General features: G+C 39.6%; 1 protein-coding gene and 1 long non-coding RNA gene across 14 annotated transcripts; one reads left to right on the forward strand and one right to left on the reverse strand.

Moving 5' to 3' along the window:
* The first annotated feature begins 4,347 nt into the window (after positions 1-4,347).
* On the forward strand, positions 4,348-51,734 carry LOC139354220 (uncharacterized). 12 transcript variants are annotated; one of them, XR_011605365.1, is made up of 5 exons: positions 4,348-4,599; positions 7,809-8,004; positions 8,059-8,271; positions 47,425-51,322; positions 51,388-51,734. XR_011605365.1 is itself a non-coding variant. In XM_070998469.1 (5 exons), the coding sequence occupies exons 1-5, from the start codon at positions 4,363-4,365 to the stop codon at positions 44,522-44,524; spliced, it is 885 nt and encodes a 294-aa protein (XP_070854570.1). In that variant the 5' UTR covers positions 4,348-4,362; the 3' UTR covers positions 44,525-44,539. The 12 variants fall into 12 exon arrangements, 6 of the variants coding, with proteins under 6 accessions (XP_070854570.1, XP_070854568.1, XP_070854571.1 ...); XM_070998469.1 differs by lacking the exons at positions 47,425-51,322; positions 51,388-51,734 and adding exons at positions 37,756-37,986; positions 44,517-44,539; XM_070998467.1 differs by lacking the exons at positions 47,425-51,322; positions 51,388-51,734 and adding exons at positions 37,756-37,986; positions 39,621-40,381.
* On the reverse strand, positions 29,895-48,695 carry LOC139354221 (uncharacterized). Of its 2 annotated transcripts, none has more exons than XR_011605372.1 (3): positions 48,557-48,695; positions 32,848-32,955; positions 29,895-32,788 (listed from the first exon to the last, which is right to left on the reverse strand). It is a non-coding gene; the product is annotated as an uncharacterized lncRNA (long non-coding RNA). The 2 variants fall into 2 exon arrangements; XR_011605371.1 differs by having other exon boundaries at positions 29,895-32,791.
* Positions 51,735-144,179: the final 92,445 nt, after the last annotated feature.

Here is a 144,179-nt window from a genome sequence, read left to right on the forward strand (position 1 = left end):
TTTCACTTACGAAATCACTTGAAAGTGACACGTCCTTCGTGAAATCACTTGTGAAATTCAGAATATTTCCAATGAGTTTTCACTTATTAAAATATTGAATTTAAAATACACACATTTTTATTTACTTTTAAATTCATTTTAATTAAATTGTGTTATTGAGGTTTTTTGCTAAAGGGCAATTATTGTTAGTAAGCCAAAATTTATGTTTCGTCAATTTTTTTTTTACATTGGTCATCGACTTCCTTAAACATTTGTCCGGGTCCTTCGAATCCTTGGCCGACGCTCCTGAAAAAATGTATGGGCATATGTTTAAAAAATGCGTTTTACTTGTTTATTTGTATATTTACCTTTTAGAGCTGTGTATAACCCGTTGTGAGATTTTTATTGGCACAAAACCTTTTTTCATCCATTTTCGGCTAGCGGTACCCATAAAACACCCTCAAAATTTACTTACGTTAAACTAAGATCAATGCACAACATCTTAAACTTAATGTAACACTTACCTGACTTTATTTTTTTCACTTTTTCACGCACAGTTTAAATGATTTGCTTTCCTTTCAATAACTCAAACAGAATGCACCAAGTCTTTCTCTCACCCCTTTACTCGCTATTAGCGCGTGCCACTGCACATTTACCCTTTCTAAAGCGATTTATATCCGACTATATAATTTTTACTTCTTGAGTAAAAGTACAATACGAATTTTTTAAAAATGTTAATATTAAAAATTTTTAAATATTTAAATCAATTTTAACGGACTAAATTTCTATAACTTAACTAAAAAATTATATTTTAATAATAATGTATAATACCTAAACATAGCATTATAAGTTAATTCAATTTACTTAGTTTTGCTATAATCAAATAATTTACTTCTATAAAACAATATTAGTTGTTTTTTTCGATATACACTAATGCTTCTAAAATATTAGGGCATTCACATGTCGCTGCTCCACGAAAATTTTTCTTCGCCGAAATGTTAGTCGCTAGCTGAACATATTGGAGCGCCAAGTGCTGGCAGATTATAAGACAAAGAAAGGGGGTAAATCTCAGAATATCTGGCTCTCTTTGTTGCACGACCGTTTTCGTAGGTAGTCCTCTACGTTGCGCCGACTTTTCTGCTGACGTCAAGCGGCACAGCGTTTTAGGCACAAAAAATAACAAAAAGCATTTTGCCTTGCAGAACTGAAATGAATATGCCGCTTGTGGTTATATGTCCTATATTTAAATCTTGTTTACAATTATTTTATGTTGTTATTGGGTCATACATGCGTTCCATCGACCTCATTGCATTTCGCTTTGTGGGTGATAAACATTGAGTGCTCTTCACTTTCGGCTCGAATACCACTCTTTGCTGATCGGTGATAATGGTTCACTTCACTCCTCTATTATATTTAAGTTATTATAAGGACCAGTTGGCCTTTTCCTTTAAAAAAGCTTAGACTTATATAGATAATAGATCCATCAATTTACCTCGGCAGAAATCTGAAATAAATTCGGGATCATTTTCGTGCAATCATTTTTGACAACCTTCGACGTCGATTATAACGATAACAGTGCATCGATGAACATGCTATTGCACTTTGAAAAACTGGTTTATTGAATTCAATCGTTTTGAGGGTCGTCCAAGAACCGTCGGTGTGCCAGAGTACATTAATGCCGTAAGTAAAGTGATAATGCAAGATCGTCATGTGACATACTGTGAGATAGAGGCATCCATGAGCATTTCTTCCACCAGCATTCACTGATATTGCATGAACACCGGACCGAAAAAAGATCTGTTCTCGCACAATTTAACAATCGCTCAAAAAAGGGTCGTGTGGATTGGTGTAAAAAAAATTTGAAAAAAATAAACAATCGCGGTGTTTCAAAAGAAGTATATGAGTCAAAAATGAAACCGCAATCGATCGTCTGGGTCTTTAAAGACAAGCCAAATCCAACGAAAATTGTTCGTGGAAGAAGATGAATATTGATAATTATTGTTAAAAAAATCAAATTAGTTTTTTGAAGGGGTAATATTGGGAGTCTGGATCGAGTCCTTCGTCATGATCAAGAGTGTCAGCAAGCCATAATGCAGGGTTCAGAGAGAAACTGTCTGGAAAATGAATTTAAATTGCGGAAATTTTGCCCGTGTGGTTATATTTAAATTTTGTTGTTCATGCCAAAAGGGTTTTGAATTTCTAGAGGTAGAGTCGAGCTGCAGTTTTCTCCAGATTTCTACATCTCGCTCTCTTATACTGCCCTCGACTTTCCCTCTCCAACTCTCCCCTAAGACACCGCTCCGCTCCAAAGCGATTTAGTTAAGCTATGCTAAAGCAGTCCATATTTCCAAGTCATAAAATAAACACAGTCATTAAAAAGTTATATCCAAAAGTAATAAAGATTTTGCAATTCATGCGAGATTACACACCGCATGTGCTCAATAATACGCCACCAAGCCGCTTGGGGTGCTATAGGCTAGTTTGACGCTGTAGGCTAGGTGGTGCTATAGAAGTAGAAGATAGATGGTGCTATGGCTAGGTGTGTTAGTAAAAAATGCAAAGTTGCTTTAATCACATATACATCCCTCTCACACTCCGGTAAGCTGAGTAACGGGTAATAGTCGAGGCCATTGACTGTAGCGTTTTCTCTACGTTGATTATTCCCTGCAAGCATTTTCTATCGCGGAAGACACTATTTAGTGATTTCAAGAAGATGAAAATGCTCGTCCACGAAATCGCATTCGGATCACAGAAGTGACTTCCTTCGGGAAAAAATGTGCCACTTCGGCGACACTTCCAAAGGTAACGCAGAACTGACTTCAAAAGTGTCGCCGAAGTGGCACATTTTTTCGCGTTAAGAGTCACTTCCACGATCCGAATGCTTTTAGAAGATACCTAGAAACGTTCTTACCAATTGGAAAATCGTGAAAAAACATATTCTTTTACATTACAAATATGGTTTTTGTTTAGTCAAATATGTGGAAAACTGTTGGATGCTGCGGTTTTCCGCAGTTAAACGACAAGTAATGTCCACAGCTGGCTTGTCAGTAAATAGCATTAAATAATATTGTAGTATAGATTCACGCTAAGGACGTAATTGGCACCTTTTGTTGAGAGGGACATTTAAATATGTTATACAATTAAAAACTTTTAGAAAAAAAACTATTTTTTGTAAATGCACAAATTTGATCCAAAACCACAGACAAGTCGCGAAACGAAGTAACGCTCGGGCGAAAATATAAGCGTAGATCCGAAAAATTTTCCGAAAAAAAGGGGTAACGGAAAGTTATCGCGACCTCTTCTTATGGCGTGTGTTTACCCACTAATTATGTTTTTTGTAACTTTTGTTCTATCATTTTTCTGTTGCCGAGATGTGTCTCAAAGGTTACTTTTTCGCGATTCCCGACCCTTTTTGTTTTTGTAAAATGTTTTCTGTCGCCTTTCTATCGCGCAAAAGTGTCTCAGAAGTTACTTCTTTCCGATCCCGACCCTTTCTATCGTCCTGTATTGACTTCTACGCGATATCAGAATTTATAGTTTTTGTTTACTAAGAAGGGACTTCTGAACGACAGGCGATAGAACTATCGCCCTTTTGCTTGCAGGGATAGTTCTTTTTGTGTGTATTTGGTTGGTTGCTTATGAGAGAGTGTACAAAAAAAAGTTGTTCACCAAACTGAGTAAGTGAACATGTTTCTTCCTATTTGTTCTTTTTTGTTTACCTGCTCTGTTTTTTGCTCACTTGTTTCTTTTTGTTCACTTGCTTAGTTTGGCTCATTTTTGTTCAGTTTTTCAATTTGTCTCAAAAAGGATTTTTTCTGAATTTTTGCATACGGTCCTACATAAAATCAGCTGTTTTTACGGTTATCGTAGAGAGAACAAGCGAGTTCATCTTTTTGTATATTTGGTTTCAAATTCTCACTACGATGTGATCTAGAAGGTAAAGCGAAATTTTGAGCCCTTTTGAGCATTTAGGAGATCAGCAGGCCAATGCAAATATTGCAAGACAACAACAAGCTGTACAAGTGATCAGGTGAGCAAGTGAACAAGTGAGCAAGTGAGTAAGAGAGAAAGTGAGTAAGTGAACAACTGAGCACGAGAGCAAGTAACAACTGACTCATTAAAAAAAAGAACAAGTGAACATGTTTACCGAAATGAGCATAATTTACCCAACACTAGTACGTGTACATTTCACACATTACATGTTAGAGAAAGGTGCTTTATTAAACAATAATTTAGTGATACTTGACCGTTAAAGAGTACATTTAGCGATCAGCGATCGCAGGAGCTGCCTGAAAGCTTAAACAGTCAAACAAATTTTGTTTCTCAACAAAAACGATTTTTTTAGTAATCTCTTATTAAATTTTTTTTATTTTTCGATAAAAAATGTATAGTTTTTATGAACGTGGTTATAAACAAAAAATAACTTGCATTGTAGGTGAGCGGTACGATTTCGTAATAACTGCGGATCAACCTGTTGGAGCTTATTGGATACAGCTACGTGGACTTGGGGAGTGTGGTATTCGTCGTGCACAGCAACTGGCTGTTCTGCGGTACGCCCGTGGACCTTATCAGCCGGTCTCTTCGCCGCCAACATACGACGTTGGAATTCCGCAAGGTGTGGTAAGTATTTGTTTGGCTAAAAATACCACTAAATAATGATGATTTCTAAAAACTTGTTTGCCATTCTTTAAGTAAAAAAAAATGGCAAATCGTTTTTTTTTGGAAATTTTCCGAACGAATATCCCCAAAAAACATTAACTTAATATGTGCTGATTAAATGAAAACCTAAAAAAACTCGTTTATCTGTACCTGGCGATTCGGTGTTTTTTGAGAGCCCAAGTTGGCTTAATTTATTGACATACTTAAAAGGGCTTAAACGGATTTGATTAGCGGAAATTCTCGTGGGGTCACTACAATAGAGTCTGTTCAATTTTCACTACGATAGCCTGAATGAACACTTATCCTTGATCAATTTACTAATAGCAATGAAGAAATCATTTGTCGTTAAAAACATTAAACATGCTAGTTTGAAATTTTGTTTTTCAATAAGGACGCTTTAAAGGTAGACCAATAGGGACAGAAAACGTACCACACAGTAAGGTTTGTCCATTCATCATGGAAATTTGTACAATCCAAGATCGAGTAGAAATTATTACAACTAACTACCAAAACTCGGAGTCAGTCTCTCTCAACCAATCTCACACAAGTCGCTCTCAAGCGTTGGGCATCACTGAGACGTCGTTTTGGTGATTTTTCAGAAAATATCTTGACTTACATCCTTACAAAATAAAATTGAAAAACTGAATACGCAACGATTGATAAACTTCGCATGACTATCGAACGTGAAATTTTAGCAGTGTCGAACGATTCTGCATGCGTGTTATGCAAAACAAATCCGAGTTTCATATATAATGGCATCTAATTTACTTCATCTACATCTAATGTTACTTATTTAAAAACTTTTGTAGAGCTCCTTTTGAAACCCCCGTTATAAGCCTAGTACTTAGATCGGCAACCATTTTCTCTAGTCGAAAAGTCGTATTCTTTGCAGTGAGAACGAAGTTTTCACAGCAAAGCATGTAGCATGGTCTTACTGTCAAGCCGCTGGGTTTGTTTGCTTGTTTGTATATTTAGTTTGAACATACTGTGTGTGTTTTTATTTATGTAAATAGTACTTTAAACTTTCGACGCATGCTGCCCAGGTAGGGGGAGTCGGATTGAAAGTTGGACACCGCATTACTAGTGGTTCTGCAACCAAATTCTATTAGCCAGAAACTACTTTCTTTGCGAGGAACCGTCCCTCAGGATTTTCATGTAGAGAGCGACTTCCCACTTGGCGTGCTTCTTCCCAATGGTCTTCTCGATCTTCTCCAGCACTTCCACTCTTTCATTGCATCGCCTTGTTGTGGTAGTTGTAAGTGCCCGCAAGTACTTACAATCAAAATTCCAACTGTTATATAATCACTACATGCATATATTGCATATATTTAAAAATATTGAATAATGCACGTTGTTAACTTTATCCAAAAATGAATTATCCAGAAATATATTACTTAATTGAAGTACTAATATTGCAAGCATCTTCATCAAAAGAATGAATGAATTATTTTTCAACAGTTTTTTTCAGTGCTTACTAGTGCATACAGCAGACTTACAGTCGACCAAAATTACCATATTTCGGCTTTGTTGAGCTCCTGCGCTGGCATTTCTTCAGCGCCAGAATGAAACAGAGAAAAGTCTATAAAAAGTTTATACATTTTTAGTCAGTATTTTTAGGAGTTTAGGTGATATCTGTTATTGGCGTTACGAGATTTTTTTGAAAAGAAAATGAATTTGCTCTGCAATGCCTCAAGTCAGCTGTTATACAAAAATTTTTGTTAGTGCAGGACCAAAAAGCCTTTCCACGGCTCGGAAATCAGCTAAAAAGGAGAAAATGCATTCGCTCTGCAATGTCTCAAGTCAGCTGTTATAAGAAAATTGTTGTTGGTGCGGGACCAAAAAACCCTTCCACGGCTCGGAGGTCAAGTAATGTGAATAAAACTCATTTTAAATGCAAATGAAAAATTCCAGATTTTCAAAGTTTCCCGAGTTGTTGACCACAATAGAATTCTCAATGTAGCCTATTTATTTATTCGGCAAAATTAAAAGATGGCATTATAGTTGTGATAGAATATCAGCACTAGCATGTATTAACAAATTTAACAAGGATGAGTGTTTCAATCAGGCTAACTTGGTGAAAATTGAACAGAGTTTTTTGTGGGGCAACCATTTTTAAGAAAAACGTATCCGAAAAAAAAGTTTTTTTTTTCTCTTTTTGCGGTCTAGTAGTCCATTTCTACAAGGAACGACATCCTTCTTGGAGGGTTTTGGCAACTAGTGTAATGTACGTTTTGGTGCAACAGTTGCTGTGTCTTTCAAGAAGAACATAAGCTGGAGTTTTGGGCATTAGCTTAAAAATAAGATGAGATCATTTGCTGAGTGCAGAAATCCTTGGTCGTTGGCCCTGCACCACCAAAAATTTACTTAAAATGGCGCCATAGCAGTTGATTTGCATTTCCTTCCCAAAAAAACTCCAAAGCCCCCAAGTACAAAAAAACACCGAAGCTCGTATAAAATACTTAATAAAACACTGAAATGAATCGATTTGAGTGTGTGGTCCAAACTCACTGCAGCGTGTTGTAGCGACTTCCCGTTTTTTTCTAGTACAGGTATTTCTTATGGAAAACATCTGAGTGAATAGGCCATTAGCGCCCGACAAAGTAAGACTGGGTAATTTGGGTAAATTCATTAGAATGCACGAAGATTGCACTACTTTTGATTCCTCAAATGATGAATTTACATATAAAGGCTGCATTTATCGCTTATCGATAAAAAATATCAGAATTTCTATTGTTTTATAAACTTGAAAGTTGATAAATGGCGGATGGGCAAGGTCTAGCAAAAGAAAAAAACTGCTAAATTTCAAATCTTTTGGATTAACAGTACAATAAGCTATAAGGATACGAAATCATGTTACAAATGTATGTAGAAAAGTTGAATACTAACATAGTTAAATTGAATGGTGTTGTGCTTTTAGAATTGATTTGTTGTAAATACACTTTTTAAAAGGCCAACAGCGTAATTTGGAACTTAGTACATAAAAATTTACATTTATTTTTGTTAAAACTACAATCAAATGTAATGTATATTTCTCTATATTTTTTATTTTTCAATATGTACATTATCACCAAAATACATATAAACGTTATTTACCAATTCATGTACATAAAAAACACAAAATACTGTCTTGTTTTACGACCGACAAAAACGTACCAAATTATTAAAAAAAGGTCATGAATCCTTTGGACGCCCAATGCAACCGACAACGAAACGATGCCATATGCGTAAGCCAACTTAAAAACGCTCTTGAGATTGATCGTGGAATATTGGCAGAGAAGCCAGACGTAAAGATTTTTCTACCGTTTCGCTTTTTCGTATATCGAGCTGAAGATCTTTTCCAGCCGAACACATATAACAGATTTTTGGGTATGTACAAATAATAAGTTTTTTAAATAAATTCGTTATATGAAAACATTTTAGTGGCACCCACCGGAGACCATGTGATATCACTTATCGATGAGATTTCATACCTGTCGGCACCAGCGCCACTGACTTCTCAGTATAATGATATAAACCCAGAACAATTTTGTAACGGAGACAATCGTCCTGCGGATTGTGGACCAAACTGCATGTGCACTCACAAGATTGATATTCCACTCAACGCAATTGTAGAAGTAGTTTTAGTAGATGAAGGTAAGATTTTTTTTTGTACTACCTACTTTTCAACAAATTATTCGCCTATCCCTCTTCCCACAGAGATCCATCCACCATATACCATCCGTTGAACAGATGATCTATACGGTTTTGCCTTTTCGAAAATTTGTCAGTTAGTTCTGCATCCACATATGACGGACTTTAACGGACACTTTTATACTTCTTAGGCGATGATTTTTAGGTGTATGTCTGTGTTCTTCTTCTTGACAGTGAAAATTGAGAGATTCACTACGAAAAAGTAAACAATGACAGGGAACATTTGAAATTGGAAGGCGCTGAAGCAACAGGTTTGGTTTGATAAGCCACAAGTCTTTGGATCAGCTGTTATCGGATGGTAGATGGTAGATGTGGGAAACTGAGTTTAACATTTGTCGAAAATCCCAACCGATTCGAACGGATGGACTCTATTGGAAGAGGGTATTAGCTCGCATCTATCAACAATATGGAAACATTTTTTGTTTTCGAACATTTTTACAGTAATAGCCTCTGCACACATTCGCCTAAAGTGTGGAAATTTTAAGCAGATTCTGGTTCACATGGAGAATCGCTGAGGCGAACAGCTAATCGGCATAAAACCGTATCCAAAGGGAGAGGACGTGCAGATTCAGCTGCTCCGAAAAAAGTCTAAATGCATTTTTCATTGCTATTAGGTAAATAATCAATGATGATTTAGCCAAGCGAAGTGAAAATTAAATAGGGACTGTTTTTGGCCAACAGTAAGGCCAGTTAGAACTGTTTGGACCCTTTTAAGAATTTATAACACCTTCATCACATACTCCTCTTTGACTATACCAATTATTAGCATTAATTGGGGAGATGAATGCGCCTTCAAATGTTTTTTAAGAGGTCATTCCATGAAAGATAAAAGCTGGAGGTTGGTCGTTTCTTTAAGAAAGAGCATAGCACAATTTCCTTACAAAATGAAATCGATTTCTGGGTTCTTTGGGCCTGCACCAAAAAAAATGACCTTGTTACGGTGACATTACAGTTAAAATGCACTTCCCTTTCAAAAAAATCACGTAACGCCAAGTACAAAAATCACCTACTCTCGTAAAAAGTACTGAATAACAAGAAAGGAAGTTAATTTCGGCAATCCGAAGTTTGTATATACGTGCAGTTATAATTATAACATTTAAAAATCAAAAACCCCACGAGAAGAAAATTGGAATTAGAATTTAAATTTTTGTTTCGTAGACGTATCGACTCAAGTGATAATGACTTGAATCTTCTAACACCGTTAGATTGCTAAGTCGTCGAATTTCGGTCAGCTGTTTATCATACGGTTTCACCTTTTCGAAAATTTCTCAGTTAGTTCTGCATCCACATATGACGGACTTTAACGGACACTTTTATACTTCTTAGGCGATGATTTTTAGGTGTATGTCTGTATTCTTCTTCTTGACAGTGAAAATTGAGAGATTCACTACGAAAAAGTAAACAATGACATGGAACATTTGAAATTGGAAGGCGCAGAAGCAACAGGTTTGGTTTGATAAGCCACAGGTCTTTAGATCAGCTGTTATCGGATGGTAGATGGTGGATGTGCTATGTGGGAAACTGAGTTTAACAGTTGTCGAAAATCCCAACGGAACGGATGGACTCTATTGAAAGAGGGTATTAGCTCGCATCTATCAACAATATGGAAACATTTTTTGTTTTCGAAAATTTTTACAGTAATAGCCTCTGCACACATTCTGGTTCACATGGAGAATCGCTGAGGCGAACAGCTAATCGGCATAAAACCGTATCCAAAGGGAGAGGACGTGCAGATTCAGCTGCTCCGAAAAAAATCTAAATGAATTTTTCATTGCTATTAGGTAACTAATCAATGATGATTCAGCCAAGCGAAGTGAAAATTAAATAGGCACTATTTTTGGCCAACAGGAAGGCCAGTTAGAACCGTGGACCCTTTTAAGAATTTATAACACCTTCATCACATATTCCTCTTTGACTATACCAATTATTAGCATTAATTGGGGAGTTGAATGCGCCTTCTAATGTTTTTTAAGAGGTCTTTCCATGAAAGATATAAACTAGAGGTTGGTCGTTTCTTTAAAAAAGAGCATAGCCATATTTCATTACAAGACGAAATCGATTTCTGGGTTCTTTGGGCTTGCACCAACAAAAATGACCTTGTTACGTTAACGCCAAGTACAAAATCACCTACTCTCGTAAAAAATACTAAACAACAAGAAGAAAGTTAACTTCGGCAATCCAAAGTTTGTATACCCTTGCAGTTATAATTGTAACGATTAAAAATACAAAAAAACTACATTCCCAATGGTATAAGATAATATGTCAGGAAACACCGAAGCTATAATTTGTTTCATATTATTTTCCCTCCCATTTCCCGATCGTTCCTATGGCAGCTATATAATATAGTCGTCCGATTTTGATAAAATTAAAATCGAAATTCAGAACTAACTAAAAAATGTTATTTCCAAGCATAGAAGGTTATATGTTAAAAACACCGAAGCTATAATTTGTTTCATATTATTTTCCAACCAATTTTCCGATTATTCCTATGGCAGCTATATGATTTTGATACAATTAAATTCAAAATTCAGAACTAATTGAAAAATGTTTTTTCCAAACTTTGGAGGTTATATGTAAAAGAAACACCAAAGATATTAAAAAAAAAATTTTTTTTTCCTTTTTTTCCTATGGGAGCTATAAGATATAGTTGTCCTATCCAGCTGGTTCCGACTTATATACTACCTGCAAAAGAAAGAAGACTTTTGGGAAAGTTTCAGCCCGATAGCTTTAAAACTGAGAGACTAGTTTGCGTAGAAACGGACGGACGGACGGACATGGCTAGATCGACTCGTCTAGTCATGCTGATCAAGAATATATATACTTTATGGGGTCGGAATCGTCTCCTTCACTGCGTTGCAAACTTCTGACTGAAATCAATATACCCTCTGCAAGGGTATAAAAACACCAAAGATATAATTTTTTAACATTTTTTTTCCGATTATTCCTATGGGAGCTATAAGATATAGTTGTCCGATCCGGCTGGTTCCGACTTATATACTACCTGCAAAAGAAATAAGACTTTTGGGAAAGTTTCTGCCCGATAGCTTTAAAACTGAGAGACTAGTTAGCGTAGAAACGGACGGACAGACGGACATGGCTAGATCGACTCGTCTTGTCATTCTAATCAAGAATATATATACTTTATGGGGTCGAAAACATCTCCTTCACTGCGTTGCAAACTTCTGACTGAAATCAATATACCCTCTGCAAGGGTATAAAAACATTGGAATATTCTCGTCTTTTTCTAGCATGTGTATTTCTTATAGAAAAAAAATCGATGAAGCGGAAGCCCTCCAGTGAGTGTATAGGGTACTCACTGAGTACTCACTTTAATCAAAAACCCCACGAGAAGAAAATTGGAATTAGAATTTAAATTTTTGTTTCGTAGACGTATTGACTCAAGTGTAATGACTTGAATCTTCTAACACAGTTAGATAGCTAAGTCGTCTAATTTCGGTCATCTGTTTATCAGCTGTCCCATACAAATCAAATTAGAATTTTTAGGAATTCAACAACCTCAAGGGTTTTGAAACGATCTCCGTCAAATTAGCGTCAATGAGTTAGTAACGAAAATGGTGGAATTTGGAAGATGCTGGCTTTAGGGGAGCAAATTATAAAAAAAAAAAAATGTGGTTAAAGAAAAGAAGTGGCTAAAAGCTTCATTTAATAAATTTGGGTCCCAATACTTTTACTAATTGCTCCCCCACAGATGTAGAATCAATATCTAAGAAGTTGATTTAAGCTTCTTAAAGCATGGTTTTCCGTACGTATTGGTTTTTGTCTGAACATTTTGAATGATCTCAAACTGTGGGAAACAATGACAGACTGTCATCTGTTAAACAGATTGATGTTAATCACAAAACGTAAGGCGTAACTGACTGCCTTTCGCCACTGCCTTTCCTTGAACTTCATTTGCAAACGTATAAGGCTGCGCGCGCTGGATCAGTTTCCGTTCTGCCTCCGCGCACTCGGCAGATGTAAGACAGTAGGCCTCACACTCGTCCCTTAATCCTCGGCACCGTCGTATGAACCTGAAGATCCCCGCTTTGGCCCTGACCAATCGATTATAATTCGAAAATCTCTGTAAAAATATAAACTCGTTTGCATTTTCCAGTGTAAACTCACACGGCTGCCCCTTGGCTAAGGCCCAGATGGCGTTGTGGCCTCGTCGCGTCATCTGCCTCGTTTTCGGCAGACGGTAGCTACCTCCATTGAGACACCTCCGTTGACTCTAAGATCTCCGCCACGAACTGGTTATACCGCCGGTGGTTGCTGCTTATCCAGTGCAGCACGGTCTTAGAGTCAGTCCATGACACGCATGCTGATCGATACGTCGTGCTCTCGTCTTACGGTGTCCATCAGCCTGGTTCCTAATACAGCTGCTTGGAGCTGCAGGCGTGGAGCGCCAGTATTATATGAGCATGGCGAACAACCGACTCCGAACGTCATCACCACCATTTCGTACAGATCTGGATCTCGCCGGTCATCTCCATTCCTCCACAGGAATCTCTGGGCGCATCTATCCTGGGACTGCATCAGCACCTGATGACACATCTTCTTTATGTCTGCCCAGACCGCAACTGCTCCTTCCCGAAAATGGAAGAGCACGGCTGGCAGAGACTTGAACTGTTGTGGTCCTTTGAGTAGAACTGAATTCAGAGATGTATTGCCAACCTTTGCTACGGCATCGAAGACTAAACAGATCTTTCCGGTCTTAGTTGGGTTCTCGACCCTGAACGGCAGGTACCAAATCTTGTCAGATCTTGTTGACGTAGTCCTCCATGATCGAGTTGTCATCCCGTCTCATCTTCCTTTCAATGACGACCAGTCTCTTGAGTGTCATGTTATAACTGTGTGGCAGGCGCACGTTATCATCTTTCCACCGCAATCCAGTTTGGTATCGTTGGCCTACTCGCCTAGTCGTCTCGTCTAGAATTCCCAAAGCCCGTGCATCGCCACTAGCTGCGACTGGTGGCGCCGGTTTTACTCCGAAATTCTCTATTTCGAAATAGTCGCTGACCATCTTCTCAAGATGATCATACTGTGGGAAGGCTAGGAGGCACGATCTCTGGATTGGTGTACTCATCTGACTTCTTACAGGCCCAAAAACCACCCAACCAAGTTTGGTGGAGGCTGCATAAGGTCCTCCTGCTCCGAAGCTTCTATTTTGCATAGGTATTCCTAAGTGCGCATGGTCTAGTCCAAGTAAAATCCTCGGGACCGCATTACGATACGGCTTCATCGGAAGTCCTGAAAAAGCCTTCGCAGCATTGACATCTTCTCGAAGCAGACCTGGCATCGAAAGATTGTTTGTGAGACCACATACACATTTTTCAAACCATGGCGTTTCGGTCAGCCCAACGAACGAACGTTTTTTTCTATACGAAATACATAGGTCAGTTCTACCCTTATTATACCCGTTACTCGTAGAGTAAAAGGGTATACTAGGTTCTTCGGAAAGTATGTAACAGGCAGAAGGAAGCGTTTCCGACCCCATAAAGTATATATATTCTTGATCAGGATCACTAGCCGAGTCGATCTAGCCATGTCCGTCTGTCCGTATGAACGCTGAGATCTCGGAAACTATACAAGCTACAATACTGGGATTAGGCATGCAGATTCCTGAGATTCCTGCGCAGCGCAAGTTTGTTTCAGCAGAGTGCCACGCCCACTCTAACGCCCACAAGCCGCCCAAAACTGAGGCTCATAAAGTTTTGATGCTAGAATAAAAATTTTATCTGAAATGCATTGTTTTCGTCAATACCTATCGATTGACCCAAAAAAGTTTGCCACGCCCACTCTAACGCCCACAAACCGCCCAAGCCCACAATTTTCATGCTTGATACAAAATTTTAACTGAAATGTATTGGTCTCGTCAATACCTATCGATTGATTCAAAAAAGTTTGCCACGCCCACTCTAACGTCCATTACGCTTAAATCTGTCTACCGCCGGTAGGCGGCGCATTTTAATCTCGCTTTGCTGCTTGTATATCTCCATTTCCCTTTGGTCCCATTAGCTGAGTAACGGGTATCTGATAATCGAGGCACTCGACTATAGCGTTCTTCCTTGTTTTCACAATCAGTTTTACATACCGCAGTCTAGCCACCCAGTCTCTTTGATCACTCCAATCGGAATAAATCTGAGCGAAAGATTTGGCATACACCATTTCGACGAGTTACAACATCGATAACATATACTGAAATACTTGGCGATACATTTAAATTACTAAACCTTGAGCGTTATGTTAATCCGTTCCACGACACCCTATTAAAAAGCAGTTGGACATAGAAGATAGGAATTATAACACGTCTTTGCAATGACACCAGACATTTTTTGGTCATGACGCGGGGTATGGAGGTATAAGCAGGAATGTGATCGCGTCGTGACAACGTAAGGACAGTTACTGTAATACCATACAACGGGCATTACGAGTTATGTGATGAGGGTGAGCCAACGAAGGTCAGCTCTACTTGAGATACTGGTTTAGTTCGGGACCCATTCCAGGAGGGAAGAAGTAGATCCACGGAATAATAAGTTGAGTTAATGGTTAATATATTCTTGAATATATGTGTGCTTGTACTACTTGGATAATTCGTCGAGTCGCACGCTGAGTCTGTGATTCTTCGAGTCAACCGTGGACATAAAATATAATAATATGCTGACCAGCAATTCCATCTGCAGTGGGTGCAACTGTGCGCCTGGTACTGTTCCCATCTTGGCTACTGCTTGATTTGTTGGGTGCTGGTCATGTAAGGAACATTGGTTGCTACAGTATTGTTTGCTTACTGTTGTAACCCCAACGGATTATACATAAATCCTTATCTGGCTAATTAGTTTCTTAGATTTTTCTATAACAGCAAAAAATCAATCAAAACAAAGTCAAAAAATTAAGTTCTCGGATCTTTCAGAAACGAAAGATTCACAGGGCGGCATCTATAACTGTGCACGGTAGTCCACGTATTTACAATGCGCACCAGGAGATTGTGCAAAGCCGAGTACTTTACTTCGCTGCAGAATTAAAAATCTTCTTTGATAGTCCTATCCTTCCGAGTGATCGAGAGGTATTGGAAAAAACAAAAAAAAAACTTTTTTGATTCCTGCTGACAATACGCGTCGACGGACACCTCATTCGTTAAAATCCGACGCTCCGTCCCATAACTTCGGTCAAATTAAGAACTTGTGGACTTTTAAAAATGCATATTTTATTCTGTTTTCAGTTTGTGTGTTTTAGCGTCCTGGAAATTTAATATGGTGTTTAACTATTTTATAGTAACTCAACCCATAAAATATAGTATATCAACTTTTATATAGTAACATATATATAAGTTAAAAGCTTGATTATTATTTTGATATAAAAAAATATCAAACTTCTCTTTATTGAGTTGGATTAAGAACTGATTTTTCTTAAGCTAAACAATTATTCATTATAACTACGCGTCGATCCATCGATGCCACCGTCTCTGTTGCTGCTGCTGTTTCTGCCAACGTTCTTTATTGTCATTGGCTGCTGCTCCTCATCGCTTTCGCTGTTGACCAAATGTAGTTGTCATTGGCCAATGCATTTAAGTTATTGTTATTATTGTATGCACTTGGCTGAGTTCGATCAACTTTGGAAATTGGCTGTTCTGCATTCTAACGATCGCTAACACCAGTTTACAAAAAAAAATTGATGAAATACGCCTTTCAGGAAACCTTTGTTTTCCGGTAAGATACATCTCCCTGATTAAGAAAAGGGCACTTAAAATTTTTTCTATGGTACCAATTTTTTTTTAAGTGTAAGAAACGTTTTTCGCACTTTTTTATTTTCTAACTCGAGTTGTGATAAACCGAATTCGGTCATTAAGGACTCATTTTACAGGTAATAGAATGCCCTTTAACTTTCTTATACACATCATTAAGTTCCATTCATTAGTTCAAAAGCTACACTTCGTCAAAGTTGAAAAATTTGGAAAAAAATCAAAAACGCTGGCATAAATGGCTTCTTTAAAAATACACGCGTAAAAACCGAAATTAGTTTTATGTTGTTTTCTTGAAGGCTGAACCATAACGGAGAATATGCGCCATAGATCACGACAATCCGTTGGTAAATCGATTTTTAACAGATTTTTAAACGTATATACCCAAGTTCAGTATTCGGGAGCAGCGGCCGTTAAACGTTATCTTAAATTTTCAGTGTTGGGGAACGTAAGAATTTGGTGCAAGTTGTTATGCATAACGTCAGTTTCCTTGCTATTAGCGCTGGGCAAGCTAAAAAGTATGCGATTGCAGTTACGAGGAAATCATTTTTATATATTTTTAGCAAGGAAACTGACGTTATGCATAACAACTTGCACCAAATTCTTACGTTCTATTACCTGTAAAATGAGTCCTTAATGACCGAATTCGGTTTATCACAACTCGAGTTAGAAAATAAAAAAGTGCGAAAAACGTTTTTTACACTTAAAAAAAAATTGGTACCATAGAAAAAATTTTAAGTGCCCTTTTCCTAATCAGGGAGATGTATCTTACCGGAAAACAAAGGTTTCCTGAAAGGCGTATTTCATCAATTTTCTTTTGTAAACTGGTGTAATCAAAAGGTGCAAGCTTAGCGCGAGTGGCTTGGCTCGTGTGAACTTTATTGGGGGCATTGGTTGTGCAATCAATGCTTACTTTTACTTCTGTCAACTTTGGCTAATCTGCATTCCCACGATCGCTAATCAAAAGGTGCAAGCTCAGCGCACGTGGCCTAGCTCGTGTGAACTTTATTGGGGGCATTGGCTGTGCAATCGATGCTTACTTCTACTTCGGTCAGGGTCTTTATATTATTTTGGGTGTTAACTCTTCCCTCCTTAAACGCGACTGTCCTCGGTCGCCACGTAGTAGGGTACAGGTCCAAAATGTGGGGGCTTTACCTGCGTTTCTGGAATGGAAGCCGATGTACTTTCCGTTGACTTCTGTCTTCGTAGGAGTTCCGTGATTGATTCTATTATTTGTAGAAGTAGGATGATGGCGGATCCGTAACTAACGGAAGATTCTAAACTTGTTTTGCTTCTTAGTTTTTCGAACGCTTTCGTGCTGTTAATGTTGAGTTTCTTGACCATTTGTAATGATAGCACTTCCTCTAGCTTCGTCTTTTCTCCCATTAGTTGGAATAACGGAGGTTCTGGTTCGACCGTGCTGATTTCCCTTGACTTGTAGGAAGTTTCGCCAATAGTTACAGTTGTGCAGTTCAGTTTCCATCTAGCGAGACAGGCCCATTGAAGTTGTTTAGCAGTATGGTGCCTGGCAATATTTCTTCGAAATCCGGTATGTGTTGATTGTTGATCATCTTAGATTCTGGTTCTCGAAGGTTCAGGAGAGCGTTTACGCAGGTATCGTTGCTTAAATCTAACAAATTTTCTGAATGACAAATTGTCTTATCATTATGGGAGTCACAAGAATTTTTCATTGCAAATAATTGTCTCTTACATTCTAGCAAATTTTCATATTTTATATCATTGATTACTTGGGCTTTTTTTATTGCTTTAATTTTTAAAGCTCTACAATTGTCCGTTTTAATGGTTGGGAGGCTAATAATATAAATGAGGTCATTGCCATTTGTGGCTAATTTAACTTTAGCAAATTCCAATAATTCCTCTATGTTGAAAAATAAGTTGTTTTCTTTTTTAAATATATCTTCTACTATTGTGGTTTCTGTGCTTGTAAATACAAAAGAATTTATTGTGTTCGATTTGGCCCATGTAATTGCGTATATAATGTTGGTCATTTCTTCTTTTATTAATTGAATATTATACTTTAAGATATTTGCTTTTTGATTTACAATATCTTCCGAACTCTGGGTAACTTTCAAGTGTTCAAGTGGAACAGAAAGTAAAATCTAACAGTTGCATTTGTTGTACGTACAAATCACCGCTAGGTGGTTCAAATTCGAACTCGAAACATATTTGAATTCATTATTTTCTTCCAAATAAAAAAAATTTTTTAATTTGCTCGCCTCTCGGTGGGTTTGAGCCGCAAACCGCCCGGACAGTTACCATCCCACAAACCACCCCCAATTGTGGTTGATCACTGTGAGAATCTGAACGGACTTATTAGATCCACTGACAAGATCGTTGACCCGACCAGTAGATTTGTGATTAGACCTAGAAGCCGCTTCGAAAAGACCCAGTTCGTTAATCTAGTCTTTGTAGAATTAGAACCGGCGGTAAATAACAAAGAAATTCACGAAATTAAGACACTCTGTCGGCAACGGGTTCAAGTTGAACTCCCCTATAAAAAGGATGATGTCGTCCAATGCCACCGTTGTCAAGCATTTGGACATACTACAAATCGTTGCCAAAAGCTATCCAACTGCGTCAGATGTGGCCTACAACACGGTTTGGAGGCCTGCGTAAAGGACGTTCATCCAGTCATGTGCTTAAACTGTGGCGGAAACCATACAGCAAGCTATAAAGGCCGTGTCGTCTATCAGCAAGTTGCATATCGACGAAAAAGTATCACATCCCATCGTGGCACTGTTCCCCAACAGTCAGCTAATTTGAGTGTTCGGTCAAACTTTGTGGGTCAGAACTCGTACGCAAACGCCGTCCGTGGTCAAGTTAGTCGTCCTCAGCACCAACAAGCTCCTATGACTTCCCTACAGAGTCAACAGTTTCCTCCACTGGGCAGCAACAATAGAAAGCAAAGACAGCTACACCATCAAGTAGTACCACCTCGGCAGCAGCAGCAGCTTTCACAGCAACAACAAAGGCCTCAACATAAGCAACAACAGCCATGTCACCAGCAGCAGTCTTTCCCCTAATAACTGCGACGCAGCTCGCAGCAGTTGATCAACGACTAGCAATGGGCGCGTCAAGAGCAATCAAGAGCAAGAGCCATCTAAACCAAATCTGTCGGTACTCGTCGCTAAGATGGACAAGCTGTTCCAAATGATGGTGTCTATGATGGGACTTGTCTCAAAACTGTTGCCTCAAAATTCTACTGCAACTGCTCAAGCATTCGCTGAGTTTCACCCAGTCAATGTTGCACAACCATGAGTCAAATCGCCCTCAACATTGGTGTGTGGAACGCTGGCGGACTTGCCAACAAAGCCCTTGAGCTTGAGCTCTTTGTAAAATGTCATAATATTGAAATTATGTTGGTTAGCGAAACACACTTCTGCTCGAGGTCGTACTACAAGTTGCACGGATACGATATACATCAAGCAACCCATCCGGCTGATCGGAAACGCGGAGGCTATGCAATTTTAATAAAATCTTGTCTTCAATGTTACCAGTTCTATAGTCTACAAAGTCCAAATGTTCAATGTGTTCCCGTCAAGGTAAAAACAGACCTTGGTGAAACAGCTATTGCGTCTGTCTATTGTCCACCAAACTTTCTATGTACTGCTAACGACTTTGAATAACTCTTCGACGATCTGGGAACAAATCTCATAATCGCAGGAGACTGGAGTGCTCACCACCGTCTCTGGGGAACCCGCAACTCAAGCACCCGCGGAAAAGCACTAGCAGATCAAATGTCCAGGTCCTTGCAACCGGAGGGCCAACACACTATCCGTACAGTCAAAGAACGCCAACCGCCATTGACTTTGCTGTCTACAGAGGGATTCGGCCCGAGAGTCTCTCCACCTTAGTAAGTCTTGATCTAAGCTCTGATCACATACCATTGATAGTGAAACTAAGAGTCGCTGCGCAAAAAACTGCCCGTAGGCCTTGCATCCTTCCTCGGAATGCGAGCCTCCCACGCTTTAAAGAAGCAGTCAACCGGCTTGTTAACCTAAATATGTTCTTACGCTCTCCTGACGCCATCAACGACGCCGTCGATCTATTTGCCCGGAACATCCATATCGCTGCCGAGTCCTCAACCTCAAGGTTAAGCCCCTCCAGTCCACCTCAGGCTCCTTTAAAACGTGAGATTATGGACCTGGTAAGGCTGAAACGATCCCTACGTCGCAGATACATGAGATCTCAAGATCCTGTCGACAAAAGCGCATATCGACGAGCGGAGGATGATCTTAAAAAGCTTCATTATGAAACTAAACGGAAATACTTTGATGAAATGCTCCTGAATGCTGACCCCACCAAACCTCAAGGCTTCAACCTCTGGAAATGCATACGGAATAAGAAACGACAGCCCCTACGAAAGATCCCCATAAAGAAATCTGATGACACATGGTGCAGGTCCGACTCTGAAATTTCATTAGCTTTTGCAGACGAGCCGCGAGGATGTTAAAGAAACTCTTGCCTTCCTTGATGCTCCTTCCCCAGATGCCTTACCGATCCAACACGTAAGCCCAGAAGAAGTTTGAAGCGTGCAGGATGCCATTCCCGACCACCAGTTTGGTTTTAGGCATCATCATGGAACCCCAGAGCAAGCACATCGAGTTGTCCAGCACATTTTAGATGCTTTTGAAAACAAGCAATATAGCTTTGCAATTTTTCTCGATGTTAAGGAAGCTTTCGACCGCGTGTGGCATGATGGCTTGCTGTATAAGTTTAAGTCCCTACTCCCGACTAGCCAATTCCTCCTACTTAATTTCCTGCTTGACCGAAGTTTCATGGTCGAGGTGAGAGGGGAAAGCTCAAGCATCAGAATCGATTGAGCTGGCGTTCCTCAGGGAAGGGTTCTGTACACCCTGATCACTTCAGATCTGCCGTGTCCTAATAAGCCCTACGGACACGATTCTGGCTACATACGCTGACGACGACGACGACGCTGAATCGAAGCGTCAAGGATCACCCAGGAATTCCTCGACTCCTACGGGAAGTGGACAAATAGGTGGAACATATCCACAAATGGAAGAAAGTCGCACCACTGCAATTCACCTTGAGAGAAAAGATCCTTCCTAGAGTAGAGCTTTTCGATATCACCATCCCACAATCACCCCAGGCGCAATGTTTGGGTTTGATCCTGGACAAGCGGCTCACCTGGAAGCAGCACACAACCAAAATAGCAGCTACATGTAGAGCTAAGCTGAGGAAACTCAACTGGTTGCTTAAGCCAACGAGCAAGCTCAGCCTTGGCAACAAAGATTTGCTGTTCAAAGCAATTGTGGTGCCCTCGATGACGTATTGTATCCAACTATGGGGCATGGTTTCAGACTCGATCGTCATGAAAGTCCAAAGGGTCCCAAACCGTGCGCTGCTTATGATTGCAGACGCGCCTTGGTACATCAGGAATGACGCCCTAACAATTGACCTCCATTTTCCCTCAGTCAGATAAACCGGCACTCCAGTCGGTACAATGAACGCCTGACTGCACACACAATCCATCTAGCAGCTTCCTTGGCCCACCCAAGGACTAGAAGAAGACTAAAGCGAAGGCACCCCAGTGATCTCTGGACAAATTAAAAATTGTTTTTGTTCAATTATTGTAAATATTGTTAATCACCTTTTCTGTTATGTATACATGTTAATTATTTCTCTTCATATACAACGTTTTATAGCCCTTAGGTTGGCTGATCAGCGTTAAAAAAATGAATATGTTATACTAAAAAAAATGTACTTTGCCCTGATTATGATATTCGAGGTCGGCTGTTTGTTTTTTCTGAATTTTCTGTATGATTTCTTCTCGATTTTTTTCTATATCTTCTGCTGAATTGGAGATTGTGCTTCTAAAAAATATGTTTATCGGACTTTCCTTTGTTACAGAATGGATCGATTTATTTTATTCCTGAACTGCTTTGAAGATTAAGTCCTCAAATGTCACGCTCCCATTGTGTTTTTTGAGGCACCGCATGATTTCGGATAGAGTTGAATAAAACCTCTCTATTTGTCCGTTACTTGTCGATGCATATGGAGTAGTCGTGTGCACTGATATTTTGAGTTCATCTTCTAACATAAACTTGATTGCTGCTGAGCCTAATGAGCGTTCGTTGTCCATTATTATCCATTTCGGCATACCGAAAGCAATTAACATTTCCCTCAACGGATTTTTAATATCTTCGGATGCTCTTGACTCTAAAATTTTTACTTCAGCATTTTGAAAATGTTTCGATTTCCGGTAAGACTCTATGTTTTTCTGTGATATAAATATCGATGTGACCTACTTCTCCCGGGTAATTAGGAATAGGGGTCGGTTCGATTTCTCCTTTTGGGGGTGTCTATCGTGTTTTGATTCCTTACAAGTTTGACAGGCTTGAACTATTGTTTGAATTTTCTTTATTGCTTGTGGAAAAAAATGTTTCTTTAAATTTGTATTTTATTTTTTTTTGCATCTTTTATGTTCGAGTGTAATTATTTCATTTTGGGTGAACCTTACTTTAAATGATTTAAAATAGGTGGGGTAAATGTTTTGAATTTGTCCCATTATTTCTTCGGATGTAATGATTCCGTTTATAAGCTTTGGGTCAAGTCTGTTAGTTTAAATTGCTATAAGTTTTTCTTCTGTATAAGATTTTTGTTTAATAATATGTCTGTGATATGTTGGAAATGGTATTTCGAAGCTATAGGAATCTGTGTCATCTGTCAGTAAATATATCTGTTTTTAAATACATTAATTGGAGCTTCTACCGAAAATATGAGATTGTGTGACGAGCTTTCGTCGCTATGGACTGATCCTGAGGAACTGATTGAATTAATTTCAGCGGGGGCTCGGGATAACGCATCCGCTACTGCATTAGCTACGCCAGGCTTGTACCTGATCTCGTGCTTATACTCGCCAATGAGATCTCTCCAGCGTTTTAGCTTGAAGTAGTCAGCTGAAATTCTTTTCCAAAATCTGGGTATGCAAGGGTAACGTCTCTGGAGACGGGGGTGTTTTTAAGTTTCTCGAATGCTGTAATCGCGTCTTTGCTCAGGTTAATAGCAGTTCTGCTTGACTTGGTCTTAGATATACGGCTTTCTTCGCCTCTTAGAAGGATGGTTAAAGGTTTTGCCCAGAAAAGAACGGAGATCTTTTAAAATTTTCGGGGCTGAAATTTTGTAATCGCTTTTATCTTATCTATGTTGGTTTTAACTCCATTTTCTGATATTGTATACCCCAAGAAATATACTTCGTTTTTGAAAAAATTGCAGTTCTCTACTTGGACTCGCATGTTTGCGATTTGTTGGGTTGAAAATACCTTTTCAAGATTTTGACCGCGGTCTACTTCATTATTGCTAAAGACTATGATGTCGTCCACGTATACATAGCAAATTTTCCCTACGTATTCTCTCAGTACGTCGTCTAAAGCTCTTTGAAAAATGGACGGGGAATTTTTTAAACCTAACGGAAGTCTCGTAAATTCGTATTTTCCGCCGTTAACGGCGAATGCTGTTTTTTCTATGTCCGTGTCTTTCAATGATATTTGGTGAAAACCACTCTTGAGGTCTAATACCGAAAAATACTTGTTGTCTCCGAGTTGCGCAATGATTTCGCCAGTTTCGGGGATCGGGTACTGATCTGAGATAGTAACTTCGTTGAGTTTCCTATAATCGATTACTAATCTGTACTTTTTTTCTTCTGACTGGATTTTTTCGGGACTACCCAGACTGGTGCATTATATGGTGATCTTGAAGGTCTTATAATGACATCTTTTAGCATCTCGTTTATTTGTTTTTCTACTTCCTGTTTTAATGATATTGGGTATGGGTAGTGTTTTCCGTAAACTGGGGAATCGGACGATCTTGCCTCTACTTTAGTTGTGTATGCTAACTTCGTGTCGGGCTCTGCAAAGAGGGTTTTGTGACTTTGTACGAGGAGATTTATGATTGATTTTGATTTATGATTCCGGTCCAATTGTATTTACCGCTTGTGTTGCTCATTGGTGAATTTTAATTTTGCATTTATTTCCAAAAATTAATGTATCGTTCTGTACATCTATAATTGCTTCTAGACTTTTCATTGTGTCATTGCCCAGTATACCGTGGAAAGTTTTTAGTGTCTCTAGTAAAAACAAGGAAGAACGCTATAGTCGAGTACCTCGACTATCAGATACCCGTTACTCATCTAAATAGAGATAAGCAAGTAGCAAAGCGAGATTAAAATGCGCCACCTACCGGCAGTATACAGATTTAAGCGTTATGGGCGTTAGAGTGGGCGCCACAGGTTTTCGCGGTTTGTGGGCGTTAGAGTGGGCGTGGAATATTCGCGTAACAAACTTGCGCTGCGTATAAGGCTACGGAATCTAAATGTGAAATCCCAATTCTCTATCTTTGATAGTTTCCGAGATATCCACGTTCATATTTACGATTTTTTGAAGTTTGTGGGCGGTTTATGGGCGTTAGGGTGGGCGTGGCAAACTTTTTTTTGGGTCAATCGATAGGTATTGATGAGAACATTACATTTTAGTTAAAATTTTTATTCTAGCATCAAAACTGTAGGAGCCACAGTTTTTGGCGGTTTGTGGGCGTTAGAGTGGGCGTGGCACTCTACTGAAACAAACTTGCGCTGCGTAAGAAGCTCAGGAATCTGCACGCCAAATCTCAATAGCCTAGCTCCCATAGTTTCCGAGATCTCAGCGTTCATCCGGACAGACAGACGGACAGACGGACATGGCTAGATCGACTCGGCTAGTGATCCTGATCCAGAATATATATACTTTATGGGGTCGGAAACGCTTCCTTCTGCCTGTTACATACTTTCCGACGAATCTAGTATACCCTTTTACTCTACGAGTAACGGGTATACAAATTTCATGGGTGTATCCGAAATGTTGGGGAGCTTAAGTATTGCATGTTGTGTTATTTTAGTGGTACCTAACCTGACGGAAAAATGTTTTTCATTTTGTTTTGGTTTTGATACTAATTGGTATTGAAAATAATTTACATTTGAGCCCGTGTCTATTAAAAATTTTAGGATTTTTCCGTTCCCCGTAGTTACTTTAAAGTCTAAAAAATGAAGCTCTGACATTTCTATGTATTCCTGTTCCTCAATATAATTTTGCCATACATATTATTCCTGGAGCTCGTTTACGTTATTTTCTTCTGTCAACTGGTAATACTCTTTCTGGGTTTGATGTAACTTCTTCTAAATTTTGCTGTGCATTGCTTCCTGTCTCTGGATGGATATGGAATTGTCTTGGCATTTTGTTAGTACTTGGAATGTTGGCAGCGCTGAGAGGTCTTTTCCCTAACCATTATTTACCGGTCTGTTCATATAATTTATATGACGTGAGCGAATCGACTGATCGACATCCATAGGTACCGGTTTCGATTGGGGTCGTGGGGGAGGTTTTGGTGTGTTGTAAGATGCCACTGCACTGGCCTGGTTTGTAAAGGGTTGGTTATAAGATCTAAATTGGTTTGTCTGAGTAGCTGGGGTTGTTCCGGTTATGGGTGCTAACTGTATTTGACTTGGGTTATGATAGATTTGTGGATGGAAGTTTTATTTGACGGGTACCATCCTATTTGGCTGTTGGAGTCTGGGTGGTAGCATAGGTGCCCTCCCTAAGTATGGATTATTGTCCGCACGATGTTTGGTAATTTATCTAAGTCACTAAAATTGTGCGCTAATTCTCTTTTAATTGTTTGGTCTGTATACTAAGAAAAATCTTTATTGGGATTAAGTATTACTTTTACTAGGCTACTAAGGTTTGCTTCTAGTACTTTTTAAATTTTTTCCTCGATGTCACTCTCGGTCATGATTCGCGTGTTTGTTTGTACGTTACTAACGGACGAAGGTGTGGCAAGATTCGCGAGTCCGTCTGCTAAATCTTGTTCGGCCATATATGAGCAATGAAGTTAAATTAAATTTTTAGCTTTAATTATTCAGAATTCGGAATTTTGTTACCTTAAATATTTATAAATCGGATCTTTGCTTATGCAGTGAATTTATTTTGTCGTGAGTGGTTTTTTCTTAAAACTATAGCATTTGTTTTATACTTTCTATTTTTTTAATATTTTTTTTATACAAATTTGGTGTTTTTGATGGATTCCTGAAAACTATTCTTACATTACATTTCTAGGCGTGCTCTCGTGTTGGCAGGCTCGAAAGATTCCTGTTTATCCCACGCTGCAGAAATCTCTCCTGAGTGCTGATTTACTAGGGGGCCCCCTCTGCACTTTTTACACGTTCCCTCCGAACGGAAACTAGGCCTGATACAAGTCCTGTTCTTAGGAGTGACAATATTGTGGCGTTTTTTTGAGGACACTTTTGCACTTCCGGGTCTCGAATTTTTCTTCTCACTCCTCACGGATTAGGCGGAGGTTTGAACGAAACGCGGTACTTGTTATCCTTCGCAGCTTTTAATCAGATCCCTGTTCGGGCACCAGTTAAAAGCTTGATTATTATTTTGATATAAAAAAATATCAAACTTCTCTTTATTGAGTTGGATTAAGAACTGATTTTTCTTAAGCTAAACAATTATTCATTATAACTACGCGTCGATCCATCGATGCCACCGTCTCTGCCGCTGCTGCTGTTTCTGTCAACGTTCTTTATTTTCATTGGCTGCGGCTCTTCATCGCTGTCGCTGTTGACCAAATTTAGTTGTCATTGGCCAATGCATTTAAGTTATTGTTATTGCTGTATGTACATGGCTGAGTTCGATCAACTTTGGAATCTGGCTATTCTGCATTTCCACGATCGCTAATCAAAAGGTGCAAGCTTAGCGCAAGTGGCTTGGCTCGTGTGAACTTTATTGGGGGCATTGGTTGTGCAATCAATGCTTACTTATACTTCGGTCTGGGTCTTTATATTATTTTGGGTGTTAACATATATATACCTATAACATTTATAATATTATTAAATAAATTCGCATATACGCCACTGAAGAACGGTCCTTTTTTTAAAGTGACTTTCAGCTAGTGCGCAAGTATGTTGAAGACTTTAGAGAATACTTGTGTATTCTTATACCCGTTACTCGTACAATAATAGGGTATACTAGATTCGTTGAAAAGTATGCAGAATAATGAGTTTCCAACCCCATAAAGTATATATATTCTTGATCGGGATCACTATCCAAGCCGATGTGGCCATGTCCGTCTGTCCGTATAAACGTGAAGATCTTGGAAACTATAAGAGCTAGAGTTTTTTTTTGGCATGAAGGTTTTTGGGGTCCCTGAGCAGCGCAAGTTTGTTTCAGCAGGGTGCCACGCCCAGTCTAACGGCCACAATCACCCATAACGCTAAAGCCCGTCTAGCGCCCACATTTTTGAATATTTTGTAAAAACTTAAATGAGGGTTTGTTCTTTTTATCCATACCCACCTACATGCCAAAAGTTATTTAAGTCGGTCGAATTAATAAAAAGTTATAACCAAACAATAATAAATAATTAGGTTTCACGGTAAGTGGCGTACAAGTCAAATCTCGTAAGCAGCCGATAACAACGAACGATATGTGGCGCTTCATTGTTAGCCGAGTAACGGATATCTGATAGTCGAGGCAGTCGACTAAAACGTTTTCTCTTGTTTAAGTCAGTTTGTAAAATTATTGGTGCATACTTTTGTGTGGAAGATTTTACGTTTGTATAACTATTTTTGATAGTTAATAGACTATTTACTATTGCAAAAACAATTAAATAGTAAACAAAGTAAAAACAAATACTTATCCAACCATTTTAAATAGTAAAGTACAATTTTTTTTGTACTAAGCTCTCTGCATTGGTAAATTTTACCACCCAAAATTATTTGTGTGCACGAATGCTCGTAAATTGACTTGCTGAACCAGTCATTAATGACTAAAGTTGAATGGGATTGATCCAAATTTGTAGATATCATGGCCTTTATATGATGCAAAGATGATTGTGTCGCACGCGACAGTCGCTTGAAGCTGACAAAAAACATGTTCCTAGACTTTTTTCTTTAACATAGGGCTTAAATTAAAGCTCTTGATTATAACCGTAAGCGGAGCTAGGTATGACTTTGGACCAATGTTCGTGCTTAAAATATATACGAAAATTAAAGCCTTTCGTACGAGACCAAAATATAAGTGATTTATTTGACCATCTCAACTTTAAATTGCAGCGAAACGTTAAGAAATATTTCGAAATATTACGCGACCAAAATATAAGATATTAATTTGACTAACATCTCAACATTAAATTGCAGCGAAACGTGAAGAGATATTTCGATACCGAGGCGCGACAATAATCTGCCTCAAATTTTATCACCCCCTATGTTTTGGTAAAAGCGTCATCTTGCTGTGAAATTTATCTAAGCATCAAATAGGCTTCGCAACTGGCAAGAATAAAATTAAATACTGTCCACTCAACTCAATCGTTTATATTTCTGACCATATTGCTGGTCCATTATTCCGGATTCTTGGACAGTTTTGAAGTGCTTTGATTCTCAGGAAGTTGGAAGGTTAAGTCGATCCGGAGATCGACAAAACGGTCTACAAAGCAAAATAGCTAGAGGCAATCGCTATACACAAGAAAAGAAGTAATGATCTTCAACCGGGGACATATACTAGCAGTGCGAATGAGTGAGCAACGAGCAACGAAACGAGTTAATTTAGTGGATGTCTTAAACTTAGAAAATGGGTATCATATACCTCATTTATACAAATGCACAATTCCCAATAGTTTAAGTTTTTGGAACTGGTATCCTGGGAAAGATATTCTAACATACAACGTAGGCCCAGCGGCAAATCCTGATTGCACAAAGAAACAGGTCTTGTCTGACGTCCCGAGGATATTTGATTCACTCGGACTCTTGGCCATTGTAATCCAGTTTAAAATTGGGATGACCCGCTTCCAACAAAAATGGAGGACAACAGGCTGAATTGGAGAGCAGATCTACACACTCTACAAAAGTTCCAGTTACCACGCTTCGTTACCAACCACGCAGACAACATCGAGTTCCAGGGATTTTCGGATGCTTCCACCAAGACGTATGCTGCTGTGGTGTAGATCTCCACCGAAAAAGCAATCTTTGCCATGCCTGGGACTTCAAGCAGCACTTCGTCTAAGCCAACTTATTCGCTCGATCTCTTCTGGACTGCGCCACAGGAACATAACTGCTTCCGTCCGACCCATCAATAATGGTCTCTTGGTTATTCGATGCACCAGCCCAACCCACACCTCCCAGCAAAAATGGCTGATTTACCCGGCGTGCGTGTCACTCAAGTCCTTCCATTTGTAAATACTGGCTGCGTTTATGCAGGTCCAATCTTCCTAAAGGGTCTCAAGGTTGGGAAGCCACGTATCAGGAAGGGCTACATTTGCCTGTTTGTCTGCATGGTCACCTCTGCCATACACCTGGAACTGCCTTGCGGCGCTTCATATACATACGTGGCAAGTTTAGCAAGATATTCAGTGACAACGGAACAAACTTCATTGAAGCTAAGCGATCCCTCGACGAAATGCAAGAATTGCCTTCATCTCATAAACATAAGGACATCGTCACATCCACTCTGGCGCATGATGGAGTTCAGTGTGTACTCAATACTCCGGAAGCTCCTCGTTGGGGAGGAATATGGGAGTCGGCAGTTACCTGTGTCAAACTGCATCTCCGCAGAATCACCGCCCACTCACCCTCCCACTTCTTAAGTGGGCGTCCGTTTACCACCGTGCCAGATCCTGACTTATGGCACTTTGCTGTGGGCCGATTAGGGTATTGGCAAAGCATCCAGGCTATACTCCAAGGATTGTGGATGAAATGGCATCAGGAGTACTTGACTACTCTAAAAAAAATCCGAGAAATGGACCACTTAAACACCCAACCTCTCAATTGTCGCTCTCGTTGAGGAGTCAATCGCGCGGGTTAAGAAACCCTATCCATGGAAAGACAGCCTCGTTCGAGCAGTCAAATTGAAGACATCAACAGGAGAGATGATCAGACCAATCCCAAAGGTTGCCGTTTTGTCCAATTTAGGAGCTGTTTTTCAGGGCGGGCCGGGATGTTCGTGAACGGTTGTAGTCTGTAAGGTACTCTCATCTTTAGGCGCATAATGCCATTTTATCCTATACACTATGTAAAAGAAAAACGACATATACATACATATTTTCGCGCTCTTCAACGCTGATACGACTGCTCCTTTTTGTGAAATTCAACTCAGTATTAAATAGTCCTCGCAAATGGCAAGAATAAAATTAAATACAGTCCACACAACTTAATCGTTTATATATCAGACCCATCATTCATAATTCCAAAAAATCGTCAACATCGATGTTGACTTGGCAAACATCAGACAAGAAATTACGCTACAGTCAAGAGCCTCGACTATCAAATACCCGTTATTCAGGTTAAAAGAGCTAAAGGGATACGGAGAAATACAAGTAGCAAAGCGATATTGTAAAGCGCCGCCTACTCGCGATTTCAATATATGGTTATGTTGGCAGCAGACAGATTTAAGTATTATGGGCGCCTGTGGGCGTTAGAGTGGGCTTGGTATTGACGAGACTAATACAACACAATTAACACTTTTTTTCTAGCACTTAAACTGTAAAAGCCACAGTTGTGAGCTGTTTGTGGGCATGGCAGGTTTGCGTAACCAAATTGCACTGCGTACGAAACTAGGGAATCTAAATCATAAATCTTAACTCTCTAACTCTTATAGTTTCCGATATCACAGCGTTAGCATGGACAGACGACTGACATGGCTAGATCGACTCGGCTAGTGATGCTGATCAAGAATATATATACTTAATGGGGTCGGAGACGCTTCCTTCTACCTGTTACCTACTTTTCACCGAAAAAGAATTAGTTTGGTACGATTTTTATTGTGATGTGAAGGAGTGTAGGGTATAGTGACGGACAATTCGTTTTTTGAATGTCACTTTTCCAAAAATTAATATTTTTCAAAAGTTTAAAAGCAGATAGTTGTTGACATCTGTAGAGCATAAAAGTTCGATGGTAAAATATGAGCGGAGTTAAATTCTACAGCTCTTGGTGTAATCCAAAATTTTTTCACTTTTTAAAGTTGTAGGGTAAGGTGACGAACTCGTAAACACATACTGAAACTCTATGCAGATGTGAAAATTCTTTATTTTTCCTACAAGAAAGGTTTAAAATGTACAGCAATGGAATACAAATTGAATAGTACACTTAAAAAACTGACTACTTAAGTTCTGGGTTATAATTAAATAGATTAAGTTGATCCATTTCTAATTCTCGAAAATCATCACAAAATAAGTATGTTTATCGGCTGTAAAAAAATAAACAAATAACAATATATTACCAACAAACAAACAAAACAAAATCTTCACACCTTGCAAAATGTTTGTCACCAGAAACTACACGAAAAACTAAAAATACGATAATGTCACTTTCATAAAGCCTAGTACTCAGATCGGCTATGAGTTTCACTAGTCGAAAATTGTTATTCTTTGTAGTGTGACCGATGTATTTAAAGTTCACCCGCAATGCGTCTAACATGGTCTTACTGTCAAGCAGCTGGGTTTGTTGCCAAACGGAAAACAAATCAATTGGAGAAATTTAAAAAGGAGGTGTCTGCTGGTACACAAAGAAATTTATATAAAAACAAGGAAGAACGCTATAGTCGAGTACCTCGACTATCAGATACCCGTTACTCAGCTAAATAGGGATATGCAAGTAGCAAAGCGAGATTAAAATGCGCCACCTACCGGCGGTATACAGATTTAAGCGTTATGGGCGTTAGAGTGGGCGTGGCAAATTTTTTTTTGGACCAATCGATAGGTATTGACAAGACCAATACATTTCAGTTAAATTTGTTTATCTAGCATGAAAATTGTGGGCGTCACAGGTTTTCGCGGTTTGTGGGCGGTAAAGTGGGCCTGGAAAACTTTTTTTTGGACCAATCGATAGGTATTGATGAGAACAATACATTTCATTTTTTATCTAGCATGAAAATTGTGGGCGACACAGGTTTTCGCGGTTTGTGGGCGTTAAAGTGGGCGTGGCAAACTTTTTTTTGGGTCAATCGATAGGTATTGATGAGAACAATACATTTCAGTTAAAATTTTCTATCTAGCATCAAAACTGTATGAGCCACAGTTTTGGGCGGTTTGTGGGCGCTAGAGTGGGCGTGGCATTCTACTGAAACAAACTTGCGCTGCGCAGGAATCTCAGGAATCTGCGTGCCTAATCCCAGTATTGTAAGTCTCATAGTTTCCGAGATCTCAGCGTTCATACGGACAGACGGACAGACGGACAGACGGACAGACGGACATGGCTAGATCGACTCGGCTAGTGATCCTGATCAAGAATATATATACTTTATGGGGTCGGAAACGCTTCCTTCTGCCTGTTACATACTTTCCGACGAATCTAGTATACCCTTTTACTCTACGAGTAACGGGTATAATAAATGGAATGTTCAACGAATGATTTCGTTTATGTAAATTAGTAGTTTAAAGCTTCCTTCTCGTCCCACGGATGCTTCGCCGTCTTTCCCGCTCCACCGCAGTACAGCTCCGAGTCCCAATAGGCATATTGGACCTTAACGGGGTTGATCCGCTAATGCTGCAGGAAGTCGCCCAGCATCCTGGCAGGGGCTTCTCCAACTGTTCCTTAGCGGGCGCCCTATTTTCCTCCTCCCTATAAAAGCCAGCGGCGCTTAAGCTGCCAAGTAGCTGGTGGTGGTGGTGTCCGGAGTCCTAATGGAGAGGTCGTCGGAGATCGTATTACTGGTGGTTCTGCTAAGAAGATACTTCTATTAGTAAAACGCAACCAAATTCTTTTGGCCAGATCTTACTTTCTTTGCGAGGACGCGGCCGGCAGAATGTCCATGTAGAGATCGAAGTCCCACTTGGCATGTTCCTTCCCACTGCGATTCCCTTGTGGATCTCCTCCAGCACTTCAACTATTCTGCGAAAGTGCATTTTAGTATTCGTCAGAAGTTATTAACGAAGAGAAGAAATACAAGTCATTTCGAAAGGCGTACAAAATATTTCGAAATCCCTTTTTACGATATATAGCACAAGCCTGTAGGTCAAGTATAGCTGTTTTTCTGCCAAACTAACGAGTTTTTTCTAAAAGTGGTAAAACTAAAGTTTCTTATATTAAGCTGTTTAACATCATCTTATATTTCCAGGACCTTTAAGTAGAGTTTGGATACGCACAAAAAAGGTCAATGCTCAGGCAGTGTAAGATCTTCTGAGCTTGACACACAGCAATGTCAAAAGTTGAGAACTCTTAATATACACCTTAAAACTTAATTTTATATCGTTAGAGCCGTTTTTGAGGAATCAGATGAAAAGCTAAAAAAAAACCTAATTCTAAAAAAACTTTGGCACATAATTTTGAACGGTGGTATTTAGACAAATTATGTTAGAAAGTATTTCAAGTATTTCAAAATACCTTAAAGACATATAGCAAAACCCTGTAACTTAAGCCTTAACTTAAGTGTTCAAAATTCAGCTACTTTTAGCTGTTTTCTCGCCAAAATAGCTAGTTTTCCAAAAGTGGTAGATCTTATGTTTTTAATATTGATCTATTAAGCATCGTCGAGAGTTTTCAGGACTTTAAAAAAACGATTTGGGACAAACTGGCAAACAAAATAACATTTTCAATTTGAGAAGTCTCCCAAAATCTTGTGTTGCGTATTACTTTTGAACGGATCATCCGATTTTGACAGTGAAGGTGTCATTTGACGCAAATTTTGAGTGAAAATACAAGAAAATTAATAGCGGAGTTATTTATACCCACGGGACCCAGCACTTTCACCGCTCTTTTTCCCAAACCAATTGATTTTTTTAAGTCTTGATATGCAATCCTCTTAGTCCTTGCAATACCTTTCGATTAATGTATCACTCGAAACAATCGGACTATTACAGTAAAATTTCATTTCTTCGTGTATATATAGTAGTCGCCCTTCAGTTCCAAAAAAAAAGTTTCTCTTGTGAATCACCTTGTAAATACCGCGGGTCACGTCAGCTTGCACGAGTGAAGAACAAGTGACACTCCATATAAGCAATTGTATGGGATGTCCGCTTTTTCACAAGTGAAAATTCCAATGAAAATTTTTCGAAGTCACTCATTTGTCGTATGGCCTGTCACCTGCCGGTGACACTTCACACGTGAAATCACTTGTGAAATTCAATATATTTCGTACAAGTTTTCAATTATAAAATCACTTGCAAGTGACACGTCCCACGTAAAATCACCTTTGAAATTCAGAATATTTCCAATGAGTTTTAACTTAATAAAATATAGAATTTAAGATGCATGCATTTTATTTACTTTTAAATTCATTTTAATTAAATTGTGTTACTGAGGTTTTTTGTTACACGACAATTATTGTTAGTAAGCCTAGTGTTATGTTTCGTCAATTTGTTTTTTACATTGGTCATCGCCTTCCTTAAACATTTGTTCGGGTCCTCCGAATCCTTGGCTTACGCTCCTGAAAAAATGTATGGGCATATGCTTAAAAAATGCGATGTACTATTTTATTTGTGTATTTACCTTTTAGAACTGTGTATAACCCTTTGCGGGACTTTTATTAGCACAAAACATTTCATCATCCATTTTCGGCTAACGGAACTCATAAAATACCTTCAAAATTTACGTACTTTAAACTAAGAAAATCTTAAACTTAATGTAACACTTACCTGTCTTTATTATTTTCGCTTTAAGAAAAGAAAACAGTAAATCTGATGCGCACAATTTAAATGGCTTGCTTCCCTTTCAATAACTGAAACAGAATGCACCAAGTCTTTCTCTCACCCCATTACTTGATTTCTTTTGTTTTCCTTTCGCTGTTGGCGCGTGCCACTGGACCTATACCCTTTCTAAAGCGAAATATATCCTACTATATGTATAATTTATACTTCTTGAGTATAAAATACAATACGATTTTTTTTAAAAAGCAATATTAAAATGTTTTAAATATTTAAATCAATTTGAACGGACTTAATTTCTTTTACTAAACTAAAACATTTTATTGTATTAATAGTATATAACACGTAAACATAACATAATAAGTAAATTCAATTTACCTAATTTACTTTTAAAAAACAATACTAGTTGTTTTTTTCGAAATACAATATTTCGCTACTATACGAAAACTGTTTCGCCGAAACGGTAGTCGCTAGCAAAACATGAGAGCGTAGAGTGCAGGCAGATTATAAGACAAGAAAGAGAGGGAACCTCCGAGTATCTGCCTCTACGAGGGTGGTCCGATATGTACTTAGCCTCCAAAAGAAAAACAAAAATTTTGGAAATGTGGCGATTTATTTCTCAACAAAATCTAATTTTAGCTCGATACACTTAACCCAGCGATGCTTCAACTTCTTTAACCCGTCTGAAAAATACGCATTCTCGAGGTCTGAAAAATAGGCCTTTGTGGCGGCGACGACCTCCTCATTCGACGCAAAATTCTGTCCAACGAGTGACTTTTTCAAGTTTGGAAACAAAAAGAAGTCACACGGGGCCAGATCTGGAGAATACGGTGGATGGGGTAGCAGTTCGTAGCCCAATTCGACTAATTTGGCCTTGGCGAAAGCGGAAGTGTGAGCCGGTGCGTTGTCATGATGGAAGATCACTTTTTCTTCGCCAAATGGGGCCGTATTTTCTGCAGTTTGGCGGCGAATCGGCCCAATAATTCGGCATAGTACAGTCCTGTGACCGTTTTGCCCTTCTCCAGGTAGTCGATGTAGATCACACCTTGTGAATCCCAAAAAACGGTGGCCATCACCTTTCCGGCCGATGGGACAGTCTTCGCCTTCTTCGGAGCAGGTTCGCCGAGTGAAGTCCACTGTTTCGACTGTTCATTGGTTTCTGGTGTGTACCAGTGGATCCATGTTTCGTCGACGGTCACGAAACGACGCAGAAACTCCTTCGGATTGCATTTAAACAGCGGCAAACACTGCTCTGAAGTGGTCTCACGGTTGCGATTGTTGTCCGGTGTGAGCAAACGCGGCACCCATCGCGCCGAAAGCTTTCTCATGCCCAAAATTTCATGCAGGATATGACCCACGCGATCTTTTAACACGCCTACTGTCTCAGCTATCTCGCGGATCTTCAATCGGCGGTCTGCCAATACAAGGATCGTGGATTTTTGTCACGTTATCCTCCGTGGTAGCCGTTTTCGGGGCACCTGGGCGTGGCTCATCAAACTCATCATCACCACGTTAAAACTCGTTAAACCAATTTTTGACGATCGCCATCGAAGGAGAAGAGTCACCGTACAAGGCATCCAAGCGCTCTTTGATTTCGCTGCGCGATTTCCCTTCCAAAAACAAGAATCGAATCACAGACCGATATTCCTTTTTCTCCACTTTTTCTAAAATCCGCGGACACGTCCGATTCCACACGCAGTCAAAACAGAACAAGGAAGAACGCTATAGTCGAGTACCTCGACTATCAGATACCCGAAACTCAGCTAAATGGAGATATGCAAGCAGCAAAGCGAGATTAAAATGCGCCACTTACCGGCGGTAGACAGATTTAAACGTTACGGGCGGTAGAGTGGGCGTGGCAAATTTTTTTTGGATCAATCGATAAGTTTTGACTAGACCAATACATTTCAGTTATTTTTTATCTAGCATGAAAATTGTGGGCGTCACAGGTTTGGGCGGTTTGTGGGCGTTAAAGTGGGCGTGTGAAACTTTTTTTTGGGTCAATCGATAGGTATTGATGAGAACATTACATTTCAGTTAAACTTTTTATTCTAGCTTCAAAACTGTAGGAGCCATTGTTTTGGGCGGTTTGTGGGCGTTAGATTGGGCGTGGCACTCTGCTGAAACAAACTTGCGCTGCGTAAGAAGCTCAGGAACCTGCACGCCATCTTTCAATAGCCTAGCTCTTATAGTTTCCGAGATCTCAGCGTTCATTCGGACAGACAGACGGACAGACCGTCAGACGGACAGGCGGACATGGCTAGACCGACTCGGCTAGTGATCCTGATCAAGAATATATATACTTTATGGGGTCGGAAACGCTTCCTTCTGCCTGTTACATACTTTCCGACGAATCTAGTATACCCTTTTACTCTACGAGCAACGGGTATAACTTCGAGTCCGATTCGGCTAAAATTTCAAGAATGTACTAAACCAGGGGTCGGCAGCGGCCTATCTAGTGAGCATAGGGAAGTGTTCTGCCCATCCTCTGCTCGCTCACGTATAACGTACATGTTTGTGTGATTTCGGCATGGGTCTTCGGGTCATTTCTTTCTCAACTTCGGCGCGCTTTTTTGTTGCTGCGGCAGAGGAAATCAGTGCAAAGCAGAGAAACGTCTCGCTTCAGCACGCCGCGCGCAAACTTCGTGTTTGTTACTCTCACACTAATGCAAGGCAAACTTGTGATGGTATGTGTGTGCCGACTAACTAAACGATACAAAATTTCTCTTGCGATAGTGACGCCATCGGGCGGTGAGGCTAAGTTCTTATCGGACTGCCCTCGTATTTGTTGCACAACCGTTTTCGTAGGCAGTCTTCTACGCTGAGCCGGCTTCTCTGCTGATGCGCTTAAAATGGTTTCCTTAAGTCCAAAATTAGTTCATATTACCTTAATTAAGTAAATTTTTTGGGTTTTAAGTCCGTTTTTTTCTGGGTGTAGTAATACATACGTTTTCGACCAGCCAAGTTGCTATGTATTTAAAACTGTTTTTCAAAATGTAAAATGTTAAAAAAAAAAATTTTCTCAATATTATTCTTGTATGCAGTTCAACAGCCCAACTTGTCGCATCCATTTCATTTGCATGGATACGGGTTTAGTGTCATTGGAATTGGTCGATCCCCGGATTCGGCAGTGAAGAAGATAAATTTAAAGCACGCATTGGACCTGGACCGCCGCGGACTTTTACACCGGCAGTACAATTTGCCACCGACAAAGGATACAATTGCCGTACCGAACAACGGCTATGTTGTGCTACGTTTTAGAGCCGACAATCCTGGTAAGTATAAATATTCCTAAATGAGTGCGTATTTCTCTGAAAAGCTGACCACTTAAAAACAATTAACACAGGACAACAAAATTAGTCTTACATTTTAGTCTTTGCTTACTTAGCTTTCATTCCTAACGCGTGGTATTTTTGATATCGCAGTTTGTAGTTTCCGATGTATTTAAAGTAAAATAAACATTTTTTGCATTTTCAGCAAGCATCAAAAATAAAGTTTTTTAAGAGGATCCTATAAAGTATGTATGTTTATTCTTGATCAGTCACTAGCGAAGTCGAACTAACCTTGTCCGTCTGTCCGTATGATCTCAGTGATAATCAAAACTTGAAGATATTTGTTATCTAACTTTTACAAGCCGCATACAACTGTGGGGCCCAGAGTTTTGAAAATAGAATACAAATTTTAACTGAAATGTATTGGTTTCGTCAAATGACCTAACAATAATTGTCTAATCTAACGCCTACAAACCGACAAAAACCGTCTGTCCGTATTACTGTATTTTGTTTGACTTAAAAAAAAATCGTCCACGCCCATAAAACCTGCCTGGCGCCTAAATTTTTATAGATTTTGTAAGAGTGCAAATGGGATTTCGTTTTGTATAACAATACTAAGTGTTCAAATCGGATTATTCGTAAAGAATTGACCAAATAATTAAATGACCGTTTAGTGGCGCCCGCAACCTAAGATTGCTGCTGGTATACCTCCATCTCCCTTGCGATCATTTGTAATGGTTATCGGATAGTCGAGGAACTCGTAAATAGTCATATTCCTTGTTTTGTTTTTTTAAAACAAGAAAGAACGCTATAGTCGAGTACCTCGACTACCAGATACTCGTTACTAAGGTAAAGAGACAAAAGGGAAATGGAGATATGCAAGCAGCAAAGCGAGATTAAAATGCGACACCTACCCGCGATCTTAATAAATGGTTATGTGGGCGGTAGACAGATTTAAGAGTTATGGGCGTGGCAAACTTTTTTGAATCAATCGATAGGTATTGACGAGACTAATACATTTCAGTTAAAATTTTTTACCTAGCATGAAAATGGGCGTTCGAGTGGGCGTGGCCTATTCGCGTAGTAAACTTGCGCTGCGCATAAGCCTATTCGCGTAACAAACTTGCGCTGCGCATAAGGCTACGAAATCTAAATCTGAAATCCCAATTCTTTATCTTTAATAGTTTTTGAGATATCCGCGTTCATATTTACGATTTTTGAAGTTCGTGGGCGGTTTGTGGGCGTTAAAGTGGGCGTGGCAAACCTTTTTTTGGTTCAATCAATAGGTATTGATGAGAACAATACATTTCAGTTTTTTTTATTCTAGCACCAAAACTGTAAGAGCCACAGTTTTGGGCGGCTTGTAGGCGTTAGAGTCAGACAGATGGACAAATGGGCATGGCTAGATCGACTCGGCTAGTGATCCTGATCAAAAATATATATACTTAATGGGGTTAGAAACGCTTCCTTCTGCCTGTTACATTCTTTCCGACGAGTCTAGTATACCCTTTTACTCTACGAGTAACGGGTATGAAAACCGGAAAACTTTTAACAAAAACTTGTTTTTACGTTGCTGGTTTTTCTGAGAATGGCCCATTTATACTAAATACTTTAATATTAAACGTTACCTTTTCTAGGCTTTTGGCTCTTCCACTGTCATTTTCTATTCCACATTGTTATTGGAATGAATTTGATTTTACAGGTAGGCAGTAACGTTGATCTGCCACCCGTGCCTCCAGGTTTCCCAACATGTGGCGACCACACTCCACCCATTCCAATAAACTAAGATTAAATCGTGACGAAACACCCTTAATCAAATCCACGTGGCAAAGCATTTTAAACGAGCAACACAATTTCTTAGGAGCTAGAAAAGACCTACACACTTATTGAACAATTTGTAAAAAGCTTACCCTATCACACTGTTTAACAAAATTGTATATACTTTTATTAAAATATCACATAGTATAGTTTTCCTTTTCAGTAATGAAAACATTGTCAATGTCCAGCTGTTATTATTGACATATTATTTAAAGGAATATTAACCCTTTCCCTTACTTTTTACCCACAGCTTACCGTCAAATGTATATAGATAATAATATGTGTGTGTTTGTAGATACTAAAATTGTAATACAATTATTTAATTTATGAAAAACGTTTATTTTCAACTGATATGTTTGAAATGACTGCAAGCAACCGAGCACTTCCTTTTTTTGTATATGCACATAAATTTTAAAACATTTTCAACTATATAGTAGCATACCCACTGTTTATATATCTTCATATGCAAATATTTTGTTGTGCTAAAAATAACAGCAGTATAATTAATAATTCAATATGTTATTCCTAGTTAAATGTTTGAAATAAATAAATATGTTTATATTTTCTCGTAAAAAATTAACTTAACTGAAAAAAAAACAAAAATGTTGGTATCATTAAAAAAAAAATATTAGCAGTCCTAAAAAACATTTAAAAGTTATTCCCATGTTGTTGTGTCATTCCTTATAAAAGTAAGTTCACTAAAAAAATATAAAAGTGTTGGTATCAGTTTAAAAAATTCTTGAAATATTGGAAATGATTTGTTTTCCTAGGGACAAACATTGCAAAAACACGCCTGGAGACATTTAGTTTTTCGCACTGAATTTATAACAGAAAGGCGGAGTGGATTGCAACAAATACAATCTGAAGCGGAAGATTATTGCAACGCCAATTTGTACCACTACAGTGGTCGAATGGCGATACGCCTGCGTAAACTTTGCTGTGTATTTATTTTGTGTGATTGGCACGTAATCATCTACTATAAAAGCTAAACTCATAATTCGTACCTATACCATTTCACCATGTTAATGAAGCATTAAAACCAGAAGCGACCAATAAAACCGGAATTGTGTTACATAATGAATCCAGACCACAGGCATCATTAGGGCTCGCTAGAACCTCAGGGATCGTGGTTGAATGACTCCTATGCATCTTTGTTATGGATCCCTAGAGATAAAAATTCAGCTGGTATTAAATTTGGGAGAAGTTAAATTAGACTTTCAAAGTTTTTTAAACAATTTTATTTTAAATGCTAGTAAACATAAATACTACTTTTGCATTGAACACACATGTTTCGTAATTTCTTAGACTATGTATCTGCACTGTTCATCTGTTCTGGGTTTTAAAAATAAAATTCATATATCGTAGCATTATCAAGTTTTTTGCGTTTTACTTATCAAAACGCCACTAAAATCCCCAAAGACTTTTTTTGGATCACAAAACGACAAACTTTTTCTTGCATTTGAAAAGTAAAAGTTTTTATACAATATAGAGTCTATTGATTCTTATTGATTCATTTATAGTACATTGTATTCATTATATTAATATTGAAGGACGCACTATATAAAGTATATATATTCTTGATCGGGATCACTGTCAAGTCGATCCAGCCATTTTTATCCGTCCATCTGTCTGTCTGTCCGTATAGACGCTGAAATGTCTAAAACTATAATGTCTTGAAGGTTGGAATTAAGCATACAGATTATAGGGGCTTTTAAGCAGCACAAGTTGGTTACTTGGGTCTGAAGGGATACGCAAACGCAATATTATTTGAAATCTTATGAATAACTAAATTAATAGGTTAAAAAGAAATTGCTTGGTCAGAAGTAACCCTACACTCAGCTAGGTGTTGCCATCGTCTAGGTGGCGCACCAATATAAATGCCATGTAATTATATATTAAAAGTGGTCAAAAGACTATAAGCTGTTTCTTGTTAAAGTTAGTTAGCTGAGTAATGAGTATCAGATAATCAAGGCACTCGACTATACATTCTCTCTTGTTGTGCATTGCCACAATAACAAGAGCCAGTGATGGACGTATTGAATATTTAACAAAACCCTGACTTTTGGCTCGAGCAACTGACAATGTACTATTCAGTTTCGATGGGACAAAATATAAGCGTAAAAGAGATTACCGTGCACTGATGATGACTGATGGGTAGGCGACAATCGGGAACAGCATGTGGAGCAGCAGACGCCTGTGGCAAGCTGTGGAAAGTAGATTTGCGCGGAGTCGACCGGTCATCTGTTCACAATAGCTGATAGTTTGTTTACTGAACATCCGGACAGTTGTTTTTATACCCTTGCAGAGGGTATATTGATTTCAGACAGAAGTTTGCAACGCAGTGAAGGAGACGTTTCCGACCCCATAAAGTATATATATTTTTGATCAGCATGACTAGACGAGTCGATCTAGCCATGTCCGTCTGTCCGTCCGTTTCTACGCAAACTAGTCTCTTAGTTTAATAGGAATCGGGCTGAAACTTTCCCAAAAGTCTTATATCTTTTGCAGGTAGTATATAAGTCGGAACCAGCCGGATCGCACAACTATATCTTATAGCTCCCATAGGAATAATCGGAAAAAATTATATCTTTGGTGTTTTTTAACATATAACCTCCTAAGCTCGGAAATAACATATTTTAATTAGTTTTGAATTTCGAATTTAATTTTATCAAAATCGGACGACTATATCATATAGGTGCCATAGGAACGATCGGAAAATTGGTGGGAAAATAATATGAAACAAACTATAGCTTCGGTGTTTTTTAACATATCACTTTCTACGCTTGAAAATAACATTTTTTAACTAGTTCTGAATTTCGAATTTAATTTTATCAAAATCGGACGACTATATCATATAGTCGGAAAAATTGGGGGGAAAATAATATGAAACAAATTATAGCTTCGGTGTTTTTTAACATATAATCTCCTACGCTTGGAAATAACATTTTTTAATTAGTTCTGAATTTCGAATTTAATTTTATCATAACCGGACGACTATATCATATAGCTGCCATAGGAACGATCGGAAAATTGGTGGGAAAATAATATGAAACAAATTACAGCTTCGGTGTTTTCTGACATATATACTATTGGGAATACCATTTTTTGTATTTTTAATTTTAATAAATATAACTGCAAGGGTATACAAGCTTCGGCTTGCCGAAGTTAACTTCTAACTTTGGTTTAGGAAATAAAAATCAATGAAATACTTCGAACCAATGTTTTATCTTGGTTAGATTTCGTCAACTACGCATATGAAATAATAAATTTCATTTAAACTCGCTTATCTTATACCTTGGTCTGCAATTATTTTGAAATTTCTTGGTATCCATTTAAAGACGTTATGTTTTTATACTCGTTTCTCGTAGAGTAAAAGTGTATAAAAAGGTTCGTCCGAAAGTATGTAACAGGCAGAAGGAAGCGTTTCCGACCCCATAAAGTATATATATTCTTGATCAGGATCACTAGCCGAGTCGATCTAGCCATGTCCGTCTGTCTGTCAGTCCGGATGAACGCTGAGATCTCGGAAACTCTAAGAGCTAGGCTATTGGGATTTGGCATGCAGATTCCTGAGCTTCTTACGCAGCGCAAGTTTGTTTCAGCAGCGTGCCACGCCACTTGAACTCCCACAAACCGCCCAAAACTGTTTTGATCGTAGAGTAAAAATTTTAACTGAAATGAATTGTTCTCATCAATACCTATCGATAGACCGAAAAAAAGTTTAGCACGCCAACTCTAAGTGCCCTCGACTTTAGCGTTCTTCCTTGTTTTAAAGTTTAAAACTTAAATGATTCTGACAAAAATCAAATATGGTTATCTCGGGAACGGCTTGGACGAATATTGTATAACTTTGCACGATGCTTTACAAGTGCAAATCAAGAATCATTTAAAAGCTTTGTACCGCTTTAAATATTTCAAAGTCGTATTAAAAATTACTGATTGTACGGCAAATTGCAGTATTAATTGCCAACCATTTGTACCTATTTAAAAGTACATTTTTAATCAGCTACTTAGCTAATGTTATTTTAGCTTTAACGTTAACAGTACAGTGACCATGCTTTATCCAAACAAATCCGTGTCAATGTCATCACTATCCGTCTTTTTCTAAGCCTTTAGTGAGTGAACCAAATAATGTCGCGGAATAACACCTTTAACAAGTTCACTACGCATATATAAACAGAACATGGTGTGTTTTTTGATTCCGTTAAAAAAATTCTATTGCGTTTAGGGGTTCCCGACTCAGCAAAATGTTCACGTTTGGATTGTGTTATTTTCTATGCGTACGATAGCAGCTGGTAATCATATATTTTCACCTTTCGAAATAAAATTGTGCAGCGTCAGCTGTTTAGCAATAGTTGTTGTTAACTAGAGCCACTTCATGAAGTCATTTTCGAAATAAATGCTCCTTAATTGATTTTGTGATGGTGGTATATATTGTTTTTATTTGCAAACAAGGTACAACTTAAGTTTAAAAAGTATTTTAAAAAGCTTTTCAAATTTCAAACTTTTTGTTTTTTTTTAATTCCTGGCCAAATTTGCACTCATATCTCAAAAGATTTGCACCTGTAAATAAATAAAATTCAGATTATTTTAAGAAATTGTACAAAATGTACTTTGTTCCACTACCGTTTGTTTGTGACAAGCGACAACTGTTCACAGAGGTTTTTCCCAATAAAAAAACTTATGATGATTTTTACAATGTGTTCTATTCACAGATTCTTAACCCTTTGGATGCTATTTGTGATCGTAAACGGCCGGATGCAGTTTGTGTTTCGAATTTAAAGAATGCAAAAAAAGTCGACAAGGGCGTTTTGGTAGAACGCCCAGATGTAAAAATATTTTTGCCTTTCAGATTTTATGTGTATGAACCAAAAACTCTATTTATACCAAATACCTACAACCGATTTTTAGGTACGTGTACTATAATTGGTAACTAAAATAATATCCTTTGCATTGACTAACAGTTTTTTATTATAAGAACACATATGATTTTTTTTACAAACCGAATGGATTTCTGTACTAATATTTGTTATTTGACTCATGTTGCTAACACAGTGAAGGAGACGTTTCCGACCCCATAAAGTATATATATTCTTGATCAGCATCACTAGACGAATTGATCTAGCCATGACCGTCTGTCCGTCCGTTTCTACGCAAACTAGTCTCTCAGTTCTAAAGCTATCGGCCTGAAACTTTCCCAAAAGTCATATTTCTTTTGCAGGTAGTATATAAGTCGGAACCAGCCGGACCGGAACTATGTCTTATAGCTCTCATAGGAATAATCGCAAAAACATTTTTTAAAATAATTTCTTTGGTGTTTTTTAACATATTAACTCTTGGATATAACATTTTTAATTAGTTCTGTATTCCGAATTTAATATTATCAAAGTCGGACGACTATATCATATAGCTGCCATTGGAACGATCAAAAAATTGGTGGGAAAATAATATGAAACAAATTATAGCTTCGGTGTTTTTATACCCGTTACTCGTAGAGTAAAAGGGTATACTAGATTCGTCGGAAAGTATGTAACAGGCAGAAGGAAGCGTTTCCGACCCCATAAAGTATATATACTCTTGATCAGGATCACTAGCCGAGTCGATATAGCCATGTCTGTCTGTCCGTCTGTCCGTGTGAACGCTGAGATCTCGGAAACTATTAAAGCTACAATACTGGGACTAGGCATGCAGATTCCTGAGATTCCTGCGCAGCGAAAGTTTGTTTCAGCAGGGTGCCGCGCCCACTGTAAGTCCCGTAAACCTCCCAAAACTGGTGCTCCTACAGTTTTGATGCTAGAATAAAAATTTTAACTGAAATGTATTGTTCTCATCAATACCTATCGATTGACCCAAAAAAAGTTTGCCACGCCCACTTTGACGCCCACTTTGACGCCTACAAACTTCAAAAAATCGTAAATATGAACGCGGTTATCTCGAAAACTATCAAGGATAGAGAATTGGGATCTAAGATTTAGATTCTGTCTACCGCCCACACAACCATATATTGTGATCAGGGGTACGTAGCGCATTTCAATCTCGCTTTGCTGCTTGCATATCTCCATTTCCCTTTTGTCCTTTAAGCTTAGTAACGGGTATCTGATAGTCGAGGTTCTTGACTATAGCGTTCTTTCTTTTTGACATATTATCTTATACTATTGGGAATAAAACTTTTAGTATTTTTAAATTTAATAATTATAACTGCAAGGGTATACAAACTTCGGCTTGCCGAAGTAAACATTCTTTCTTGTTTTATGTGTTTTTTCCACATTTTTTTTAATTTTTTGGTGCTAGAGTGAACGTGGCACACTTCTGTTGTAAACGTGGGCTGTAAAGGCGTACCTAGAATATGTAAGCTCAATACCAACTTTCTAGCATTTATAGTTCCTACGATGTCGGCTAGTGTTTCGATTATTAAGTTATATACTTTTAAGGGCAGAAAACGGTTGCATATATTTCAAAAAGTAACTACCGGAGAACATGAAATTAGAAAGGATTTCGGTTGTAAGACATTGACTTTAATATCGAATTGGGTATTCACCACAAAAAGACACCATTAACCCTTTCCTTTATTTATAGTTGTGCCTAGTGGGGATCATCTGACATCTTTGGTCGATGAAATATCATACATATCACCACCGGCACCTCCGCTTTCACAAATCGATGACATTCCGACCGAATACTTCTGCAACGGTGACAATAGGCCGCCAAATTGTGGGCCAAACTGTGAATGTACACACATGGTTGATATACCACTTGGAGCTATTGTTGAAGTTGTTTTGGTCGATGAAGTGCAGCAAGTCAATCTTAGTCATCCATTTCATTTACATGGTACGGCCTTCTATGTGGTAGGACTAGGACGTTCGCCTGATAAGTCAATAAAAAAAATTAACCTGAAGCATGCTCTGGAGTTGGACCGAATGGGCATGCTTGAGCGAGATTTTTCGAAGCCCCCTCTTAAAGACACAATAGCCGTACCCAACAATGGATATGTTGTTGTGCGGTTTCGAGCAGACAATCCTGGCTATTGGCTTTTCCATTGCCACTTTCTTTTTCACATCGTCATAGGAATGAACCTCATATTTCATATCGGAACGTCAGCTGACCTACCACCAGTCCCTCCACGATTTCCTAGATGTGGCGACCATGTGCCGCCAGTTACTTGGTACTAGTCCGCTGTCATAGATATTAAGTAAAACCCTAGTAATGTAATATGTAATACTTAAATTAATATAACTTATTACCTTCATTTAGTTAAACCTATTTTAAAATGAAAAAATAGTGTGTAAAAAGTATTTTATTTTGTTACGATTTAACTCTTACGCAATAAAATTTTCTTACAAACAGAAACTAACTAGTAATAACACTTTATATAAATGTATTGTAATCACAAAATCAATTTTAAATTTATAGTCGCTTCAGACGCTGATCACCTTATATCACTTATTGATGAGGTGTCGTACATTTCTCCACCTTCCCCGATGCTGTCGCAGTATAATGATATACCTCAAGAATACTACTGTAATGGGGACAATCGACCAGTAGATTGTGGCGAAAACTGTCAGTGTACTCATAAAATCGATATACCTCTACACGCAATAGTCGAGGTCGTGCTTGTGGATGAAGTTCAACAGATTAATATAAGCCATCCATTTCATTTGCACGGTACGTCTTTTTACGTAGTAGGACTTGGACGCTCCCCGGAAACACATAACAAACGTATGAGCTTAAAACATGCCCTGGACCTTGACCAACGCGGCTTGCTTGAAAGGCAATACCTGAACCCTGCTCTGAAGGATACTGTTGCTGTACCAAACAATGGATATGCTATTTTACGCTTTCGCGCAGATAATCCTGGATTTTGGCTTTTTCATTGTCATTTTCAATACCATATTGTTATAGGCATGAATTTGGTGTTTCAAATAGGTACTCCTAATGATCTTCCTCCTGTACCACCTAATTTTCCACGTTGCGGAAACCATGTACCCCCCATATTGACGGAGAGCCTATTTAACATTGATAACATACAAGAAAGATCGGAGACCAGATAATGTAGTAAAATATAAACAATAGGCGATACGTCTGAAGGTTGGGACACATAAGGTAACTTTAGAAAATTTTAACTTTAAGTGACCAAATGGCAACTTCCAAAATCTTCCAATCTTTAACTTGTACATTTGAAAGTCAATAAAACTTACCCCTAAGATTCTCAAAACTTAAAAAATATTTTTTTTTTATTAATTTGATCAATTTTAGTTGGTGTACAATTGCAAATTAAACTAACATGCTATTTAAACGCACATATTTCCCTGTAAATTTAAAGAAATTTATCTCTTCCAAAGCGTCCTCTGTCGGCTTAAGTTTTTCTGTATGAAAAGCGGGTGTACCAACTTATACGCTCAAAGTGATCTAGCTTACCACAAAATAGGAGTTTAAAAAAAAAGTATAATGTTTTTGATAAATCAATCATTTGATCAGTCAATTTATTACTATGGATATTTTTAAGAACTTACCATCTTATATATAATACCTTTATCCAATAATTTAGCATGTTATCGACTTTTTATAGAATTAAGAACAAGAAAAATGCTATACTCGATGCCATCGACTATCAAGTACCCGTTACAAAGCTAAAAAGAGTGTGATGGAGATACGCAAAGCGACTGTTCACAAAATCACACAACGCAACGGCGGTACCTATTCCGATTTTGGCAATTTTTGGCATTAAGATAGATATTGATAATCAAAACACACTTACACTGTAACGAAATCTGCAAAAATATGGGCGTAAGAGTAGGCGTGGCACCCTGCTGAAATAAACTTGCACTGTCCCAGAACCTCAAGAAACTGAACGCCAAGTCCCAACTTTCTAGCTTTTGTAGTTTTTATTTTCATTGGGACGGACAGACAGACACACAGAGGGCTAGTGCTCCTGATTAAGAATACATGTACTTTACACGGTCGGATATTCTTCCTTCTACCGGATTTTAAAAATAGTTTGTGTCTAACCGATGTAAGGTCTATGATCGCGTCGCGGCAAAGCAACGAGAGTTACTGTGATATGGGAATACGGGCGATATGAGAAGTGCGCTCGGGGTGAGCTAACGAGGGTTAACTACTAGTTGAGATATTTTAACAGTTCGAGCCCGAGGACAAGTCGACTTGATTCGCAAGGTAAGTCAGAGAGTTGTCGAGTCAACCGTTCACTTTATGTATAATAATATGCTGATCAGCAATTCTCATATGCAGTGGGTGCAACTAGTCGCCTGGTTCTGATCCCAACTTGGGTACTGCTTGATTTGTGGGGTGTCGGTTACGATCAACTACTGTCATAGTTTAAACCTGACTTGAGCCTGGCCTTAAATTCTTTTACTAAAAGTTTACTAACTAAAAAAATGGCACTCATTTTCGGTCGAAAATATCTGAAAAAGTGTCCCAACTTACACACCTCTTTTAATTTAGGAATCATATTCGATTTTAATCAAATCTCAAAACAGTTTATGACTGTTTATAGTATATAAGACCTTTCGTAAGTTTTACCACACAGAAGTTATCCCGTCTCGATTCACCTATCAATATTTTACCACTAATTTCTTTTATATGTTAACTCATTTTGAATTTAAGTAAAAAAAAATAAGAATGTATATTTTATATTTGTAATAAATAGTCTATTGAAACATTAAATTTATCGCAACTCTAAAAGAATTTTATATTGTGGTAGTGAACTGAGTATAGTGAACTTTTGAAGCAAAGCTGAAACCTTTAATAATTTTTCATCTATCGTTTTTTTTTCTGTAGATATAAGCATAAAAGGTGCATCAAATAAATTATCTTTTGTTGGTGAGTTTCTTGATTAAAGGATCATTCTTTTCTTTAATATGATAAAAGTTAAGTTAAAATGTTAAGATGACCGCTTTAAAATTGGAGTACGCTTGAAATATTCACTCATTTGGCACACGGGTTCGCCATACGAGAGTTAGTCGTAGACTTATTGGTAAACAGAAGAATTTACAGCGCTGTTACGTGTTATTCAGCAATTTAATGTTTACATTAACCAAATCAGAGTTGGATAACTGAAATTGCTATTACGTTTATTGGAGAGAAAGAGAGAGGGAAAAAAACGATAAATTGCTTAAATTTTTAATTATTTAATATACTCGTTATAAGTCAGTGCTCTCTCCTAGCACCGGCAGCGCTTTTCGCTTTGCCGCGCACTTCGGTCTGCAACTATTTACACACACACATCCATAAAAACATTTGATATTGTACGGTTCTGACGTCATTGCGTTTCTTCTTGAGAGGTTTGTAGGTGTTAAATTTGTTTTTCTAGCATCATAATTGTTGGCGCCACAGTTTTGCGAGGTTTCTGGGCGTGAGAGTAGGCGAAGCACATAAGCGTATCGAACTTGCTATGAGTACGAAACTAAAGAATCTACATCTAAAGTACCAACCATGTATCCTTAATAGTATCCGGGACACCAGCGTTCAAATGGACGGTTTTTTAAGTTTGTGGGCGGCTTGTAGGCGTGGCAATATTTTTTTTGGGTCAATCGATGGGTATTGACGAGAACAATACATTTCATTTAAAATTTGTTCTAAACAATACTTGTAGGGTACAATACACGCACGCACGCATAAAGGTTTTGGCTGTACGTTGTTTATTGTTCGCATGTATATAACGTAAATAGCGGCAGAATTCCAAAATTTACTGGCCAGCCTCTCTTTAATGCACGTCTGCCATTTCGCTCGCACGATCTGCGCCGCGGCGACTGAACATCTGGCAAAAATCAGTGTGAGCGACGAGACGACGGAAAGTACAACTTACGAAGTCGGACCGTACAGCTGAAGGTTTGCGACACTGGTTTTGCTAGGAATTTTGCACAGAGCAAAGCCGTTAAGAAATTCAGTAGCAAACTAGCACCAGTTTTTATAAAATCAAAGGTAATCAAGAAAGTTAGCCCGGCATACTATGAACTAGCAACCGAGAAAGGCAAATCGATAGGTATATACCATCTTAAAGGTATTCAAATTGGCAAATAGACAAGTCGTCATTTAAGCTAACAGCTTTTTGGGATTTGATTCTCCATCTGTTAACTGTGGGTGTAAAGTACAATACACGCACGTATAAGGGTTAAGTTTTTGGCTGTACGTTGTTTCTTGTTCGCATGTATATAACGTAAATAGCGGCAGAATTCCCGAATTTACTGGCCAGCCTCTCTTTACTGCACGTCTGCCATCTCGCTCGCACGATCTGCGCCGCGGCAACTGAACATCTGGCGAAAATCAGTGTGAGCGACGAGATGACGGTAAATATCACGCCATAACGCCGTTATTTTCCGTCTCTGCGTTCACTTGAGTTTCTCTCGCTGAGGCCAAGAGACGTGTGCCAAACACCGTAGTCAAGTTATAATTGGAACCAAGTCCGCGTGTAAACTGACTGACAAACGGTACCAAAGTGCGACGAGGTCCAACGACATCCTGTACAGTGTTAGCAAAAGTGAACAGTGCGAAACCATAGTCTGAGGTGAATATCGTTAGTAGTTTTTCTCGGGGACTGGTCAGGTTATATCGAAAATGTTTATGTTTCAGAACCCACCCCCCGCAATCGATCTTTCAACCGGCGCTAAGTTCCTGCCACACGGTGTATTCTGGCGCTAATATCGTCAAACGATTGCAGAGCGGGGGTGGCTCTTAGGACCGTGGTCGGTTGCCGGCAATTTTCTGCCGAATTTTCTTCGAATTGGCCATGAAGGTAGCCATGTGTAGCTGGGTGTACCCCGCTACCTAAACAAAACTAGGGCACGAGGCCTAAATAACAGAAGACATCGGCCGCACAGCTGCTGTATGCTCAGCGGCGGTAACCTTTCGTTGTTTTTAGTTCTCCTTTTTCTATTCGCTGTATTTAAATAGTTTTGCATAAATGTACTTGTACAAGATTTCTAACCATAGTTTTAAATACGTCCATTGGGTGTAAAGCTTCCTATGTAAGCTCCTGCTTCGAAGTTAAGGTTGTAAACATCACACATATACATATACCACATGTTCTAATCTACCCTCAAGGAATCAACGACAGCTTCATTGGGCCCAACGAACGCTTCTATGGATTTTTCCTAAGAAAAAGTACCGCTTGTGGATAAACCCTTAATGAATATTGTATGAACAAGTTTGTCCCCTAGTCGATGAGATTCCCGCAATAGCGGAAACCTCTTGCGTAATTTAATTATTTAACTTGAGTTACGCACCGTTTTGAAGTCGAAATGATTTGATATATTTATATATATTTGAAAAGATATGTAAATCTTGAAGTATAGCCAATAAGTAAACACCATCTTGTGCTAAGATTATCCAAAACAACCTTTAAAGGGTATGTTAGAGCGTAACGTTCGTAAACTCATGAAATAATGGAAAAGTATGAAGTCTCTGAATAACGCAACGAAATGATCGTGTAATTTATATTTCTGAATAGATCGTCACCGGAACTACATAATGTTTCAGGGGTATTAAACAAAGTTAAGGGGTAACCTAATAAATGTAAAAGTTACCAAGGAAGGGTGGGGGCAAACAACGTCCAAGTCTCTCTAATCCTTGATCGTTTGAAAATCTGTTTTTCTTAGCGTAAGCTGTGGGTATAGCCGATTACAACAATTAAGGTACACCTTTATACTAGTTTCAGATAGTGCACTTATTTTCTTGTTTTGTGTTGTGGTATAGCTGAAAGAGAAAGAACCCACGCCAGTCAGACGAGCATAGCACAGAGCATCGCTAAAAGTGCACGACCACCACGACCAGCATACCGAGAAGCGACTTGAGAACCAGTAGGATTCGAGTTGAATGCTACATAGTAGGCATTATAAAAACAGAAATGGCTCCCATAACGTAGGGCCCGATCGTTCAGATCGGGAGAATGAAAAATTCCCGCGAAAATCGGACTCTAACACCATCCAGTTATTTTCTGTTTTTTTGTAGAACACAATTTTTTAAAGTAACGTCCTGCGAGGAAAAGCCAATTTGTCCTGTGGAAAAGCGTATAGAGGTCCCAAACCAGGCAAAGCAATTCCCGTGAAGGAATACGTTACTTAAGAAAAATTAAATTGTAGGTTTCAAGTATTGCAGGGTAGTACTAGATCATATCTTGGAACTGTAGTGTAGTTGAGTATATCACGGACTAACTAACCGGAATGAGCTACACATCACCTAAAAAATATAAACTTTCAATAGTAATTCCTCCGCGAATCGATGTGCACGGAGAAAGCAACCACCTAAGTAGTTAAGGGTTGACCAGCCGTCGAAATTCAGGGAGTCCATAGTCATATAAACTCGGTCATAGGAATAGCAGAGCCAATCGAATCAAGGAAATTAATATGCCTCATAAGCAGAATGTTGTAAAGGTGACTGTTTACGTCAAAAGGGCGTTTAATTTCAGGAGGCAGTGTCGAGCGGCAGTTTTATCCAGATGTCTACATCTCGCGCGCTCGCACTGCCGTCCGCTCTCCCTCCCCATCTCTCCCTTAAGTCTCCGCTCTGCTCTGGAGCGCTTAAGTTAAGTTAGGCTTAAGCAGTTCATGTTTCAAAGTGTACGAATAAACACCTACGCACGTCGCGTAAAAACCCCAAAAGTACTCCCGTGTTTTTTGGGTACCACTCAATCTTGGGGCTTCAATTATTTCATCGATCAAGCCGCACCGCCCTAACATTTTGGTCCTTCGAGCCGGATTTTAAAAACTTTGGACTTTCCTCTCCTGGAGTTTCCTTTGATTCTGATCGCAGCAGGCTTGAAACACTCCAGATAAGTTCCGCTTACTATAATTGCCGGTCATACAGCCAGTTTTTCGAACCCTATTTCGACTAACTTTCTGTATGATATATTGTCTAAATCCAAAAGAGATTAATCCGACGCAACGGCATTTAATATATGTATTTCAATTCCGTTACTTGTGCCCGACAATATTCCAGTTTCCTTTGCCCACAGTTGCACACTTGAAACAATTCCAGTAAATATTTCAGTGCTACTATTCAACGAAAATATTTGTCAAATATATTTTCAATTCCAATCGTGTGTAAAATATAACTCAGCCGCAGCAAAAAATTCCCGGTCATAAAGATTGTACTTAAGATTTGCACTCTTTATTATACCCGTTACTCGTAGAGCTTCCTACGCAGCGCAAGTTTGTTTCAGCACAGTGCCACGCCCACTCTAACGCCCACAAACCGCCCAAAACTGTGGCTCCTACAGTTTTGATGCTAGAATAAAAATGTTAACTGAAATATATTGTTCTCACCAATACCTATCGATTGACCCAAAAAAAAGTTTGCCACGCCCACTTTAACGCCCACAAACCGCGAAAACCTGTGACGCCCACAATTTTCATGCTAGATAAAAAATTTTAACTGAAATGTATTGGTCTCGTCGATACCTATCGATTGATCCAAAAAAAAATTTGCCACGCCCACTCATACGCCCATAACGCTTAAATCTGTATACCTCCGGTAGGTGGCGCATTTTAATCTCGCCTTGCTGCTTGCATATCTCCATATAGCTGAGTAACGGGTATCTGATAGTCGAGGTACTCGACTATAGCGTTCTTCCTTGTTATACCCGTTACTCGTAGAGTAAAAGGGTATACTAGATTCGTCGGAAAGTATGTAACAGGCAGAAGGAAGCGTTTCCGACCCCATAAAGTATATATATTCTTGATCAGGATCACTAGCCGAGTCGATCTAGCCATGTCCGTCTGTCCGTCTGTCCGTCTGTCCGTATGAACGCTGAGATCTCGGAAACTGTGGCTCATACAGTTTTGATGCTAGATAGAAAATTTTAACTGAAATGTATTGTTCTCATCAATACCTATCGATTGACCCAAAAAAAAGTTTGCCACGCCCACTTTAACGCCCACAAACCGCGAAAACCTGTGTCGCCCACAATTTTCTTGCTAGATAAAAAATTTTAACTGAAATGTATTGTTCTCATCAATACCTATCGATTGGTCCAAAAAAAAGTTTTCCAGGCCCACTTTACCGCCCACAAACCGCGAAAACCTGTGACGCCCACAATTTTCATGCTAGATAAACAAATTTAACTGAAATGTATTGGTCTTGTCAATACCTATCGATTGGTCCAAAAAAAAATTTGCCACGCCCACTCTAACGCCCATAACGCTTAAATCTGTATACCGCCGGTAGGTGGCGCATTTTAATCTCGCTTTGCTACTTGCATATCCCTATTTAGCTGAGTAACGGGTATCTGATAGTCGAGGTACTCGACTATAGCGTTCTTCCTTGTTTTTTACTGTGTTCCTGCTGCGTGTGTATATTTACATAAATATTCTAATACAGTCCACTCTAACTACTCTTTCTAATACAGTCCACTCCAACTACTTTTCTCGACCTACAAATACGGCTAAACTATTTCTAAAATTAAAAACAAAGTGACAATATCCACAAATTTACTCCAGCAAATCGTTTGCAATTTAGTTGTGCAGGTGACAAACAAACGCACCGACACACAAACATAAGCGAAGTCTTTCCCATTCCCGCAACGTTATTCTGCTACTTGCAATCCACATATGTACACACATACATACGTATATCGATACCTTTGCCAGTGCACAGTGGTGCTCTCCAGGTGCTCTTACCCCAACGTTATCCGCCTATAAAATCCGTCGCGATCACCTCAATTCCTTGTGGCAAACGGTAAAGGCAGCATACGACATATGCTCCGACTGCATTATAGTTGCAGGCGAGAGCGCCGCAGAAACAAAATCCATACTAAAGTCCAAGTATTACCAAACGTACTCCACTTATGAAATATTTGCCGCGCAGCTGATGGAACAAATCCAAAAAGGCTCCTCCCAAATACCTCAAGCTCCAGTAACTCCGTCCCAAAATTCCACGTCCTATGGCTGTCGGCTCCCTCCTATCGACACAGAGGTTTTCTCTGGCGACTATCTTCGCTGGCCGACTTTCCGGGACCTTTTCATGGCAATATACATAGACAATCCGAGTCTAACGCCCGTTGAAAAATTATTTCACTTAAATTCAAAAACAAGTGGCGAAGCTCATTCCATAGTTTCGAGATCCCCACTCACCAATGATGGCTTTCGCTCAGCTTGGAATAACCTAACTGAGCGTTTCGAAAATAAGCGATTGCAGGTAAACAGTCACCTGAAAACACTTTTCAATGTGCAATCCATAGCACAGGAGTCGGGAGCAGCCTTAATGGAACTTCAACGCACTTTTCAAGGTTGCTTAACTTCCTTAAAATTTTCCGGTGTTAATATTGAGAATTGGGACCCTTTCCTGGTTTATATGTGCTCGACAAAACTACCAAAGCTCACTCTCTCATTATGGGAGCAATCCATCCAAAATAAAGCCGAAATTCCTACGTGGCTTGAGCTTGATTCATATTTGACGGAGCGCCATCTAACTCTTGAGGCCGTCGATACCTTCCGATCTTCCAATTTCCACCACGTCCAGTCCAAAGACACAAATCGAGAGGCAGAATTTCCAAAAATAAATTCCTTCAACACAAGGTTAGTTCCGGTAACCAAAGGCTGCGATCTGTGTTCGAAGAAGAACCACCCCGTGCGTATATGTCCACGCTTCCTACAGATGACGGTAGAAGATCGCTTAGCCTATATCCAAAGGAAGCAGTTGTGCTCCAATTGCTTTGCAAGTAGCCATCAATTCCGGGATTGCACAAGCGCTCACAACTGTCTCACTTGCCAAGATCGGCATCACACATTGCTGCATCGAAACAGCGGTCCTACTACTCCGACGATTCCATCCGACCCTCCAAGGCCAGTATCCGCCTCAGTTCCACACATCATTTCGTCCTATTCAACGCAAGTTTCCGTACAAAAAGTTCCTCCTAAGAATACTCCATCCGAATATTGGGTTCCATACCCCGCCTTGGATGGCAGACGTACTCGAGGTATTAAATCCTACCAATGCCGAGTCTGCCAAAAGATCCATCCTCTACGGAAGTGCCACCACTTTCTACGGCTAAGCCCCCAGAATCGGCTTCAGGAAGTACATATCCAGAAGTACTGCTCCAATTGCTTGGCTCACAATCATTCCAAGGACTCCTGCCGCAGTGGTCATCACTGCCACAAGTGTGGAAAGGCCCACCACACTCTCCTACATACGGACGACCGGTCTATACTTCCAACATATTCCTGAGCCTACTATCCTGAGGTTCTTGCTACGGGTGTCCTCGCAAGGGGGGGGAGAATGTTTACGTCAAAAGGGCGTTTAATTTCAGGAGGCAGTGTCGAGCGGCAGTTTTATCCAGATGTCTACATCTCGCGCGCTCGCACTGCCGTCCGCTCTCCCTCCCCATCTCTCCCTTAAGTCTCCGCTCTGCTCTGGAGCGCTTAAGTTAAGTTAGGCTTAAGCAGTTCATGTTTCAAAGTGTACGAATAAACACCTACGCACGTCGCGTAAAAACCCCAAAAGTACTCCCGTGTTTTTTGGGTACCACTCAATCTTGGGGCTTCAATTATTTCATCGATCAAGCCGCACCGCCCCAACAGTGACGATCCTAAATTTTTATATTATTAACAATAAGACAAATGAAAATACAATGGTAGTAAACCATAGTAGTGAAGATTTAGAAGCTGCTCTTAGTGGAAATTCTATTTTTTGAAATATATGAAACGAGCCGTTGAATGCAGAAGGCATTCGAACAATAGCTCCGTGTATGCACAAAATCCATAATCGTTGCATTATATAGCATCTTCAGGAATCTTATTTAAGCCCAATTTGTAAGACCCAGTGTGAATTACAACCGCCATCTTCTCCGACTAACAATTTACAAGCAGAAATCTCAGCCGCAGAGCAAATTCGTAACGCTGACGAACAACAGTTCGCTAGGCCCGCAGGCACTAGGACTTGAAGGGGTCGCGGAAACATTCGGCGAAGGGGGATGATAACTAGATCCCAACGGCTAGAGATCCCAAACCAACCAGCACTGAATCGGTCGAATAGTACCACGTCGCATTTAATTACATCGATGCCTTCGTCAGTTAATGCAGGAACTGACATCCGTTATTCAGACTCAATTAGCAACAATGCAGCTAGGAAGCAATACAAGATCTAATGCAGAGACTAGACCCAGTAACAATAGAGATTTATCAGCACCGGCGAACAGACCACCGTCAACTTCGTATGGTGCTGCAGGGAACGATAACCGTCAGCAAGCCAGTGGTGTAAGCAACAGGTCACACGTATAAGTCCATCAGGACAAAGTACCGACTATTATCCAAAGCTGGCGGATCAAACTCGAAGGCGCTCGAGATGGACTTCAGACCGGAGAATTCCTCTATCGCATCCGGGCATTAGCGCAGCAGAATCTAAATGCTGATCACAATATTTTGTGTGATCACTTACACCTATTCTTTGGAGAAAAATCCCAACTTAACTTGGCCAAAGTTTTGCGAAGAGTTTCCTAAGAAATTCGAAGACATTGACACGGACATGGATATTTGGGAATCCATTAATAGCAGAAGGCAAGGCAAATATTAACCGTTTAAAGAATTCCAGTTCCATGTCGAAAAACTCGTAGCCCGACTGTACGCTTACTAATAAGGCACTCCAAGACTTCTCTCAGATTTGAATTAATGCATTTAGGGATTAATACTCTTGCTCGGTTCGGAGAAGTGTTACGAACACATAAACAATTTTGTAAACAAATCATGTTGCAGCCCATAAAATGTAGTTTTGTCCCATTCGTATCTTAGCTAGTTGGAGAGGAACCGAACGAAGTCGCCGCAATGCAGCGAAAACCACTCAAATGCGTGAATGCCGAAATGTCAGATTTGTAATCCATCGGAAAACCAACAGAACGATGCGTCAGCGAACAACCTGATGCCGCATCCAAAACATTAAGTATAGATCGCGCTACGCAGACTGAGTCGGTTTCCAACAGCCGATCAGAATCACTACCGAGCATGTACCATATCCGGAGCGGCTATCGGTATCGGTACACAGAAACGCGGAATATGATATTTGCGGCTGTAAATAGTTTTGAGCACGACGATAGAACTCGAAGATCGACGAAACGAGCGAGAAGAAGGACTTCGTGAAAACCGCAGAAGACTTATTTCAGCCATTTTCCTCAAGAAGGATAGTCGATTATACATCGATATTGAGATAGATAACCATTCTTAAATCGCGTTATTAGACTCAGGCACTACAGTGAGTTCTATTGGCGGTGACGCCGCTAAAACATTTATCGACTCATTGTAAACATCAAATATCGGGGACGGACAAAACCCAGTAGAGTTTTTTATCATTCCAGATCTAAAACAGGGCGTATATTTAGGTATAGATTTTTTGCAGAAGTTTGGGTTACTCGACAAAATCACCGACGATAAGGGATCTGAAGCAGAATTAGATGTAGGTCGCGAAGAAAGTGATGAGACAATCAAGAAACATGTATTATCAGCCGCTCAACAAGGCTGGTTAAATCAAGTCATAAGCACACTTCCGTCTTATGAGAAAGAAGGATTAGGGCGCACCCATCTTATAGAGCACCATATTGATACAGGCATCTCTCGTCCGGTAAAGCAGAGACATTGGCCAGTTTCGCCGGCGAAGGAAAAGGTTATGTTTTCTGAAATCGAGAACATGTTAGTAGCGAGGGGAGAAAATTCGGTTATGTCTGGATTCTCGCGAGGCTAATAAGCTTACCCTAAAGGATGCTTACCCTCTCCCTCAGGTGGATGGTATTCTCAGCAGACTGTCTCCTGCTCGTTGCATTACCGGACTAGACATTAAGCATGCCTTCTGGCAGATACCTTTTGAGGAGAAGTCTTGCCAATGCATAGCTTGTACCATACTGAATCGGCCACTATACCAGTACAAGGAAATGCCTTTCGGCTTATGCAATGCCGTTCAAACGCTCTGCAGGTTAATGCACCAAGTAGTACCGCCTAGCCTGAGAACGAGAGTGTTCGTCTATTTAGACGACCTCTTGCTTCTCTCAGACGACTTTGATTCACATATGCAACTAATCGAGGAAGTAGCAGGGTCTTTTCGTAAGGCCAAATTGAAAATGAACATCGCGAAATCCAAATTTTGCTTGAAAAAGATAAGATATTTAGGATTCATTATCGGGGACGGTCAACTGAAAGTCGATCCAGATAGAATCTCAGCGCTCAAGGTGTTTCCAAAACCTATCACAACCAATCAACTCAGACGTTTTCTAGGTCTCGCCGGATGGTGGAAAACTACGCATCCATCACCCGAGCTTTAACCGATCTGTTGAAGAAAAACCACCAGACCAGGCTTTTAACCAGTTAAAGGACAGTCTAACATCTTCCCCAATCTTACGTACGCCTGATTTCTCAAAGCAGTTCATTCTTCTCTGCGACGCCAGTCTGCACGGCATCGGTTGTGTGTTAGCACAATTAGATGAAGAAGGGACCGAGCTCCCCATCGCGTATATGTCCGAAAAACTCTCGAAAGCCCAATAGAACTATTCGGTAACCGAATTGGAATGTTTGGCTGTGATTAGAGGAATCAAAAAATTCAGGGCGTCTATTGAGGGGCAAGACTTCGTAGTAGTGACAGACCACGCGTCAATGCAGTGGCTAATGAAGCAGAATGACTTATCGGGGAGGTTAGTCGATGGTCAATCCGCTTGCAATCTCGCCCTATGATCGACATGTCCTCGAAGGAGCTTAATTCGCAAGAATATGTAGATTTGATTAGAAGAATACAAGATGACCAGTCACGATTGACAGACTTGCGTGTGGATAACGGGTATATCTATAAGCGCCTCGAAGGCGCGGACGGCATTGATTCATGGAAGCTTTGGGTGCCTTCAAACCTCCGAAACAGCGTTCTATATCAAGCACACGATCCGTGTGACTTGGTTCACCCAGGCATGGGACGAATGGCGCAGAAGCTTAAGCAGTTCTTCTTTTGGCCGGCGATGGTTACGCAAATCCGTTCATACATATCAAACTGTCCCACATGTAAATCCACTAAAGGCGTGAACCTAGTACTAAGGCCTCCCATGGGCAAGTCAGACAGACGTTTTCAGAAGTTGTATATGGATCTATTAGGGCCATAACCGAGGTCAAAAGAAGGTAATATCGGGTTATTGATTATAGTCGACCACATGTTCAAGTTCCATTTCTTGTAACCATTAAAGAAATTCACTTCAAATAAAATCTGCGATTATTTACTAAGACACGTCTTTTACACATTCGGCGTTCCCGAGTCGATTTTGACTGACAACGGTTCGCAATTTAAATCGGGACAATTCAAGGCGTTCCTGACTCGTTTTGGCATCTCACATATCTGTAGCGGGATCAACTCCCCACAGGCTAACGCCAGTGAGAGGCACAACCATCAACCATCAAGACCACACCAATTGGGATAAGCACCTAAGTGAGATTAGCGGGTCATTAAGGGCAAACTTCAATCGTAGCTTAGGTTACTCACCTTACTACCTTTGCTTCGGTCAGAACATGATACTAAATTAAAGATTACGACCTTTTTCGTAAGCTGGACTTATCGCAAGACGATGAAGCGATCTTGAATTTCTTCAATTAGCTCGACCAGAGGCCAAAGCCAGACTAGAAGACATTCATGAGACCAATGCTCGAAAGTACAACTTACGAAGTGGGACCGTACAGCTGAAGGTTTGCGACACTGTTTTTGCTAGGAATTTTGCACAGAGCAATGCCGTTAAGAAATTCAGTAGCAAACTAGCACCAGTTTTTATAAAATCAAAGGTAATCAAGAAAGTTAGCCCGGCATACTATGAACTAGCAACCGAGAAAGGCAAATCGATAGGTATATACCATCTTAAAGGTATTCAAATTGGCAAATAGACAAGTCGTCATATAAGCTAACAGCTTTTTGGGATTTGATTCTCCATCTGTTAACTGTGGGTGTAAAGTACAATACACGCACGTATAAGGGTTAAGTTTTTGGCTGTACGTTGTTTCTTGTTCGCATGTATATAACGTAAATAGCGGCAGAATTCCCGAATTTACTGGCCAGCCTCTCTTTAATGCACGTCTGCCATTTCGCTCGCACGATCTGCGCCGCGGCGACTGAACATCTGGCAAAAATCAGTGTGAGCGACGAGACGACGGAAAATATCACGCCATAGCTCCGTTATCTTCCGTCTCTGCGCTCCCTACTTTGCTTCCTGGAAGCAAAGTCAGCCACGTAGGCAAACTTCTGTTCACGGCTCGTTCACTTGACTTTGTCTCGCTGATGCCAACAGACTTGTGTCAAACCCGTAGTCAAGTTATAATTGGAACCAAGTCCGCGTGTAAACTGACTGACAAACGGTACCAAAGGGCGTTTTTCTCGAGGACTGGTCAGATAATATCGGAAATGTTTTTGTTTCAGAATCCACCCCCCGCAATCGATCTTCCAACCGGCGCTAAGTTCCTGCCACACGGTGTATGCTAGCGATAATATCGTCAAACGATTGCAGAGCGGGGGTGGCTCTTAGGACCCTGGTCGGTTGCCGGCAATTTTCTGCCGAGCGTATTCATAACCAGTCAAAAGAGAATTTTCTTCGAATTGACCATCGAGGTCTGATCAGCCATTCAGCGGCTGCATTTCGACATACGTATCGGCAGCGGAGGCGACTTCATAAAGATTTAAGCAACGTAGACCTAATCCCAGCAAGGATATGCTCAGGGGTTGGCTAGGGCATCCACAAAATATTTATAAATTTACAGGTGGCGACGTGGGTTAATTGAGTGAGTTTTGAGGCGTGGTCTTTATAATTAGGAGAGGAAATCGAACCGGTTACCGAGTTCGGGCAGACCCAGGACTTGGTAAACCGCTATCGTAGAAAACTCGTGCGATTCCAGCGTTTCGTTACTAATAACTACGATAAAAATCGGGCGGACCCAGGGTTTCGCTACTGATAACTACGGTAAAACTCGGGCAGTCCCAGGGTTTTATTACTAATTACGATAAAACTCGGGCGGACAAAGGTGTTTATTAATAACTACGATAAAACTCGGGCAGACCCAGGGTTTTATTACCAATTACGATAAAACTCGGGCGGACCCAGGGTTTTATTACTAATTACGACAAAACTCAGGCGGACCCAGGGTTTTATTACTAATTACGATAAAACTCGGGCAGACCCAGGGTTTTATTGATAGCTAGGATATAACTCTATTAACGGCCGATATGTTAGTTAATTACGCGTTGGGGTTACGGTACCGTTACGTTTGATCGATTCTCGGGTTAGGGTTATTATCATTCGTTATAATTAATTCATTTATTCGACGGGCTTGATAGAGACGGGTCGAAAGTCAAGGAAATTTATTAAATTCGTCTTTATTAACCGTTGGCTTCTCCTTCCTACTCGTCTCGATTACACTACTTCACAAATCTCCGTCTACAGATTTTTGTTCTAATGGCGTTTCTCGCTGCACCAGAAAAAATCCTGCACGACTATACCGTTTCGCTTACCGACTGCAAAAACCGCGTGGTCTCCCTAATTGCGACTTATCTCGCCTTCCTAAGTAGGCCTACCCGGCTCCGATGTTCGCGTGTCAATCCCCCTGAGTTCCTTCAATTTTTTTCGTTTCCCTGCCCTTGGCCCTTCCGATCTCACCATTTTCTCACCACGCAGTCGCAGTGGTTACCTTCTCGGCAAGATCGAGACTCTCTTTTCTCCGTTTGGCAACAGCAACTCCTCTGCTCTGCCAAGCTCGCTTTTCGATATTTCCTCTCGCTCTCTGTTGTCGTCGACCGCGCAGTCGCTAGGGTGGGCTTTGCGTTCCGATTAGGTCGTTCGGTTTACTGCTCTTTCGCGCTCCTTTGGGGGTGAAATTCTTAGGCAACTGCGTATGAGTTGTTCATTTCCTTCCACTTATCGAATAATATACTTATGTTTGTTTGCGCCTAGGCTTATTATACTAAATATTTAATTCATTGTTTTCTCTTAAAGCTAATAAAAATCAAAAGGAATAACAATAATAACAAAAACAAAAGTATCGTATTTCCTTCTCCCGCTCCGCGGGGATCGGGAATAATTGTGGCGGCGTCGGAATCGCCGTCACACACGTAAGGAACTGTATGTGTAGCCGGGTGTACCCCGCTACCTAAACATAACTAGGGCACGAGGCCTAAATAACAGAAGACATCGGCCGCACAGCTGCTGTATGCTCAGCGGCGGTAACCTTTCGTTGTTTTTAGTTCTCCTTTTTCTATTCGCTGTATTTAAATAGTTTTGCATAAATGTACTTGTACAAGATTTCTAACGATAGTTTTAAATACGTCCAATGGGTGTAAAGCTTCTTATGTAAGCATGGAAGTGCCTCGAAGTTAAGGTTGTAAACCTCACACATATACATATACCACATGTTCTAATCTACCCTCAAGGAATCAACGACAGCTTCATTAGGCCCAACGAACGCTTCGATGGGTTTTTCCCAAGAAAAAGTGGATAAATCCTTAATGAATATTGTATGAATAAGTTTGTGCCCTAATTATTGTCGATGAGATTCCCGCAATAGCTGAAACCTCTTGCGTAAATTAATGAATAATAATTTAATTAGTTACCTTGAATTACGCACCGTTTTGAATTCGAAATGATTTGATATATTTATATATATTTGAAAAGATATGTAAATCTTGAAGTATAGCCAATAAGTAAACACCATCCTGTGCTAAGATTATCCAAAACAACCTTTAAAGGGTATGTTAGAGCGTAACGTTCGTAAACTCATGAAATAATGGAAAAGTATGAAGTCTCTGAATAACGCAACGAAATGATCGTGTAATTTATATTTCTGAATAGATCGTCACCGGAACTACATATTGTCAGTTAAGGGGTAACCTAATAAATGTAAAAGTTACCAAGGATGGGTGGGGGCAAACAACGTCCAAGTCTCCCTAATCCTTGATCGTTTGAAAATCTGTTTTTCTTAGCGTAAGCTGTGGGTATAGCCGATTACAACAATTAAGGTACACCTTTATACTAGTTTCAGATAGTGCACTTATTTTCTTGTTTTGTGTTGTGGTATAGCTGAAAGAGAAAGAACCCACGCCAGTCAGACGAGCGTAGCGCAGAGCATCGCTAAAAGTGCACGATCACCACGACCAGCATACCGAGAAGCGACTTGAGAACCAGTAGGATTCGAGTTGAATGCAACATAGTAGGCATTATAAAAACAGAAATGGCTCCCATAACGTGGGGCCCGATCGTTCAGATCGGGAGAATGAAAAATTCCCGCGAAAATCGCACTCTAACACCATCCAGTTATTTTCCGTTTTTTTGTAGAACACAATTTTTTAAAGTAACGTCCTGCGAGGAAAATCCAATTTGTCCTGTGGAAAAGCGTATAGAGGTCCCAAACCAGGCAAAGCAATTCCCGTGAAGGAATACGTTACTTAAGATAAATTAAATTGTAGGTTTCAAGTATTGCAGGGTAGTACTAGATCATATCTTGGAACTGTAGTGTAGCTGAGTATATCACGGACTAACTAACCGGAATGAGCTACACATCACCTAAAAAATATAAACTTTCAATAGTAATTCCTCCGCGAATCGATGTGCACGGAGAAAGCAACCACCTAAGTAGTTAAGGGTTGACCAGCCGTCGAAATTCAGGGAGTCCATAGTCATATAAACTCGGTCATAGGAATAGCAGAGCCAATCGAATCAAGGAAATTAATATGCCTCATAAGCAGAATGTTGTAAAGGTGACGATCCAAAATTTTTATATTATTAACAATAAGACAAATGAAAATACAATACAATGGTAGTAAACCATAGTAGTGAAGATTTAGAAGCTGCTCTTAGTGGAAATTCTATTTTTTGAAATATATGAAACGAGCCGTTGAATGCAGAAGGCATTCGAACAATTGCTCCGTGTATGCACAAAATCCATAATCGTTGCATTATATAACATCTTCAGGAATCTAATTTAAGCCCAATTTGTAAGACCCAGTGTGAATTACAACCGCCATCTTCTCCGACTAACAATTTATAAGCAGAAATCTCAGCCGCAGAGCAAATTCGTAACGCTGACGAACAACAGTTCGCTAGGCCCGCAGGCACTAGGACTTGAAGGGGTCGCGGAAACATTCGGCGAAGGGGGATGATAACTAGATCCCAACGGCTAGAGATCCCAAACCAACCAGCACTGAATCGGTCGAATAGTACCACGTCGCATTTAATTACATCGATGCCTTCGTCAGTTAATGCAGAAACTGACATCCGTTATTCAGACTCAATTAGCAACAATGCAGCTAGGAAGCAATACAAGATCTAATGCAGAGACTAGACCCAGTAACAATAGAGATTTATCAGCACCGGCGAACAGACCACCGTCAACTTCGTATGGAGCTGCAGGGAACGATAACCGTCAGCAAGCCAGTGGTGTAAGCAACAGGTCACACGTATAAGTCCATCAGGACAAAGTACCGACTATTATCCAAAGCTGGCGGATCAAACTCGAAGGCGCTCGAGATGGACTTCAGACCGGAGAATTCCTCTATCGCATCCGGGCATTAGCGCAGCAGAATCTAAATGCTGATCACAATATTTTGTGTGATCACTTACACCTATTCTTTGGAGAAAAATCCCAACTTAACTTGGCCAAAGTTTTGCGAAGAGTTTCCTAAGAAATTCGAAGACATTGACACGGACATGGATATTTGGGAATCCATTAATAGCAGAAGGCAAGGCAAATATTAACCGTTTAAAGAATTCCAGTTCCATGTCGAAAAACTCGTAGCCCGACTGTACGCTTACTAATAAGGCACTCCAAGACTTCTCTCAGATTTGAATTAATGCATTTAGGGATTAATACTCTTGCTCGGTTCGGAGAAGTGTTACGAACACATAAACAATTTTGTAAACAAATCATGTTGCAGCCCATAAAATGTAGTTTTGTCCCATTCGTATCTCAGCTAGTTGGAGAGGAACCGAACGAAGTCGCCGCAATGCAGCGAAAACCACTCAAATGCTGGAATGCCGAAATGTCAGATTTGTAATCCATCGGAAAACCAACAGAACGATGCGTCAGCGAACAACCTGATGCCGCATCCAAAACATTAAGTATAGATCGCGCTACGCAGACTGAGTCGGTTTCCAACAGCCGATCAGAATCACTACCGAGCATGTACCATATCCGGAGCGGCTATCGGTATCGGTACACAGAAACGCGGAATATGATATTTGGGGCTGTAAATAGTTTTGAGCACGACGATAGAACTCGAAGATCGACGAAACGAGCGAGAAGAAGGACTTCGTGAAAACCGCAGAAGACTTATTTCAGCCATTTTCCTCAAGAAGGATAGTCGATTATACATCGATATTGAGATAGATAACCATTCTTAAATCGCGTTATTAGACTCAGGCACTACAGTGAGTTCTATTGGCGGTGACGCCGCTAAAACATTTATCGACTCATTGTAAACATCAAATATCGGGGACGGACAAAACCCAGTAGAGTTTTTCATCATTTCAGATCTAAAACAGGGCGTATATTTAGGTATAGATTTTTTGCAGAAGTTTGGGTTACTCGACAAAATCACCGACGTTAAGGGATCTGAAGCAGAATTAGATGTAGGTCGCGAAGAAAGTGACGAGACAATCAAGAAACATGTATTATCAGCCGCTCAACAAGGCTGGTTAAATCAAGTCATAAGCACACTTCCGTCTTATGAGAAAGAAGGATTAGGGCGCACCCATCTTATAGAGCACCATATTGATACAGGCATCTCTCGTCCGGTAAAGCAGAGACATTGGCCAGTTTCGCCGGCGAAGGAAAAGGTTATGTTTTCTGAAATCGAGAACATGTTAGTAGCGAGGGGAGAAAATTCGGTTATGTCTGGATTCTCGCGAGGCTAATAAGCTTACCCTAAAGGATGCTTACCCTCTCCCTCAGGTGGATGGTATTTTCAACAGACTGTCTCCTGCTCGTTGCATTACCGGACTAGACATTAAGCATGCCTTCTGGCAGATACCTCTTGAGGAGAAGTCTCGCCAATGCATAGCTTGTACCATACTGAATCGGCCACTATACCAGTAGAAGGAAATGCCTTTCGGCTTATGCAATGCCGTTCAAACGCTCTGCAGGTTAATGCACCAAGTAGTACCGCCTAGCCTGAGAACGAGAGTGTTCGTCTATTTAGACGACCTCTTGCTTCTCTCAGACGACTTTGATTTACATATGCAACTAATCGAGGAAGTAGCAGGGTCTTTTCGTAAGGCCAAATTGAAAATGAACATCGCGAAATCCAAATTTTGCTTGAAAAAGATAAGATATTTAGGATTCATTATCGGGGACGGTCAACTGAAAGTCGATCCAGATAGAATCTCAGCGCTCAAGGTGTTTCCAAAACCTATCACAACCAAACAACTCAGACGTTTTCTAGGTCTCGCCGGATGGTGGAAAACTACGCATCCATCACCCGAGCTTTAACCGGTCTGTTGAAGAAAAACCACCAGACCAGGCTTTTAACCAGTTAAAGGACAGTCTAACATCTTCCCCAATCTTACGTACGCCTGATTTCTCAAAGCAGTTCATTCTTCTCTGCGACGCCAGTCTGCACGGCATCGGTTGTGTGTTAGCACAATTAGATGAAGAAGGGACCGAGCTCCCCATCGCGTATATGTCCGAAAAACTCTCGAAAGCCCAATAGAACTATTCGGTAACCGAATTGGAATGTTTGGCTGTGATTAGAGGAATCAAAAAATTCAGGGCGTCTATTGAGGGGCAAGACTTCGTAGTAGTTACAGACCACGCGTCAATGCAGTGGCTTATGAAGCAGAATGACTTATCGGGGAGGTTAGTCGATGGTCAATCCGCTTGCAATCTCGCCCTATGATCGACATGTCCTCGAAGGAGCTTAATTCGCAAGAATATGTAGATTTGATTAGAAGAATACAAGATGACCAGTCACGATTGACAGACTTGCGTGTGGATAACGGGTATATCTATAAGCGCCTCGAAGGCGCGGACGGCATTGATTCATGGAAGCTTTGGGTGCCTTCAAACCTCCGAAACAGCGTTCTATATCAAGCACACGATCCGTGTGACTTGGCTCACCCAGGCTTGGGACGAATGGCGCAGAAGCTTAAGCAGTTCTTCTTTTGGCCGGCGATGGTTACACAAATCCGTTCATACATATCAAACTGTCCCACATGTAAATCCACTAAAGGCGTGAACCTAGTACTAAGGCCTCCCATGGGCAAGTCAGACAGACGTTTTCAGAAGTTGTATATGGATCTATTAGGGCCATAACCGAGGTCAAAAGAAGGTAATATCGGGTTATTGATTATAGTCGACCACATGTTCAAGTTCCATTTCTTGTAACCATTAAAGAAATTCACTTCAAATAAAATCTGCGATTATTTACTAAGACACGTCTTTTACACATTCGGCGTTCCCGAGTCGATTTTGACTGACAACGGTTCGCAATTTAAATCGGGACAATTCAAGGCGTTCCTGACTCGTTTTGGCATCTCACATATCTGTAGCGGGATCAACTCCCCTCAGGCTAACGCCAGTGAGAGGCACAACCATTCTGTCTTAGCAGACGTACGCGCGTACTTAGGTCAAGACCACACCAATTGGGATAAGCACCTAAGTGAGATTAGCGGGTCATTAAGGGCAAACTTCAATCGTAGCTTAGGTTACTCACCTTACTACCTTTGCTTCGGTCAGAACATGATACTAAATTAAAGATTACGACCTTTTTCGTAAGCTGGACTTATCACAAGACGATGAAGCGATCTTGAATTTCTTCAATTAGCTCGACCAGAGGCCAAAGCCAGACTAGAAGACATTCATGAGACCAATGCTCGAAAGTACAACTTACGAAGTCGGACCGTACAGCTGAAGGTTTGCGACACTGTTTTTGCTAGGAATTTTGCACAGAGCAATGCCGTTAAGAAATTCAGTAGCAAACTAGCACCAGTTTTTATAAAATCAAAGGTAATCAAGAAAGTTAGCCCGGCATACTATGAACTAGCAACCGAGAAAGGCAAATCGATAGGTATATACCATCTTAAAGGTATTCAAATTGGCAAATAGACAAGTCGTCATATAAGCTAACAGCTTTTTGGGATTTGATTCTCCATCTGTTAACTGTGGGTGTAAAGTACAATACACGCACGTATAAGGGTTAAGTTTTTGGCTGTACGTTGTTTCTTGTTCGCATGTATATAACGTAAATAGCGGCAGAATTCCCGAATTTACTGGCCAGCCTCTCTTTAATGCACGTCTGCCATTTCGCTCGTACGATCTGCGCCGCGGCGACTGAACATCTGGCAAAAATCAGTGTGAGCGACGAGACGACGGAAAATATCACGCCATAGCTCCGTTATCTTCCGTCTCTGCGCTCCCTACTTTGCTTCCTGGAAGCAAAGTCAGCCACGTAGGCAAACTTCTGTTCACGGCTCGTTCACTTGACTTTGTCTCGCTGATGCCAACAGACGTGTGCCAAACCCGTAGTCAAGTTATAATTGGAACCAAGTCCGCGTGTAAACTGACTGACAAACGGTACCAAAGGGCGTTTTTCTCGAGGACTGGTCAGATAATATCGGAAATGTTTTTGTTTCAGAATCCACCCCCCGCAATCGATCTTCCAACCGGCGCTAAGTTCCTGCCACACGGTGTATGCTGGCGATAATATCGTCAAACGATTGCAGAGCGGGGGTGGCTCTTAGGACCCTGGTCGGTTGCCGGCAATTTTCTGCCGAGCGTATTCATAACCAGTCAAAAGAGAATTTTCTTCGAATTGACCATCGAGGTCTGATCAGCCATTCAGCGGCTGCATTTCGACATACGTATCGGCAGCGGAGGCGACTTCATAAAGATTTAAGCAACGTAGACCTAATCAACGCCTACACGTGTAAGGATGTTTTCCCAGCAAGGATATGCTCAGGGGTTGGCTAGGATATGCTCAGTGGGCGATGTGGGTTAATCGAGTGAGTTTTGAGGCGTGGTTTTTATAATTAGGAGAGGAAATCGAACCGGTTACCGAGTTCGGGCAGACCCAGGACTTGGTAAACCGCTATCGTAGAAAACTCGTGCGATTCCAGCGTTTCGTTACTAATAACTACGATAAAGCTCGGGCGGACCCAGGGTTTCGCTACTAATAACTACGATAAAACTCGGGCAGTCCCAGGGTTTTATTACTAATTACGATAAAACTCGGGCGGACAAAGGGGTTTATTAATAACTACGATGAAACTCGGGCAGACCCAGGGTTTTATTACCAATTACGATAAAACTCGGGCGGACCCAGGGTTATATTACTAATTACGACAAAACTCAGGCGGACCCAGGGTTTTATTACTAATTACGATAAAACTCGGGCAGATCCAGGGTTTTGTTGATAGCTAGGATATAACTCTATTAACGGCCGATATGTTAGTTAATTACGCGTTGGGGTTACGGTACCGTTACGTTTGATCGATTCTCGGGTTAGGGTTATTATCATTCGTTATAATTAATTCATTTATTCGACGGGCTTGATAGAGACGGGTCGAAAGTCAAGGAAATTTATTAAATTTGTTTATTCACCGTTGGTTCCTCGTTCCTACTCGTCTCGTTCACACCACTTCACAAATCTCCGTCTACAGATTTTTGTTCTAATGGCGTTTCTCGCTGCACCAGAAAAAATCCTGCACGACTATACCGTTTCGCTTACCGACTGCAAAAACCGCGTGGTCTCCCTAATTGCGACTTATCTCGCCTTCCTAAGTAGGCCTACGCGGCTCCGATGTTCGCGTGTCAATCCCCCTGAGTTCCTTCCATTTTTTTCGTTTCCCTGCCCTTGGCCCTTCCGATCTCACCATTTTCTCACCACGCAGTCGCAGTGGTTACCTTCTCGGCAAGTTCTAGACTCTCTTTTCTCCGTTTGGCAACAGCAACTCCTCTGCTCTGCCAAGCTCGCTTTTCGATATTCCCTCTCGCTTTCCGTTGTCGTCGACCGCCCAGTCGCTAGGGTGGGCTTTGCGTTCCGTTTAGGTCGTTCGGTTTACTGCTCTTTCGCTCTCCTTTGGGGGTGAAATTCTTAGGCACTCCCGGCCTCGCCTCTCTTCCCCGCTCACCTCTCTCCCTTCTACTTATCGAATAATATATTTATGATTGTTTGCGCCTAGGCTTATTATACTAATTATTTAATCCATTGTTTTCTCTTAAAGCTAATAAAAATCAAAAGGAATAACAATAATAACCAAAACAAAAGTATCGTATTTCCTTCTCCCCTCCGTGGGGATCGGGAATAATTGTGGCGGGGTCGGAATCGTCACACACACACACCGGGTTCCGGGTTCCGCCTCTGGTATAGATTGGGCTTCCTCGGGCTCGATCGTCGCGGCTCTAGAGTTGCGTCGTCGGAGACTTAGAGTCGGGAAGCTAGTATCTTGGGAAACTTCCCACTTGTCCTCGCACGACTCAGCGTATCTACGCCGTAGGAGCGGTTGGTCGTCCTCTTGCTTGTTTTCCTCGGACGGGGTGGAGTCGCAGGTGCAAAACTTCCGCGGGCGTATCTGACGGCGTCGTGCGACTACGGTTCCCTCAGCGGCATTTTGTTCGTCATTTGTCGCCTGTCCTGTGCTCCGTCTGTCCTCGCGACTCTGTGTAGCATTGCCGCCTTCCTCCTGGGGTGGGGGCGTGGGTTCCCGGGTTACCTGGGTGTTCTCGTTGGAGTATCCTTCCCTCCATGCTGCTCGTGCAGCCAGGGGAGGTGCACGAGTGCTGCCGCAGTTTGTACTAGTGGTGGAATTATGTCCATCGTCCCTGCCGGACTTGGGTGATCCGATATCCCCCAGGAATTGTCGCCCAGTGGTAATCCACTCGTTCCCTAACAAAGCTGGCAGTCCACTCGCTGTCTTCATCCTCCGCCTCTTCGGACTCTTGTGACTCCCTGTACTCTCTGTTGTCCGCTGGTATACGCCTTGCCCTCGTCTGGGGTCTCGCGAGCGACCCCCGGTGGGTGCGTAGTCGGCGTGTCAGGCTTCATACGTATGCCCCCCAGGTTGGCAAAGGATGCTGAGTGAGGGTAGCCCCTGTACGTCGAGGGAGGAGATTCCTCCGTTGCGAAGCGTGGGTTCGACTGGTACCAGGATGTCGGGAAATCCGAGGACGCGTAACGGGGTGACGCATACTGGGGAGACGCGTACCGTGGAGACGCACCCCGGGGAGACGCGTACCGCGGAGACGCACCCCTGGGGGATGTACTCCCAAGTGAGGTGTCCCGGGTTGACTCGTCTGGCGGCTCACTCGAGCACGATGGGTTGTCCCTTTCTGCTTCCGTCGCAGCCTCCTCTTCACTGTCTTCCGTGCCCGCCAAGGTGAGGTCGATAGGACCGTCCTCCGATTCGGATCCACCGTCGTCCATCTCGCCATCCTCGCCGGTCCACTCTTGAGTGGAGTCTGACACTTCTTCTTCCATAGTATCTGTACAGGGTAGATAACTTAAGTACTATAACTGACCCTAAGATGTTTCTGCCTACTGGTGCAGCTTACAATAAAAGCCTTATATCTAGTTACAATCTTAAGATACTTGATGTTAGTTAAGGATACCTTACGTTACTTCTTCACCTTCCCCTGTCTCATCGTCTCGGAATTCTCTCAACTCTGCAATGCTGTACACTTTCCCCGGGCCTCTGGATCCACACGATGTTCGGCGATATAAACTTCAGGACCCGGAATAGGCCGTCATATTTCGACGCCAAATTCGCCGCGAAGCCGTCGATTCCTTTGGACAGTTGGTGTTGTTTTACTAACACGAGAGAGTCCAAGGCGGAGCGCCATTCGAGTCTTCTCAGGTTATAGTGGCGCATCTGGTCGGCATTCGCCCGCTCCGAATTAATTTTGACGACCTCAAATATTTCCTTCATCTCGGCCGCTTTGATTGTGAAGTCTTCTGAGGTGTTCCCGTTCCCTCGTGTCTTCTCTTAGCGCCTTGGGCATCCTTAATTCGCGGCCTTGCATCAGGAAAATAGGGCTGAAGTTTGTAGTATCTGAGATACTAAAGTTGACTGCCAGTGTTATCTCTGGTAGGAGGTCTGTTGTCTGTTCACCCTCGATGAATTGGTTTTGACGGTGCGGTTTGCACGCTCCGTAGGATTCTCATGGGGCGAGTATGGTGCAGTATACTGTAACTCACATCCGAGTTCTCGCATATATTCTTTGAAGGCGCGGCTTGTAACTCGCAGTTGTCACACACAAAGTGTCCAAGAATACGCTCGCGGAATGCCTTGATTAGGGTCGCGGTGGTGGCCCTCTTGAGTGGGATGAGCCCAACCCATTTGGCAAACGCGTCGAAGAAAACCAACAACATTGTGTTACCGGCAAAGGTCCAACAAAGTCGGCATACAATGTCGAACAGGGTTCTTCTATTCGACGAGACAGCATCTGTCCCGCCGGCTTTTGTTGGTCGACCTTGAACCTTTGACAGGTTAGACAGTTTTAAACATACCTTTTCCCATCTCGATACATCCCTGGCCAGTAGTACTTAGAAGCGACCCGTAGGATCGTCTTCCGTATGCCAAGATGTCCTGCCGTTGGTGCATCGTGGCACTCTGCCAGTACTCGTCTCCGGTGGTGTTGTGGTACGAACATGGCACGAAATCGGCGTCGTCTGGTCGGGTCCCTAGACGACGATATAGTTCTCCGTTCTCATAGGTGAAGTCCGGGAACTTCTCCGGGCCTCCTAGGATCTTTTCCGTACCCACCATTCACATTCTTCCTTGTCTATTTCTGAACACTGTAATACCGATTGTGGTTGGCGGGAGAGAGCGTCCTGACAGCCCCTCCTGTACTTAATCGAGTATCGAAACTGTTGTAGTTCGAGGGCTACCCGTCCATTCTCGTATCCTTCGGTTCTCGGGTTAGGGTTATTATCATTCGTTATAATTAATTTATTCGACGGGCTTGATAGAGACGGGTCGAAAGTCAAGGAAATTTATTCACCGTTGGCTTCTCTCGCCTTCTCGTCTCGTTCATGTAGCGCTGGTAGTCAAGTGGGAACAGATCGGAGCTGGCGCCATCTGTGGGTTGGTTGCCGAACTAGGAATAGGGGTAAGAGAAAGCGTATAAGGTCAACAGGGCGAAATGTCAGTTGTTTTCTGCTGAGAGCGGTTTTCATTTCTGCTGTTAAGGGGTTTGCCGCCATTGGCAAGAGGCATTAGCGTTCTTTTCCATTTCAACCTTCCACCGATTAAGTCGTGAAAACCATCGCCAAAATTTAAGTGGTTTAATTTCGCGAAGACTTTAAAAAGGAAAAGGCACCGAATTTAGTCATTCCCGCCGAGTCCTATGATTTGGGTGAGTTAAAAATAAATAACAAGATCCAAAGGGTCCGATCAGCAGCACTCTATGTGATTTATAGGGGCTCGGCGATTGTAAAACCAAACAAAAAAACCAAAAGAAGAAAAGTTACGATATTCGACCGGCGGGAACACCTTGGATCTCATCCAGCTGAGTGCACCAGAAGTTCTCATTGGAGTGCGATTTGGAGAGGGCCACCAGTATTTACGCGACTTACGATCGGCGCGGAGCACGATAAAATCGTTGGACGACGGAAGGGTGTAATCTTTTTTTTTGCGAGGTTATAATGTTACCCGGTGCCGACTCTGTTTTAAGCTGGGGAAAAATAGTCAAAAAACCCCTTTCAATTGTGCCCGTAAGGGATTCTAAAACCCATCGCGGAAAAGCCAGCGAAAAAAAAGAAAGAAAGACAATTTAACCGCACCTATTGGCGTGAAGCAAAAAGAAAAGTGAAAAAAGAAATAAGAGAACGAAAAGAAGAGAGGCGGAATAGAGCCGAGCTCAATTTTTATTTTTTTTGTTAATTATAAGTAATATTTTTTTGTTATATGTTCTTTTAAGGTGTATTATGTGAATTGGTAAATTGTTTGAGCTTCTCGGCAAGCTGCCAAAACTCCGGTGTTGATTTCCCATTATCAAAAAAAAAAAGATTGCATGGCAACTTATCCCATCTAAAAGAAAAGAAGATTTTATAAAAAAAAAAGAAAATGAAAAAGTGAAATAGCGCCTGTGTCCCCAAATACTTTATTCTTTTCGCAGCATTTTCAGCCGCCTTCGGATAAAGCGCTTTCTTCGAGGATGCCGCTAGAAAATTGGTGAGCTTATATTTTATATAAAAACATATTTGATTGACATATATTTTGTGGCGATTTCAAATTCATTTTTAATTTTTTTGTTATGTGGCGTGAGCGTGCTTCTAAGAATCAAAAGAAAACTTTTTTAAATTTGGCAAGTCATTTCTTTTGTAATGCTGCCCGTTTACATATTGGTAAAAAAAAAACGAAAAAAAAGATAATCGAGAAATTGAGTGAGAACCAATACCGTAGATTTGGAGCAGCAGAAACTCACTTAACGCGCCAATGTCGTAAATTGCCTTTGCGGTTGCGCCCAAAGTTTTGGTTTGGCATGCAAATGGGAACGGTTATATTTTAACGTAAAGCAAATTAATTACGAAAACAAAGTAAAACATATCAGCAGCCCGATCCTATTCGAAACATTTATAAGCCACATTTATCGCATCCATTCCAAATTTATAAAAAAAATGTTATGCCATTTATTATATTTTAATGCTATTTATTATATTATGATATTTTATCTTTTTATTATCTCTATACTGTCCCCTTATACTCAATGTTAGTTTTAGTCCGTATTTTGGGCGATGTTCATTTTGGTAGGATTTTAATTTGTTAGTTGATAAATAAAATGTTTATAACGTGGTAAAGTAAGTGTTTGTCCTCGGCGGACAGGAGACCTCCGTAGAGCCACAACCGCGAAGGGGCCGTTCTGAAGGAAGGAAAATGGTTATGGAACGGCCAATGGAAGGGTGGGCTGAATGCCGCCTCTTCAACAGCTGAGGTGGAAAAGCGGTAGACTCGATCGCAGGTGTAGGGGGCCTTACGCCCGACAATAGACCAAGTATAGTAGTGCTTTCTCTCCCCGGCCTTAGTTTTGGTTTGTCTTTGCACGCAATCCGAGTTTTGATAATAATCGAAGAGGCCATGATGAGTTAGAGCAAAGATCCACCCCACTAGCCAACGAGCCAAAGCCGATTGACATTTTTGCGTGCGCTCTAACCCGTCCGTAACACCCAGCCTTAGTTTTTTATCTAGCGGATGTTCGTTACATTCACACCACTTCACAAATCTCCGTCTACAGTTTTTTTGTTCTAATCGCGTTTCTCGCTGCACCAGTAAAAATCCTGCACGACTATACCGTTTCGCTTACCGACTGCAAAAACCGCGTGGTCTCCCTAATTGCGACTTATCTCGCCTTCCTAAGTAGGCCTACCCGGCTCCGATGTTCGCGTGTCAATCCTCCTGAGTTCCTTCAATTTTTTTCCTTCTCCTGCCCTTGGCTTTTCCGATCTCACCATTTTCTCACCATGCAGTCGCAGTAGTGAACTTCTCGGCAAGTTCGAGACTCTCTTTTCTCCGTTTGGCAACAGCTCTGCCAAGCTCGCTTTTCGATATTCCCTCTCGCTCTCCGTTGTCGTCGACCGCGAAGTCGCTGAGGTGGACATTGCGTTCCGTTAAGGTCGTTCGGTTAACTGCTCTCTCGCGGTCCTTTGGGGGTGAAATTCTTAGGCAACTGCGTAGGAGTTGTTCCCGGCCTCGCCTCTCTTCCCCGCTCTCCACATTTCCTTCCACTCATCGAATAATATACTTATGTTTGTTTGCGCCTAGGCTTATTATACTAAATATTTAATCCATTGTTTTCTCTTAAAGCTAATAAAAATCAAAAGGAATAACAATAATAACAAAAACAAAAGTATCGTATTTCCTTCTCCCCTCCGCGGGGATCGGGAATAATTGTGGCGGCGTCGGAATCGCCGTCACACACGTCAGGAACTGTATGTGTAGCCAGGTGTACCCCGCTACCTAAACATAACTAGGGCACGAGGCCTAAATAACAGAAGACATCGCCCGCACAGCTGCTGTATGCTCAGCGGCGGTAACCTTTCGTTGTTTTTAGTTCTCCTTTTTCTATTCGCTGTATTTAAATAGTTTTGCATAAATGTACTTGTACAAGATTTCTAACGATAGTTTTAAATACGTCCAATGGGTGTAAAGCTTCTTATGTAAGCATGGAAGTGCCTCGAAGTTAAGGTTGTAAACCTCACACATATACATATACCACATGTTCTAATCTACCCTCAAGGAATCAACGACAGCTTCATTAGGCCCAACGAACGCTTCGATGGGTTTTTCCCAAGAAAAAGTGGATAAATCCTTAATGAATATTGTATGAATAAGTTTGTGCCCTAATTATTGTCGATGAGATTCCCGCAATAGCTGAAACCTCTTGCGTAAATTAATGAATAATAATTTAATTAGTTAACTAGAATAACGCACCGTTTTGAATTCGAAATGATTTGATTTATTTATATATATTTGAAAAGATATGTAAATCTTGAAGTATAGCCAATAAGTAAACACCATCCTGTGCTAAGATTATCCAAAACAACCTTTAAAGGGTATGTTAGAGCGTAACGTTCGTAAACTCATGAAATAATGGAAAACTATGAAGTCTCTGAATAACGCAACGAAATGATCGTGTAATTTATATTTCTGAATAGATCGTCACCGGAACTACATAATGTTTGAGGGGTATTAAACAATAATCTGATGTCAGTTAAGGGGTAACCTAATAAATGTAAAAGTTACCAAGGAAGGGTGGGGGCAAACAACGTCCAAGTCTCCCTAATCCTTGATCATTTGAAAATCTGTTTTTCTTAGCGTAAGCTGTGGGTATAGCCGATTACAACAATTTAGGTACATCTTAATAGTTTCAGATAGTGTACTTATTTTCTTTTTTTTATATTGTGGTATTGCTGAAGTAGAAAGAACCCACGCCAGTCCGACGAGCACAGCGCAGAGCATCGCTAGAAGTGCACGTCCTCTACGACCAGCATACCGAGAAGCGACTTAAAAACCATTAAGATTCGAGTTGAACGCTACACACTCTAAGTGTAGTAGCCACTAGGCTAGATCGACTCAGCTAGTGATCCTGCTCATATGTATATATACTTTATGGGGTCGGAAAGGCTTCCTCTACCTGAAACATATTTTCCGAACAATTTTTGTATTCCCTTTTATTCTACGAGTTACGGGTATAAAAGTATTAGGAGACTAAAACGGTTACTGGTAAAGCAGAAGCTTGTAAAAGCTTAATTCAAAGTCCCAAAATATAGATTGACTAGCAAACCCGGCAACCTCCGTTTCGCCACCAGATGGCTTCGTTTTATGTAACATTTCGTTTGGTGATTAAAAGATTAAGAAACATTTTTTTTTTTTTATATTTGAAAAAGAAAATTATATTTCATTTCACAACACTAATGAATTTATTTCGATTACAAAAATGAAATGTTATTCTTCTCTAAGTAAATTAAATCCAAAGTAAGCACTGAATCGAAGCGTTTCACGTGTCCGCAAATTATCCGTTTTATTGATGTGCTCTTTGGTATACTACATTTTTTATTTTTTGGTCTGACGTTAACACAAACAAAGCGGATGGTTTCCCAGCTCGTGAACACGCAACGTATAACTGCCCATCTGGAAAACCGCAAAACCCCGCAAACACTAAACGATTGGCCTTGCGACTTGTTAATTGTCATTGCGAACGCAAGGCGAACTGGAAATTGCAATTGTTTGAAGTCAAATCGGCAAAAGTCGTTGGTAAGAGTAATTGATCCAGACGTCGCATCAATTGGGGCTTTTGCATTTCCAACAGCTAACAATTTTTTGAAAAAATTATGCTGCACTTTGATCATTTTGAAGTTGAACTCTCATATTAGTGGTTAGCGATAACGTTTTTACGATATTCCATAAAGGTGATGCCTTCAGGCAAGCATTCAATTCATCTGCAGGCGTTCCACGGGGAATTACTGGCAACAATATTATCAAACCGCCAAAGATGTTGTTATTCAGTGTGAAGTTAAGTGCTTCAAGTTATTTCTTATGTGCCATTGTGCACTGATCCCAAACAATGAGATTGCATTGCATCAACAATTTTCCCATTGCACTGGATCGGGAAATATTGAACGTTGGAGTATCAATTTTGTTTAATTTGAGTGGCAACTTAAGCGCAGAATGTGCAGTACGACCGCTATCTAGAAGAGTCGCAGCAATTCCAGATGATGCTAACGCCAAAGCTATGTCACATCTTAATCGAAAAGTGGCCAAAATCAATGAAATGACAAATGTTTTCCCTGTTCCTCCAGGTGCGTACAGGAAGAATAGACCACCAGTATTATTGTCCACCGCTTGCATTAATGTTTCGTATACTTGCTTTTGCTGTTCATTCAGCAACGACACATGCATCAACATTGTATTGCAGCTCTCTATTTAATTCTTGGTTGAATGCATCGTCCATCGATGTACTTTGTTTGCAATAGTCAAGCATAGTCAATCAGAATCAATTCTTCATTGTAGATTTCATCGGTTATTTGGATGTCACGATTATTCGTTTGAATGCGCAAGCGATGCAAGCTATCTTCACATATGTCGTCTTTGTATTCGTTCCATAACTGAATTGGTTGTGAAGGAAAACATGTGGTGATGATAATTGCGAACAGCGTTCGTATTTGGTACGCATTTGATGAAACAACTGAATCCGACAGTGTTAAATCCCAATGAGAATCGATCTCCAGCAAACCCAATAGTTGACATGCTTCTCGATATGTTTGGCATTGGTGGCCATTCACAGTTTTCAAATGCGCAAATGATTTTGGTCCACGTACATCTACCAACAGCAGTCGCAAATAGAAACATTCATCATTTCTAGGATGAACAGTATACATGCGACCTAGTGCATCAGTGGAAAACACCTGTGGCCAATCTGGAAGTGGGGTTCCTTGTTTGCGACGTTGGAATTCTTTCAACGTACATCAGCGTCGCTGCGAATGGATCTGATTCACACATTGCAAATAAGCTAGTCAATGTTGTCGATGGTAGTCTCTCAGCTCGTCGCACCGGCGCGATCTACTAAAAATCTTGGTTTGTAGTTCATGCTATGTATCAGATTACGCTGTATGTAAAAAAAGAAAAAAGGGGGAAACCCTTTTCTGTATTTTCTTTGCTATAAACCTTACGGAGCCCGAGACCTTTCCAACGATTGAAAAACCGTGGAAATCGGTTCGTTCGTTCTGGAGTTACAGCGTCAGGAAGGAATATCCGACTTATTTTTATATAGTAGAAGAAGAAATGCAAACACGTGTTAAGCCCCAGTTCCACAACACGGTATATTGGTATTTTTTGGATTTTTCGATAGGAAACGCGATATGCAAGATATGTTCTGCGTGGTTGCAATTTGCGGGCTCAAGTATACAATGGATACAAATATTACTTTGTTGAAAAATTACATCAAAGAACAACATTTGCACAGCATAAATATAAGTGCACAAGTTGTGTTGAAAAGGCAACTAATGCGAAGGAAAGTGTGGACATACGTAAAATGTTATGGAACTTTTTGACCGAAAGGAAAATTCAAGAGTATGTCGAAGGATTTGAAAATATAGGATTCCCACAAGGGAAGATTCAAGAGTATGTCGAAGGATTTGAAAATATAGGATTCCCACAAGGTTTTGGAGCAATGCTGATGCAATAATAATAATCATGGCATTCCACTATTATATTTGCTTAAGTTGATTATTGGTATTTCGATTACTGTGTTTTTCATTCATTTAGCTATGAATTTCTACGCCATTGAAGGTACCGGTTTCTTTGGATGCCTAGGACGATGTCACGTCTCACAAATTTACATGAAGAGCAAGCTGAAAACAATGCTGGAGGAGACACTATTATTATGAGAGAATGCAAAAACGATATGTCGATCCTCGATCCCAGTTGTTGTCCTTGGCGACTCGGCATTTAGGTTTTCTGCGACGGTTATAAAGCCATTTCCCTATTCTATAGATCTTTATGCAGAAAATCGAGCCTTCAACTACAATTTATCTAAGTGTCGACATGCTGTTAAAAATGCCTTCGGGCAGTTGAAAGCTTGTTTTCGGAGAATCTAAAAGGGGGTCGACAATCATATCACAAGATTAAACCATTTGCTATTAACCTGCTGCATACTCCACAATTTTTAAGAAGGGGACACACAGCGGAATTCAATCGACCCGATGAAGTACGCAAGTAACCTGAACTGTGGAGTGGATGGGAAATCATAACAGTATGTATGGTATGTGAGTGGTCCTCCGAACACCCTGAAGCCCATCCATGTTCTCCTCCTACAAGTCCAACAGAAATTGTATGGCAAAGGGTATACTACATTTGACAGGAAGTATGTAAAAGGTAAAAGGAAGCGTTTCCGACCCCATAATGTATATATACTCTTGATCAGAATCACTAGCCGAGTCGATCTAGCTATGTCAGTCTGGCCGTATGAAATCTGAGATCACGGAAACTACAAAAGCTAGAAAGTTTGGATTTAGCATGTAGATTCGTGAGCCTATTGCGCAGCGCAAGTTTATTTCAGCAGGGTGCCTCGTCCACTCTAACGCCCACAAACCGCCCAAAACTATGGCGCCCACAGTTTCAGTACTAGAAACAAAATTTTAACGGAAATGAATTGTTCTTATCAACACTTATCGATTGACTCAAACAAAAGTTTGCCAAGCCCACTTTAACGCCTAAAAACCGAAAACTTAAAAAAATCGTTAGTATGAACGCGGATATCTCGGAAACTATCAAAGATAGGGATTTGTGATTTCAGATTAAGATTTCGTAGCTTTGTACGCAGCACAAGTTTGGGTAACTATGGTGGAAAATACCACAAAATCGACTTGAAGCCCTGTAACGCGGAATTTTTCCTTCCTCTCTTCGTCTTAAAATTTGTATGGGGCAAATATTGATATTGGAAACGGGGACTTAACAAGCACTGGAGAATATCGAAACTTAAATATCGTGGTCTATACTTTTTATTTCCAACAGGAAATTTACACTATAAACCATAGAAATCGCTATAGTCGAGTGACTTGACTATACCCGTTACTCAGCTAACCAATTTAAATTTAAGCCGTCCAAGTTAATTACTTAAAGCACGTCAATAGAAATTGGCAATGAAAATAAAATAAAATGTTTAACTAAAAGCACGAGAAAACGATATAGTCGACGGGTCTAACCCAAAAAAAAGTTTGCCACGCCCACAAACCGTCCACAAACTTCAAAGAATCGTAAATGTGAACGCGGATATCTCAGAAACTATGAAAGATAGAGAATTGGGATCTCAGATTTAAATTTCGTAGCCTTGAGCGCAGCGCAAATTTGTCACGCGAATATGCCACGCCCACTCTATCGCCCACAAGACGCCCAAGCCTGTGGCGCCCACAATTTTCGTGCTAGATAAAAAATTAAAAAGTTATTAAATTAAAAAGTTTGCCACGCCCACTTTAACGCCCACAATTTTCATGCTAGAAAAAAAATTTTAACTGAAATGTATTAGTCTCGTCAATACCTATCGATTGACCCAATCTAACGCCACGCCCAATCTAACGCCCATAACGCTTAAATCTGTCTACCGCCCATATATCCATATACTGAGATCAGGGGTAGGTGGCGTATTTCATTCTCGCTTTGCTGCTTGCATATCTCCATTTCCCTTTTGTCCCTTTAGCTCAGTAACGGGTATCTCATAGTCGAGGTACTCGACTATTGCGTTCTTCCTTGTTAATTATTGTTTGGTTATAACTTTTTTATGAATGGGTCCGATTTAAATCATTTTTGGCATGTAGAAGGGTATTAATAATAAGAAAAAAACCTAATTTTAAATTTTACAATATATTAAAATGTGGGCGGTAGACTGGTTTTAGCGTAATGGGCGTGGAACCGTTTTTACGATGCGTAGGAAGTCTTAATCCCAAAATTCTAGCTCTTATAGATTCCGAGATATCAGCGTTCATACGGACAGGGCTAGATCGACTCGGCTACTGATCCTAATCAAGAATATATTTACTGTATATGGTCGGAGACGCTTCCTTCTAGCTGTTACCTACTTTCCCACAAATCTAGTATACCATTTTACTCTTAGAGTAACGGGTATATTGAACTGGTTAAAAATATCAAAATTATTGATCAAGTTTCGTTCAAATTTAACAACAATAAAAGAGAGCTAGAATTTAAATATATCTACACCGACAATCTTAAATACCCCTTTGGCAGTAGATCCTAGGGAAAAACAAGAATAATTAGACCAGGCAGAATTGGATTTACCAGAAGAAGAAGAAGGCTTAAGCGTAGAGGTTGATGCAAAAGAAAAATATCTATATGATCTGAAAATATCCGAGGTAACAACATTACCGGATCCAGAAGCAGAAATAGAAGAGGATAAAGAAGAATAAGAATTAGATTCATTAATAAGTGTAATAGGCACGAAAGAAAATAAAGTTGCCCAACGGGCATACATAAAAGACATTTCAAATGCCATCCCTGAATTTAATGGACAAAATCTTCACCTTCAAAAATGTATAACAGCTTTGAAATTAGTTAACCTTATAAAAGGAGCATTTGAAAAAATAGCTGTTGAACTAATAAAGTCCAAAATAGTAGGATAATAATAAAGTACAAAATAAACAAGGAAGAACGCTATAGTCGAGTACCTCGACTATCAGATACCTTTTACTCAGTTAAAGGGACGAAAGGGAAATGGAGATATGCAAGCAGCAAAGCGAGATTAAAATGCGCCAACTACCGGCGGTAGACAGATTTAAGCGTTATGGGCGATAGAGTGGGCGTGGCAAATTTTTTTTTTGGATCAATCGATAGGTATTGACGAGACCAATACATGCCAGTTAAAATTTTGTATCTAGCATGAAAATTGTGGGCGTCAAAGGCTTGGACGGTTTGTGTGCGTTAAAGTGGGTGTGGCAAACTTTTTTTTGGGTCAATCGATAGGTTAGGTTAGGTTAGGGCGGCTGTCAGACTATAGTCCGAAACACTTAGACCTCAATGGGTCCATTGTGATACCGCATGATCTCGATTTTTCCTTCTCTAGGGTCCCGTTTCTAGTAGTTTCAGCCTGTGTTAAGCTGATCAGCATGTCTTCCACCTGGAAGATTTAATAAAGGAACTTATGTTTTTGAGATTAATCTCTAAAATTTCGGTAAGATCGTCGATGAATGGACTTCTTAAGTGTTTCAGTCTGAGTCTGCATAGGGCTGGGCAGAAGCAGAGAAGGTGTTCTACCGTTTCCACTTCTTCCTCATCCCTACAGCCTCTGCATAAATCATTTTGCGGGGCTTTTAACCTGCCGGCATGCGCGCCAACAAGCCAGTGGCCTGTAAGAGCTCGGATCAGCATGCCACACTCTGTGCGGATGAGCTTGAGTAACTCCGAGGTTTTTTTGTTGTTTATCACAGGCCATGTCTGGTGAGAGATGCGACACTGTGGTGCGTTTTGCCAATGGGTGTTGGCTAGTGTGTTGAAGTGGTTTTTTATGTTTAGCTTGCAAGTAGCCATGGGCATACCGACATTTTCCTCTCCTGGTAGGAGAGGCTTGGTGGTGCACTGCCTGGCTAATTCGCCCGCTATGCAGTTGCCTACGATGTCCCGGTGACCCGGAACCCATATTAGGCTGATAGTAAACTGATTGCCATCTCGTGGAGAGATCTGCGACAGTCTGCTATTAATAGCCGCTTGGCTGTCACTATATATGTTTAGGTGTCCTCTTTGGAGGCTAAGGTTCCTTAAACAGGTTAGTGCTTCTTTTATAGCGTGGACCTCCGCCTGAAAGACGCTAAAGTGGTCCGGGAGCCTGAATGACTTCCTGATATCTAATTGTTCGGAGTATACACCTCCGCCGACGTGTCCTTCTAATTTGGAGCCATCTGTATAGAAACAGATTGCGTCCGTCGTGCCCGGTCGGCCCTGTTCCCATTCCTCTCTATCAGGAACCAGGGCCTCAAAGGGCGTGTGACTATATTCAATAGATTTGCATAGATCCGTGATTTTCGGAATCGATTTATCATGCTGGAGAATTTTAGCATGGCCATATTATTGGGCTTTCCATTGCCCTGTGTCCCTCAGTCGAATACCTGCCGATTTGGCCCTTTCCATGCCTGCTAAGTCCAGGCTAGGAAGGTTCAAGATCGCATTCAGCGCTTCATTCGGGGTGGTTCGAAGGGCTCCACTAATACACAAAGCCGCCATTCGCTGTACTTTGTTTAGAGGAGTCAGTATGCATTGTTTGTGTAAGGCGGTCCACCACAGAGCCACTCCGTACAGTAGGATTGGCTTGACTACCGCTGTGTATATCCAGTTAACTATTCTTGGGGACATGCCCCATCTTAGCCCGATTGCTTTTTAACAGGAGTAAAGTGCAATGGTCGCTTTTTTGGTTCTCTCTTGGTTGTTTAAGCCCCATTTGAGGCGTTTATCTAGTACTAACCCCAAGTACCTGGCGTGATCGCTAAAGGAGAGATTACAATTGTTTAAAATGGGTGGGTTAAGTTGTGGAATTTTGTACCTATTTGTAAATAGAACAAGTTCTGTTTTCGAGGGATTTACCCCGAGTCCGTTCGCTATCGTCCATTCCGATAGCATTTTAAGTTTAGCGGTCATAAGATCGCAAAGTGTTTGTGGATATTTTCCATTAAAGATGATGGCAACGTCGTCTGCGTATGCCACGACCTTACAACCTCCTCCCTCCAGGATCCGCAGTAGTTTATTTACTGCGATATTCCACAAGAGTACACCTCCTTGCGGGGTGCCTCTGTTCACTAGTCTAGTCTGGGTTGAGGTCCCTAGTGTGGCTGTGACCATTCTGCTTATCAGCAATTTATGGATTAGCCTCACCATTGGCGGCTCAACCCCTAGTTCTGTGAGAGATTCTGTTATAGCGGTGGGAAGCACGTTATTGAAGGCTCCCTCTATATCCAGGAAGGCGATCAGTGTGTATTCCTTGATGTTGAGTGATTTCTCGATGCTGTTTACCACCAAGTGTAGCGCCGATTCGATTGACTTACCTTTGGTGTAAGCGTGTTGTGCTCCTGATATTTGTGTCGGGTCTACGGTGGCCCTTATGTGTAGGCTTATCATTCTTTCAAAGCTCTTAAGCAGGAATGATGTTAGGCTTATTGGCCTAAAATCCTTTGTTGTGGTGTGAGTGGCCTTCCCTGCCTTGGGAATAAAAACCACCTTTGTTTCTTGCCATGCTGTTGGTAGCTCTCCTACCGCCAGGATGGATTGGACGATTTTTTTCAACCAGTGTATGGCTATTTGTCCTGCTTGTTGGATGTGAGCCGGTGTTATCCCGTCCGGTCCCGGCGATTTGTATGGTTTGAAACTATGAATGGACCATTTCATGTTGCGGTCTAATAGGAGTGGATCTAATTCGATTCCCTCTCCTACTCCTCTTTCAGGAGGATGACCTGCTTGTTGGCTCCCCGGGAAGTGAGCGTCTAAGAGCAGGTCCAAGGACTCTTTACTGGAGTCTGACCATGATCCATTTGCTTTTTGAAGATAGCCCAAAGGTGCGGCTATCTTAGAGAGTATTTTCCTGAGCCTTGTGGCATCAGTTGTTTTTTCTATGTCAGAGCAGAAGGTCTGCCATGCCGTTCGTTTTGCTCTTCTAATGGCCTTTTTGTAAGAGGCTAGTTCATACTTGTAGTTCAGCCTACTGAATCCTACCTAAGGATCTAAGATAGCCGCACCTTTGGGCTATCTTCAAAAAGCAAATGGATCATGGTCAGACTCCAGTAAAGAGTCCTTGGACCTGTCCTCATTTCCCGCCTTTGCTCTGCTAAACAGGCATCCGACAGGGTGGTTTTTTCCTTACCCTTGGTTTCTCTGTGGGGCATACCACTTTGAAGGCAGTGTTGCATGCCTCTGTGAATTTATATACTGTTCCGTCCAGCTCCTGTGGGTTTGTGATGTTTTCTGACGGTTCCATGGGAAAGATATTTGTCAGAACTTCTTCGTACCTGTGCCAGTCGGCTCGTCTGGGGTTAGCGAAGCTGACCGGCAAGGGCGAATAAAGGGACAATACAGTTTCTATAAATCTATGATCCGAAAAGGAGTGCTCGTCAGAGACTGCCCAGTTTTTGACTGCGCCTACGTGTAAATCTGATACCAAAGATAGATCTATGATCGTTTGTCAAGCTTTAGTTATGAATGTAGGGACATTGCCCCTATTGCATAAGAATAGGTTCGAATTTAGAATAAAATCAAAAAGAGACTAACCTTTGTCGTTGTTGCTTGGGCAACCCCACTGGGTGTGATGGGCGTTGGCGTCACAGCCTATTACCAAACCTCTCCTGAGCTTTTCGCATTCCTCTGCCAGTCCTCTGACCAGCGCATCTGGGGGGTTTTCCTTTTCAAAGGCCAAGTAGGCCGATTGGACCCTTATAGAGCCACTTTGCAGCTCCAAGCTTACTGCGGTGTTGTCTCCGTTGCTGTAATTGCGGAGTAGAAATATACTCAGATGCCATTTGGCCAATATGCAGGTTCGAATTTTAGATTCTTTGGGGTCAAGCATGAGCTTGTATTCCTTTGTTCCTAGTTCAGCAACCTTGCCTCCTACTACCTAAGGATCCTGTACAAGGACTAGGTCGGCTCCGCCTTCGGTCAGGCGAAGCAGAAGTGCAGCAGACGCTGCTTTACTGTGGTGAAGGTTTATTTGTAGAGGTCTAAGTGACATCTACAGCTTCCACCTCCACCACAGTGACGTCGGCCTCCTCTGTATCGCTGAGGTCTACGTCCTCGACAGCCGGTCCGAGCGCTCGCATCTCTCTGCTTAGCGACGAGTCGGTGGAGTAGCCGTCCTCCGGCCCACCAGGTGCCTCCAACTCCTCAGCAAGCACCTGCTCGGCTGGGTTGGCAGCAGAGCTACTAGCGGGGTTGGAGTCGTCCCTATACACCTTGATGTGTATCGCACTGCACCCGAAGCAGTCTCGATCGGAGCAACTGACTCCTTGTTCAGGAGCAACACCGCCTGGTTGACGTCCCCTTCATGCTCCTCCACCTTGACGACTTTCCAGTCCTTCGTGGGGAGGTGCGGGTTGCATTCTTGCAACATGAAGAGGATGTCCTCCGGCGCCTTGATCGCTGCTGGAAGCCACATACAGTTAGCTCTTAACTGTACAGTTTTAGAACTTTTGATTGGTAAAGTTGGGCGACCACTGGGTTTGATACCTATTAGTGACATGATTAAATCAAGGGAGTTGGCCACTAAGAAGGGAGGAGGAGGCCGCTAGATATGAGAAGACAAAATTTAATAAAAATAAGTCTAACGTAACAAGGTTCTGTGTGAGTGACTTTGTGCTGCTTAAAAAAAGCGAGAGACAGCAAACGAAATTAGATCCAAAGTTCAGAGGACCCTTTTTGGTAGTCGTGGTATTGGACAGAGACCAATACGTTTTAAAGTCTTCACAAAACAATAGGCGTTACAAGTACCCACACGAAAGTTTACGAAAGTTAGCGGATGTACAAATTCCAGAAGAGCTTGAAGTAAATTACAAAGAACAAAGTCAGTTGGAAAAGCCTGTTGAAAAAGAGAGTGATCGTGAAGCCATGTGATGGACGAGAGTTGCTTTAGTAATGTGTTTGATAAATTCGTGAAGTCATGTGATTGACGATGGACGAGAGTTGCTTTACAAATGTACTTGATGAATTCGTGAAGCCAAGTTGTGGGCGATGGACATGAACGTGGTTGATGAATTTGTGAAGCGATGTTTTTGGACGATGGACAATTTAATTTGTTTGAAAATGTGTGAAGCCAATGTATGGCGAAGAATTTAAAAGCTGGCTAGTAAAGGTGTCGTTTTGTATTTTGATTTACGAATTAACGATTTGAACTGATTAATGTATAATTTGAAGATGTTTTATTAATCTCTTGTTTGGAAATGTAAGTAAAAAATGGGTTATAAGAGAATATAACAGAGATATGTTAAAATAGCCTACATGTTGAAAATAGAAGTTAAGTTATGTTAATGGATTTATGTTATATAGATTTATATTATGTGGTTAAGTTCTTCGGAAGCATTCAATAAAAATTATAAATTGGAATGAAATTCAGATGTTTATTATAGACACGAGGACGTGTATATGTCAGGATGGTCGTGTCGGAGAGGAGAAGTTCAGTCTTTCGTTAGGCATGATAGGTGTGATTTAAGGTGTGACCATGGGTAAAACTGATAAATACCAGTTCTGGTATGATGAGGACTCAGTTTGCGAACTGAGGTTTTGTGTGGCTTCATTGCGTTGCTAGGTCTGGTCACTCCCTTTTTCTTTTCGTCCTGAGCCATAACGTGGTGTACAATTGAGGACTGCTAAAAGGCTAATTATTATAAGCAGCAAAGGCAACGAAGACTCGCTGCATCAGTCAAAACTCAATATGGAGCGACCAAGCGACTAATGCGAACCTGCATGGAGAAGGCTCCAATTTTCCGACATATATTTCAGATAAAATTTTGTATATAGCATGAAAATTGTGGGCGCCACAGGTTTTGGCGGCTTGTGGGCGTTAGAGTGGGAGTGGCATATTCGCGTAACAAACTTGCGCTGCATCCCAATTTTCTACCTTTGATAATTTCCGAGAAATCCGCGTTCATACTTACGATTTTTTGAAGTTTGTTGGCGGCTTATGGGCGTTAAAGTGGGCGTGGCCAATCGGGTCAATTGATAGCTATTGATGAGAGCAATACATATCAGTTAAAATTTGTATTCTAGCATCAAAACTGTAGGATCCACAGTTTTGGGCGGCTTGTGTGCGCTAGAGTGGGCATGGCACCTTGCTGAAAGAAACATGTGCTGCGCAAGAAGCTCAGGAATCTGCACGCCAAGTCCAATAGCCTAGCTCTTATAGTTTCCGAGATCTCAGCGTTCATCCGGACAGACAGATGGACAGACGGACATGGCTAAATCGACTCGGCTAGTGATCCTGATCAAGAATATATATACTTTATGGTCGGAAACGCTTCCTTCTGCCTGTTACATAATTTCCGACGAATCTAGTATACCCTTTTACTCTAAGTGTAGCGGGTATAATTACAGAATTCCGCATAGCTATCAAGAAGAAATAAGGAAACAAGTTGGCAAATTAATAGAAGATAATATCGTTGAACCATCTGTGTCTGAATATAAAAGCCCGATTTTGTTAGTACCTAAAAAACCACTTCCTTGTTCTGAAGACATAAAATGGAGATTAGTTAGACTATCGCCAAATTAAAAAAAACTGCTGTCCGAAAAATTTCCACTCCCTAGAATTGATGCATTTTAGATCAACTAGGAAGAGCAAGTTATTTTTCATGCCTTGACTTAATGTCAGATTTTCATCAAATTGAACTTAAAGAGAGTTCAAGAGATATAACGTCATTTTCAACGAGCAATGGCTCATATCGCACAGCTAAAGGAATACCCCCCGATTATTAAGTCCCACATGATGCGGACAGTGCTAGACGTTTTGTTGCATTTTGCAATTGTTACAGACGTTTTATCAAAAATGTCACCGACCATTTCCGGCACATAACAAGATTATGTAAAAAGAATTTCCCTTTTGAATGAACAAATGAATCCCAAAACGCATTCCAATATTTAAAAACAAAGCTTATGGAACCAACTCTATTACAATATCCCGATTTAAGCAAAGAATATTGTATAATCACAGATGCAAGCAAGCAAGCGTGTGAAGCAACTAAAATGGACTCCATTGCATATGCATCGAGGCATTCACAAAATGTGAAAGTAATTAAAGCACTACAGAGCCAGAATTATCAGAAATTCACTGGGCAACATCAAAATTTTGACCATATATTTATGGAAAATATTTTACAATCAAGACCGACCTCAGACCCTTAACGTATTTGTTTTCAATGGTCAATCCAAGATCAAAGTTGACACGTGTGCGATTAGAACTAGAAAAATACGACATTACAGTCGAGTATCTAAAGGGAAAAGGCAATTTCGTGGCAGATGCCCTATCTCGGATAACATTAACTGAATTTAAAAATGTACATATTAAAGTCCTTAAAGTCACTACCAGGCAACCGAGTAAACAGAAAAGTTCCAGCGCAGGTGAGAAACAAGAAGATTTGTCTATACAAACTCTTGACGCTTCTAAGTCCAACGTATATGAAGTACGGATGGTAGTGGTCTTGCTATTAACGTAAAATCAATGTTTCTTTAAACATGAAAAAAAGTGATAGCAAGAATTTATGTTAGCGATCTGTACACCAACGGAACACTCGTTTTAGGTCAGTTCTTCCAAAGGCTTCCAAAAGAAGCCGGAATAGACAAGATAAGACAACTCAAATTGGCACCGAGGAAGTAATTTCAATTGAATCTTTTAAAAACATATTTTAAGAATAGCGCTACTCAAGCCGGTGAACATCATAGAAAATAAAAAAGATCAAAAAGCGATACTGTGTACATATCATGACTACCCAATGCAAGGAGGTCATGCAGGCACAGCAAAGACCATCAATAAAATAAAAAGACATTACTATTGTGGAAATATGGCTCGTTCAGTAAAAGAATACGTACGTAAATGTAATTAATTCCAAAAATCAAAACCGAGAGTTCATACTAAAACTCCATTAACCATAACAGATACACCAATTAATGCTTTTGATAGAGTGATAGTGGACGCCGTTACCATGAACAGAAAATGGCAACGAATACGTAGTCACAGTAATATGTGATCTTACGAAATATTTAGTGGCCATCCCAGTTGCAAAGAACGCTCCAATGAAGACGTTTATTACGGACATGAGAACAGAATTCAAAAATTCAATTATAAGTTAACTGTGCAAGTACTTAAAAATACACAATATAACGCATACAGCACACCACCACCAGACAGTTGGAACAGTAGAGAGAAGCCACAGAACCTTTAACGAATACATTCGTTCTTATATATCTGTTGACAAAACAGATTGGGACATTTGACACCCTCTATGACACATAATTATTGTCCATACGAGTTAGTTTTCGGCAAACAAAGCAACTTGCCAAAATTCTTTAATAGCGAACATATATAGATTAGAAATAGCATATAAAAGAGCTAGTATACTACTCGAACAGAACAAGGATAGGAATAAAAAACATTATGATAGAAAGGTAGTTAACTTTGATATTAAGATAGGAGACAAAGTCTTACTAAGAAATGAAACAGGTCATAAGTTAGATCCAGTTTACATAGGACCATTTGGGGTCAGATATATTAAAGATAATATAACTAATAAGAATAAAGAAAAAAGAGTACATATGGATAAATAAGAAACTACTTCTGATAAAAAAAAAATATTTTTTTTTTGTAAAATTGGCCTTTTAAACATAAAAATAATAATAAAACATAAAAAACTACAAAAAACATTTTTTTCATAAATAATTAAAAAATTGTATTTTAAAATAAATATAAGCATCACAAAAAAAACTTATCAAAACATTAAAATAACTTCATAAAATTACGTTATTTTTCACAGCGAGTGAGATGTAGTGTATGTGGTTTAGCTTATATAAAATGACCATTATACTTAAGTTCAGTAATAAATAATATCAACTAAAACGTTGTGACACTTTGTTGCAATGTGTACATAAACACTTGACTTCAGTTCACTGACCTATGCATAAGGCGTAAATGCATGGACAGCATTCTTATGCTGCCCGGTTACAGTCACATATTTAAATATATGAATAACATATGCATACACAACATTCTCCCTTTATGTATTCATAAACATATATATAGTGACATATCCATAGTACCACATACTCCTATGTACATGTCCACACACCCACACATACATGCACACATTATGCAGTCACCCTCGAGACACCCTTTAAGAAATAAGAATCCAAATTTAATTGTCAACAGGCCAATGGAAAATTACCGAACTAAAGGCAAGCCAGAGGAACTTTCCATGAAACAAAAAACCAAACTTTATAGACTAAACAATTAGAACGAGCCACGAATCAGGATACTCAAGTCTTAAGTCTGGAGTCCAAAGTCCAAATTTAGAGAATCACTCAATTGCCATAAGTCCAACTCACAGAAAGCTCTAAAGCTTAAAAACGAGGTATGATCGTAAATGAAGTAGGAGTTGGAGAATGAGTTCAGTTCTTCCAAAAATATTGTAACCAGTGTAAAAGTAAAATTAAATAAAGTTTTTTTTAATACACTTATGGTGCAGAGATTAAATTGGCGCAGTCGGTAGGATCTCAAAAGTCCTTTTAAAAAGTCACCGCTACTGATCAACTAGAAGGATAATACTAAGCGACTAGTTTATCCTGATCAGCGAATAATCAGTGAACGAACAAAAGACAATCACCGAGATCCGCATAAGAATCTATGTGCAAATTTCGCACGAAGAACTTACAACAACAAAATCCAATTCGGTCAATACGCGCTAAAGAATATTTAAAGTGCAAATATTGAAAAGAACAATAAAAATGGCAAGCCCTTCAACGTTACCACAGTTGTCCGCGATTCATTTGAATCAATTAATCCGCCAAATCAAGGAATTGCCATATTTTGATGGAAACCCATCGGAATTAAGTCGATGTATAGCCAGAGTGGAGTACCTTTTACAACTATACCCTACTCAAGACGTCCGACAAATTTACATCATATACGGAGCTATAGAGAGGACGATTGTCGACTCAGCCCAGAGAGTCATCGAAGAGGAGAAATCTAATACATGGATAACAACTAAAGCAGCCCTAACCAAGGCCTTCAAGGATCATAGACCATACGAGAATATTATACAACATGTTCGGGACACCCAATATCAAGGAAGCATAAGTAAGTTCGTTAATGAACTACAATTTAGGTCTTCAAAAGTATCTAATAAGTTAGAGTTAGAATCGGATCAAATAGAAAGATCAGTTTATACAAATTTTCTAAACAAAACAATTAAAGATTGTATTGAGAGAAAACTTCCCGATAGATTATATAGTTCCCTACTTAAAAAGGATATTTCAACACTTGCTAACTTAAAAGAATCAGCAATGATTTTAGGTCATTGGGATTCAGACCCTTTTGATAATTAAAAACCTAAACGTCATGATAACCGAAGGAATTCGGGAAGTAACCTTTCACATCAGAATCATAACTACCAAAAATATAATTCTCAGACACATAATTACCTAAGATATAGTTACAATAACAATCTAAACAACTCAACAAATCCTCAAGGTTCGACGAACAGAAATCAAATTCCCTCTAGAAACCAGGGAAATTATCATGAGTTTAGGAGAAACTTATATTAAGGCAGGGCCCAAATCCCCTAAATTTTCAGGCATCTACATCAAATAATTCTCCAAACGCACCCGTCAAAAGACAGAGAGAAAACGAAAGTGCACAGAACAGAATGGATGTAAATTTTTAGCAAACTGCCTCGGATATAGAAGTTGTTGCCCATATGTAAGAGTGATGATTAAGGGAAAACTCCTTAGAGCAATGATAGATACCGGGTCATCTATCAACTTAATGACAGAAAATTTTGGAAATAATGAAGAACAAATAGAGAAATTAAAAGTATTTACAATAAACGGTTTAATGGAACTAAAAAAAAGCATAACATTAGATCCTTCCAAAATCTGTCCGACTAAACAAAAATTGTATTTACATAAATTTTCCAACAATTACGACATCCTAATAGGTAGAGACTATTTAAAAGACAGTAAGGCAAAAATAGATTACGAAAAAGAAACAGTTATGTTAGGAGACACACTACTTTATGTAAAATATGGCGAAAACGGTATAGTAAAGGTCAAGATTGAAGAGGATAAGACCGCATTAGAATGCCTTATTCCGCCCTTATCAAAGGAGCAATCTTGAAACTTTGCTATTAATAATGAATTAAAAGAATGCAATGAATATAGATTAGAACATTTAAATTAGGAAGAGAAAGAAAATTTAAAAAGGGTTTTGTCCGAATACAATGACATCCAGTACAAGGAAGGTGAAAATTTGACTTTTACAAGTACTATCAGGCATTCGATACAAACAAAACACGAAGACCCAATATGTAGGATAACATACAAATACCCTCAAACTTTCGACGAGGAGGTTAATAAACAAATAAACGAAATGATCGAACAAGGAATAATTCGCAAATCAAAATCCCCCTATTGCTGACCAATTTGAATAGTTCCAAAAAAAAGTGATTCCTCAGGAAAACCAAAATTCAGACTAGTTGTAGATTACAAAAATTTAAACGAAATCACAATCAATGATAAATTCCCAATACCCAGAATGGATGAAATATTGGACAAATTAGGAAGATGTCAGTATTTCACTACCATCGATTTAGCTAAAGGATAGCATCAAATTCAAATGGAACCAGAGTCAATAGCAAAAACAGCATTCTCAACCAAACATGGCCATTACGAGTACACCCGAATGCCATTTGGCCTTAAAAACGCCCCCGCTACCTTTCAAAGATGTATGAACAATTTATTAGAGGATTTAATCTATAAAGATTGTTTAGTATATCTAGATGATATAATAATTTTTTCCACTTCATTGGAAGAACACAATCTATCATTGAAAAAGGTATTCCAAAAACTTCGAGACGCGAATTTAAACCTACAATTGGATAAATGCGAATTTATGAAAAAAGAAAAAGAGTTCCTAGGTCATACAGTAACAACTATAGGCATAAAACCAAACCTGAAAAAAATAAGTGCCATTATAAATTTCCCGATAACGAAACCCCAAAAAGAGATAAAATCATATCTAGGATTATGTGGATTTTATAGGAAATTCATACCAAACCTTGCACATATTGTAAAACCAATGACAATAAAACTGAAGAAAGGTGCAACAATTAACATTAAAGACAAACCATACATAGAAGCATTCGAAAAAGTGAAAATCTTGATTACATCCGATCCCATTCTAATTTACCCCGATAACAGACGCAAGCAACATGGCGATAGGAGCAGTATTATCTCAAAATCATAAACCCATTTGTTATGCCAGCAGAACCCTTAACGAACACGAAATAAATTATTCCACCATAGAAAAAGAACTCTTAGCAATTGTATGAGCCACCGGTTTTGAAATATTAAGCGATCACAAACATTTTGTTTGGTTAAACAATATTAAAGAACCGAATATGAAATTACAAAGATGGAAGATAAAACTAAATGAATACGATTATCAAATTAAATATTTGCCAGGGAAAGAGAATTATGTAGCCGACACATTATCTAGAACTAAAATAGAAGAAACTATGTACACAGATAATTCTAAAGAAAACATACCAGAAGAAACTGCTAGTAACGCAGATGCAACAGCGCATAGTGCCCAAGAAGATAACCAAAACTACATTTCTATAACTGAGAGACCATAACAACAGGAATCGAAGAAACTTCTAAGTGGATTAGAGAAAAATATTATTTCCCTGATTATCAAAAGTTAATTCAAAATATAACATCGCTAAAACAGAACATAGAAATACTAAACTGACATTTGAACTTACCCCAGAAATTCAAATTATAAGAGAAAAATTTGTTATGGATTTTAACATGGTAGGTAACCAACAATTTTTATCATGTATCAATGTATATTCAAAATTTGCTACCCTAGTAGAAGTCACAGGTAGAGACTGGTTAGAAGCCAAAAGAGCTATTATGAAGGTATTCAATGAAATGGGAAAACCACAAGAAATCAAACAACTGGTTAAGTTGGGAAGGAGTACAAATTCAAGTAACAACAAGTAAAAATGGTATTTCGGACATAGAAAGATTTCATAAAACAGTAAATGAAAAATTAAGAATTATAGTAAGCGAATCAGACATTGAAAACAGATATACTAAGTTCGAATTAATCCTTTACATTTACAATTACAAAGCAAAACACAATGCTACAAATCAAATAACAGCTGGCATATTTATGTATGCAGGAACTCCTGATTACGACACACAAGAAAAGAAAATGAATAGAATTGAAAAATTAAATGAGAAACGTCAGGACTATAAAATATATCCAAAATACAAACAAGCTCCTCTAGTGAAATTTAAAACTACAAATCCATTTAAAAAGACAGGAACCTTGAAGAAGGTAGATGAAAAACATTTTGAAGAAACGAATAGAGGAAGAAAGATTGTTCATTATAAATCAAAGTTAAAAAAAAAGAAGAAAATTTATAAAAGTAAATATGATGATAATTCCAGGCAAATAGAAGGAAATGAACGGACTCAGGAACAACTCGGTGAAAACAATAATTTTCTCTATAATATTAGCAACTGTAATTCAACTGACAATTGGACAAAGTATTGAAATAAATCCCATAAAGGCACAAAACGGATATCTTGTATTTAAAACAGGATCGATCGAAATCCCAACTAATTATGAATACCATTACTTAAGCGTAAATATAACAAAAACCGAACAAACATTTGAGGATCTTTTAAAAGAAGCCGATGAATTCAACGATGTTATCCAAATCAGATATTTAGTAGAATAACTTAAAAGAGAAATCAATGGAATTTCAATAGCAAAACGTAGTAAGAGAGGTCTATTCAATATCGTAGGAACAGTTTACAAATATTTATTCGGAGCCTTAGATCAAGATGATAAAGATGAGATGGAGAAAATTTCTATAGACGGAAGTAACCTCATTAAAATCCTTAATTGTTCAATACAATTATATGAATACACTCTTTCAAATTCAATGTTTGATTATACACAGAGTGTTTACATAAATAATAATGTAACAAAATTAAAACCATTGTCTTATATTCAACCAAAGGGGATAATAGAATCACATACAAAATATTATAATGTATTTCAAACTATTACTTTAACAACCTTTGTAATCATTATTATAAGCGTTTTATTGTATTTATGGTATAAGCTTAAGAGCATACCAAGAAAACTTATTGTAAAATATATAAAACCAAAGGAAGAAACACCAAAAAGTACAGAAATTGTAATCGATCTACCCAATCAAATTAACATAGAAGAAAATATAATGTCATACCCAAGATTATCGACCTGAGGACAGGCCAAATTCAACGGATGGGGGAGTGACATATCCATAGTACAACATACTCCTATGTAGATGTCCACACACCCACACATACATGCACACATTATGCAGTCACCCTCGAGACACCCTTTAAGAAATAAGAATCCAAATTTAATTGTCAACAATTATATATATATAATATATAATGCAGCCGCTCTGCTGCTGTCCTTCGATGTAAGATTTCATTTAAGTTAAAAATGTAACCGACCTGTAGAGCCTCTCTCTAAATAAATAATTATAAATACAATTAAATCTGGACTATTATCATAGGGGAATCTGCGTACTATTCAATGTTAGTGGAGAGTATGTTTGCCTGTTGAGAGTAAACGATATGTGTTTACATTGTTGTTCATTTAATTTAGTACGCCAGTCAGATAGCCACCTCTCTACTACGAGGAGGGGATTGGCTAGCTGTGTTGCACGGTGTTGGCACCTTGAGCGACTTAGGATTGCAATGTCGTCAGCGAACGTAGATGTTGTTAGTTGCTCGTTCGTAGGGACATCCGCTGTGTATAGGAGGAACAGAGGAGGCCCTTGTGTGCTTCCTTGCAGGACTTCAGCTTCGATAATAAAGTCGTCAGATGTTGTTGTGTTGCACCTTACTGCGAAGACTCTGTTGTAGAAATACGACTGAAGTAGCTTGTGAGTGTAATCAGGCAAGTGTGTTTTGATTTTGTGCATGAGGCCATCGAGCCATACTCGATCGAATTCTTGAGATACATCGAGGAATATTGTGCAGCAGTATGCTCGATGCTCAAACGCTGAGAGTATTTCTGATGTTATTCTGTTCACTTGTTCGATTGTTAAATGGTTTTGACGGAAGCCAAATTGATGAGCAGGGATATCATTGTGTCCTTCTAGATATGGTATTACGGGACTTAGAAGGCATTTTTCGAACAGCTTAGACAGACACGATAATAAACTGGAACTTTCCTGGGGTTTGTTGGCCAGTATGTGGGGCTGCCAGGGAAAACATAGTATAATTTGTTGCTCGGTTTTGTGGTTGTATTATATAATTGCCTTCCTTTGGTAGTCACGAGGCGTGATCCCCAGTGCCTGTGCCCAGGGCAGTAGACAGCGGCTATAGAGAGGTTTTGAACCATTGTTTGGTTTTTTTGGGCGGTTTACGCACTTCTTTTTTTTTGGGTGTTCGTTTTTGAAGGGGCAGTTTGCCGAATTGTGGAAGTCTTCACAAACAATAAATACTGTTCATACTGGTGTGTCCATACTCCTGACAATTTGTGCAGTTCACTGGGCAGTTCCTTTTCTGTGACTCATCCACCTTATTTCATCGGTGCAATAAGTATTGGAGGTAATAAATGGGGTGCGCGTCATTTTTCTTCAAGACTCTGCTGACTGGCTCGAACTCGACCTTGAAGAGTGGTGCGGCTCTTTTTTCTGTTGATGATGTTACTGACGAGAGCATCGATGACTTCCTTAGAGGTTACATCGGGCTATATTCCTCTCAGTACCACTTGCAAGCCCTTGCTGCCTTTTAGTTGGTACGTGTAGTAGCTTTTCGAAGTATTTGGATACAGCTCGGAAATGTTCTTCAGATTTGGTCTGAAGCTTGGTTTATGTATATCCCCAGGGCATTTGCAATTTTTCCCTAATGTCAATTGGCGGGGGCTTAGGTTTCGGTTGGGTCTCTTGAGCCTGTTCTGGTTCATTTTCTGTTAGAATCGCAAATCTATTATTGTTGGATTTATTTCTTGTTTATATGGACATTATTTTTTTTATTTGTTACCTACCGCGGTGTTCGTGTTGTTTGTGCGCCAGGGGTTGTAGTGTCCAACTTAGGTACATGAATATCAGAGAACGTCAAGGGTGTCACTTTTTGGCACCCGAATCACACTTATAAGTTTGAAGTGCTTGTCGCACTCACAAACAACAAGAATAGAATAACACACCCAAACGCACAAATCGCTTTCCGTGTTTCGTGTTTTTGCATTTCGTCACTCACTCAAACAGTAAGCGTAGATTCTGTTTCACCAGACACTCAAAAATTTTGCGCAGATCAGTGCACTCAAAGCAAATGTACCAGAAGCAACGGTAGATCACAAAAAGCAATGCGCAATAATGCGCTGTGAGCGAAACACTCATGTTTTACAGTTATGATTTCGAGTGTCTTTAACTTGTATGTATGCATGATCGCTGGTTTGTTTTTTGGTCGCTTGATTTCAGTTGTTAGTTGAAGCCTTAGAAGGAATAAGCAAAATGACTGAAATGCCGGACTCCATAAAAAGTAAAATTGATTGTGGAACGTACACTTTAACACAAAAACATAAAGGAAGAAGTGTTATGTGGAACATTTTACAATGAATTTTAAAATGAATCCAAAAGGAAAACTATTAACGACTGAATTGCCCGTTCCTTTATCTGTATGAACGATCTCAATTTCATATAAAATATGTAATGACTTTCTTGAAAACATTTAAATTAAATACACGCAACGAAGCAGCAAAACACGGCTTTTATTTTCATCTCACATATATGTATGTATGTATATGTGCATACTCAAAACAAATATGTATGCATGTATGAAGCTAATGCAAGAATAACAACAACACACGTGTCTCTCACATATTGTTTGTCTCAAGTGCTGTGCTCTCAATTTCGCTCATTCCTTTTGCTTTAGCATATTGATCGGCGTCAGCTCATGTATACATGCAGAAAAGAGCACGAAATCGTTTTGCGAGTGTGCGTATGAGCATGTCCGAAAATATCAGTGCAAGGCAACAAACCTTATTTAAGAGTGGCGATCACTCTCTAAGTGCCGTAAACGCACAAATGATTCGGGTACACTTATTGTTTGGAGTAGTAGGGAAAGACGGGTTCTGGGACAATTAGCATATTAATGGCCCCCGGCCCCCCCTCCCCCCTCATTAACGTATGCGGGTTCTGGGACAATTAGCATAATCCAATAAATTAACTGATTTTAATGGGCTTTGAAGTCATAAAAATGTCGCGATCATGTCTATAAAGAGTATAGTTAATTGCCCCCATCGCCCCCACATCCCCATGTGACAATATTGATCATGTATCCTTCCCCTCATTATGTGCAATTAATAGTCAGCTGAGAAAGGTGCACGTGAGAAAGGTCGCACAACCATAGTATCCAAAGGTTGTTATCTTAGAGGAACATATCCGATCATGTTGGGGAAAGGTGTGATCACGTACCCTTTTGCCTCATTATCACAGGTGTTGCTGTGCACGTGTGAAAGGTCGCACACCCAAAGTATTCAAAGATGGTTATCTTAGAGGAACATGTCCGATCATGTTGGGGAATAATGTTTCCTATGATTGTAAAACTAATTTAGAAATCAAAAGAACCCCAATAAAATAAATCTCACAAATTAATGATTCTCAGATGTGGAATATTTTCAAATACACATTTTTCTTTCCGCCCCAGAACGTTTAACTGGTAAATTGTCTAAGATTCTCTCCTTTCCACAAATGGGTCATAAACATGTCATAAAAGGGATTCAAGCAAGAGCTACCCGAACATGCGCACCTGTCAATTACCTGACCGCAATAAAAGGGACACATGCACAACCCAGAAGGCGCACGCTCATTGACAAGATCATGGGCCTCACGCCAACGACCTCATACGAGCTCATACGACGTTCCCATAATAGGGGTTGAAATCACGACCGCGCAACAGCTCGCAAGTAGCCGACATATCTCAGTCAAGGAAATATTTTCCATTCTCCGTACCTGTAATTTTAACTCGAAATAAAAAGTCAGAAGTTTATTTTGTAGCATAATAATACATTTATTCATTTATTTTGGTATTGCGAACATTTTTGTTATACATAGAAATTAATTTTCTGCTTTGATTCCGGCGATTTGCATAGAAGAAGCAGGCGCACGTTTCCGACGTCATTTCTGGATTACAAAATGTAAAGTGTTCACCATAATTCGTAGTTTTGAGATCATGTCCACCTCGATTCATGAACATAGATTTTGTGTTTAGAAGATATTGAAAATGCTGACCAGTTATCTCTCCTTTAAATTGTTCAATAAATTGGTCAATTTCCTCATGAAATTTCATTTTGTTAATTCTATTTTCTTGTAGGTCTTTACACATCTAGTCTCAACTTTAAAATGATGTATAACAATTATTTTATTGTTTTGGAGCTACTTTTAAAAAATGTCAAAATAATGTATGCATTGTTTAGAGCACAAACCCCGCCCCTAAGGTGTGTTTCACAATAGGGAAACCGGTTTCCTTTAAACCTGTTTAATGACGGACAGCCCATTTCCTCGATATTAATGAGCTGACGACTCCCAAAAAACTTCTGTAGAAATCGTTTCTTTTCCACACCTTTACAAATAATTTGTTTTCCGCTTGTAATTGTCCTTAGATACTTTTGAGTTTGTTGAAAACTGTTCTCTCCATCGTTCCAAAAAATTTTGTGATGTGTATTGGTTAACCAAATTGCAGTCTTTCGAGATTTTGTATTTAGCAAAGTAAAATCATATGGTGGTTCTATTAAAATACTATTATTCAAGTTTGGATCTTTTTCGAATACAATTCCAATTTCCTTTAAAATAAAATTATTATTATTATCAAAGAAACCTTGAACATCAATCGAAACAGTATCATTCAACATTTTTCTAATGTTAAACAACTCGTTGTACTAGTCCGTTTAATGGGTTATATTCAACTAAACGGTCATGTATGAGGAGACAGTAAGCTTGGGTATTTTCATGACTTGGTGTCTTCAGTTCTATTGAAATTCTCACATCAATAGGACCAGTTTTCACTGATTCGTTTTGATATGAAAGATCAACCACAATAATAGGGGCCTTCAATTTAAATTCATTTGGGGTCAAAAATGGTTGTGATTCACGATTATAGTAACTAGACTGAAATCTTGTATACATTTCATATAGGTGAGCATACTGATTCTTACTAAAATCAACATTCAGATTATCATATGGATATGACTCTGAATTCAAGTGAACTTTCAAGTTTGATAAGTTATTTGTGATAAGTTCTCCATTTAGTGTAAATCCAATTATAGCAAATCTTGGTTTTTCGCGGTTAGCCGACAATTTCACATTCCAGCTGTGTTGACTTCCATACCCCAATTTGGGGTTAACATATGAATCCCAACTCCGGAATGCGATTGGTAGGTTTACACCACTTTTAATAATATCGTACATCTTAATTTTTGCAAAATCGCTCGGAGTTACATGGGGAATTTTCCAGGTTATATTCGTCATTTCCAACTTAAAAGTTTGTTCATTTCTGGTTTGTTCAAACACATCACCAAGATTCTTAGTTAGCATCAACACTAGTTCGTGTTTACAATTTAACAAAACTTTTTTATAATCCTCAGCAAATCCCAATAAATTTTTTAATGGTACAGAAAAGTTAAAGTGGGGTCCCGTAGATATTTCGTCCCCACTGCTCCATCCGGAATTTAATAGATTTTGACTTTGAAGATTATCCAGAGATATATATTTTTTAGGGTTGTAGTCATACCGACAAATCGTGTTTTATCAATCTCACATCCATTTATTTCGTACTTAATTTCATCCAAAAAGTAAGCCATACAATTATTTTTAAAAAAAGTGGTAACATTTTCAGTTGTAGGTCCATTCGGTGAATCTTTTCTAATAATTCCTTGAAAATTAAGGTAACTTTCGTGAGGAAGCACGTACAAGTCTTGATTTTGAATAGTAATTCGAATTTCATCGTTTGGCTTAAATGTTTGATTATACGATGAATAAGTATGAAACTCTTTCTTCGAAATACTCTCATCTGAGTAAACCTTTTCTCGAACATTTAAAATTTCGTTCATTGTTTTCCTTTTCACCTTTTATATTATACTCGAAGCTTCAAGCCTAACGACTTTAAAAATACTTTATTTTTCAAAGTAAGTGAGCTTCTTTTTACTTTTGATCCTCTTTCTATAGCTTTACAATTAGTAATGCTTGGATGAGGACTTAAGCTACGTCTTTTATTATAAATAATCATTCTATTAACCGAATGTGCATGCGAATCGAAACGTTTTCACCACGTAAATTCACCAAATCACCGTTTTGATCAACTATGCGTATAGAGTGTGCTTATTTCGTCACAGTTGATTGGTAAATAAATTAGGTTATGTGGTGTCACTGTCATTTTATACCCAGGCGGAACATTAATGCCAAACTCATGTAATGTATGATTCGGTGTATTATCCACATATGAACCGCTGATTATATTACATTCCAAGCGAATTGTATTAATTTTTAATATGTTCACGGTCTGATCTGATCGATAGGTTTTTGTAGGATGTGGTTCTAGTACTTTTTGATGGAAACCAAACAGCTGTCCAACCGATCTTTCCTTATTAAAGTAAACTGACTCTCGCATGGTAGTTATTTCAACTTGAAGTGTATTATTATTACTTTGAATTTTAAATGTATTTTCCAGGTTATAGTCTTTTAGTTTATTGTAAATGAAATCGGTGATATCATTCAATTCATATGATCCAGTTGGAATTGTAATAACCTTGTCACCGATGTGGAAGAGGTTATTTTTTTCATCAATATTTGGAATCGAATTATACATATTAAAGTCGATAAGAGCGCACTCATATTGACCATTCAATTCGATAGGTGGAAAAAAGTTTGTATTTATAATGGAACTATTTCCATTCAAGGATAATGCAAGTGATCTAGACATATTGAAATCTCTTGATAAACTGTGGGATTGTAAGTATTTAACCAAGCTTTATATTGAAATTACTCCTTAAATCATAATAAATTGATCAAATCCTTTTCTGTATCTTCCGTTATCCATTTCGTTATCCTTGCTAATTAATAGGAATCCGTGCTTGTCCTCCCAACATTTTTGACAAATTTTCACAAATGTTTCATAATTCATATCAGTGTTAATATGGTCCCGATATATATGCCGCATATTTAAATCATCTTGCTTAAACATTATAATAAAGTTGGCATTGTCACGAATCAGATGTTTAGGTATATGACTATACGTTTGACATAAATAAAAAGAGTCGATATTTTTATGTCGACCCATAAAAAATAAGATCTTATGTTATCTTGTTTTTCACAAGCTACGTCATCGAATATCATAATGGAATTGTTTTTAGCTTCACTGGGGTCTAGTACACCCTCATTATGGGAGAATGTATGATATCCCATTCCTTTAATCGGTTTGATTAATTTCTCCAAGTACTCATATTTAGGTTGATATAAACTTTTTGAAAATATATAAACATTTTCGAATTTTAATCCATTAGGACTCTCTATTAGACTTAACATAATATTAGTTTTACCACAATTCGAAGGCCCAACAATTAGAGCCCTTATTGTGTTTGGTAAGAGAGCACTATGTCGTGGCGGTAGATTTTTCTCGTTTTCATCGTTAATATTTCTAACTACAATTTTTTGTTTCTGACTTATTAAACGCATCTTTTAACCTAATGTACCTCATTCAATGAGAAATCTTTGATGATTAAACATCAATAAAATGGGGAAACGTTTTTATAATCGCATCAGTCGTATTTTTAATTGTAAACACGGTGGTGGTCTTGTCGATAAGCTAATTAATACATTACCTTTTGAAGCCCATATTCCGGGATATAATTTTTGTGGACCGGGTACAAAGTTACAGAAACGGTTGGAACGTGGTGATCAAGGAATAAACCCATTGGATGAAGCTTGCAAAGAGCACGATATCGCATATTCTCAAAACAAGGCATTGAGTGAACGACATAGGGCAGACTCCATATTAATTGACAAAGCCTGGTCGCGTGTCAAGGCACCAGATAGCAGTCTTGGTGAAAGAGCAGCAGCATACTTTGTTACAAATATAATGAAAGCCAAGAAAAAATTTGGTATGGGATTGAATAAAACGGAAAAGAAAGGAAGGAAAAAGATATTGAAGAATAAAATGAAGAAGACAAACCTTTCGACTGTAATTAATGCTGCTACTAAGACATTAAAAAAACAAAAACCATTAGACATTATGAGTGCAATTAAAGTTGCACGTAAATCAATTCATCAATCAATGGGTTCTAAGAAAAATGTTAAAGTACCTCGTGTAATTAATGTACCCAAAATTGGAGGTTTTCTACCAATCGTGCCGATCTTGACAGCCCTCAGCGCTCTTGGTAGTTTAGCAAGTGGTAGTGCAGCAATTGCAAAAACAATTAACAATGCGAGAATGGCTAAGGAAGATATGGAGGAGAAAAAACGTCACAATAGGAAAATTGAAAGTGTTGCTGTAGGAGAAGGATTATATCTCAAGCCCTATAGAAAGGGTTATGGTTTCTTTCTTAAGCCCTATAGTAAGGGGAAAGGAATTAAGAAGCGAAAAAACTAATTTCTCTGCTACCCAATAGACCACTATCAAATATCGACATTATACATTTTGCTAGGAAATATATCCCACATTTTAGAGGGGTGTTTATGAGAGATCTACTCCCAGAAGCACCAAAAAGTAGGGAGTGTGGTATAGTAAACTTAGATAATTCCCGATCAAGTGGTACACATTGGGTTGCATATAATAAAAATAAAAATAATATACATTATTTCGACAGTTTTGGAAATCTTCAGCCACCTAGAGAAGTTGTGAAATACTTGGGACATAGAATACAATACAACTACGATAGAGTTCAAGACTTTGATACATACAACTGTGGACACCTGTGCCTCGCTTTTCTACTTTCTTTCGTAGAAAATGTGGAGTCAAAACCGGTATATTTAAATGGTTAATTTACATTTGGGGGGTTGAAAATCAATGTATGGGTACGTGTATGTGTGAACTCTGTATGGTATAAAAAGTGGACCTGCACGCGTTCAAATTCACAGTCTAAGTTTCTACTTCACATCGAACGTCATCTAGAGGACAAGAATTTTTTATCATTCTTAACAAAAAAAGCCTATAACTGCTCATAACAGCTCAAAACAGTTGGTGACCAGCTTATAACAACTAGTAAACAACTAGTTAACAGCTACTAAACAGATAATAACCATCTAATAACAGCTATTAACCAGCTAAAACAAGTAGTAAGCAACTACGAAACAAGTACTGAACAACTGCTAAACAGGTAGTAAACATCAAAATACAGCTAAAAACAAGGTGGAACAACTGTATCAAGTCCAAAAAACTCAACAACCATCATGAATCAGGAAAACCAGATGAACATTGTAGTTAAAGAGTTCAATAAATTTAATAAAAAGACACTGCTATCGAAGACAAGGATGCCTGAAAATGTAAGATTTCCGATCCTCAAGGCGGAGCGCAAAACAACAAAGGTTGGAGAATCTATTGCTCTCGAGTTGGAGGACCACATTCTGTACATGCCGGAAAGGTACACCTCTCTTCAAGATGATATCATCAATGAAATGGTTGATGGAAAATTTAATATTTATAAAAGTAATGACAATTTGTATTTAGAAATAAGTCAGTAATCATTAAAAAGATTGAGATTTTAAGAATATAACAATAAATACACTTTTTAAAATATAATGAAGAAAATGTATCGAATCTTTTTTTTTTATTCGGAAATGGTATATAAATATTACAGATCTTGGCGTTCCCTAAACAGTATTTGTTTAGTAACTGAGGAGTGACTACATGAATTTCGGAAATTTTAAATCTTTCACCTATAAAGTTTGAACAATATACTACAATGAATATTTTGTCACAGTTAACCAAAGCTAGATTTGCTTTGAAGCGAAAATTCGATGATCTCAAACAAGTCAAAAATCATACGAATTTACAATTGGAGGAAACTTTTAAGCCTATTACTGAACCCTTACATGAACTTGTTAAGGAAAATAAAAAACAAAAGATTTCTAACGTAAAAGATAGTATAAAAGTAAAGCGTGAAATGAAGCAAATTAAGAAATACGATGATGATGAGAGAGAGCTTGACGATTTCTACTTTACAACTAATGAGAAAGATCCGCAGTCTAATCGAAACATAACTCCACCAAGGTCTTTCGATGATAGTGATTCCTATAATCAATTCTTTTCACAAACGAACATAGAGGAAGATATACAAGAAGAGAAAAAGGAGAAAAGTGAAGAAGAAGGGACAACACCTTTACCAATGTATACAGGAGAGGCCGATATGGGTGTGGATGCAGAGCTAGAAGATAATAACACTAGTTATAATTATGATTTTAATATCAGTAATTTGACCAGAGGAAATGTGTTGGATAAGGGTTATGGACCTAAAAAAAGCGCAAACAATTCATTAACTTTGGGAGATAAAGAATTAAAAATTAAAAATAATAAAATAACATTTTCTAGTGGAATGAGTTGTGATCTGACTCCTGGTCTGTACTCTCTAATTTTTCTTAGTAAACCTGAAAACTATGATGATCAAGACTTGAAAATGTATCAAAAAATTATTTTAGAAACGAATATACATAGAGTAGGCTTTAAACCTAATAACAGAATCAAGGGTACACGAGCATACAAATATAGCCATATTATTATGAAGTTGATAGACAAAGATTTCAGTCCTACAACGTCTACTCCACTTCGCTCAAAAACAGGCTTTGGTTACATGACTCTTCAGAAATCAAATCCAAACTATGTATATTGGAATGATGTAAATGAGTTAGTCGAACGATTGGAAATTTTAGTAGCATCAAAAGGAGCGGGTAACACCAGCCACAATAACGAAATTTTTTCAATATTAGAGGAATTGCGTGAAGAAAGGATTATATATTAATGAGTATAAATAGGAAGGACAAATATGTTTTACATTTATAAACATCATGTCTGTCGACAAGTTTGGACATTTTTCTGTTGATAAGGAACGATCAGAAAATTTGAAAAGACGTGTTAATTCTACTGAGGGATTATTCATCGATGAGGACGGTAATCTAAATGCTCAAAATAAACGTATCAAGAACGGATCTAAGCCTTTAGACAACAATGATCTAGCAACGAAACAATATACTGATGAGATCCTCGGAAAGTTGGGAGAAGATTTAAGAAAAATTATAACTCAAAATGTTAATCGTCGACTCACAAAAATTTCAAGCTTAGAAAATAAAATTGAATTGAATAGTAAGAGGGCAGACAGCGCTGACCAAATTTTTGCCAAAATTCTGCTAAAGATTAAAACCATTGAGGACTATATATTTAAATATGTAACAAAACCGATATCATTACCGAAAAAAACCACAATTGAGTTAGAAGGTGTCGCCTTTCAGCCTATTAGAAGAATATGATTAAGCGAGAAATCGTAAATGAGTTGCACGGACCATCTCGAAAAAACTTTCAACGAAGACGAGTGATTACAAGGGGTATAAACGATCTGTGGCAAGCAGATTTGGTTGAAATGGGAGCCTTTTCAAAATCTAATGATGGGTACCGATACTTGTTGACTGTTATAAACACATTTTCGAAATATGCTTGGGGTGAGGCATTAAAATCAAAAAATGCAAATGATGTTTCCCAAGCCATGGAGAGAATATTTAAATCGGGTCATGGAACACCAAGAAACCTGCAAACTGATGATGGCACTGAATTCTTTAATTCCAAATTTAAGGTATTAATGAAAAGTTATAGGATAAATCATTATTCAACCTTCAGTACTCTAAAAGCATCAATAGTTGAACGTTTCAATAGAACTCTTAAAGAGTTAATGTGGCGTGAGTTTAGTTTCAATGGAAAATATAAGTGGATAGATATGTATAAACAATTAATTAATAAATATAATAATAGAGAGCATAGAACAATAAAAATGAGTCCAAGTAAAGTCAATTCTTCCAATGAAAAACAAATATTACAAACATCGTATAATCACCTGAAAATATTTGTTGCAAGTAAATTCCGTAAGGGGGACCACGTTCGTATCAGTAAATACAAACATGTCTTTGAGAAAGGGTATACACCGAACTATACAACTGAAATCTTTAAAATTAGAAAGGTGAAGAATACATACCCTAAAACATACTTACTTGAAGATTTAGATGGTAGCCCGATTCAGGGCGGATTCTATAAAGAAGAACTGAAAAAAACACGATTTCCCCACACATACCTAGTTGAAAAAATTGTAAGGCGAAAAGGAAATAAAGTTTTGGTTAAGTGGCTTGGGTTTTCAAAGACTAGCTGGATAAACAAGGAAGACATTTTGTAGTATAATAAATCATTTATTTAATTAATTTTTATTTACATATTATCTTATCTTATATTAAGTTTAATATTAATATTTTTGTACAATGTTTTAAATTAAAATTAAATATAATAAAAATACTTTTTACAAACTCAAAATCATTTTCATTTATATTTTCCAAAGTCTCGATCATAATAAAACATCTCCAACTCAACTGATTTATAAAATAGTTCTTTTTCAATATGTTCCTTTTGAAATTTAAGGCTATCTAATGATTCTCCATCGTTCACATAATTATTTTGTATCATCTCACCCAAGCAAAATGAATTTGATTCTAGCCATTCAACATTTTCTAAAATATCTTTTTCAATTAATCTCTGATGTTTTATTGATGTCGTACCATGGTCTTCATTACATAACTCTAAAAATTGTGTTTCATTAACATTACGTTTTCTTTTGTTATCTTTGCCACAAAGAATTTTTTTATTTACAGTTAAACTGTAGTTATTTTATGTGCTTTTGATCTAAATATTGTTCTATTACCATATAGTGAGGCCCCAGTTAATAAAACGTTTTTATAGTCTTCGATTGTAAGATTTCGTGAACTCACTCCCTTTGCTTTATTATGTGAAGATTTAACTTGATCTATTCTATAACAATAAACCTTTGAGCACAGACCTACAAATTCTGTCATGAGATTACCGTTAAGCTCATCTTTAAAAAACCCTAAACTTTTTTTGTTAACTCTTTTAAAGTTATATAGATTAATTCTTTCATCTGAATAGTCCGATGTATCAAATTTTGCTTCAAGATCATTACGAATATCTTTATAAAAATCTTCAGTTCTTATTGTATAGATAAATGAATCAGTATCCATATAATTTAAGAGTAACTTTTCCTGAAACTTTGGCTTCATATATTGATAGTGAAAATCGTACATTTTCCATTTCGATAAGTCTAATACTGCAAATCCTAAATACATTGGCTTATTAAATAGAACGGACAATCTTTTCATTTGAATTGCATAGAAATTATCATTAATTTTAGTTGCACTATGAAAATTGGATTTTGAAATTAAAGTTTTGGCACAATGTGCTTTTCGTCCAGTCTTGGAGTTATAAGGAGCTTCCCATGAACTAATAAGCTTAATATCGACCCTGCGCTCGGGATCTTCCATTGTTTTTCCGTAAACAGAATTATTCATTAATTTAAAAAAATCTTTTTCAAATTTATTTTTTGCATTTTGTCTATGTAAAGTGTTTAGATCAATGTAATTCTTTAACCAAGGCTTTTGTAAAAACTGAACACCTCTATGGATCTTTTTCAATACTAACCCATTCTGTATACATTGTTGCAAATTCCGATAATGTATTACATAATTTTTCTTATTTCCCAGGTCAGCAATTAATTTTTTTACCTTATCCTCTTTTGAGGCCAGACAATTTGACGGACAAAATGGAAGATCATTATGAAGATCATGTAAACGGTATGGATATATTAAGTCCACTTCCAAAAAATAACCGTATTTGCTATCGATTGGAATATTATTAATATCAAAATTGTCTATGTCTTTGGTAGACATCCACTTAAAATCTTTATAAGGTAAAGGTTGTGACATTGCCCAACCATACAAGTTATTCGCATCTACATACATTAAAAATGAAGACTCCTTCGAGGAATCATAATCTGACAAATATTTGTTGTTTGCTTTTGTATATCTATGACAACATTGAACTAAACCACCTCGAATGCTACTTTAAATAAATCTATACAGATCTATATCTGTCAGCAATTCAAGTTGAATATTTGTAGTTTTCAACATTGCCTCCCAAGATAGACCTGGTGTCGTAAAATACTGAGCTGGGTCAAGTGAATAAATTTGAATACAAATTTTTCGGAAGTTTTCAAAAATGTCGGTTAAAAGAAATACATCAGTTTTTAAATATAATTCAAAATAATCTTTAAGGGTAGAACAAGAGAAATGCGACCAAACTTTAAGAGCTTGATCATAATCTTCCTGAGAGCATTCCCTTTCCGTTAAATTACTATAGAATGCTTCCCTTGGTGGGAGGGAAGTTTCCTCGAGTCTACTAGCGGAATCTAAATATTCATAGGGAAATATACCCTTCTTACGCATTAGTCGAAATTCTATATCATTACTGAAAAACGATTTTACAGTGTTCAATTGATCATCAACTAAATTAGAAGCTAGGGTATCTAAACTTGATGGCATAAATCTATATGTATCGAGAAAACGAATTTCAAAACTATTTCCACTTAAACACTTTATTTTCTTTGAGACAGAAATATAGTTTTCCTTATTTATTGGTATTACGGAAATTTCACCCGGAATCTTTCCCAACTCTTGAATAAACAAATGACAGTCGTATTTTGAAAAATTATGAAAAAATACTGGTATGAAATTGTTAACTTTATAATCCAAGTTACACTTAGAGTGGGCTGCACCTCTAAAGCGACCTGTGAAATGACAATGATCTCTAACCCAATCAGTCCCTAAATCTTTCTGACAAATAGAACAATTCAATGAATTATCAAATATTTTCTGGTCATCCAAAGTCATTCTCATAGGAACTATTTTATTTAAGTAGTCATCACTCAATTTAGTTAAATATTTTATCAATGAATCTACAAAACTTACTCCCGAATTTTTTCCTGTTTCTAAAACAAATTTATCTAGTCTAGAATCAAAAGCACACTTTATATAATACGCATATGATATTGGAATATGTTCATTAATATTAAATAATTTAGGGCTCACTTCAAGATTTTTCGGTTCCAGAATGCATTAAAAATCCGCGTAGACAACGAATGGAACTTGAAGCTGATGTTGAACCTGGGTAAATTCCAATGTATTATTCTGGGGGTGTGGCATCTTTGAGACCTTTTTACTGCAGAGCGTTTTTTGTTTCAATGCAGCTTCCTCAGTTTTGGAAAAATTTAAACACACATTGCAGAAATATTGCGCCCTCTTCTGATTTCCTCTCTGAGCAGTCATTAGTCTTTGAAAGAGAAATATATGCAAATTATTTAATTGCTTAAAAGAGATAAAAATGAATAAAAGAATTTACCTTGAAATATTTTTAATGTACATGTAATGTCCATTTCCACCTTCTTCCAAAAACATCATATTGATATGAAGAGGCTTTTCCACTTCCGATTGAAAAAGTGGTCCAATTATTTCCCTCGTCTCTTCATTATATCCGAATACGTTTAAACTCATATGAGTATTCTTCTTTAAAAAATTTTTGATACAAGTGTAACCAATAGGACACCATCAAATCGATAAAGGAGACACAAAATCATAGAATAAAGGAGAGTGTTGGTTAGAAGAGGTCGCACATACTTTGCTGCAGGTGGGAAAGGAAAGGTCATTTTTTAGACACACCATCATACTCAGGTAGCCAATAGGGGACAGTTTGGAAAAAATCATTTCGAGTTAGGGAAAAAACAAAGATTTTCATTTGTTGAATTTCGAGAATGCACATTTTTGGGTAAAAGAAGAGGAAAAATCAAAGATTTTCATTTGTTGAATTTCGAGAATGCATATTTTTTGGGTAAAAGAAGAAGATGAAAACCTGTAGAAATTTCCTATAATAATAATCGTGTAAGCATATTTAAAAGGGTAAGACGAGATTGTTGACTTAGATAGACAACATGCATTCAGTTAAAATAAATAACTTTTTGAATGTATTTGACGGAATTCTGTTCAATGCACACTATGTACGGCTCCAGTTCATACAATCAAAACTCTTTGAATGTGAACGAGGTAATATAAAACAAGGAAGAACGCTATAGTCGAGTACCTCGACTATCAGATACCCGTTACTCAAAGGGAAATGGAGATATGCAAGCAGCAAAGCGAAATTAAAATGCGCCACCTACCGGCGGTAGACAGATTTAAGCGTTATGGGCGTTAGAGTGGGCGTGGCAAATTTATTTTTGGATCAATCGATAGGTATTGACGACACCAATACATTTCAGTTCAAATTTTTCATCTAGCATCCAAATTGTGGGCGTCACAGGTTTTCGCGGTTTGTGGGCGTTTAAGTGGGCGTGGCAAACTTTTTTTTAGGTCAATCGATAGGTATTGATGAGAACAATACATTTCAGTTAAAATTTTCTATCTAGCATCAAAACTGTAGGAGTTTCAGTTTTGGGCGGTTTGTGGGCGTTAGAGTGGGCGTGGCAGTCTACTGAAACAAACTTGCGCTGCGTAAGAAGCTCAGGAATCTGTACGCCAAATCTCAATAGCCTAACTCTCATAGTTTCCGAGATCTCAGCGTTCATCCGGACAGACGGACAGACGGTCAGACGGACAGACGGACAGACGGGCAGACGGACATGGCTAGATCGACTCGGCTAGTGATCCTGATCAAGAATATATATACTTTATGGGGTCGGAAACGCTTCCTTCTGCCTGTTACATACTTTCCGACGAATCTAGTATACCCTTTTACTCTACGAGTAACGGGTATAAACATCTATTCATGGAAATCATATGGACACCTGCGTGTGGAGCAATGATGCAGCCACTGAGGGAGTTGATACTTGTGTATGCCATCGAATTTCGGATTACAAAAAGGAAGCACTCAACATTATGAATAAATACTATAATCTAGAAAAAAGAATGAAAATGATTAAATAACATAATAAAACATGTTCGCAGTACCAAAATAAACTTCTGACTTTTTATTTCGAGTTAAAATTACAGGTACGGAGAATGGAAAATATTTCCTTGACTGAGATATGTCGGCTACTTGCGAGCTGTTGCGCGGTCGTGATTTCAACCCCTATTATGGGAACGTCGTATGAGCTCGTATGAGGTCGTTGGCGTGAGGCCCATGATCTTGTCAATGAGCGTGCGCCTTCTGGGTTGTGCATGTGTCCCTTTTATTGCGGTCAGGTAATTGACAGGTGCGCATGTTCGGGTAGCTCTTGCTTGAATCCCTTTTATGACATGTTTATGACCCATTTGTGGAAAGGAGAGAATCTTAGACAATTTACCAGTTAAACGTTCTGTGGCGGAAAGAAAAATGTGTATTTGAAAATATTCCACATTTGAGAATCATTAACTTGTGAGATTTATTTTATTGGGGTTCTTTTGATTTCTAAATTAGTTTTACAATCATAGGAAACATTATTCCCCAACATGATCGGACATGTTCCTCTAAGATAACCATCTTTGAATACTTTGGGTGTGCGACCTTTCACACGTGCACAGCAACACCTGTGATAATGAGGCAAAAGGGTACGTGATCACACCTTTCCCCAAAATGATCGGATATGTTCCTCTAAGATAACAACCTTTGGATACTATGGTTGTGCGACCTTTCTCACGTGCACCTTTCTCACCTGACTATTAATTGCACATAATGAGGGGAAGGATACATGATCAATATTGTCACATGGGGATGTGGGGGCGATGGGGGCAATTAAGTATACTCTTTATAGACATGATCGCGACATTTTTATGACTTCAAAGCCCATTAAAATCAGTTAATTTATTGGATTATGCTAATTGTCCCAGAACCCGCATACGTTAATGAGGGGGGGAGGGGGGGCCGGGGGCCATTAATATGCTAATTGTCCCAGAACCCGTCTTTCCCTACTACTGTTTGGGTGTACCCTTGCCGTTCTCTGATGAATATACAAACATTTCGATGGGCCCTCGCTATGCAGTTCGTCGGTAGTTGGTGGAATGACAGAGACCGCGTTGATCATCCGATATCACCTCTATATATATATAGCTTCAATTTATAAACTCCTACAAATACACAGATCATATACCTAAAACATCGGAATCTTTTTGGGCCCAATGAAACGACGATGAATATAACTTAAACGTCTGTGAGTATTACAATACAAGAACGCATGCTTAGTTTTTGTAACACACCTAAATGTATATATTTTGATTTTAAACCACATATTCCACCACAAGTCCCAAGTAATTAGTCAGTAATTGAATACTTAGTATGTTATAAATAAAGGAAGAGATATAGGCGACTAATTTTAAATGTAAGAATAACTGGTATTGTTTTGGGTTTTGTTATTGAGTATCAAAATTAAAATGCAATCTTTGTATATAATTGTGAAAATGATCATGATGGCATAAATTATTTATTTTGTCTCTGTCGGTCGAGTACTTATGCTTATCTCACTCAAAATTCAGTAATAGAACAATAATCTGTTTTTTTGGGCAACGCCTGGATGAAAAAAGTTGCCATGGTTGGGTGAGTAGAGATAGGGAAGAACTTACATCTTTGATCCCCTCACCCGATATACCTATTCTCTAATCTATCAATTCACTTAAGCGCGTGTCGGCAAAACCTAGTATATTAATTTACACTCACTACTTAGGGATTTGCGTAATTTTTTTCTTGTTCAGCGTATTAAACATTGATTTGTGTTAGTAACTTAGGAACCTGGGACCCGAGCACCGCTAGAATGCGCATCGATGATCCCAGTTCCTTTTAACAGTGAGTCAAAACTAACATTATGTGGCCAATTGATAGAAAGAGTCTTTTAGATTTTGCATCGCACCTTGTCCCATACTGAACACTACACAAACTGGCGCCCAACGTGGGGCGAAAAGGATGTTTTCCGTACCAATTTTGCTCTCAAAGTCAATTCTGTGTTATAGAAATTTCACCTTTTAAAGCCACCTTTCATAAAGTATTTTGATGTTTATTTTGGATGTATCTGAACTCCAACGGTGGAAATCGCGATTGCAATTTGGTAGCGGATTGATCGACCCTGTTCGATTCAGGCTGACCGAAGTGTATAAATACAATGGAATCTTTAAAAGAAAGTTGGAAGGAAGCTACCTCTAAGTGTGTCGGAAATACAATGTTCAGGAGGGTTTCGGACATTGTCCAGCAATTTGAGTAGTTCTAATACTAATTCACAATAGTTCATTAGCTGAAACAGTAGAAGAGGAAAATAATCCTTTATCGGGTGAACTGCATTTTGGAAGAGAATGAGTTGAGGAAAGACTGAAATAGAGATATAAGCTAATTCAATTATTGAAGATTTTTTTTGGTTTTGATTGCGCTGAAAGAAGAAATACGTAAATAAGTAAACAAGAAAATGGCAGTATCACATAGTAATGAAAAAATCGATAAAGTCATCCAGCGAGTCGATCCCTTTTGCCTGATTTGCCGTGAACTAATATTGTGTACGGAACTAACGGCATGAGTTCCATGTAAACACAGATTTCATGATAGCTGTATTGTTGAAGCAATTCGAATCATACCGGCGTGTCTAGCCTGCTCTGAATGTTGTCTTTTTTCAAAATTAAGCTATATTAATAATAAGAGAGAAACGAAGAAGCGTTAGCGGCCGTTCAGGAAGGAAATGATCAAAAAGGTTCTAGAATTCAATCTAAAAGTCGAAATAGAGGTAGATCTCTCAGTTCAAGGACAGGCATGTCTACCAGATTCAAAACACGTCACTTAGAATACCCAAGGTGAATTAGTAAAATATCTTCAATAAACTTTTAGTTTGCAACAGTATAATATAATGGATGATATGGTTGAGATCTTAAACGCTAACATAGAGGTAACAATTCATAAACAACTAGCAGCAATGAATTTAAGCCGGGAAAATTCAACATTGGAAAATCGCGATACTCGAAATAGGGCACCCGATATGCCAGCGTTCTTGTCTAGTGATTGGTTTTGAAAATTTAACCGTAACAATATCAAAGGAAGCTGAGACTGATCTAGACATATGGGAAAAGATCAGGAAAAGGCGACAAGGCGAAAGCGAAGCTTTTGATGATGCGCAATAGAAGATCTAGCAGATAGGCTTCAACAAGGCATGTCCGAAGGTCAATTAGTTGATTTGCTGATAAGGAAACTAAACCTAGTTTACATCATGAGTTACTCCACTTACGAATATCGAATAGATCCCCATTACGTGTTGAAGTTCGAAAGCATGAACAGTTCTACCACGAAATAAAAACCTTTAAGCCACGCACTTTACGTTTTTTTAAATATATGAACTAACGGATTCATATGAAAGCCCAACCCACGTAGAGTCGCATGAAACAGAACAGGAAGTGCTATGGTTTCAACGAAAGCCTGCCATTGTCATTTGTTGGAATTGTGAAAAACCCGATCATAGGTTTGATGATTGTTATAATAAGCATCGAGAGCAATTATTTGCAAAATCTATAATTTCTAAGATAAAACATAATCCAAATAGATCAAAAAACGTCTTGGCAGAAATATGTATCGAAAAAACTAAATACACAGCTCTCTTAGATTCAGGCGCTACTATAAGCTGTGCAGGCGGTAAGGTAGCGCACTTTCTCTTGTCACTAATCAAAGCAAAAAGATGCTCTGGAAGCTTTCGAGCTGCCAATAGTGAGTGCCAGAGTGAAGTCGTTGGAAAGGTGGTAACGGAAGTAACGTTTAGAGGTAAAACAGCATTGTTAGATATTTTCCTTATTCCCGGGCTGAAACAAGAAATATATCTTGGAATTTAATTCTGGCATAAATTTGGATTAGCCGAGAAAATAGCATGCAAACAGGAAGTTCCAGAAATCAATATAGGTGGAGAAGGTTATGAGAAAGAGCCGCCAAAATGGCATGAGTTTTCCGAAGCTCAGCAGAGTCGTCTGAATTCAATCATTGAAGTGTTTCCATCATTTTCAAAAGAAGGTTTAGGAAGAACCACATTGTTTCAACATACAAATGAAGTTGGATCAGCCAGACCCATCAAACAGAGACATTGGCCAGTTTCTCCAGCCACAGAAACCGATGTTTACTGAGGTTGATTTTATGCTGAAGAGTCTTGTAGTCCGTGGAGCAGTAATTGCGTGTTAGTGCGAAAGGGAGAAAAGAGTAGAGTTTGTTTGGATTCACGTGCGGTCCATAAGGTCACTGTTAAAGACGCGTATCCGCTACCCCACATTGACGGGGGTATGATATATGAATGATATGAAATACGCCTTTGCGCTGATTCCCCTCGACGAAAAATCACGGCAATATACGGCTTTCACAATTCCAAACAGATCACTATACCAATACAAAACGATGGCCTTCGGGCTTTGTAATGCGCCGCAAACTCTCTCTCGTTTAATGGACCAGGTTAATCCTGCTGATTTCAGAAGCAAAGTTTTTGTGTATTTGGAGTCCTAGTCCTGTCAAAAGACTTCTAGTCGCACTCCTAGAAATTGCTGGGTGTCTAAGAAAGGCTAAATTGACGATTAATATCGAAAAATCAAAGTTTTGTATGCGAGAAATAAAATATTTGGGCTTTATAATCAGAAGAGGACAGATTTTTACAGATCCTGAGAAAATTAAAGCGAGTAAGGAGTTTCCTATTTCCATTTGTTTAAAACAGCTGCGTAGTTTTTTCGGCTTATCTGGCTGGTATCGACGATTTGTCGAAAATTACGCCACTCTAAGCTTTCCACAGACCGAGTTACTAAAATCAAAAAAAACATTGTCTTGGAATGAGGAAGCTGGAAAAGAATTTGACCTCTTAAAATCTTGCCTTACCTCAGCGCCTATTTTGATTGCTCCTGACTTCTCAAAACAGTTTATTTTACTCTGTGATGCCAGCGCATATGGAATTGGTAGCGTGCTAGCTCAAGAGCTAAAGGGTTTGGAATTACCTATCGCCTATATGTCGGAAAAGTTGTCAAAATGCCAACGAAACTACACTGTAAGTGAGTTAGAATGCTTAGCCGCTAAGGGGACTAAACAATTTCGCCCTTACATAGAAGGCCAAAACTTCCTGGTTGTTACTGATCATGCTGCACTACAATGGCTGATGAGGCAAAAAGACCTATTGGAACGTCTAGCAAGATGTTCGATGAAATTACAGTCTTTTAATTTTTCGATTACACATAGGAGAGCGTCGGAAAATATTGTAACTGATGCGTTGTCACGTCTGGTTCAGCCTGAAATAGAGTCAATGGTTGCGAGTAGGCCTATTGTTGATTTGCATTCGGATCAATTTAGATCGACAAAATATCTCAGTTTAATTGATAGAATTAAAGAAAATCAGGAAAGACTTCAGGACTTCAAAGTGATAAATGGATATGTTTACAAAAGAACCGAGCTTGCTGAGGACGGAGACAACCAAAAAGAGTCGTGGAAACTTTGGGTTTTTTCGGTTTTGATTCCAGATGTATTACATCAAGCACATGATGCACAAAGTTCGGCGCATTGTGGGTTGGGCAAAACGGTAGAGAAGATAAAGCGGTATTTGTTTTGGCCACGAATGGTGAGCCAAATTAGTGAATAAATTTCTGAATTTGATATCTGTCGATCTACTTAAAGTCCGAATAAAATTTTAAAGCCCCAAATGAGCCGTCCATTAACATCAGATCGCCCATTTAAATGTTTATATATGGATCTCTTGGGTCCATAGCCTCGTGCAAAGAGTGGGAATATTGGGTTGCTTTTAGTTGTAAATCACCATACGAAATTTCATTTTCTTTGTCCACTTAAGAAGTTCACTGCTCCTAAGATAATCGACTATCTTCAAAGTTAAATAATTTTTACCTTTGGCGTACCAGAAATTGTCTTAACAATCAGTGGAACGCAATTTAAGTCTAATGTTTTTGAAGCCTTCCTAATTAGTTACTCATCAATGTACAGCCATATATTCTCCACAAGCCAATGCTAGTGAAAGAGTAAACAGGTTCGTTTTGGCAGCCATTCGCGCGTATATTGGTAACGACCACTCCAACTGGGATGCCAATTTAAACGCGATCAGCGGTGCACTCCGAGCGGCGTTACATAGAAGTACTGGTTTTTCAGCATACTTCCTAGCTATTGGTCAAAACATGACTCTGAACGGAAATGACTTTGCTCTTTTGCGCAAAATGAATATGCTAAACGATGATTTAAGACTAGACTACCCAGTGTCCGCGCCAAGGAGGCGCTACTGTTAATGTTAGTGGTTAACAGATGAAAGCAGTTACGTCCAGATGGTCTCTCATCTCGCTCTGTTAACAGTCTCCACCCCCGCTCTCCTAACATTAGAGTTAAGTTCAAGCTGCTAGTGCTAAGTTACCATCGAAAGAAAGCCCACGCTGCGGCTAATAAAAGTGAAGTTCCAAGTAAAACGAAGCCAAGTAGTTTTCTGTGCCCTGAAGCATATTTCTTCCAGGAAATTCCCCACCAGAAGCATGAGGAACCCACCCTCCAGTTCATGGTCCTTCGAGCCGGATATTTCCAACAGTTACGAGTTCCAGCGTTCAGCGGCGGAGTTTTTCAGAGTTCTTCAAAAAAACCCAATTTTCTTATATCTGTCTGATCGGCCATTTCCATTGTGCATACGATCGCCATATTCCGGCTTCTTTTTCGTATTTGCCATTTCCATACATATTCGTATTCATATACACATACTTCCATTCGCGTTGCATCCTGCAACATTTCTACAGCGACATTTATAATACAGTCCACATTATTTCCAATTTCCAAAATTATTGCAAATTACAAATTTAAAATTTCAATTTACACACATATATTTCCGAGTTCCCACAAACACACAAATCATACGCCCATACCTGATAACCCTGATATACGTACATATGCATGTCCACTGCAACATATGTACATAAGGAGAAACGCACATAAGCTCATACGGCACACCCTACAAAATTATCAACAACGATATTTATTATATGTATATGTATAGGAATATTATCAAAAATCAAAATAACCTGATTCCACCGAACACCACACAATACGCCTTTCCAGAATTTGCATGATATTTATTTCAGCAGCGCTAATTCGCACACACCGGCGGCTCACATCCATTAAATAAAAATAAATAAATACTTTTTTTCCAAGCCGTGACGGTGCGAAAAATATATTAGTTTTCCTATTCCTAGCGCTCATCTCGGCAGCACAGCAAACAACTGCAAATATCTTGCAGAGCAGTTGTTCCGAATTCTCGTTATTTCTTCACACATCAAGTAGTTGATGTGCGACAGTTCCGTTCCACATATTCCAAAAGTAGACCGGAGCTGCAACGCTAATAGCGAACACAAGCGGACCGCTTGCAATTGCCATAACGGGAAAGAGGAGCAGCCACTGCGAAATATTAATTTATTTTTTTGGTTTTTTTTTTAAATCAAATTAAAGTAATTCCATACGATTTTTCGTCGTTCTTTTTCTCTTGGAATCCAATCCGGTGATCCGCAACAGTGTGACCACACTCCAGGACAGACTTTTCCGGGTGGGCCTAATTTTTACAAAGCAAACAAGGGCGGCCCAGATAATCTGAGTTCTGGAATGCCAGGTCCAAGCCCCAAAGTAGATCACAAAGGCAAAGAGCGAAATATCCTTAGCCACCCAAGAAGATGACAAGAAGCTGTCTGTTGATAAAGGTTAGGCCACAAATCCAGACCAAGTCCGTAAAGTCGCTAGCAACTCGTTCTCAGGAAAAAATGAGTAACGAAATTGCATTTGCAGCCCTCGCGCGGTTCATCACGGTGTCCGACCGTATGAGCCATTTCAGAGCGACGATTGAAACTCCAGGGTCGTCATCTCCGTCCGTCCACACCTGCAAAGTCCGTAAGGAACAAGTCCGCTCACTCTGGGACAAAGCCGAGAAAGAATTTGAAGCGTGTCTAGACACGATTTCCAGCATTACGATTGAAGGTGCGGAAGAGATTCTGGCGACTCTGCACCGAAAATATGAATATTGCTATTCGGTGTACGAGGAGCTAGCGGTTCAGCTCAGTGAGCTTATCGACCGAACCAATTCTCAGCATTCGCCCACGAGCACCAATAATCAATCCACTTACATTCCGTCGGGGTGCCGGTTACCGCCATGCGATACTGAACTATTCGAAGGGGACTATCTGAAATGGCCAACATTTAGGGATCTTTTTACAGCAGTTTATGTCCAAAATTCTAGGTTGACATCGGTCGAAAAACTTTTTCATCTCAACGCTAAAACTACCGGCGAGGCTAAGGCAATCGTAGCCAAGTCCCCTCTCCCAAATGAGGGTTTCGATTCAGCATGGGCAGCGCTTCGAGACCGTTTCGAAAATAAGAGACTGCTACTAAGCAGCCAACTCAAACTTCTTTTTAATTTGAGTTCCGTAGGCTCTGAATCTGGCCAGGCTCTGAAAGACCTACAGAGCACAATCCAAGGGTGTTTGATAGCGCTGGCTCATTCCGACATTTCCACAGAGAACTGGGACTGTCTCCTGGTATTCCTGTGCGCCAGCAGATTACCAAAATTGACCATCTCCTTATGGGAGCATTCCCTTTCATCCAAGTCCGACATTCCGACCTGGGATGAAATGAACACGTTTCTTAGCGGCCGGTACCGAGCGCTGGAGGCGATTGAGGATATGAAACCCAGCACCAGCAATCACTCTAATACTAAGAGTCAATCCGTTTCCAGCTCAACTCCTTCGAAGCTAAGGTGGTCACAAATCCAAAGAATTGCGATCTGTGCTCAAAAGAGAGTCATCCAGTGCGCTTATGCCATCGTTTTCTTCAGACGTCTGTGGATGCGCGAACGAAATACATCAAAAAAAAGCAGCTTTGCCTAAATTGTTTCGCGGGAGGCCAGCAGCTACGTGAATGTACTAGCACTCACAGCTGTTTCACATGTCGAGCGCGGCATCATACACTGTTGCATAAAGGCAACCCCAATTCCCGTGGATAAACTTCCGCAGGCCCACAAAATCCAGCGGTACAGGGGGCCGCCACCGGTTCAGAAAATCTGCCCCGTGTGCAGAACTATTTAGCAACCGGTGCTAGAGCGGTTTTGCTAGGCACGGCCATTATTGACATATGTCACTTGGGAACGAACTACAGGGCTCGCGCTCAGATAGACTCGGGTTCTGAGACTACGTTTATTACGGAACGCCTGTTCAATCTGATTAAGCTGCCATTCCGCCATATCCAAGCCCAAGTTTCGGGCTTAGATCAGACCGTTTCCGGTGAGACGACAAGGCTCTGCCATTTTTCTGTTCGAGCCCCTAATAAGCCAGGCCTTCAGCTAGAAACCGCAGCTTACGTTTTGCCTGAATTGGCCGGAAAGCTACTGTCTTACCCAATTCCACGAGATGCGTTGGTTGATTTACCTGCCATTCCCCTTGCAGATCCAACATTTTTAGAGAGTTTCCAGATAGATGTTCTGATTGGAGCCGACATTTTACCGTCCGTGTTGCTGAGCGGCACGTGCACAAACATTTGTGTTTCTCTTGTGTTACATCTAGCCAAAATCGGGTATCAGCTTTCCCGACCCAGATATCCGAAACGAGTGACAGGGGCTTGGAAAAACTTCTCACTAAGTTTTGGGAGGTGGAGAACATACCAACTAAGAGGTTGAAAGAATCAGATTCCTATTGCGAGAGCAATTTTCTCCAAACCACCACTAGAGACGCAACTGGTAGATACGTGGTAACTTTACCGTTTCGCGAACCCGAAAATTTCGGAACCGAATTGGGGCACTCGCGATCCATTGCCCTAGCTCAGTTTCTTAGAAACGAAAACCGTTTGAAAAGAGACTTTCCATATGTTAAAGCTCACCAGAGAGTAAGCCAAAAATAACATAAATAAGTCATTTGAATTGAATGCCAGAAAATACAACCTTCGTAAAAAAAAACATTGAACTCAAAAGCGGCGACGAAGTTTTTGCACGCAACTTTACTCAAAGCGACGCCAGTAAGAAATTCAGCTCGAAACTAGCCCCAGTTTTTATAGCATCTAAAGTTTTAAAAAAAGAGGAGTCCATTTTATTATGAGTTGGTTAACGAAGATGGGAAGAAACTTGGAGTTTATCACCTCAAAGGTATTCAGACCAAAAATAAGTCGAATCCTTACAATTCAGATAATGCTCCTTCAGACTGGTCTTGTCCCATTATCTGCGGTTGTAGTGCCCAACTTAGGTACATAAATATACTCGTACAAACATTTCGGTCGGCCTTCGCTATGCTGTTCATTGGTAGTTGGTGGAATGACAGAGACCGCGTAGATCATCCGATATCACCGCTATGATAAAGCCTTTAGTTCAGCACAGAATATTGGAACAACCCCAGAAAATGTTCCCATGGAATCATTCCACTTATATGCCTTGAAATATACACACGTATATTCTTTTATTACCGTCAGTGTCAGTACTTCAAGTGAAAATAGCATGGCTACCCACGTGGAGTTTACGTAAGCTTTAGCAAAACTGAATTGGTACTAGACCCGTAAATTAATAGTGCATCATTTAAAACAGGTAACACACAAAAATCCGAGTGAAACAATCAAAAGGCGTAAATTTTGAATTCAGCTACCGAATCGATCGCGGAAATCTTCCACCGTCCAGGCAAGCTGAAAAGTGACTAATTCGATCTTAGATAAGTTTTGAACCGGCTAGGAAAACCCTCCAATTTGTCTACGGGGAAGCGGCGGCCTACTGGGCCTAGTCACTGCACACACGTGGGAATACGGATTAGGCAAGCGCCCCAGCCTTCAGCTGCCAAGAACTAGCTACGAGCTGTATGCCTACGACCACACGAAAATATAAGCAATTGTAGCGATTCTACAAAAAAGGACCACTTTCACTGCACCGGCCTCGAATCCAAACCGATGCAGGTTGACAAGTGCCCCAACACATATTGCAGCAGTCATAACTGTATTCGAATACCTGCTCAAGTTCATACCTCTGTTTTGATTCTCGTTTCGTGGAACTCTGGATTTAGGTTCCCGCACTTTGGATCATCTTTTGTTGCGACTAAAATTTGTTAAAATTAAAATTAAAAATTAAAAACTTACTTAAAGTAGCGCATATTTGTTTATTGCCATGTAATTATATAATTGGTTTTGATTATGATTAACTGCATAACTAAATATAACTAAGACCTATAAGAACAGTGAGCAATATGCATTTGGGAAGCTTGGAATATTTCTCTATATATATAGCTTAAATTTATAAACTCCTACGAATACACATACATCGGAATCATTTTGGGCCCAATGACACGACGATGAATATAACATAAACGTCTGTAAGTATTACAATACAAGATTGCATGCTTAGTTTTTGTAATACACCTAAATATATATATTTTGATTTGAGACCACACAGAGAAAATTATGACGTTCTCAAATACAGTATTTGTATTCTCAATTTGAGGATGTACTCAATTTAAGTACAAAATTTGTGGAAAAAACTCATATTGAGAAAAGTTGCACTCACTTTAAGAAAAATAACTGGAATTGATCACAAAATTCTAAGTTTGAGGAAACGTGTTCTTCAATTTACATCTTGAGAATTAATATTCTCAATATGAGTAACCGATATACTCAAAAATGAGTTGCGAATTCTCATAATGAGTTCTAGAGAATTCCGTTCTGCGAACGAGACGAGAGATGAGCGGCTTTTAGTTCGTTGCGTATATGGTAGTCTCTCTCTCACCAATGGGTGTGTAAAGCGGTGCGCGCTGAATTTGTGTGACTGTAATTTGCCGTGTGATTTAGCAAAGTGAAGACGTGTGCGTAACACAAAGTTAAAAAACTATTGTAGTCAATTGGACATTCGTTCCACCCTTCCGTACCTGGAGGGTAAGTTTTTTATTTTAAACTGTATTTATAATGTGCTCAATAATGATACAATAAACAAACACTGCAAAAATATTGTCAAAGCGTGAACATCAATATGTATGTATGTGTGATTGTAAGTGGCTAGTTTTTTTAGTTTTTTATGTACATTGTACACACATACATACACATATAATTTTCAAAATGCATTTTAAATGTACATTTAAAAATATTCTAATTTTATTGTTTCATGTATATATATGTGTTTGTGCCTAACCGAAGTAGACACTTCCGGGTCACACCGCGGGACAAGGGGGTAATGAGCACTTGTCGCTGGCGCGGGGACGCTTTGATGGCAGGACGATCGCGTCGCGGCAATGGTAACGATGGTTACTGTGATGCCGGACCACAGGCGATGCTGGAGCTGCGCTGAGGGTGAGCTAACGTGGTTAGCTGCTAGTTGAGATAGTGTATTACGAGCCCTATTCCCAGATGTTGGAAGTAGAACCTCGGAGTTAAGAGGTGTGTTGATAACTGTTTTAATCTTCATTTGGAACATGTTTTTATACTACTTGGAACACGGAAGTTTAGTGTAATGATTAGTGAAATAAGCTATAATCTAAAGTAGGTCAGGGAATTATGATTATGGTGCAGTTGGCTCGGCTAAAACTGCAACATGTGCTAACTGCATTGGCGCGTCAGTGTACCGTTGAGTCGGTGAGAAGGGTAGTTAGTGAGACATATAATATGCTGATCAGCAATTCTCATATGCAGTGGGTGCTACTGAGCTCCTGGTACTGACACTGCAACATATGCTGACTGCATTGGCGGGTCAGTGCGCCGTTGAGTCGGTGAGACGGTGAGTTAGTGAGACATATAATATGCTGATCAGCCATTCTCATATGCAGTGGGTGCTACTGAGCGCCTGGTACTGTTCCCAACTTGGCTACTGCTTGATTTGTTGGGTGTGGTCATGTTGAGTACCTTTGGGTACGAACATTCTCCCCCCCATTGAGGGGTACCCTCAATTAAGTCGTGATGTCGGTCAGCCCTTGAAGGAATTGTATAGGAAGCACCTAACAAATCATTGACCAAGGTGGATCTTTCCTTCAACTGCGGTTTGTGATTCAGGTCCTTCACATCTTCTTGATGCTGCTTAACACTCCCCTTTGCGATAAAATTGACATTACCGTGGGGACTGAAATTGTGCTCTCGTAGAACTTGATCATTTGGCACGTCTATGGTATGTGGACATTCTGCAATAAAACTAAGATATTTCTTGGTTAGGTTTGGACATGTTGAACCAAAGTCAGCATTCTTGTCGGTTTTAAATTGATGAGAAGTCGGTTCTATATTCATCGGATTTTTATCTTTTGTTGGCTCATAAGCAGCGTTCGGTCCTGCAAAATCACCTCTGCCTTCTACCAGAATAGGGTTGATTTCCGTATCAGATGAGGTTTCTTTATTGAGATAACCTGTGATTACATAACCAAGCCTAGTGCCTTGTGCCAAAGGTTTATTAGGTCCTAGTTCAAGAAGTTCACCGGTTATTACACGAGAATACACCTCAGACCCTAAGGTTAGGTCAATGGGTCCAGGTTGCCGAAAGTCAGGATCTGCTAATGGCAGTCCCCCGGGAATATTAAGATCGTTATCAATCGATACTGACGGTTGGTCTGGAATGACTGTGGGAATAATAAATACCTCTATTAGTCTTTCAAACCCTGATGTAACTGATGAGAGCTTTAGTGTTGATCTAATTGCTGTTGATATTTTTCCTCCGATTCCAGATATTTCAATCGGTGACCTTTCCTTAAGAGATAGCAGATCTGCCATTCTCCTTGAGATAAGATTCACCTGTGATCCACCATCTATTACAGCGCGACATGTTTTAATTGACCGTTTGGCCCTTGTAATGAGACCTTGGCGGTCGCGAGCAGAGTATATCCTCCTACGTCGTCGTAGCCTGCAATGGTTACTGCGCCAGCCACTGGATTGCTAGTCGGTCCTTGGTGTAACAGTGAATGATGCCGTTGCTGGCAGACTCGACAAGCGGTCGGTGATCCACAGTTTTCAACCTTATGAGCTGTAGACAAACAATTTGTGCATGCTCCTACTTGAATAATGGCTTGGCGCCGTGCTTTGGGGTCCATTTGCTGGATCCGGCTACATGCTCTAAGATTATGTTGTCCTAGGTGACAAATCTTACAGCTCTCTTCGTTGTGAACTGACTGATGGCGGAGTGTTGCTGTCGGTTGAGCGCTTATCGTCTCCAGCATGCAAGCGCGCCGCTCAATAAACGTCAGTACACTCCATAACGTTGGAATTTCCGTTGGTGCATCCGCTGAATTTTCTAGAGCAGCTAGAGACTGCTGGTCTAGTTTTCTTCTGATAAGAAAACACAGGATTGGATCCCAGGATTTTGTGCTGATATCGAGGTTTTGAAGAGTACTCATTGAGTTTTTTATAGTGTCATGTAATGCCCTTAGTTGGCGCGAGGAACCGTCTATAGGCGTATGGTCAATAATTTTTGCTATGGCGGCGAATACTAGTATTTTGCCGTTCTGGTACCTGGCCTTCAACCGCAACCAGGTGTCGTCATAGCCACCCTGTGAGAAGGCTGTGTCTGTCAAGACGTTCCTCGCTTCACCACGAAGCGAACTCTGTAGAATATGTAGTTTTTGACTGGCCGAATATGGTTTGTTATGTACCAATTCCACAAAGAGATCATGGAACCGTGGCCAGTCTAGATACTCGCCGTTGAACTCCGGAATGCTAATTGGCGGAAGTGCCAAGTTTAGGCTCATTGGCGCGTCGTTTTCTCGTAGCAGGTTCATTTCGTATTCCTCGTATAATGTGTGGAATTGGGCTAGCTCTGCTTCTGCCAGAGCTGCGGCCCCAGGTGTGCTATCCAATTCGTCGTGGGCTTGCCTCAGTAACGCCCAATGGAGATCCAGGTGCCTTTGTAAGGCTGGGGTGACAGTTGGGGCGTTCGAGGCTAATGTTAATGATGACTCCAATTCGTTGCATCTTCTCTGCAACTGTCGGATCACCGTGTCAATTGCGGAATCTCCTTTGACTTGATCTTTTGTTGTAAGCTTGATGTTGGCCGAAGTTCGTCTGGGGGCCTTCGGAAGCCCGCTTCTAGTCGGCATGTTGTCCAGAAAGATATTCTGATATTTTTCGACCAGCTCTTTAAGTGCTACTAGTCGTGAAGAGTACTCACTTCCAGTGGGTAGTGCCGCTTGCTGGACTTCTTCATCTAGGTCGCAAAACTGCCGCCAGAGATCGTTTAACTGATTTAGCTTACCAGAATAATAGCCGTCTCGGTGGCGTCGGTCGGCAGAATCCTTGCCATAATTCTTAATGAGCTGTTGGATTTTCCCTTGCAGCTCGTTTTGTGTGTCTAGTAATCGATTGTGTAAATCGATTCTTGTGTGACTTGTTTCCTCAATGAATGAAGTAGACATATTGTGTGTCTTAGAAACAAAGAATCTTGTGAAGCTGGATGAAGCTGAGTATCCTGTGAAGCTGGATGTAGCTGAAGTTCCTATGACGCTGGAAGAAGAAGCGTATCCTGTGAAGCTGGATGAAGCTGAAGTTCCTGTGACGCTGGAAGAAGAAGCGAATCCTGCGAAGCTGGATTAAGCTGAAGTTCCTGTGACGCTGGAAGAAGAAGCGAATCCTGTGAAGCTGGATTAAGCCGAAGTTCCTGTGACGCTGGAAGAAGAAGCGTATCCTATGAAGCTGGAAAAAGCTGTGAGTCCTTTAGTGGAAAAAGGGTTGCTTGAGTGTGATCCTTTGTTGTTAAAGGATCACGTCGGGGTCACCAATGTTTGTGCCTAACCGAAGTAGACACTTCCGGGTCACACCGCGGGACAAGGGGGTAATGAGCACTTGTCGCTGGCGCGGGGACGCTTTGATGGCAGGACGATCGCGTCGCGGCAATGGTAACGATGGTTACTGTGATGCCGGACCACATGCGATGCTGGAGCTGCGCTGAGGGTGAGCTAACGTGGTTAGCTGCTAGTTGAGATAGTGTATTACGAGCCCTATTCCCAGATGTTGGAAGTAGAACCTCGGAGTTAAGAGGTGTGTTGATAACTGTTTTATTCTTCATTTGGAACATGTTTTTATACTACTTGGAACACGGAAGTTTAGTGTAATGATTAGTGAAATAAGCTATAATCTAAAGTAGGTCAGGGAATTATGATTATGGTGCAGTTGGCTCGGCTAAAACTGCAACATGTGCTGACTGCATTGGCGCGTCAGTGTACCGTTGAGTCGGTGAGAAGGTGAGTTAGTGAGACATATAATATGCTGATCAGCAATTCTCATACGCAGTGGGTGCTACTGAGCGCCTGGTACTGACACTGCAACATATGCTGACTGCATTGGCGGGTCAGTGCGCCGTTGAGTCGGGGAGACGGTGAGTTAGTGAGACATATAATATGCTGATCAGCCATTCTCATATGCAGTGGGTGCTACTGAGCGCCTGGTACTGTTCCCAACTTGGCTACTGCTTGATTTGTTGGGTGTGGTCATGTTGAGTACCTTTGGGTACGAACAATATGCAATGTATTACAAAATAAATGAAAAAAAACATTTTACCCTTTTTTCTCGGAATGGGTGGAGCGGGTTTAAGTTCTTAATTTGAGAATTTAGAAGTTCACTATCAAGAACTTGTTTCTCATTTTGAGTTGGAAATTTCTCAGTTTGAGAAAACGGGAAACTCGATTCTAAAATTCAAGCTAAATTATTTCTTAAAATGAGTGCAGTTTGTATTCATATTGAGGAAAAATGTTCAAGAAAGAGCACAAATGTACTCAATTTAAGTACAAATTTTTTCAGAAATTTGTACTGAAAGTGAGTATTTTGCACTTAATGTGAGAATTTTTGTTCATGCTGAAATTTTGAGTACAAAAATACTCAATTTGAGTGAAAATTATTTGAATAAATATCTCTGTGTAGATTAGAGAAAAGATATATCGGGTGAGGGGATCAAAGATGTAAGTTGTCCCCTATCTCTACCCACCCAACCATGGTAACTTGTTTCTTCCAGGCATTGCCCCAATGCACAGGTTATTGTTCTATTACTGAATTTTGAGTGAGATAAGCATAAGTACTCGACCGACAGAGACAAAAAAAAATAATTTAACCCATCGTGATCATTTTCACAATTCACAAAGATTCCATTTTAATTTTTATACTCAATAACAAACCCAAAACAATACCAGTTATTCTTACATTTAACATTAATCGCCTATATCTCTTCCTTCATTTATAACATACTAAGTTTTCAATTACAAACTACAATAATTACTTGGGGCTTGTGGTGGAATATATGCACAGAGAGAATTATTCAAGTAATTTGCACTCAAATTGAGTATTGTACATTGTAATGTACATTTAAAATGCATTTTGAAAATCATATGTGTAAATAAAATTCGTCACTGGTAATATTTAAAAAAAAAAAGTTTTATTATTTTGTTAAACTTGGTGTTAAACCTTTTTTTCTTCTTCACTTTTACAAGACACTTATTTATTACTTTCGAACCGATCGCGGTCTCGGACCAAATAGGACTGCCTCTTAATTCTAAAAAGCTTTCCTTTTCTTAAGCTTCCAGAACTTTAATTTTTGTTTGAAAATAAAAGCTTATGCTGAAACTGTCGCATCTCGTTGTGAAATGAAATTATGCTGACCGATGCAATTTGATTGAAAATCGGAACGCAATATGATTTGAACTTAGAACGCAATACTGTGGGCTTCGAACGAAAGAGTTTGGGCTTCGAACGGAAGCTTGTGTTTACTTTACCATTGGTTTATTTATCTTAGCAGGACGGTCAAGCTCGAAGTAAATGAAAAAGGCAAGGCAGAATCTTAAGCAAAGGCAAAGGCAATGTCGCTGTGGTTGAATTCGAAAATTTGTTTATAAATTCCATAAGTGGAACCGTTTCACGGGTTGGATAACTCTCCCCCTTCTAAAATGGATCGTCCCGAATCAATATGAAATTCATTTAACTGATCTCTTAATTCTGTTAAAAAATTTTCTTGGGTAATAGGTTTTTCTGGTTCTGGCCGTTGTTTTTTGGTTACAAATAATATGTCATTTTTGTATTTTATAATAAGTACAAAAATCAAATATATAATGATTAAAATTAATAATATAAAGGTAAGTGATATTTTAGTATTGATAATTTTAATGAAAGAATTTAAAATGTTTTTATTATCTAAAGAAAGTTCTGAGTTATTTGATAATATGTAATCGGATATTTCATAATTTTTGAAGTGGTTCGTAGTAAAGTAGTTAAGAACTTTGTTTTCCAAATTGGTATATGAAATATTATTAATTTCGGTTGTACCATTAAATGTTATCAAAAATGAACCGTTTAAATGGGAGTTCTTCACAATATTGTTACCATTTATAAGAATGGCACCATCTTGTATGATGTCTATTATTTTATTATACCCTTGCAGAGGGTATATTGATTTCAGTCAGAATCTTGCAACGCAGTGAATGAGACGTTTCCGACCCCATAAATTATATATAGTCGAGTCGATCTAGCCATGTCCGTCTGTCCGTCCGATTCTACGCAAACTAGTCTCTCAGTTTTAAAGCTATCGGGCTGAAACTTTCCCAAAAGTCTTACATCTCTTGCAGGTAGTATATAAGTCGGAACCAGCCGGATCGGACAACTATATCCTATAGCTCCCATAGGAATAATAGGAAAAACAAATTAAAAAAAATTGTATCATTGGTGTTTTTTAGCATATAGCCTCCTAAGCTTGGAAATAACATTTTTAAATTAGTTTTGAATTTCGAATTTAATTTTATCAAAATCGGACGACTATATCATATAGCTGCCATAGGAACGATCGGAAAATTGGTGGAAAAATAATATGAAACAAATTATAGCTTCGGTGTTTTTCAACATATAACCTCCAACGCTTGGAAATAACATTTTTTTATTAGTTCTGAATTTCGAATTTAGTTTTATCAAAATCGTACGACTATATCATATAGCTGCCATAGGAACGATCGGAAAATTGGTAGGAAAATAATATGAAACAAATTATAGCTTCGGTGTTTTTTAACATATAACCTCCTACGCTTGGAAATAACATTTTTTAATTAGTTCTGAATTTCGAATTTAATTTTATCAAAATCGGACGACTATATCATATAGCTGCCATAGGAACGATCGAAAAATTGGTAGGAAAATAATATGAAACAAATTATAGCTTCGGTGTTTTTTGACATATTATCTTATACTATTGGGAATATAATTTTTTGTGTTTTTAAATTTAATAATGCAAGGGTATATAGGCTTCGGCTTACCGAAGCTAACTTCCTTTCTTGTTTTTCTCTTTTATTTTTTTACAAGTGGATTTTTCGCCATTTAATAAGCGGCTAAAACAAGCTTTTTTCATTATTTAAAGTACTAGTTTCCCATCGATTTGGGAAATCGATCTATCGTGATATGTTTTGCATCTGTTTTTTATTATTGGGTATGTCGGGTCACGCAGCCGCAGCAGCCAACTAACTTCTTAATTCGATCTCTTATATTAATGGCATCGCGAAAAGTAGCTCTCTTTATCTAGCTCTCTCGTCTTTCGTGTACTTGCATTTTTCGGCCCAGCTTTCGGCTGGCTGTCCGTTTGTAAAATCAGTACGAATTCTGATCTCGACATAAAACGCATTCTCGTCTCGCCTGCTGTACTCTCTCTCGCTAATAAATTGTTAACAAGCCTAAAGCAACCTGAAATTCGTATTTTAATTTAGCAACAACTAATAAAAAAGCTTATTAGTTCAACATTGGTGACCCCGACGTGATTTGTGCATAAATAATACTAAGTGCAAATCATATACATAAGTCTATTTATTGACTTTTTTCATTCCTGCTTCTGCGGTGCATTGGCGTAGCAACAATCATAAGGCCTTAAATGCAGTGAGCGCTATAAATAAATAGCAGTTGGTGATTGCGGAAATTTACACATAAGGCGCAAAATCAGCTATACATAGAAGCGTACATAGCCAAGTAACGGGCTGTTATTCCCTCGTTTGCTTTGCGCTCATCTTCCCGCTGGAGCCGAATTTCGGGCATTTCGTCTGCTGTTGTTGTTGTAGCCATGCCTACGGGAGCTTTTGGAGATGTTACCGCTGATGCAAACAGGGCAATATTTTTAAAGCGCAAGGCAACGGCTTTATTTAATAGAGTGGAGCGCTTAGTGGATTCCCTATCAAGTGCGGCGTTAACTTCATGCGACGAATCCGGTCTTCATGTGAGGTTAGAGTTGATTGATGAGCTTCAAGAGTCATTTAAAAAGGTGCTCGGTGAGCTCGAAGAGTTGGATTTAGAGGAAATTGAAAGTGATTTAAGTGAGAAATTTAATGACATTCTCGTAACTCTGAAGTCATCGGTTCGATCCGAAATTTCAAAGCGCACCTCACAGCTTCTTTCGCATTCAACTTTTGCTGACGGCATCACTCCGGGAGTTTTCGGCCCCCCGCAGCGTCAGCCTCGACATAGGGCAGCATTGCTGCCCCCACTGGAGCTTCCAAAATTCGCTGGAGGTTATGCAAATTGGTCTGACTTTTATTCTATGTTTACCACGATCATAGATAGTCATCCGGACCTCACCAACGTAGAAAAGCTGCAGCATCTACGATCATGCCTGAGGGACGCAGCGTTGGAAACTATTCGCGCATTGGAAATTTCGGATGGCAACTACGCAATTGCTTTAGATTTGCTGAAAAATAGATTTGATAATCGACGTTTGGTTTTTCAGGCACACATTATTGAGATCCTGGGACTAAAGGCGGTGCAGAGTGGTTCCGTCTCGACACTTCGGGATCTGTCCGATAAATTCAATGCTCATATTCGTGCTCTCAAGGGACTGGGCACGACAGAACAAATCGCAGGATGCATCATCGTCCAAGTTCTGTTCCAAAGGTTGGATCCGGCAAGTCAGGCAAAGTGGGAAGAGCGTTTAGAGGACCCTGCCTTCGTCAATTTAATTCCTACGTGGGAGTCAATGGCATCATTTCTGGAGCAGCGATGCAGGACGTTGGAGACTATGGATTTCGCCATGGCAAACTATACGCCGGGCAATCAGGTGGGAAGTAACAGAATACCCAATGCGCGTAGATCAGCATTTGTTGCCTCGAACGCTAACCCCTGGATTTGTATATTCTGTAATGATACAGGGCATTCCATTTCTTATTGTCAGAATTTTAAAATCCTGTCTCCTGCGAATAGGCTTCAAGAAGCGAAGCGGCTCGGTCTTTGCATAAATTGTCTTAAGGTTGGTCATCAAGTTCGGCAATGCAACTCTAGTAGTTGTCGTTCATGCGGATCTAAGCACCACACCCTGCTTCACCTGGGAAACTCACCTTCTTTTCCTTCACAAGAAGGAGCACAGCTTCAAGAAGCACTTCCTTCTGCTTCACCCTCTGCACTGCCTTCCACTTCGACTGCTCTTATTGCACAGGAATTTAGTAATGATATTGTGCTCTTAGCAACGGCTAGCATTTTAGTAAAAAACCGTTCTGGGGTTTTCGTTCCCTGTCGAGCTCTACTCGATTCGGGCTCCCAACTGCATCTAATAACGTCCCGATTCGCAAATCAGCTTCAAGTAAAGAAAGTAAAATCCTCAGCATCTGTAACTGGAGTTGGAGATTCCAGTTTTGTGACGGACGGTCACTCGGTCAATATTACGATTCAGTCCCGAACTTCCGAATACTCGGCCAACATTACCGCGGTGATTGCTCCGAACATAACAGAGCGACAGCCTAGCTTCAACGTCGACATTGGCAGCTGGAACATACCCAAAAATATACAGTTAGCTGACCCAAGGTTTTATGCTCCCCAGCGGGTGGATCTTTTAATCGGAGCCAGCCTCTTTTTCGAGATGTTGTGCGTTGGCCAAATCTAGCTCCCACCTGGGTTACCCCTAATTCAAAAGACGCGTCTGGGTTGGGTTGTTTCTGGAGGTTATGGCCTTTCCAATGGCTCGTCCTTTATGTCGTCTCAAGATGTACTTCTCGCTAGTCGAGAGAATAGTTTCGATCGGTTAGATGATCTTCTTCGACGATTTTGGGAAGTGGAAAGCTGCGCCGAGCCAATTATACGCGCTACTAAGGAAGAATTGGACTGTGAAGCACATTTCGTAAGACACGTCAATCGTTTGCCAGCTGGTGATTATTCTGTTCGGCTGCCTGCCAAGTTTAATCTAGATCTTTTGGGAGAATCCTACCAGCAAGCTTATCGAAGATTCTTGTCCCTAGAGAGAAAGTTGAATCGTCAGCCATCTTTAAAGGCTCAATATGCAGCATTCATAAAAGAATACCTCGATCTAGGACATATGTCATCAGTTTCTGCCGCTGACATTGGGTTGTGCCGATACTTCTTGCCTCATCATTGCGTCATAAAGAAAGATAGCTCCACTACAAAGCTTCGCGTAGTTTTTGATGGATCGGCAGCCAGTTCCTCAGGCTATTCTCTCAACGATGTTCTTATGGCAGGCCCTGTTATTCAGCCTAAGCTGTTCCAGATTCTTCTACGGTTTCGTTCACACCCAGTAGCAATCACAGGAGACATTTGCAAAATGTACCGTTGTGTTAGGGTTCAGCCTGAGGACAGCCATTTGCAATGCATTTTGTGGAGGGATTCCCCCCAGGATCAATTGCGGGTGTTTAAGCTAGACACCGTTACTTATGGCACGAAGCCAGCATCATTTCTGGCTGTGCGAGCTATGCATCAGTTGGCAGCAGACGAGCATACAGCGTTTCCGCTTGGGGCTGAGGTCATACGTCGCGATTTTTATGTGGATGATTTGATATCTGGAGCCAAGTCCAAGGAAGAGGCAGTCATCATTATGGATCAGGCATCAAAACTTCTAGCCAAGGGAAAATTTAAGCTTAGAAAGTGGTGCTCAAATGTGTCAGCTGTTTTGGATGGAGTTGCAGACAAGGATAAGGAGTCCTATTTGAAGTTTGATGATGGCACTGATTTTGCAAAAACCTTAGGTCTCGCTTGGGATCCAGTTTCTGACCAACTATTGTTTTCCTTTTCGGTCTTACAGTCAACATCAAGCCCCTGCAGGCGATCTGTCCTGTCTGCAATAGCGCGATTCTACGATCCTCTCGGGTTGGTTGGACCTGTGATCACCAAATCGAAAATTTTCCTTCAACAACTGTGCAAGGAGAAGTTATCCTGGGATGAAAGCCTTCCTGAATCACAGAATACAGAATGGAGTGCTATATGTACGAGTTTTGGGCAGATTAGACATGCGTCATTTCCTCGGCTGGTTCGTTCTCCAAACTCTGAGAGTGAAATTCATGGATTTTGTGATGCCAGCATAGAAGCATATGGTGCGTGTGTCTACATCGTTTGCAACGGTCGATCTCAATTACTTTGCTCAAAGTCAAGGGTAGCCCCCTTGAAAACACTCACTGTGCCCAAGTTGGAACTGTGTGGGGCGGAGCTCCTGTCTAGGCTCATCGCAGAAGTGTCTGGGACGAATGCATTGGAGGGAAAGGTTTATTGCTGGAGCGACTCTGCTGTTGCGCTTTCATGGATCCGGGACGAGCCGTCCAGATTCAATATCTTTGTAGCGAACCGAGTAGCTGCCATTCAGGAGCTAACTGAGTCAGTGGAGTGGCGATATGTTCCAACTTCTTTAAACCCAGCTGACATTCTCTCCCGAGGTGCTTTTCCTGCTGAGCTCAACGAGTCTCCTCTCTGGACTCATGGACCAAAATTCCTCTGTGGTCCCAAAGCTGACTGGCCGACCCCAATCACTGCTGAAAAGCCAACGCTTGAGGTTCGCCGGAGGATCCTGCTAATAAAATCTCCATATGAAGACATAGTGTCCAGTTCCAAATTTGCCAACTCCTTTGCTGCCCTTCAAAGAGTTTTCGGATACGTCTATAAGTTTAGTAATCGCATCCATCGCCCTACGCTCACGGTGTCTGACCTTCAAGGCGGTACACTGCTGTTGCTTCGTCTTGTCCAGCGCTCACATTTATGGGATGACATCAAATCATTGCAGTCAAAGGGAATGGTGCACTCCTCCAGCTCGCTCGCATCTCTTTCGCCATTCATTGACCAATTTGGGCTTCTTAGAGTGGATGGCCGGCTGAGGAATTCTTCTCTGGATTTTAATGGGCGTCATCCAATTATATTACCACGGAGTCATTCGGTCACTATTGCCATTATTACTCACTTTCATGAACGCAATCTGCACACTGGGCCACGGGCATTACTTGGCATAATTCGATCCCAATATTGGCCTATTGGGGGGAGAAAGACGGTAATGAAGGCGGTAAACAAGTGCATTAGATGCTTTCGAATGAAGCCTCGAGTAGTGGAGCATATAATGGCGGATCTTCCAAAGGAACGACTTGATGGATCTCATGCACTCGAAGTCACTGGCATTGACTTTTGCGGGCCATTTCTCTACAAGTCAGAGGTGCGAAGCAAGCCTCCAGTAAAATGCTACGTTTGTGTCTTCATTTGCTTCGCCACGAAGGCTATTCATCTGGAGTTGGTCAAGGATCTCTCTACGGTATCTTTTCTACATGGCCTCAAACGATTTATATGCACTAGAAGAAGGCCGCGGCAGATTTGGTCTGATAATGCAACCAACTTTGTTGGAGCTCGCAATGAGCTGCTCGAGCTAAGGCGTCTTTTCCTCAGCAGTGATCATCAGAGAGCTACATTGGACTTTTGCCTAGCGGAGGCTATTGATTGGTGTTTCATTCCTCCTAGGTCGCCACACTTTGGCGGTCTTTGGGAAGCGGCTGTGAAGATCGCTAAGCATCATTTCTACCGCGCTGTTGGCACTGCTGTTTTAGCCTTTGAGGAGCTGCGGACCCTGGTGTGTCACATTTCGGCGGTTGTTAATTCTCGACCATTAGTCTCGATTTCAGAAAACCCAGCTGATCTGGATGTATTAACCCCAGCACATTTTTTGAATGGTGGTCCGCCTCCTTCTTTCGTCGAGCCGGATGTGACCAGTCTTAACTTCAATCGCTTGGATGGATGGCAACGCGTGGCATACTTGCAGCAGATCTTTTGGTCCCGATGGAAGGAAGAATACTTAACATTACTGCAGCAGCGCTCCAAGTGGCGCACCCCAAAACCTGGCCTGGTTGTCGATGACTTAGTTCTGGTCAAGGACGAAAACTTGCCTCCCATGAAGTGGCCCCTCGCCCGAGTGATCGAGCTTCTCTTCGGTGGAGATGGGGTTGCTCGAGTTGCCGTTCTGAAGACAGCATCAGGAGTGACAAAGCGAGCAGTAAACAAGCTGTGTCTGCTACCCCTTAAGGATGATGTTGAAACCCAGGCTTCCAACGGGGGGAGTATGTCGGGTCACGCAGCCGCAGCAGCCAACTAACTTCTTAATTCGATCTCTTATATTAATGGCATCGCGAAAAGTAGCTCTCTTTATCTAGCTCTCTCGTCTTTCGTGTACTTGCATTTTTCGGCCCAGCTTTCGGCTGGCTGTCCGTTTGTAAAATCAGTACGAATTCTGATCTCGACATAAAACGCATTCTCGTCTCGCCTGCTGTACTCTCTCTCGCTAATAAATTGTTAACAAGCCTAAAGCAACCTGAAATTCGTATTTTAATTTAGCAACAACTAATAAAAAAGCTTATTAGTTCAACAGGGTACTTTATATAAATTATTTCTAGTTCTTTATGCAGTGCGATTTTAAAAACAGAGATGTCCATTATGTCAGCGATAACTACTGGTTTTTGTTCATGTTCTAATATTTCCATGATGTCATCATTGTTTAATATTTTGGTATTAAAAACGTCAATTTTTGCTAGTGTGATTGTGTCAATTAAATTTTGCAGATCAAATGTTAATAATCGTAAGCGATGTTTTCCCAGTGGTAAATCTTGATCAATAAAAACATTTTTAAAATCATCAGAAAAAAATTATATTTCTTTAAACAGTTTGGAATTGATAATAAATTGCTTATTATTATTTTCAATTAATTCATCGATTTTATTCTGTATTTTAATAAAATCATCTTGATCCGGAGTTCCAGCTAACCATTTCCACACAGTGCCTTTCTCATTTATCCCCCCTTTTGATCTACTTGATATTAATTGTGATAAAATTAATTCGATATATGACATAGGAGTCGTCATATTTAATTTCCCATTGTTACCTTTTATTAGTATCCCTTTTTATATTATCTGATTCCAATTTTTTAATTTCTATATAAAAACTTAAGGTGGTTACGTGGAACAATTCTGCGTATGAATCGTACGTCAATACGTCTTTATTGTCCTTGAATAAAAGATACTCGTGACTTGTATTTCTGATTTTGTTAATAAAATAAGGTGTAGTATGAGCACCTGATAAAACATTTTCTGGAAAAGGTAAAATAAAGTAACTTATAAATTTTTAGAATTTTATATTATCTTTGTGAATAATTCTATTTCTATTGTTGATTATTATTTTGTTAGGTAAATTTTCTTGAACTACTTGTTTTTTATATCTAGTTTTAAGTTTATTTCTTTCCCCGTGTTTCTTTTCATAAACTACCTGTCCTACATGATATACTTTTTCTTTTCTGTTTTCATTATGTGTTTCTAACATTTTCTCTTGTGTATTTTTTAAAATTTGAGGAATTTTATCGTGCTCTATTTTATTAAATAGTACGTCAAAAGATTTTTGGTTCGTTGTAGAATGAATGCTCTGATTATATTCTTGAGCAGCTCTCATTACTATTTCGAAATAGTCGGTTAAATTAAATTCTTCTTTAATGCATCGAGCTAATTCTGTTAATGTAGAATGTGCCCTTTCAACTTGTCCGTTTGAGGTACTGTGCCGCCTCGGGTCTTCCTAATGTAAAGTTAAACCGCACCTTTGTGCAAAAGATTTAAATTGGGCCGAGGTAAAGCTTGGTTCATTATCGGTCATTGGCTTGTGGAAATTGTTGAAGAAGTTCCATTACTTTGTTTTCGATATTTAATTTATTTTGGATTTCTTTTACTACTAAAAATTTTGAGTAAGCGTCAATACAAGTTATGAAAGTAAGACATTGCGCGTAATATAAGTCGATGTGTTAATTTTCACCTTCCTTACTCGGAATTGGGGGTTCTCCAATTGGAATTTTAATTGGGTTTCTGTTATATTTGTATTCATTGCAAATTTTACAATTATTTATATATTTTTTTAATTTTGTAAGTAAGTTTGGCCAATAATACAATCTACTGATTTGTTTATAATTTTCGTCGAGTCCCCTGTGTGCTCTGCAATGTGTTTCTTCGATTATAAGTGCTCTGTCCTCAGAAGTTTCTATATCTTGGAGTGGTTTTTGAATTCTATAAAAGTCCTCTAAAGTACAATGAATACCTACCGTTAAATTATAAGGAATATATTCTCTTAAGATTGATATCAAATTTTCGGGAGTGTCAAATTCTATTATATGTCTGGTATTTTCGAATATATTAATTGACTCATGTATTGTATACCTCCCCGTTGCTAATAGCAATTGTTGCTTAAACTGGTTTAAGGGTTTACGGGTTTCTTGTATAACATTCTCAAAACTACTCTCTGCTGAATGTTTTGATCTGAGACCGATTCGTTACTGTCAGTTAAGATGTTGATCTGAATTCTTGATAAGGCGTCTGCAACTACATTAGTTGTACCTGGCTTATAAATGACTTTTGGAGTGAAACTTTCTATGAATGAGTACCAGCGTTTCAGTTCGATATTAGGATTTTTATCAGAGATTGCGAAAGATAATGGTTGATGATCGATTTGGATTTTAGTTCCAATCACTCCGTATAAGTAGTTTCTTAGATTTTTAAGAGCCCATACTATGACTAAAAGTTCCTTCTTATTAGTTGCATAAACTTGTTCCGTTTTAGTCAAGGTTTTTGAAATAAAAGTAATTGGTTTACCTTCTTGAGATAATACTGCACCAATTGCGACGTCCGAGGCGTCGGTGGTCAGGGTAAATTTTTATACCCGTTACTCGTAGAGTAAAAGGGTATACTAGATTCGTCGGAAAGTATGTAACAGGCAGAAGGAAGCGTTTCCGACCCCACAAAGTATATATATTCCTAATCAGGATCACTAGCCGAGTCGATCCAGCCATGTCCGTCTGTCCGTCTGTCCGTCTGTCTGTCCGTCCGGATGAACGCTGAGATCTCGGAAACTATGGGAGCTAGGCTATTGAGATTTGGCGTGCAGATTCCTGAGCTTCTTACGCAGCGCAAGTTTGTTTCGGCACAGTGCCACGCCCACTCTAACGCCCACAAACCGCCCAAAACTGTGGCTCCTACAGTTTTGATGCTAGAATAAAAATTTTAACTGAAATGTATTGTTCTCATCAATACCTATCGATTGACCCAAAAAAAAGTTTGCCACGCCCACTTTAACGCCCACAAACCGCGAAAACCTGTGACGCCCACAATTTTCATGCTAGATAAAAAATTTTAACTGAAATGTATTGGTCTCGTCGATACCTATCGATTGATCCAAAAAAAAATTTGCCACGCCCACTCTAACGCCCATAACGCTTAAATCTGTATACCGCCGGTAGGTGGCGCATTTTAATCTCGCTTTGCTGGTTGCATATCTCCATATAGCTGAGTAACGGGTATCTGATAGTCGAGGTACTCGACTATAGCGTTCTTCCTTGTTTATTATAATCCGGTTGAACTAATTCTACTTGAGCAATGAGATTTTTTTTCAGCTCGTTAAAAGCTTTAATAGCTGGGTCATCCAGCTG

This window comes from Drosophila suzukii (genome assembly GCF_043229965.1).
Source record: "Drosophila suzukii chromosome 2 unlocalized genomic scaffold, CBGP_Dsuzu_IsoJpt1.0 scf_2c, whole genome shotgun sequence".
Lineage (NCBI taxonomy): Eukaryota > Metazoa > Arthropoda > Insecta > Diptera > Drosophilidae > Drosophila > Drosophila suzukii.

Coding starts and splice junctions, on each gene's coding strand:
- LOC139354220 (XM_070998468.1), top strand. CDS start 4,363: ATGTATAGTTTTTATGAACGTGGTTATAAACAAAAAATAACTTGCATT. Junction 4,600..44,516: donor TTGGAATTCCGCAAGGTGTG/GTAAGTATTTGT, acceptor TTCTATTCACAG/ATTCTTAACCCTTTGGATGC. Junction 44,713..46,377: donor TACCTACAACCGATTTTTAG/GTACGTGTACTA, acceptor CTTTATTTATAG/TTGTGCCTAGTGGGGATCAT.